Raw genomic sequence first — 138,402 nt, 5'->3', positions numbered from 1 at the left:
ACAAGGCTGCAAATTAAGGTGTTGGCCAGGCTGGGTTCTCATGGAGACTAGCTAGACTGGGGAAGAATCCCCATCTAAGCTCACTCAGGTTGTTGGCAGCATTCACTGTTTTACGATCGTAGGGCTTAGGGCCCTGGCTTTTTGGGAGCTGTTGGCTAGAGACTGCCCTCGGCTTCTAGAAGGCACCCCTCAACCTCTTGCACATGGGCCTCTTAACATGGCCGGTTTTATTAGTAGCATAGAGTTTATCATTAATTCTCTCAATTTTTAAATTTCTGTATTCATTCCAATTTTGCCTTCTCTCTTATCTTCTCTTTTGATAAGTCTTTTTAGAGGTATGCTTGTTGTATTAGTCTTTTCATGAAAGCCACTTTTGGCTTTTCCTTCTCCATTGCATTATTTTCATTTCATTGGTTTATTGTTTATTTGCCTTTTTTTGTTTAATATTTTTTTTAACGTTTATTTATTTTTGAGACAGAGAGAGACAAAGCATGAACGGGGGAGGGGCAGAGAGAGAGGGAGACACAGAATCCGAAGCAGGCTCCAGGCTCTGAGCCATCAGCCCAGAGCCCGACGCGGGGCTCGAACCCACGGACCGCGAGATCGTGACCTGAGCTGAAGTTGGACGCTTAACCGACTGAGCCACCCAGGCGCCCCTGTTTATTTGCCTTTTTAAAAAAGAAATTCTCTTTGGGTTTCTCTGTTCTTTTTCTAATTTAAGTTGGATAGTTAGCTTCTTAATTTCCAGCTTTTTTCTTTTTCTAAAACAAACACTTAAAGGCTATAAAATTTTCCTGAAAATTCCACCTTAACCCCACTGTATAATTTTTTGTATGTAGCATTCTATTATTGTTCAAGTCCAAATATCATCATATTATGATTTAGCAACATTTACATTTCCTATTTAGAATATTTTTTTAACTTAAAATTAAAAAAAAATTTTTAACATTTTAAATTTATTTTTGCGAGACAGAGAGACAGGGCGTGAGCAGGGGAGGGGCAGAGAGAGAGGGAGACACAGAATCCAAAGGAGGCTCCAGGCTCTGAGCGGTCAGCACAGAGCCAGAGGCGGGGCTCAAACCCACAGACCACGAAATCATGACCTGAGCCGAAGTCAGACACTTAATCGGCTGAGCCACCCAGGTGCCCCAAGAATATTTTTTTTAATGTTTATTGATTTTGAGAGTGAGAGAGAGCATGGGGAAGGGGCAGAGAGAGGGGGAAAGAGGGGAGAATTGCAAGCAGGCTTCACGCTGTCAGCACAGAGCACGACCCGGTGCTCGAACTCAAGAACGGTGAGATCGTGACCTGAGCTGAGATCAAGAGTAGGATGCTTCACCGACTGAGCCACCCAGGCGCCCCTAGAATATTTTTTATTATCTTTATGTTATTGGTTTCTAACCGGATTGTACTGAGGTCAGAGAATATGGTCTGTGCAATATAGATTCACTGGAATGTGTTCAGACTTACTTTCTGACTAGTCTTTACTCTGTACATCTTCTATCTATACCTGAGAAAAGTGCATAGTCTCCGTTTATTAATTGCCGAGCCTTACATATATTTATTAGGCTGGGCTTGTTGGGTTGTTCAGATCTTCCCTTTTTTTTGCCTGCCTGATCTATCAGTTATAGGAAACAGAGTGGTAAAATACCGCGTGATGATTGTAGACTTGTCTGTTTCTCCTTGCAATTCTGTAATTTTTGCTGTCCTGGTTAGTTCTGGTCCTTGACTTCTCCGAGTGACTAAGACGGTGATGATGCAGATGATAGTGTTCCCATTACTACCACTTACTGGCCACTTGCCCATATTCCAGGAACTCTACCGAGCATTAAGTGTACCTAAACTCATTCGGTTCCCCCACAATTCTTTGTGACAGAGATGACAATTTCTAGTTCATATGTAACAAAATTGAGTCCCGGAGAATCACTTGCCTAAGCTCTCGCCACTAGTAAGAGAGGTGCTTGGGTTCCAGCATAGGCTGCTTGAACTTAAATTAAACTGTGCTCTCACAACAAAAAATGTGCCTTTCTTTCTTTCTCTCTTTTTCTTTCTCTCTCCTTCCTTCCTCCCTTCCTTCCTTCCTTCCTCCCATTTTTCTTCCTTCCTCTCTTCCTCTCTCCCTCCCTCCCTTCCTCCCTTCATCCCCTCCTGCCTCCCTTCCTCCCTCCCTCCCTTCCTCCCTCCCTTCCTCCCTCCCTTCCTCCCTCCCTTCCTTCTTTATTGACCTACTTACTTAGTTACCTTTTTTTTTTTCCAGTCAACGTGACTCTGGATCCAGACACAGCCCATCATGAGCTAATTCTGTCTGAAGATCGGAGACAAGTGACTCGTGGATGCTTCCAGGAGAATCTAGGCAATTCCTCTAGGAGATTCACCGTCTTACCCAGTATCCTGGGCTGTGAAGGCTTCACCTCAGGAAGACAGTACTTTGAAGTAGATGTAGGAGAAGGAACTGGCTGGGATTTAGGAGTTTGTTTGGAAAATGTGCATAGGGACATTGGCGTGATACAGTGCCCTCAGTCTGGATTCTGGGCCATCAGACTATGTGTAAAGAAAGGCTACGTAGCGCTCACCTCTCCCCTAACCTCCCTTTATCTGAGGGAGCAGCCCCTGGTTGTGGGGGTTTTTCTGGACTGCGATGTCGGGGTTGTATCCTTTTACAACATGACCACTGGCTCCCACATCTTTACCTTCCCGAGGGCCTCCTTCTCTGATACTCTCCGGCCCTACTTCCGGGTTTATCAACATTCTCCTTTGTTCCTGCCTCCCCCAGACAAGTAAGGAAAGTAGCAAAACCTTCTGGTTTAGCTAACGTAGAAAATATCATGGAAATCCCTTGAGGGCAGAAATTTGGTCTGTTCTTTCCGCTGCTGTTGCACTTAGAACTCTGCCGCACTTGTGGCTACTTAATAAACCTGCTTTGAATGAATGGATGGAAACTGCAGAAATCCACAGATGGTCAGCCTGAGCTCGAGGAAAGCAAGAGAATAGCAATGAGCATGCATCGTCTTCTGCAGCCCCTCCGTGGGTTCAGAGCCTGGATTTACAGGAGTCTCTGGGTGACCCACAGGGAGACCCAGGGCTCAGGGGGTCTGCGTTCTCCCGGTTTGTCGGATGCCGTACGAACTCATGGGTGGGGAGTGAGGGAAAGCTGCAGTTGTGTCTGCCAGCTGCAGGGAAGAGCAGGAAAATCAAAATAGCAGTGCCGCTTCTAACCGCTGACCTGGGATTAATCATCTGAGCCCTAGGCCCGGATGATGGGGCGAGTGCGGATGCCCACCGGGCCTAGCGAGCTCTGTCTGGGCAACAACAAGTGAAGTGTGAAAAGAAGAATGAAACGTGGTCTACGACGAGATGTTCCGAATGGAAAGGAGAGAAAGAATGAAAACGAATTTTCTTGGGGGACTCAGTGCACCACCTAGAAAGCCGTCTTCCTTCGTCTTATCCCTTCTCTAAAAGTCAGTGGTTCCTTTGTTAAGATGCTGTAAGCCCCAGTGCCAGTCACACCTTTGAGTTCTCCGTCTCCGAGTGCTCCCATGTGTCTAGGGAGAACTCCATTTCTCCTCTACCCTCTCACCCCCACCTACTCTGGCTGGATAGTTCACTTCTCACGACAGGTGCAATGTCCTACTGTTCATTTCAATTCTGACAAGTAACTAAAGTTCAAGCAGACCCCATCGGTTGAGGGCTCAGTCCCGCAAGACTGTCCCCAGCCTCGGAGCCTGCTTGGGGTTTTCTCTCTCCCTCTCTCTCTCTGCCCTCCCCCGCTCACACTGTCTCTGTCTCTCTCAAAATAAATAAATAAACTTAAAAAAAAAAAAAAAAGATACATAGGATGAGGTCCAAAAACGTTCCTAGTACAGGAGCTTCTGTCCTTAATGGAGTTGGGGGTATGTCACCCAGCACGTGGTCATGTTCATAACCCAGAAGCTCTCCAAACCCTGTACCTTTGGGATTTTTATGGAGGTTCCATCACAAAGGCACGATCAGCTGTTACCCCATTACCAGTCCCTCCTCCCTTCCTTTCCAGAGGGTGGGGTGGAGGGGGGGGTAGGTGGGATGACTCTGGAAGTTCTAAACCATGGCTTGGTCTTTCTGGTGACCTGCCCCCGTCCTGGAGCTATCCAGCAGCCACCCAAAGCTGCTTCGTTAGAACAAGAGACGCTCCTATCACTCAGCAAGTTCCAAAGGATTTAGGAGCCCTGTGCCAGGAACTGGGGGCAGTGACCAATACATATATTTTCTATGATCTCACGACACGTTAATAACTTCTCTTTGTGTCCTATTTGCCTTTTCTTAGTCTAATTTACGGGACCCTAGTTGGAGAACGTAAGATAGGAAGAGGAAAGTGATCCCCCTCCCCCCAAGGAACCCCAGTCGTATGCGTTCTCTGGCCCCATCCTCTGAGTGCACGGACCTACTTCTGGAGCCTCAGACCCACGGGATATTTGAGAGACCACACCTTTGTGCAGGATAAGTCACTAAGTCGTCTCTACCTCTAGGTGTCCTGCCGTCCCATCTTATCCATAAGTGTAGTCTTTCCCAGTGGAACTCTGCTCAGAGAAGTCTATACCGTGAAACAGCCTGCTGAATAGGAAAGAACGATGATAAACATTCAGCTAAGACCTTTTTTTTAATTAACAAAACAAACCTTTGGAAGCCATAAGGGTAATAGAGATAAAATGAGAAACTGATTCAGGTGCAGGCAAGTTCCAGAAAGAAAACGAAGTTCTGCTCGTCCTTAAGGGGAAAAATGCTACCATACTGGATAAATCCTTGACTATTCAAATGCAGTTTTAAAAAAGAAAACAGGAAGTAAAATGGAATCAAGAGAGCATATGCAGGAAATCCTAGCTTTGAGAGTAATTTGAAGAATTGCGTGCAAATAAATTTGAAAATTTTGAGAAATTACTTTTTAAAAGAAATCGAATGACCTAATTGATTCAAGAAGGGGAATGAAAATCGAAACAGACTAATACATGCAAATGGCATTCAGGAAGTAACAGAATCCCAATACACGGAAACAAAACAGATAAAGAGCAGATGATTTTATGGCTACTTTTTCCCCCCCAAAGGACTAGCAACGCATTGCTATTGGGAGATTAGATTGAGTTCTGTTGACTAGACAACCCAAAATGATAGTGGCTGAAAGAGGTTCATGTCTCTCCCATACAAAAACAGTCCAGATGTAGAAGTCCAGGAAATCCAGAAAGTCCGGGGCCGGTCTGGAAACTCCACAGATTTGCCAGGTTCCTGTTCGCAGCCCTTCCCCCACAGCTGGGATCTAAGCCGGCTAGAGCTCCTGCCATCTCCCCTGCATTCCAAGCTGCAGGACAGAGAAGGGAACATGGAAGTAAAGGGCATGCATGCGACAGCTATTTTTGACGTAGCTTCCTAAAACCTACCGTACAACTTTCTGCTTGCGTTGTCTCAGCCAGAACTTAGTCTAAGACCTCCCCTAGGGAACTGAGAAATAGCCTCGTTCTTCAAGGCGGCCGGCTAACATTCCGAGATTCTCACGTCAAGGAAGTAAGGGAGATTAGACATTGAGGTAGATGACAACGGTCACCACATGCAGATATTATTTAAACTGTTCTAGTTAGTGGATTAAAAAAAAAAAAAAAGAAAGCTACAAACTCATTGACATAAAAACTTGACAAAGATACCCCCACAGCCACCAAGGAAATGAAATCTGATAACTGTCTCAGACAGCTATAACAAAATACCACAGGCTGGGTGACTTAAACGGAAAACATTTATTTTTCACACTTCTGGAGGCTGAGAAATCCAAGATCAAGAAGCTGGGCTGATTGGGTTCCAGGTGAGAACCCTCTTCCTTGTTTGCACTGCACAAACCAGACTCACGCTGCGCTTTTGTACCTGGAAAGAGATGACACGAAGGACCCGTGGGCTGTCATGGCTGTAAAAGACTAAGTCAAGGCCATTCACTGAATGCGTGTCAATTTCTGCCTCCAGCCACCCCCAGATTTGGTTGCTTAAAACTGCTACCAACGATTACACTTACAATACACTTAACCTCCACGGGCTGGAGGTTCTTGTAGCCAGGGCTGCAGGTGGCTGAACCCGGTCCTGCCTTCTCCTGTCTCTTTAACACCTGGAGAGTCAGCGGGCCCTGCCTGGTCCGGGATGGGCTCACCCATGAGTCCGGAGGTTGGCAGGCTATTGCCTGGAGTCCCTCCTCCTCTTGGCAGATAAGCTCAGCCTCTTTCACGTGGTTGCTCAGGTTATGAGAGAACCAAGAGGGGACCAGGTTGCAATGCACCTGGCTCTTTTCAAGCATCTGCTTCGGTGACATTTGTGAAATCACTTGGCCAAGCCCAGATCCAAGGGAGAGACAAATACATTCCACTTCTTGACGGGAGAAGCTTCAACGTTATGAATGCAAAAGCAGACAAACACGTGGGATGAGATACATTTGGGGCAAATTTTGCAATCTATCATAAGAAACTTGTGGCTTAAAGTCTCAGCAACTAGGGGCGCCTGGGTGGCTCCATCGGCTAAGCGTCCGACTTCAGCTCAGGTCATGATCTCAGGGTTCCTGGGTTCGAGCCCCGTGTCAAGCTCTCTGCTGACAGCTCAGAGCCTGGAACCTGCTACAGATTCTGTGTCTCCCTCTTTCTCTGCCTCTCCCCCACTCACACTCTGTCTCTCTCTCAACAACAACAAAAAAGTGTCAACATTGAAACTAAGCGAGGGAGGGAGGGAGATTCAGACACCCTGAGTCCTTGGCGTGTGGCAGATTCAGGCCTAGCTTCTCCCTGGAGACCAGGTCTATTAGAACTCTCCACATCAGTAATTGCACTCTCTCTGCCCACAGACAGCCTCGGGCCCTGGGCCTCTGTGTCACCTGATCCTCACCCCCCACCTCTCTTAGCCCCGCACCTCATGCCCACCTGTATGGCCAGCCTGCTTCTCCCGACTCCCAGGGAAGGAAAGACTCATCAGGCAGCTGGACGTAGACAAGCGGGAAACTCCAAAGACCTTTCATCCCAATTCCCTTCTTCCTGGGAGTAAGGGAGACAAGAAAGTGTTGTTTAGGAAGGTGTTTGATGAGCCTGTTAACGAGCATGCGGTCAAGAGAATCAGGCTGCTTGAATTTACCCTGAGCGTCTCTGGACAAGTGAAAAGGGTCCCTCGCGTGCTAATCTAGGAGTCAGGCGTCTCTTCACTGCAGTGCACAGGCAGGGCTCTCAGCCCTCAGAACTCATTCCGGCATGTCTGGAGGCGGGGGTTCCGGAGACAATGGCCAAGAAAGAATTCTTGAGACGTTTTTGGTGCAAAAAGATTATTTTATTATAGCACAGGGACAGGACCTGGGGACAGAAAAGAGCTGCCCTAGGATTGTGAGGAGTGACTGATTACCTAAGATTTTCTTTCCCATGGAGGTGGGGGTCCCAGGGAAGTGAGTCTACAGGTTTCTGGGGATGGCGTTTTTCTTGTAAATTACTAAGACAGTTGCAAACTGATGAAGAGTCATGTCCCGTGTCCCGCGTGACTGTGAGCTCTAGCAGTTAACCATTTGTTTTTCCCTTCCCTTTGTTTTTGGGCATCCGGGGCGCCTGAGGAATGTCACACAGACCCCACTCCAGAGGAGGCGGTGTAGGGCGTTAGCTTGTGCTCTGCCTTCGTTTCCCTTTTGCCCCCTCATCAGCTCTCCTTCCCACCTGCCTTGCGTCTCAGCCTGTGTCTCTTTTCTCCAATCTGAGGACGGGACTGATTTTTCTTTGACATCTTGGTGCCAATCCTAAATGCCTGCTGTAGTTTACTGGACACCCGGGGTCCATAAAATATATCAAGTGAAGTTTAAAAATAGAAAATTCCACCCTCTATGGGACAGATCTATGTCTGGTTTTATTTACAAGAGGATACGTGAGGCCACCTTTCTGGGTCTCCCTTTCCTGGAGAGTAATACGGGGCCATAATCCCAGGCTGTTGTGAGAAGTGCTCAGGTACAGAACACCAGCTATGTAACACAACAGATTGGGTTTTTCTGTTAATTTAACAATTGCAAAGCACTTTCCTATTGACCTGCTAAAGATGAATTCTTGGACCGCCATCATGTAATCTTTGCGGGACCCTGGGTAATTCAACCCCTTCTCTGGGCCTCCATCACTCCAGAAAAAGTCCTAATTCAGTTGTAGAGACGACAAAGAAAAACATTCACTACTGTGGGGGACTCGGCCCAGATCGGTGGTTCTCAACGCCTGCAGCCCACGGTGTGATCTGGAGAGCTTTTTCCCGACACACCTAAGCCGGCCTGCCCCGGGCAAATCACAAAGGGATGTGAGCCCGGGGAGCCCAGGCCCAGGGTTGACATCTTGAGCTCCTATAGAGACACTGAAGGGGCCTCTCCCCCGGAGGGATCATTTCTTTGGTCTTACCCAGGTCCCCCCACCCCAGGAGCCACAGGGATGGTGGAGCACCCCCTTCTCTCCTGAGGCCTGTTCTGGGGAGTTCAAGGTCCCACCCGCCATCACCCCTTCCCCTCGAGCCTGTCGTGTACGCCACCCGCGGGGCGGGCAGGCGCCCGAGCGCGGCCCGCAGGACCGGCCCCTCCACGCCGGCGCTCCTCGGCCCAGACTCCACCGCTGTCCGGAGCGGGGGAGACCTCGCGAGACCGGATTCCGAGTCCGCGGCCGCGGCGCAGCGTCCGCCCCTCCGAGCCCTGCCCCGCCTCCGGCCGCCGGAGCCCCGCCCATCACGCCGGCCCCGCCCCCTTCTGCTGCCCCGCGGCGCCCTGGGAATCTCCCGGCCGCTCCCGGTTTTCCTTGTTTCCTTCAGTGGGCGAGCGCTCCCGCAAAGGAGCTGATCCTGGGGAGTCTTCAGGGGATGCAGATGGAGACCCCGGGTCTGAGGCGGGCAGAGCGGAAAGAAGTGAGGCGAGTAAAGAGACCCCTGCAGGGTGGGGTGGGCCGGGAACCACCGACCCCTCCTAGCCTTGTCCTGGGGGGGCTGCAGCCGCCGGGCTTTCCGGAGAAAGCCTGCCAACGGAACAGTACAAAACTACCTGCGCACCCAACCCCCAGATCTTTAAAAGTTAACATCCGACTGTGTTTGCTTCGGATTGTGTTTAGGGAAATAACAGGTGACAGGCTTTTATTAAAAATATGAAAAGGGACTTTACGAAATATTAGATGCAGCGTGACATGATTTAAATGAAGTTTTAAGGACAGGCAAAACCGCATTAAATGCTGTCTTGCTGCGCCCACCGCGTGCATCTAACCTTCTGTCACTCGCTCTTTCCCCCGCGGGGTATTGATTCTGTTTATCTATGTAGATACAAGCAGTTGAGTCCATTGTATTGAAAGAATAAATCGTATGTATTCCTGTGTTCTCTGTAGCTGAACGTTTAGGCTGTTTATTTGCCCAGTGGGGATATTGGTGGAGAGCGGGCAGGCTCTGACGCTGGCATCTCCTGGTGTTTCTAAGATGTTTTTAAGACGCTTCCGTGCTGCTGCGTCTAACCTACCTAAATCCTGACACTGTAGAGTACTTCTCCGCAGTGTGCATAGTTCTTCACCCTCCCAGTGACAGACTCTCAAATTCCAAGTTCTTAAGTGCTGCCAGATACTCTTCCTGGTGGCTTCAGCATCTAGAGTCCTGCACCAGCGGGAGAGTTCTTACGTCCCCTGAAGCCATCAGCGCTTGCTTCTATCTAGCTTTATAATTTGTGCCAAATAGGGAGTAAAATGACACCTCATTGTGTTACCTGTCCATTTTGAGGAGTTGTAAATCTCTAAATGATTGTTAGCATTTCCGTTTTTTCATCTGTATTCTACCAGATGATACCGTTTGTCGATTTCTCTGTTGAGTCAGTTACATGTTTTTGTTGATTTCTCAGATGTTGATATAGTTTAGCTGTTAACTCTTTTCTTGTGTTTTGATATTTCAAGTATCTTCTCACAAACACGGTAACTTTGTCATAGATTCTTAATTGAACTGGAAGCCTGAAGTTTAACGTAATCAAAAGTATTAATTTAATTCTGATCAATGCCAGTGGAATTTCCTTCAAGTATTCATGTGTTTGTTTGTTTACTGTTTATTTCAAACCTCAGAGTTTACCCTACACTCTTCGGCATTTAATTTAATTCAACTGGATCCCACCTTTGTAGGCGATGGAGGGTTGGGATCCAGTTTATTTTTGTCATTCAGTGAGTTTTCCCAGCACCACCTACAGACTATCTGTTCTTTCCCCATTGACATGCTTTGCCTCCTTTTCATATGTTCAGCCCCTGTAGCCACCCACGTCTCTCTCCAAGGTCTTATCTTCCAGTGTCTTATATTTCTTCGTCTTTTGCAAACGGGGCCACAGCTTACATTCTAGTACACATCTCTGTGCATATGTACAAGAATTTTTCCAGGGCGTATACCAAGAAGGAAAATTGTTGGGTGTTAGGGGATGCACACTTTCAACTGGACTCCGGACTGCCAAGTTGCCATGCCTTTTTTCCCCACATTCCTGCCTTTGAGGGTGTGAAATGATATCTCACTGTTGTTTTAATTTGCATTTACTTGCTTTTTGCAAATTACCTGTCATTTTGTAGTTTCCTCTTCTGCCAGTTGTCTGTTGGTATATCTTTGTCCAGTATTCTTTTGGGTTGTTTTTCTTACCTGGCTAATTTTTAAGAGGTTTTTATGAATTTTGGGTTCTAATTCTTAGTGAGGTAACAAATAGTTTCTATGAGTATATTGTTTGTCCCTTAATTGTGATTAGAATGGATCTTGTCCTATAGAAAATGTTAATTTTGGATTGTTCAAATTGAATACCATATCCCTTAATCATTTTTTGGTTTTGTGTCTGATTTAAGAAACTCTGCCCTTCCCCTGCGGTCATAAGTATTCTTATTTTCTACTAAAAATTTCAAAGATTTTCTTTTCTAATCTGTATCTTTATTGGATCTGGAACTTTTTGTGAGGAGTAGAACTGTAATTCTCTTTTGGTTCTATATGAAAGGCAATTACTCAGCCTGAGTTCTCAGTCTCTCTCCACCAACTTTTAGTATTACTTCTACTGTGTGCTGTGCGTGGCACCGTTTCTGGGCTTTTCTTTTATTGTACTGATTTCCTTGTGTATTTCTGAATCAGAGCTCTCTCCTCCGTTGGGGAAAGTAAATAGTCCTGCCAACAAAAGACACCTCCTCCCCCTCCCCGAAGGTCGGGGCCTCATAAACACACCATCAGCAGGGAAGGCTGATGTGGCATGGTTAGAGATTGGACTTCTCACTGTGACCTCACCCAGGATTCAGCTAGTGTAATCCTTCCACCCCAGTTGTTCAGCGACTTAGCAGGAGCCTTAATCTGTATAAAAGCCCCGTACGTGTGTGCTTGGTGGGGAGAGTGAGGGAGTGAATCGGGGACAATCCTGTTCTCCGGATCTTCACATCCACGTGGTCTCGGAGGTGGAATCTCATCATGAAGGGTTGCCGTTTTTAGTTTTATTTGTTTAAACGTTAAGTATCTTCTTTAGAAATTAAAGCGTCACTAAAGCTTAACATATAATATGTTTACACCCCCATATGAGTGAGTTTATCTGATCGCTTTTAGGTGATAGATAAACCAGGCCCTTTTGAAAAAAACCAGAATGATGAAATATGGAAGGACTGAGCGGCCTCTGTCAGGAAGGGCAACTTTAAAACTATAGGCTAAAATAAAAGTTAGAGGTTTTTTTTTTATTTTAATTCATCGTGCCATTATTTCTCCTCTTTAATCTCCATGTATATGTATTTATGAGTTGATTATAGTATTTTCAGTGTTTCCTGTGCTTAATTATCCTGGTAATTGTCACCCACCCCATTCCAGCCAAGAATCTACTTAATAAAAAATCAACTTTATTGAGGAATCATTGATACACAACAAAATGCACCTGTATTAATTATATGATATACTAAAATTTATACACCCGTGTAGTTACCGTCATAATCAAGATACAGAATATTTCCATCAACCAGACAGTTTCCATGTGCCCCTTTGTACACAGTCCCCCGTCCCCCAGCCAACCACTGATCTGCTTTCTGTTAATAGCTTGGTTTTTCCATTCCGAAGATTTCATATGAATGGAATTTACATCGTGTATTCTTGTATCTGCCTTATTTTTCTCCATCTGTTTTTGAGATTCATCCATGTCATTGCACACGTCCCGGCTTGTCCCCTTTTATTACCGTGTGTCCTTATATGGATACATGACATTAATTTATCTAGTCACCTGTTGATGGGCGTTTGGGTTGTTTGTAATCTATGAAATTGTGAAAAAAAACGAGATGTTTGTCTACAAGTCATGGTGTGGACATGTTTTCATTTCTCTTGGATGGAATCGCTGGGCTGTAGAAGGTGTTTAACTGTATAAGAACAGCCATACTGTCTTTCCAGAGCGGCCGTGCCATCGTCCCCTTTGTTCCACAATGTGTGGGGGTACTGGTTCCTGCATACCCTTGCTCACACCAGATCAGCGTTTTTAAAAAAATTTTTTTTCAACATTTATTTATTTTTGGGACAGAGAGAGACAGAGCATGAACGGGGGAGGGGCAGAGAGAGAGGGAGACACAGAATCGGAAACAGGCTCCAGGCTCTGAGCCATCAGCCCAGAGCCCGACGCGGGGCTCGAACTCACGGACCGCGAGATCGTGACCTGGCTGAAGTCGGACGCTTAACGCTTAACCGACTGCGCCACCCAGGCGCCCCAGATCAGCGTTTTTAATTTGGGGCATTCTGTCAGGTGTCAAGTGGTGTCTCATTGTGATTTTGACCTTGTATTTCTGTAATAACTAATAATGTTTAGAATCTTTTCATGCACTATGAAAAGTACTATGTGCTACATCTCTTGAAAACTTACTTTGCTTTTTCTTTTTCTTTTCTTTTTTCTTTTCTTTTTTTTTTTTTTTTTTTTTTTTTTTTTTGCATTTTGTCTTCCTGAATGGTAAGTTTCTTTCTATTTTCTGGGTACAAGTCCTCTGCCAGACAGATGTATTATAAATATTTTCTTTCAGTCTGTGGTCTCTCTTTTCATTGTCTTAACTGTTTTTTGAAGGGCAGAGATTTTTACTTTTAATGAGGTAAAGTCATTTTATCATTAATGGTTCACGGGGTTTTTGTACTTTTTAAGTTTATTTATTTTATTTTGGTGGGTGGTGGGGCAGAGAGAGAGAGGGAGAGAGAGAATTTTAAGCAGGCTCTGCACTGTCACCCTGGAGCCCGACGCGAGCTCACAAACCATGAGATCGTGAGTGACCTGAGCCAAAATCAGGAGTTGGACACTTAACCGACTGAGCTCCCCAGGCGCCCTGTTTTTGTTTTTTTTTTTGTTTTTCTTTTGTATTTTTAAGAAATCTTTGCCTATCCTGAAGTATTGAAGATTTTCTTCTATGTTTTCTTTTAGAAGTTATGTAATTTTTATTTTTACATTAAGTCTGTGATCCATTTGAAGTGTAAGAGTTAAGAGTTTTTCTCCCCTTCAGGGATATCTAGTGGTTTGAGAACCATTTGTTGAAAAGATTGTTCTTCCGCTATTGACTAGCCTTGGCCCTTTGTCAAAATCAGTTGACTGTAGATGTTTGGAACTATTTGCCGGTACTCTGTTCCGTTCCATTGGTCTTTCTGTCTATCCTTCTACAAGGACATATTGACATACTGTCTTGACTACTACAGCTTTTTAATGAAATCTTAAAATTAGAGAGTAGTAAGTCCTTAGACTTTTCTTCTTCTTTTTTTTTTAAAGATCGATTTGGCTGTCCCTGGCCCTTGGCATTTCCGTGTGAATTTAGAATCAGATTGCCAGTTTCTCCCCACCCCCCCAAAAGCGCCAGCTGTATTTTTTATTGGGATTGTATTAAAGCTATTATATCAGTTTGGAGAGAATTGAAGTTTCTCCCATTTATTTAGGTCTTACTGAATTGATGTCAGAGGAGCATAAGGGAACTTTCTGGAGTGACAGAAATATTCTGTATCTTGGTTAGGGAAACAAGGGAACATACATTTGCCAAAACTCATCAAGCTGAACATTTAAATTCTGTGTACTGTATGCAAGGGACTGCAATGAAGTTGATCTAAAAAGTAGTAACAAAAATGACCTCCGTTATTCCACTTTTCTTTCATTCACGTGATTCATAATCATCAGAATCATTTGACTGACCCAGTTCTTTGCTGAAGGTTCTGCGTTGGTTCATTACTGTCTCACTTACCCAACACCTCCCCCATCCAGGGGTAAATGCTGGCCTCGGTGACATGGCAGGACGGGGAGATGGGTGTACAGAGTGACAGCAGAGCATCTGAGTCCGAGACCATTGCATGTTTCCTGCAATCTCTTTCCTCTTTTTAAAAAAATGTTTTTTAATGTGTATTTATTTTTGAGAGAGAGAGAGAGACAGAGCACCAGCAGGGGAGGGGAGGGGCAGAGAGAGAGGGAGACACAGAATCCGAAGCAGGCTCCAGGCTCTGAGCTGTCAGCACAGAGCCCCACGAGGGGCTCCAACTCACAGACCGCAAGGTCATGACCTGAGCCGAAGTCGGACGCTTCACCGACCGAGCCACCCAGACGCCCCAGTCTCTTTCCTCTTTTACCTGGACCAGACAGTCGGCTAACGCTTTGCATCCTTACCTTGCTCCTTTCTGGTCACCGTCCATAATGTCACCTTCTGACAGTCCTCCCCATAGTCTGCCTGGTGCCTCCTCCCCTGAGGCCCCGGGTGCTGAAGATCACCCCCTTTACCATGCACACGCCCAAGGCGCCTGTTGGGGGGCCGGGGTGCGGGAAGGAAACGCCCTCTTGCCTGGCCGTGGCCCAGCCTTGACCCACTTGGAACTCTCTGGCAGTGTTGCGTCTTGAGGAGGTCTCTCCTGGGATTGTGGCTGGGTTCGTAGTTGGCACCAACCCCGTCGCCGTCACACACTCCTCCGCTCCTGTTTGCCACTGATCAGGCGCTAGTCTACCCCAGGACCTTGGCCCTATTTGTGGAGAAGACAGAGCCATCCGTAGGAACTGCACCAGCATGGAATCCGATTGATTTACCGTTCTATCCTGCCGAAATGCGGGAGACAAGCTGGTGAGAGTTTTGTCTTCACCAGTGGGAGGGTTTTGTTTGTTTTAGGAGCTGGAAGACAGAAACCTAAACTGAGCTCAGCTGATAATGTGTGAGCTGTCGGACTAGCTGTCGCCTGTGTGAATTCTGTAATAATCCAAACTATCTCACAAACCTCCAACTCAGTCGAAACCATATTTGAAAACATGAGCGAAAATTACATTTATAACATAGGAGGCCCTTATGTTTTCTTCGGATAACAGAAAAGTATGAGAGAAAAATGCATTTGCTTGGGAACTTTTAATATTTAGCCTAGCAAATCTGGCCAACACAGAAATCTGCTGATTAAATTTTACTAGTAAAGTAAAAACATGCATTTTGGTAAAAAAAAAAAGGGGGCTTCTCTGCTATTTTGTTTTTTATACTCATATAATACATAAGAAATTAAAAAAGCTTGAGGAGAACATTTTATTTCTACTAATAACCATTTTAAAGTTATATGCTAATCTAAGTCATATGTAGCTAATGGCTTCATAAATAAGAAATTCTGATAGAATCATACAGTAATACAATGAAAGCTTTATAAATGTCCATAAACCATACATATTTTAAGAAACCAATTCTAAGAGCCATTATCAGGAATATGCTAATTGTAAAATCACATTTGTTTACATACATAAAACACATACATGTTTTAGGGCAGCCAAAATATTCAGTATTTCCTTCTTATAAAGCAGGTGAGTGACTCCATAAGTTTAATCAGACCAGCAGCTTTGAGGAATTGCGCAGAAGAATCAGTGGTTGTTATAAAACAGACCGTAATCTAATAAAAATGTTTGGGGTGCCTGGGTGGCTCAGTCCAAGAGCGTCTAACTCCTGATTTTGGCCCAGGTCACGATCCTGGGGTCATGGGACTGAGCCCCACATCGAGCTCCTCGCTGAGCCTAGAGTTGGTTTGAGATTCTCTCTCTCTCTCTCTCTCTCTCTCTCTCTCTCTCTCTCTCCCTCTGCCCCTACCCTGCTCACTCTCTAATAAAAAATGTTTGAGACAAGCAAGAAACAAATCTGAGTATGTCCTGTGACAAATGATGGAAAATATACTCACAGATTTAGTTAACAAAATTTAAAAGTTGGGATTTAATGCAGAAAAGTAAATACAGGTCTTCATTTTGTAAGCGGGCCTCCCTGGGCACTTGGGAAGAAACACAGGGTCCCGAGGGCCCGCCCCATCTGGTCGGCTCCGTGGGCGGCCCTCCGGCAGCCCGCGGCCGCCCTCTGGTGGACGACGCTGGGAACACACAGAAAACCCCCGTTCCAGCCTCCCTCCCCTCCTTGTGCCAGGGAGTAGGATGCCCGCGCTTGGCGGTCTTGAAGCCCTGCCCCTTGACGTCCTCGTGTCACACCCGTTTCGCTTGCGGTCTCGAAGAATCGGCTTACTGTCTCTCGGAGGCTCCCTTTGGCTGCAGACCTCATTCTGAGTTTTACCTTTTGAAAAGGCGCCCCGTGTGCGTCCCGGAGCAGGGTTTTGGCCATGCTGGGTGCGGTGGGGAAGGCCTCTGATACATCGGTGGAGATGTGGGGTGGCCGACGAAGGTGGGCTGGAGAGGGGGGTGCCGACGTGGAGGGAAACTTCTGGAAGCTCAGAGGACGGCGATGGAGCAGCATGTACTGAATATATGCGAACGAACGGGTTTTATTGTGCCCCGTGCCGCGGACAGAGGAGCTCCGCGAACTGGGGGGGGGGGGGGGGGGGGGCTCTTTCCCTCGGGCAGGCCCCCTCTACTCGCATTACGAGTCCACCGTCAGTCCTAAAGGCAACACCAAGCCCCCCGCCTGGAGGCAGGGCCACCCGGCTCCGCCACGGCTCCGTGGCGTGGACCACGTGGACCACCAGGCAAGCCCATCGACAGGTTTGATTACTGATAAGCAATACTTTTGAAACGCGGTGAACATTCCAGGATGGCTCCCTTTTGAGGAATATATTGGCCAGCTTCCCTGCCTCTTGGACTGTCAGGCGGGGCGGAAGGAGCCCTGAGACCCCAGGGAGACCAACACCCCTCCCTGGGAGCGGTCTCTCTAATGAGGCAGTGGGGTCTCCAGCTGCGGGACTGTTGTCCCCTCGATTTCTTCCTTGGACTTAAAAATTCAAGACAGTTCTATTTTATGATGATACCAAGGCCCGGATTGGAATCATCCGCGAGGACACTGGCAGTTCATGGACAACATTTTGTGGATAGTTGAAAAGTGAGTTGTGATTTAGTTGGACTACCTACCTCCCGTGCTTTTGTCTCAAGCTCTTAACCCTCTAGGTGGTGGATATTTCCTTTTCCCAGGGGGCTTTGGGGCTCCCTCAGGTTCCTGTGTAAATCGGCCCTATTATCTTCCAGAACTGCAACTTGTACTCACATTTCCAGGCGTGTGGGGACGAGAGGGCACTGATGTTTCTGTACCCTCCCCTTCCCCCAACCCCCTGCCCACCTGTTTTTTGAACCTTTGCTCATAGGATCCCAGCCCCCCCCCCCCCACCTTTGTAGAAGCTGGTGAATGACAACATCAAAGCCACTATGGATCTGAAGTTAGGTAGACTAACCAAGTGACAAACCTTATCAAACTACAAATCACAATAAACGATAAAAGAAATTTTCTTATGAATCAAACGGAAGCCCCGCGATGTTTCAGTGACAGTTGTCCTCATTAGGGAGTCCCACTCTGGGAGTCTGTTGCCACACTGTTTTGACCCAGGGAAGTTCAGTGTGGAGGTCTGAACACGGAGGGAATGACCGAACCCACGCGCCTGCCCGGAGCCTTTCTGCCCCGACCTGAGCGAGAGGAAGCCCGGAAGGAGGGGTTTATGGAGACCTTCCTGTGAAAGTAAAGGCATGTGGATAAATGTTTAATAGCTCTCAGGAAACAATAAGAACACACACTCAAAAACAAAATCGTCCCTTCCATTTGTAGTGCTTGCCCACTTCTGTGGTCAAACGACCCCCACTGTGGTTGATTTCAGACTGCGTGGTGCCCAAGTGTGGAGTTGGGAGGGGGTGTGTCGCAGCACAACGTGTGTTACCACCACACCGACGCGGGACAGGTGAGCAACCCCGGGGGGGGGGGGGGGCGTAAGTAGAAGAGTCATCGGGAGACATGAGGGCAGAGAGAGAGGGAGACAGAATCCGAAGCAGGCTCAGAGCTGTCAGCACAGAGCCTGACGCAGGGCTCGAACCCACGAACGGCAAGATCATGACCTGAGTCGAAGTCGGATGCTTAACCGACTGAGCCACCTAGGGGCTCCTAGAATTTAATTTTTAATAATCAATGCATTCCAACAGCCAGCTCACAAAAGGCCCGCAAGCTTGGCCACAGGCTCTGGTGAGCTGGTCCCCGCCCACCGTCCGTAAGTACCTCTCTGCCCAGAGCCGTCTTCCCACTCCGTGTGAACGGCCTACTCCTGGGACGTGGGGACGCTCTTGACTCCCAGGTTGTGGCCAAGAAACCCAAACCTCTGGGACCTTAAGCAGATTGTCAACGACCGATGATGGCCAGGAAGCGCTGGAACAGGTGTCAGAACCCCCACCTCCCGGAAGCTCGCTCCCTGCCTGCGCCGGTTCTGTCCCTCCCCCCCCCCCCCCATCCTGGTACCCAGAGGGCAGGTTCTCCTTCGGGGCATCCGATTCCCGACGCAGCCGCCCTCTGGCGGCTCGGCCTTCGCACTGCAGCTCTTTCCTGGAGGAGGACCCGGAGGAGGACCCCAGGCCAGCCAAGGGGACCTGCAGTGTGAATCCAGCTCTCCTCCCGGGCCCATGCTGGAGGCGGTTTTCAGGTCACATGGGTTCTGGGGAGAAGGAAGCCTTTGTCCCCCTGGTGGATCCCGAGGGAGCCGGCCAGTGATGCAGGAGGTGGAGGGAGCTGAGGACCAAACCTGAGTTTAGCGGGAGCGGCAGTGACAGCAGGGGCCCAGTGGGACCCCGAACTCCAGCTGACCCTTCCTGGGTCCTGCCTGCCATGGCCGAGGCTTCCGCACGCGTCCCCGTCCCTGGGCCCCTCTGGGATGTCTACTGAAGAACCTACCTGCAGGTGTGGAAAGAGCAGTATATGACTGCAGAAGTATGGGTTGATTGCCTCAGGACCCAGTATTTCCCCCTTTATACTCTCCTCTACCTCAATCATCCCCTTGGTGACCTCACCCAGGTTCATGGCTTTAAAGGCCATCCATATACCAGTAATGCCCCGATTTAGAGTTCCACCTTAACTCGACTCCGTCCTGCCCCAAACCACTCTCCTCAGAGCCACCAGCCCTCTCCATGGTACTTGCCAAGGGGCTCAGAACTCAGGCCTCCGCCCAGTCCATCACTTGGGCAGCGGCATTTGAACGTCGCTTGTTAAGTAATCTCATGGACTCAGAATTTCTGACTAAACTCACAACTAAGAGCTGGTTCTTCGAAATAATTCATAAAATGGATAACCCCCAGTGAGATTTATCAAAAAGAAAAGAGAAAGGGACCCAAATAAAACCACAAAGGAAAGGGGAGAGATCACAACCAACACCTGAGAAATACAAACAATTATAAGAGAATATTATGAAAAATTATATGCCAACAAACTGGGCCATGGAAGAAATGAACAAATTCCTAGAAACTCACAAACTACTAAAAGTGAAACAGGAAGAAATAGAAAATTTGAACAGACCCATAACCAGGAAAGAAATTGAACCAGTAATCAAAAATCTCCCAACAAATGAGAATCCTGGGCCAGATGGCTTCCCAGGGGATTTGTATCAGACATTTAAAGAAGAGTTAATACCTCTTCTCAAATTGTTCCAAAAAATAGAAATGGAAGGAAAAGTTCCAAACTCATTTTACGAAGCCAGCATTACCTTGATTCCCAAATCAGACAAAAACCCTGCTACAGATTACAGGCCAATATCATGGATGCAAAAATTCTCACCAAGATACGAGCAAATTGAATCCAACAGTACATTGAAAGAATTATTCATCATGATCAACTGGGATTTATTCCGGGGCTTACCAGGCTGCTTCAATATTTGCTAATCAATCAACGTGATACACCAAATTAACAAAAGAAAGGATAAGAACCATAAGGTCTTGTTAATAGATGCATTGAAAGCATTTGACAAAATACAGCATCCATTCTTAATAAAAACCCTCAACAAAGCAGGGACAGAGAGAACATTCCTCAACATCATCGAAAGCCATATAGGAAAGACCCACAGATGATATCATCCTCAGTGGGGAAAAACTAAGAGTCTTTACCCTACAATTAGGAACAAGACAAGGATGTCCACTCTCACCATTACTATTTAACATTGTACTGGAAGTCTTAGCCTCAGAAACTGGACAAGAAGAAATAAAACACATCCAAATCAGCGAGGAAGAAGTCAAACCTTCACAATTTGCAGATGACGTGGTATTCTATGTAGAACACCTGAAAGACTCTACCCCAAAATTGCTAGAACTAATACATGAATTCAGCAAAGTTGCAGGATATAAAATCAACATACAGAAATCGGTTGCATTTCTATACACCAATAACACAGCAGCAGAAAAAGAAATCAAGAAGTTGATCTCATTTGCAATTGCCCCCAACACAACCAGATACCTAAGAATAAACCTAACCAAAGGGGTAAAAGATCTGTACTCTGAAAACTATAGAACATTTATGAAAGAAACTGAAGACACAAAGAAATGGAAAAACATTCCACGCTCATGGATTGGAACAACAAATACTGTTAAAATAGCTATACTACCCAAAGCAATCTACACATGTAATGCAATCCCCATCAAAATACCACCAGCATTTTTCACAGACAGAGCTATAACAAATAATCCTAAAATTTGTATGGAATCCCAAAAGATCTCAAATAGCCAAAGCAATCCTGAAAAAAAAAAAAAATTGGAGGCATCAGGATTCCGGATTTCAAGCTCGATTATAAAGCTACAGTCATCCAGACAGTATGGTGCTGGCACAGAAACAGACACATGGATCAATGGAACAGAATACGAAGCCCAGAAACGGACCCACAACGATATGGCCAAGTCCCCTTCGCCAAAGCAGGAAAGAAGATCCATCAGAAAAAAAGTCTCTTCAACAAATGGTAGTGGGAAAACTGAACAGCAAAACATGCAGAAGACTGAAACTAGACCACTTTCTTACACCACACACAAAATATATTCAAAAGATCTAAATGTAAGACAGGAAGCCATCAAACTCCTCGAGGAGAATAAGGCAGCAACCTCTTTGACCTTGGCTGGAGGGATTGTACACATCGCCAGAGGCAAGGGCAACATCAAGTTAAAAAAGCTTCCAGGGGCGCCTGGGTGGCCCAAGTTGGTTAGGCATCCGCTCTGGATTTCGGCTCAGGTCATGATCTCACAGTTCGTGGGTTTGAACCCTGCGTCGGGCTCTCTGCTGACCGTGTGGAACCAGCTTGGGATTCTCTCTCTCCCTGTCTCTCTCTGCGCTTGCCCCACTTGTGCTTGTGCTTGCTCTCAAATAAACTTAAAAAAAAAAAAAAAAAAAGATAAAAAGCTTCTGCACAGCAAAGGAAACAATCAACAAAACTAAAAGGCAGCCTACAGAATGGGACAAAGATATTTACAGATGACATATCTGATAAAGGGTTAGTATCCAAAATCTATAAAGGACGTAGCAGACTCAGCACCCAAAAAACAAATAATCCAGTGAAGAAATGGGCAGAAGACACAGATACTTTTCCAAAGAAGACATCCAGATGGCCAACAGACACATGAAAAGATGCTCAACATCACTCATCATCAGGGAAATACAAAGCAAAACCACACTGAGATACCACCTCACACCAGTCAGAGTGGCTAAAATTAAGAACTCGGGAAACAACAGATGTTAGCAAGGATGTAGAGAAAGGGGAACACTTTTGTACTGGTGGTGGGAATGCAAACTGGTGCAGCTGCTCTGGAGAACAGTATGGAGGTTCTTCAACAAGTTCAAAATAGAACTACCCTACAATCCAGCAATTGCCTTACTAGGTATTTATCCAAAGGATACAAAAATACAGATTGGGAGGGGTACCTGCACCCTGGTGTTTACAGCAGCATTATCAACAATAGCCAAACTATGGAGAGAGCCCAAATGCCCACTGACTGACGGATAAAGAAGATGTGGCATATAAATACAAAGGAATATTGCTTAGCCATCAGAAAGAAGTCTTGCCTTTTGCAACAAGCTAGAGTGGATTAGCTAACCGAAATAAGTCAGGGAGAGACAAATACCATATGATTTCTCATATATGTGGAATTTTAAAAACAAAACAGATGAACATATCAGAGGGAGAAACAAACTATAAGAGACTCAAAGATAGAAAACAAACAGGTTAATGGAAGGAGGAGGGTGGGGGCTGGGCTAGATGGGTGATGGGTACTAAGGAGGGAACCTGTTGGAATGAGCACTGGGTGTTGTATGGAAGCAATGAATCAATGAATTCTACTCCTGAAAACTATATTGCAATGTACGTTAAGTAGAATTTCAATAAAAATTTGAAAAGAGAAAATATATATTTATACTTATATACATTTCTATATATTAAAATCTGAAAGCTATCGAAAAATTTTCTTAAAAAAGTAGAAGAGTTGAAGGTATCATTTAAATATAATGGAGATACCCAAAATTAACGAATATTATCTGAAAGGACAGACAACAGCTTAATTAAAACCAAGAATTAAAAAGTGATTTCTGCTACATTATTTAACTTTACTTTGGAAATTCTCAGCAAATGCAGTACAAAAAAGGAAATACAATGCTTGGTATTGACATTGAGGAAAAAAAAAAAAAACCAACGGTAAGATTATTTTGCAGAGGACTAGGAAAAACTCAAGGAGCCCTAATTTAAAGAGTAAAGAGAAATAGAATTATAGAAATTGGTAAATTCATTGGCCACAACATATCAAAACATTTCTTCCTTCCTAGCAGTAAGACCGAAAAAGCCGTCCATTCGCAACAGAAACAAGCATACAAATCGGGAATAAAGGTACAGGACTTATATGGAGATCAATAAAAAGTTAGAAGACATAAATAGATCCCATTATTTAATACTTTAATAACAAGGACATATTTCAGTTTTGTGGTAGAAATGGACGGATTATTTAATAAATGGTGTTAGGACAACTGGTCATTATCTGGAAGAATGTAAACTCAATTCTATCTTGAACAACATAAAATTCTAGATGGATCAGAGACGAAATATTTTTTAAGAAAGAAAAATTCTTTGAAGAAAACCTAGGCTGCTGAATGAATAATGGTGGGGTAGGGTTCAGTCTCTTAACCAAAATGGAAATCTAGAAGCTACAAAAGAAAAAGATACGCTTCTAACTAAAACATTTAATATTCCAGATTCTATAAAATCTATAAAATTCTATGAAAGATCTCCTTTTATAGAATACATATAAATGGAAAACACATCATAAACAAAATATGGGAAACAATGCCAGAATTAGAAAACTATCTGCAACACAGGTGATAAGAAGTTTCCTGTCTCTCCTATATAAAAAAACAGAATGGGGCAAGAGACACAAACTGCCCGATGAAAAAAAGTGAGCAAAGGAACAAGTAGACATTCTCTGAAAAGCGTATTCAAATGACTAATAAACCTAAAGGAAGGATGCACTAGTGACTATAATAATGCAAATCAAAAGGACAATGTGAAATAATTTTATACCCGTTAGACTGGCAGAAATTGTGACCACACCTTGACAGCTGGAATGGATGAGGGGAGCTATTTTCAGGATAGGTCAGCACCAACCCAGACATCAAATACACTCTAGCAATTTCAGTGTTGGAACTCTTGCACCAGGGTCAGTAGTGGTAAATGGAAACCGTGTCAAAGCTTACCAATAGGAAACAGGTGAATAGTTTATGTTACGTGAAGGACCTTTAAAAAAAAGGTTTGACTAAAGGGGATTTTTGAGAAGTTTTGGTAAAAAAAGTTGCAACGTATATAATAACACCGTTTTGTAAATAACCCTGGCCGAAGACCAAAATGAACAGTCATGCCTGTGGAGGACGGGTGCTTGTAAAAGAGTTCAAAGAAAGCACAAACCAATTTGAGGGAGGAGCGCAAATGTGGAGCGCCTGTTTGGCCGACTACGGGATAGTGGGCGCCCAGCAAGCCAGTGCAAAAAGGAAAAAGATCATCTGAAAAACAGAAGAATTCGTATGGGCACGCGTAAAAAGAAGTCTTTACGGAGCTGTGCTAAGTAGTAACCCTGGCTCATACTGTTTTCTCCTCGGATGTGAAAGGCGGGATTAACATCTGAATCCCAGAATTAACTCAGAAAAACCTTTACAAAGGGGCAATTCTGCGAGAAAGTGGTCACTACTTACTATGGTATATAGCACCGCCAGAATGGGCAACCCTGCGCGCAGGAAAACACCGTGTAGTTAGGCTAGAGTGGCTTTTCCAAAATCCAGCCAGGGCAGCTTCGTTTCCTAAATACAGACAAGCCCGATGAGGGCTTTTGGGCTTATGGCTCTCAAATTCCATTGCAGCCAAGCCCCTTGGTCGTGACCTCGGCCAGAAACTCGCCCGCAGCTCGCCCCACGCTCAAGCGCCCGCAAGAACGACCTGCGCTTCCAGAGCTCGGGCGTCTCGGCGCCGCGGGAGGCGTGCAAGGCCTACCTGGCGGGGTTCCTAGGGCTCCTCGAGGACACCGGCCTGCGCGCCATCCACGCCAGGGCGTCTCCGTCCTGCCCCGTCCTGCCGGAGGACGTCCAGCTGGCGTGCCGCGGGTGCGGAGGGCGTGGCCAAGCCCTAGGTTGCACCGATTGCCCGGAAAGGCCTTCTCCAGGGAACCAATTTTGGAAAAGGCCGCTTTCGCACTATTGTCCACACCACGTCCCTGCTTTGAACTCAACCAGGAAAACCGAGTAGTCGTGGCACACGCTTCCAACCCGGACCACGGCGGGGCTGTCACGCCCCAAATAGTTCACGTGGATGACGGACTAGCTTGGGGGTGTGGAACTTGGTGGCAGGGACGCCAAGTTCCCCCATGTACTTCTGGTACTGCGCGGGAACCTCGGGTAAAATGAAGTACTAGGGAAGGGGCTCTCAAACCGCCCCACTTGAAGCCCCTTCAAGCCCCAGAACCCTAGTCTCAAGTACTAGGGCCTAGCTCCCCGTAGCGACAACTCCACTGTAAGGGACTGAGCACGGGGCAGAAGTTGGTGGGGACCCTGGCAAGAAGGCAGAAATTCCGCGAAGCCCAAGGGCACACGTACTAAAGCTCTTTCCCCGGAGTAGGTTGGTGGCTCTTAAAAGAGCCGTTGGGTTATTGGAAGAAGCTTCCAACTGGAACCTTTACTTCTTCTTGGGCGCTGCTTTTTTGGGCTTGGCAGCGGTCTTTGGCTTGGTCACCTTCGCCTTGGCCGCTTTGGGCTTCACAGCCTTGGCTTTGGCAGGGCTCTTGGCTACTTTCTTAGGCTTCACGACCTTGGGCTTCTTGGGACTCTTGGAGGGCTTCTTGGTTACAGCAGGCTTCTTGGCCTTTTTCGGGGTCTTGACGGCTTTTTTAACAGCCGCCGTGACCTTTTTGGGCTTCTTAGAGGCGCCCGTCACCTTGGCTTTCGCCACCTTTGTGGGGTTGGCCTTGGCCTCCCCAGGGGAGGCCTTCTTGTTGAGCTTGAACGAGCCCGAGGCGCCGGTGCCCTTGGTCTGCACCAGGGTGCCCTTGCTCACCAGGCTCTTGAGGCCCAGCTTGATGCGGCTGTTGTTCTTCTCCACGTCGTAGCCGGCGGCCGCCAGCGCCTTCTTGAGCGCGGCCAGGGACACGCCGCTGCGCTCCTTGGAGGAGGACACGGCTTGCACGATCAGCTCGGACACAGAAGGGCCCGCGGGCTTCTTCTTGGCGGCGGCGGCTTTCGCGGGTCGCTTGGCCTTCTTGCCCGGCGCGGGCTTCTCGGGGGGAGTGGAGGCGGCCGGCGCGGGCGGCGCGGTCTCGGACATGCTGCGAGGGAGGCGGGCAGAGCCAACTGCAGGGACCTGACGGGACAGGAAGACGCCGGGGACGGCGGCGCCGCGTATTTATAGGGCGGGGCCGCGCTGTGATTGGTGCTCGCTCCGCTCGCCTCTCGCCTCGGAGCGCCGCCTCTCCGCCGGGTCCCTCTAGCCAGCCGCGCGCGCGGGCGCGCGCGGGCCCCGGGCTGCCACCCCGGCCGCTTCGGGCACGGAAACTCGGGGCGGGGAGGGGCCGGGCTCTGCGGCCCCCGGACCTCAGCGCGGACCGCAAAACCGGCCTCATCTCGGGGGGCGGAGGGAGAGCTGTTTGTAAACGGGGCCCTCAAACAGGAATCCAAGGAGCTTCAGCTGGGTGTTGTCAGGGGCGCCTGTTTCTAATTAGTAAACGTGAAAGGTGGCGTCTTGAGTGGCGGGAGGGAGAGAGGAAAGCGGGGTGTGCTTGGGTTGGGGGTGTGTGTGTGGATGGGTGGAGGCCTCGTCTTGCAGGTTCGGGACCAGCTCTCATCAGTGCCGTGGCCTTGCCGGCAACGCCGAAGACTGATACGCCTGCACCGGGCCTTTTGTGAATTTTGGTCAGAGGAGTGTCGTGGGAAACACCAGAACTCACGCGGCAGTTAACACGCAAGCTGCACGTGCAGAAAACAATATACAAGTGTGATTGCAACTTATTTTTACAATCCAATGCGTTGCACGAATTCCCGATGCCTTTTCATCCTTCCCACGTAACCCCAACCAGCGGCTGTTCCCCTTTACCTATCACCTTTTCCCTGTCAGTATGTCGCATTCACCAAAGACTTCTGAAGCTCAAAACCAGACAAGGGAGGGGCATCAAATAAGCGCCGGGAGGACTGTGGGGGCTTAGGTTTCCTTGTGTGAAAGCGAGAGGACACAACTGGTTAGAGCGATCTTCCTTTCGCTTCCTTGTGGCTGTAAGGAGCATTGAAAAGTATCAACACCGCTAAAGCGATTTCACATCGTGCAGAAACATGAAAGAACAAAATGCCTCTCACGAGAGGCTCTGGGCAGTCGCCTGGCGGCCGGGAGAAGACAGCGGCGTCTCATTCCCGCGCTGCGCGGCAGAGGTTCTCAAACAAGTCCGCGCGGGCCTGGGTAACCCGAGCCTCCCTGCTTCCCGCCAACCACAGAGGGGCTGGTTGCCAGCTTACCGCCAATAATGTGATGTTCCCACGTCCATCTTCCCTACCGTTCTCAACCGTTTCCCATTTTCCAGGGTCCAGGTTTTCAAAACGCAACACGTAATTTCTAACAATCTGGAAGGGAACGATCTGAAGCTAATCCTTTGAAGGATAGTCGATGACACTAACAGGTACACAACCTTTCTCCAAGAACGGAAGGTTTCGTAAGTGAAACAGTTTTTGAAAATCAAGCTTTTCTTAGTATAATAAGTGAGGAATCTAATTAAACGCAGGTGTTTAAAAGAAAATGCTGGATTCAGGAATTTAAGCAAAGGTTCCCGACTCCTGTGTAGCCATTGGATTCAAATAAACTAGCGAATTTTCCACCCAAATGAGATGCTAGATTTCTTTTCTTAATGGCCGGTCAGTATAAAAGACTCAACCAATCAAACGGTAGAATCTGGTATGCCTACTCTAAGTACAAATCTGTCACATTTGATGCTTTTAAGCTTGGAAGAATTTTAAAAACTGTAAGGTTAGGCCTTGGCAGTGGTAAATTTGTCCTTGTGGCTCTGATTTCCACTTGATCGGAACGAGGACACGCCTCCTCCTCAAGGCTCAGAGGTCGGTACTGGGGAGTTTAGTCACTGCTATTTTACACCTGGCAAAATGCACTCTAGACTTTAGAAGATATAAGGTATACGAGACACGTAAGAATGCTCCACGTTTAGAAGTCAGCTTTAACATTTAACAAATAGATTCCTGATTAAAGGAAAATTTCTGTAAACGCTAGCGTAATTTGATTATGGTTGAAATTGTCTTGTCGGATTCAAAGGAGTTCCTCAACTTAAGCATTACAAAAGAATCACATTTTTGAAAAAGATTTCAGAAATTTATAACCTGATATCGGGTTATTGAGCAGGGACTCTGAAGAGTACGTTATTGCGGACATTATTTCTCAATTTTTCCTCCCGAAGAACTAAAGAAATACAGAGCTTTGGAGCAATACCAATGAAGTCCATGTCTAGTTTTTTGAAAGGTAAGGTTCAAAGCATTGCATTCAGACTGAAAGTCGGAAGTGGAAGAAATAAAACCTTGGAAAGAGCTGAGGATAACGTGATAGCCAATGAAACTGTGCAGTTGTTGGAAAATTCAGAGATAGACCAATCAGAGCCTGTAGCCTTGTAGTTAAGCATTTCTCTCATCCAATCACTACACCCTACGTACTATAAATACCGGCAAGTCTGCCCTACATGTTTGTGCGGGCGTGGTATGTCTTTCTAGATCGCTTTTGCTATGGCTCGTACCAAGCAGACAGCGCGCAAATCGACGGGCGGCAAGGCCCCGCGCAAGCAGCTGGCCACCAAGGCGGCCCGCAAGAGCGCGCCGGCCACCGGCGGCGTCAAGAAGCCGCACCGCTACCGGCCCGGCACGGTGGCCCTGCGCGAGATCCGCCGCTACCAGAAGTCCACCGAGCTGCTGATCCGCAAGCTGCCGTTCCAGCGGCTGGTGCGCGAGATCGCGCAGGACTTCAAGACCGACCTGCGCTTCCAGAGCTCGGCCGTGATGGCGCTGCAGGAGGCGTGCGAGGCCTACCTGGTGGGGCTCTTCGAGGACACCAACCTGTGCGCCATCCACGCCAAGCGCGTCACCATCATGCCCAAGGACATCCAGCTGGCGCGCCGCATCCGCGGCGAGAGAGCTTAACGCTGCCGGTTCTTTATTTTGAAGCTCAAACCAAAGGCTCTTTTCAGAGCCACCCACGTTTTCAAGTAAAGTAGCTGTACAAATCTAGCACCACATTTAATAGAACCAGCCCTGCACTTAGAATTGAAAAGCTAGGTATCGACGATAATTTGACGGGTTACAGGTAAATTTTGTCTAGATATTTACTGTATTTGCGAACAAAGCTGGCCCTTTAAGAGGTTAGGTCCTAAGCCGGTTGGCGTTTTAAGAGGAACCCTAAAGGATTGGTCTTTGGAGAGGATTAAATATGGTTTATCGTGCATCATTTGTGGAACTGGAACAGTATAGTTTTACCAACTATAACCTGTAAAATAATTTTAAAAGCCTGGTTTTGTCATTGGCCAAACTACCCAATTTACATTTCTTTGATCTTGGTATTTTTGCCATTACTGAAATTTACTGTGAAAGACTACCTTCTTTATTCTCTGCCAGATTATTTTTGGAATCAACATGAATTTACTATAAACGCAGTTCTTTAAAACAATGTCGCCCAGTTAACACTGGTCAAACTGGGTTCTGACCCACCCCCCTCCCGCCTCTAGTCCTGGGGCTTGGAGGAGGGGTTAAGGGAGGGGACTGTTGCGTCACATTTCCCGCCTGCGCGCTTTCCATTCTCTGTATCTGCAAGGGGGCGGGGGACGTAGTTATATAAGGATCGGCTCTCCGCTTCTTTGTCACTTACTCTTGGTTTGCTTTCCTGAAAGCCATGTCTGGCCGAGGCAAAGGTGGGAAGGGCCTAGGCAAAGGGGGCGCCAAGCGCCACCGTAAGGTGCTGCGCGACAACATCCAGGGCATCACCAAGCCCGCCATCCGGCGGCTGGCCCGGCGCGGCGGCGTCAAGCGCATCTCCGGCCTCATCTACGAGGAGACCCGCGGGGTGCTCAAGGTGTTCCTGGAGAACGTGATCCGGGACGCCGTCACCTACACGGAGCACGCCAAGCGCAAGACGGTCACGGCCATGGACGTGGTGTACGCGCTCAAGCGCCAGGGCCGCACCCTCTACGGCTTCGGGGGCTAACTTGCCGGGTTTCGCCACCAGAACGTTTCATTTCTCAACCAAAGGCCCTTTTCAGGGCCACCCAACTGTTCAAAAAAAGGGCTGTCCCAAACGAATAGGGCACTTGAGCCTACCAGCTCCGTACTCTACTTAGAATCCACAATATTGAGACCGAAACCCAGAAGGTTGTGGGGTTTTGAAAGGAAAACTTCAGTTCGATAGTTGTATGTGCCAAGGTAACTCCCTTAGCTCAATGGTTTATTTTACCCCCTCCTCTGTTCCCACTCACCGCATACGAGCAGGGGAGTAGTGATATTCCAACTCAAAAGTGAGGGGTAACCAAAGCAGAGTAAGGAACTTGACAAGGGATTCCAGGAACAAAGAGGGACATTATCCAATCAGCAAGTCCCATCCATGGTTGTCAACCAATCAGAACTGATGATCTCATGTGCTTCCCCCCCAGAGGCGAGCCGGATTGGGGGATGGGAAGGCTGACCAGAGAGGCCAAAGCCCCGATTTAGGAATTTAAAAAATGTCTTTTTGCGGATTATGAGATAGACCCTGTCTATCAGGCCCTCTATCAGGTCCCAAGAAGAGTACTGAAGTTGTTAGCGCTAATAGAGCGATTTGTCTAAAATACATACATACATACATACATACATAACATACATACATACAAGAAAAACCTGGAAATGGTGGGCAAGGGAGGAAACCAGATTCAGACTGCCAGAAAACCCAGAGAGCACTGGATTCAGGGGAAAGTAAAATCTGGCTAATGGGGGAAAGTGCCTCATTCACTGTCAGCACAGCCCTCGCAGTTAGCCATGCTTTTTTTTTTTTTTTTTTCCTTCCTTCCCAGAGAAATGGAAATTAGGGTGATGGAAATGTACATTAGATAGTGGGGATGGATGTACAATTAAGTAGATATACTAAAATAAATTGGATTGTACACTTCAAAGTGTGTGTCGGGGGGGGCGGAATATGGTATATACACTATATTTCAAAATCTAGACAGCAGGAGTGAGACCGTGTGCTGACTGCAGCCACCGTGTGTTAGCTTCAGCCAATGTCTCTCCTGGCTTTTTAGGTCTCCTTTTCCACCTAGTAATTGTCCTCCAAGATTTCTCCGGGAATGATAAAAGTACCTAGCCTGGCTTAATTTAAATTGACAATGGGGAGGATTCAGAGCTGCTTCCTGGACCGTCAGAGGACCAAAATGGGCATGGTTGGGAGAGTGGTCACTTTATTTCCTTAGCTGGCGTTCCTTCAAGAGATATTTGTTGACCTCATGTGACGTGCCTGATACTGCTGTAGGCAGTGGGCAAATCAGACAGAATTCTCTGTCCTGGATCCGGAGTATATTAGAGAGGTGTGTGGATGCAGAGTTTTCCATACGGGAGGGGAGGTGCGGTGGCTGTAACAACAGACACGCCTGGCTTCTGTTACGGTTGGCCTAGCTTATTCACAGCCTTACAGACAGCACCATGCCCATTTGTCGCACTCACTGGCCTGGGTGAAAGCCTCTGAGCCTTCCTCCGTCCTAACACTCGTGAAGGCCTTGTTCAGAACAAAGATACTGCTGCTGCCCGATTTCCCACTCTGCACCATTCCTCAGATCTAGGTAAGTCAAGGAAGAGTAGAAGGAGAATCTGTCGTGGCGGCACTCTGGTGAGCCTAGGGTCTTGTGTAGAAAATTCACGCATGCATTCGTTCAACTGATGGGGTACAGGGCATGCTATTCCCTGATACGCCACCTTGGCATATTAAATATGTTCAACTCAACGAACTTGAGCGGCAGAAGCAGGAATATCACCCCGACACCTCCTCACCGCTTGTAACCCCCACTTCTCTCTTTTTCCCTGAAAGCAGAAGATAAATCTCTTCTATGAAAAGTACCCTCCTATACCAGGAGGAAGAGAAACATCCTTATCACTGGAGATGTGGAATTCAGAGTCGAGAAGTCTGTATGAACAAACCTTGTTACTTCTTTACTCCTAGCCCAAAAGCACTTTCTCTGTTCTTTAGAAACGTATTGTCTAGAAAGATACAAAAGCTTCCGGCTCTGATCACTTCCTTGAATCTCAGATCTTTGTGGGGGCTCCTGTACATCTGTATATAACTAAATTTGTTTTTCTCCTGTTAATATGTCTTTTTTGTTGCAGGGAGGTCCCAGTCAAGAATTTAGAAGAGCAGAAGGAAAAATGTTTTTCCTCTCCCTCCACAACAAACCTGCATACCTGTTAGCTCTCAGCCCTGTTCTAGGAGCTAGGGAACATCTCAGGGACAAAACAAAGCCCCCGCTGTCACAGGATTATATTCTAGTTGAGGAAGACAGGACCACAAACAAAATAAATATATAGCGATACGGGTGGGGATACATATGCTATTTTAAAGAATGAGCAGAGGGGGTATTCGTTCACATAGGGTGGTCAGGAAAGTTCTCTTTTCATAAGAGGGCATTTGAGCAGAGGCCTGAATGAAGTCTGCAGCCATGCAGCATGTCACTCTATGTCCAGTGACAGCAGAACATGCCACACAAACTATGTGCCTGACATCAAGATTAAAGGCACCGGGAAAACAAACAGGTGCGAGAAAAGCACTCTGACCTCTCCTTTCTCTTCCTGAAAACAGGAGAGAAAACCCCATATGGAAGAGGTCACCCCTCTACCAGGAGGAAAGTCATATCTTTGCCACGTTGGATCATCAAAGCTGGGAGAACTCTGTACAAACCTTGTAAACTAACGCTTATCTTCCTACTTACTTTCCCACAATTAACTGCCCGGCCCCCAGCCCCCTTGCCTTGTTCTGTTTTCACAGTTTACTCTTCTTTGTCCAGCTCGGTACATAAGTGTTCAAGTCCAATTGCTTCTTTGGGTGTTCATTTCCTTAGGAGGGCACCTTTGTCCCGGAAAACCCATTGGTGTACCTCAATGACTATAGATAAAAATATATATGTATTCATGTAAATATAAATGAATTGTATGCTCTTTTCCCATGAACCTGTTTTATGTCAATTTAATTCTTAGGCCTGCTAAAACCCCTAAGAAAGCAGAGGTAAAATTTTATCTCTCCTACACCAGAAGATACTTCTAGGAAGAAAGAAAAATCAGGACAAAGGCTCGGAGCCCGGAACATGCTTGCTCCACTCCACAAGCAGCAAAAAGGTCAGTGAGGACAAAGAAATGGGAGAGTGAGTGAGGTGAGAGGATGGCCGAGGGCCAGATCACGTAAAGCCATCTTAGGTAGCGTGACAAACTCATCCTGTTTGCTTGGGACTTTCCCCAAGGTTGAGCGCTGAAAGCTCCATATCTCAGAAACCCCTCCAACTCAGCCAAGCTGGACGTATTGGCTATTGTGCTTGTAGGCTGTGACAAAGACACTGGCTTTTGTTATGAAGAAGGAACACCGCTGGAATGTTCTGGGCAGATGGCGGACACGACATCTTTTGAAAGGATCGCTCCTTCTGTGGGGCTGAGAAAAAAACTAGCCATCAGAAGTGGAAACAGAAAGACTAGTTAGGACTCATTATGGTCATCTGGAAAAAAGGTGATTGTGGCTTGTCCAGGAGTAGAAGCAGAGGATGTCGGGAAAGGTGCTCTGATTTGGAAGATAGAGCTGACTGGGTTGGATGAAAGTTATGAGAAAGAGCTCAGACAGGACCGCATGTTTTCTGGGCTGAGCCCCCGGAAGAATGGAGTTCCATCTATTGAGGTGGGGAATACTGAAGGAGGAACAGATTTGGGGTTTATGCGTTAAGATACCTAATGTGGACAAGTTTTAGATGTCCATTAGATATTCAAGTAGATATATCAGATATACAGGTGGATATGCGACAAGCTTCATTATGAAGCTCGAAGTGGGTGGAAGGAAACTGATAAAATTTTAGAGGTGATTAAGGCCACCCTGCTAAAAACCAGTAGGATTGAGAGAGAAGATGACACTCTCACAGCCTTTAAGTGTCACTACAAGCTGGCGGGACACTCAGAGCTAGGCCATGGAGTTCTGTTGAGCAGCAACTATTTCACAGAACACAGAGCAAATCAATAGTGAGACAAAGAACAGAGAAGGGGCCAAGAAATGAGCCAAAATGCACTCCAGGTTGCTTTATCCTTTAGTAGGTCTCCATAGCAGCCCATTTATGACGGACTGTGTGTATCCCCTGCAAATTCGTATGTTGAAATGTTAACCCCCAATATGATGGTATTAAGAGATCGGGCACTTGGGTAGTGATCAGGCCATGATGGTGGAGCACTCATGAATGGAATTAGTGCCTTTTATATAATAAGAGATCCCAGAAAGCTCTCTGGTCCTTCTGTCTGCCATCTGCAGACACAGTAAGATAGGTCTATGAACCAGGAAATGGGTTCTCACCAGGCACCAAATCTTATCTGAATCTTCCAGGACCTTGATCTTGAACTCCCAGCCTCCAGAACTGTGAGAAATCAATATTCGTTGTTAGCCACAGAGTCTATGGTATTTGTGTTATAGCAGCCTGCACTCAGACCACCACTTCAAGGATATCCAATCCCTTCTTTTTAATTTTTAATGTTTTTTTTTTTTTTTTTTTTTTTTTTTTTTTTAGACAGAGAGAGACAGAGCATGAACGGGGTAGGGTCAGAGAGAGAGGGAGAAGTATCCAAAGCAGGCTCCAGGCTCTGAGCTGTCAGAACCGAGCCGGACGCGGGGCTCCAACTCACACACCGGAAGATCATGACCTGAGCCAAAGTTGGACGCTCAACTAACTGAGCCACCCAGGCGCCCCAATCCCTTCTGATGACAATTTATATTTCTATTCATTTACCACTACAACGTACAGTAATAAATGGTGTTGAAAGTCTTGATCTCATTGTCTTACCATTGACAGGCGGGAGTGTCCCAAATTTTTCTCTAAACCAGACCTCTCACTTGGAACTCAAGAATCTTCCAATTGCCTATTCAAGTATCTTCTTGTGTCAGAGAGACATGTTAGCAGAGTAACCAGCCAGCAGAGTTTTAAGCAAATGTCAATATATTTCTTAAGCATTAAATCAATGCTGACTATTCCGTTGTGATTTACCAATTGGAGGACATAACTTCAAAACTTTTTATAACCATGTTTGAAACGTTCATTAAAATAAAACCTTACATTTTTAAAAATATTTACTCATTTTTGAGAGACAGAGACAGAGCGCAAGCAGGGGTGGGGCAGAGAGAGGGAGACAGAACCCAAAGCAGGCTCCAGGCTCTGAGCTGTCAGCACAGAGCCCGACGCGGGGCTCGAACTGAAATCATGACCTGAGCAGAAGTCAGATGCGTTTAACTGAGCCACCCAGGTGCCCCAACAACCTTAGAATTTATACAGGAGGCAGGAGGGAAATGAACCGGACAAAGGGAAGAAGGGGGAAGGTCCAAGACAGTCACCAGAGCCAGTGACCTGAGGAGGGGGCTTTCTCCCTCAGCCCCTCGAATTTGCGCCCTGGAGACCTCAAGGCTCCCAGTAGCCAGAGACCTGAATAAGAACAGACTCCCTTTAATCTAGTAAATGGCAATTTCCCCAAGCCAAAGGCTTAGCGAAGGCGCGCGGCCTGCGGACGCAAACCTGCAATGCCAAGGCATCTTAAGCTCAAAGACACCGTCTGCGCAAGGCTGTGGGCCGACCTCACCCTCACCGGCTCCAACCCCGGAGATAGAAGTGGCGGATGCCAGCGCGGGCGGGGAAAGCCTGTGTCGTCCTCTGTCCGGGCATCGCTGGGGGCAATCACACGACAACGAAGAGCCTTCTCGGGCCATCCCTGGCTTCCAGAGGCGGGAGCACGCTCTGGGAATTAGTACGGATATTCACCGGAGCCTCCCCGGACCAACGCGTTCGACAGCGACTGAAGCACGGCCGCCGGCCAGGATGGCCTCTTGGGGGAAAGGGACGAGGGGGAGGCCAACTCCTTCCCCAGAAAGCCGTGGGCCGGGGACTTCAGACGCCTCCCCATTGGCTTTCCTCGGCCAGCCCCTGCTCCGGATTGGCCCGCGGCCTGCGCCCCGCACTGTGCTGCGAGCTGATTGGTGGAGAGGTAGCAGGGAGAATGGAGCGTTGCTCAGTTTATGCGTGAGACGAAAGCCGAAGCCTTAGCAGGTAGGCCGAATGAGCCTTCCCAACAGGAGAACTAGAGAGTGGAAGAGGGAGACGCGAACAACTCTTTTTGAGACTAAGTGGGCGGCCCTGAAAAGGACCTTTATGGAGAAAAAATGGCGACGAAGGCTTAACCCCCGAAGCCGTAGAGGGTGCGGCCCTGGCGCTTGAGCGCGTACACCACGTCCATGGCCGTGACCGTCTTGCGCTTGGCGTGCTCCGTGTAGGTGACGGCGTCCCGGATCACGTTCTCCAGGAACACCTTGAGCACCCCGCGGGTCTCCTCGTAGATGAGGCCGGAGATGCGCTTGACGCCGCCGCGCCGGGCCAGCCGCCGGATGGCGGGCTTGGTGATGCCCTGGATGTTGTCGCGCAGCACCTTGCGGTGGCGCTTGGCGCCCCCTTTGCCCAGACCCTTCCCGCCTTTGCCCCGGCCTGACATTGCTGCCTAAACACGTTCTGTGAGTAAGTCACAGCGATGGCCCCACTCCCGACCGGCGTTATTATAAGCAGTCGTCGGACCTGATTGAGAACTGAACGCGCGGGCGGGAACCGAGGCGCCGCGACTGCAAGCCGGGCTCCGCCCCTCTCTGGGCTTACAGCCAATGGCGGTGTGGGGGAGGGAACGGAGTGAGGAGTTTCAGTTTTAAGCTCTAGATTTTTCTGAAACCGTTGATATTTGTATCTGAAATTATATCTTCCCGTGAGAATGTTCACAGGGGCTCATTTTTTTTTTATACGCAAGTGCTGTCCTTTCTCCTTCAGAAGGGGATGATTGGGAAGGGTACCCTAGGACGCCACCCCAAAATAGGAGTGGGGAGCTCAGACACACCTTGGCCAAACATGCCCCGTGCGTGTGAACGGTACGGTATACGCCGCCCGCACATAGGCCTGTCTGACATAAGGGCTATTTCTGAGCAGTTTAGAGAAATACCAGACGCAGGAGAATCTCTAAAACCAGAGGAGAACTCACACTTTCTTAAGGGGAGTTTCACATTTGTGAAGGAGATCTCAATCGGTGTCTCCCTCTCTGTGCCAGAAAGAAGGACGACTAGATCAGCACAGAATCTTGTCCATGGAGAAAGCCCGGCCTTGATTCTGCAGAACAACCTTGTGTTGCTTGCCATCCTTTCCCTGGGAGCCCATAACCGGCGCCCTGTGCACGCCCCTCCCGCATGACATCTTTTGTCTTTAGTGGAAGAGAGTATGTAAAGGGGGTGGCTTGGGCCTTTTCAGGTGTTCTCAGTTTTTCAGAGTCTCTCTTTCCCATGTATACCTGAGGTATATATATCATTAAACCTCTGTTTTTCTGTCCTTAATCTGCCTTTTACGGCAGGGTCTAGGCCAGAAACTCAAAAGGGCAGGGGAAGTCATTTTTCCTCTATTACAGCGGCGTGACCTTGCAAAGTTGCCCTTCATTTTCTTTATCTGTTAAGGTGGAGCGCTGATGGTACTCAGGGAACTTTTGTACAGATTGAAATTACCTAACGTAAACAGAAGGCTAGACCAGAGATTGGCGCAGAGACATAAATATGGCTGGTTTTTTGTTGGTATTGTTGCTTAAAGAGCCTGTCTGGAGTTAGGATGTTGCCCTGAGCCTTCACTTTCAGGCTTTTACTCGTGACACAATATAGGCAACACAGATACGTATATAATAGCGAAGGTTTTTTTTTTTTTTTTTTTTAATCACAACATTTAATAAAGTACAAGACATTGATGGGTTCTGGGTTTTTGGTTTTGTTTTCTTTTCAATTGAAGTATAGTGACTTACAATAGTATACTAGTGTATAACGTAGTGAATTGGCAATTATATACATTATGAAATGCTCATCACAAGTGTCGCTACCATACAAAGTTGTTACAATATGATCATATTCCCTATGCTGTGCTTTTCGTCCTTGTGACTTATTTATTGTATAACTGGATGTTTTTCCTTCTTAATCACCTTTACCTTCTTTGCCTCTTACCCCTCGCCCCTAAACTACCGATTTGTTCTCTGTATTTATCTGTTTGCTGTTGTCATCGATGCTGTTTTATAGACTCCACATGTAAGTGAAGTCATATGGTATTTGTCTTTCTCTGCCTGACTTATTTCATTTAGCCTAATACCCTCTAAGTCCATCCATGTTGTGAATACCAAGATTTCATTCTTTGTATGACTAATGTCCCATTTTATTTACAAATGACCTCTGAACAATGCAGGGCTTGGGGGGCTGATTCTTGCACAGTTGAAAAATCCAGATATATCTTGTGACCACTCCCTGCCCAAACTACCAATACCATACTGTTGATTAGAAGCCTTACTGATGACATAAAGTCTATTAATATGTATTTGGTATATGTATTATATATTGTATTCTTATTATAAAGTAAACCAGAGAAAAGAAAATGTTATTAAGAAAACATAAGGAAGAGAAAAACCTTTACAGTGTGTTGTATTTGTTATAAAACTCTGCAAATAAGTGGACACATGCATTTTGAATCCGTATTGTCAGCTCTATGTAAGACGCCATCTTTATTCATTCACCTAGTGACTGACAGGCTGTTTTTCTGTTCATACATGACATGTTAAATATGGTTGCCTGAGAATATCCCTAGGTGCCCTTTCCAAAGGGGCATTGGCAAGTAATGTTCCTTCCTGGCTCTCCGGCAGCCGAATCTGGAGTACAATTCACATTTCTACACTGACTTCCCACTGTGGTGTTAAACCTCAGACACTCATGGATTAGTAAGTCACTTCTACTGGGATGACTGGAAGGGCTACTACTAAATCTTTAACTCTGAAAAATACACCCTGACCTTGGCCTCCTCCTCTCTTCTGAAAGTCTGTATAAACCCAAAGTTCGAGAGCCAGCAGTAGTAGCGGTGAATTTCAGCATGTGGTGTCGTATCACCATGGTGTCTGGGAAAGAAACACCGTGTTTCATGAAGGACCTTCCAACAGCCATTTAAAAAATACAATCTGTATGTTAAACGCCTTTTTTTCCCTCCAGCATGACCATAGTCACTCCGCTAATAGAAAGTAATAAATGCTTCATGCAGTGATATTAAAATGTGGGCACAGCTCCCCTTCCAATATATTCAGTAAATTTCTTTCCCCCCACCCCCCCCACACACCTTAGCTCTTACTCCTAACATTTGTGGCCTACATCTGAGATGGGAGTTCATGCACCGACCTAAATCAGGTGGACAACCATCAACAAAACACAAGATTCACCTTGAATTGTGTGGTTTGCTTGGATCGCTTTACATTCCTGGATTTTGATAAAACAACTTTGACTTTACAAAATATTTGCAATATTTATGACTGAATTTCCTCCATTCTTTGATTTTAGAATACCCGCTGAAGTTTCATTTCCAAACTGGGCCGAGTCTATTCAATAAAGTCATGCCCAATGAAAAGGACATTTAGAGGGGAAAGTTTGAGTTTTTATTTCAATTTTCAAAGAAATGTTAGAGTGTAAGGGAGAATCACACAGAGCTCAGGAAAATTCATAGCATTTCTCCAATGCCACGTGTCCAAAAATCAACTTCTATGATCCCAGTAACTATGATACCCGCTAAGGTGGGTAGTGTTATTCCCTATTTTTCTGATGATGGAGAAATCAATTTGTGTCAGACGATACGGTAAGTGGTAACACTGGGATTTGAATGTGGGCAATCTGATGTCTAAATACTGCCCTGTGCTTCCAGTTTCCAGAATACTCCTGCAGAAAAATTAACAACGTTATGGATTCTAAGATAGTGCTATCCTTATTCACCACACTGGGCAGTTTTTCTGTTGAGGGGCTCAAGTAAATGAAGACTTAGAACCAAATCCACATTCCTTGACTGGGAAGGGGATGGGGGAGGGCAGGGGCAGCCAATCTGAGCCACTGTCCCCTGGCCATCCCACCCTCAGACAGCAATGGGCACTTGTACCTTTTTAAAGCTATCCTTTCAGGCCCTGTGCCTTAAACACCCTTTTTCTAACAGATACATAACATATCGAGGAAAAAGCCAAACAATGTACATAAAAGCCAGCACAGCAATAAGAAAAACCAAGATATTTCGACTTCAGCTGGGGCCCAGATGTGGGCTGGGGCAGGGGACAGACCCTGGCTCAAGCCAAGGGCATCATTGAGACCTTTTACATAGATAACAAAGGTCTGTGCCAGACAATTACATGTAGGAGAGCCTGGAAATTTAAATAAAAATACAACGCAATGACACACGCAAGTACACACACACACACAAGCACACACACACACACACACACACACACACACACATAGAAACATCCAACCTTATTACTTAGAAAAATGCAAATATTTTGTAAAGTCAAAGTTGTTTTATCAAAATCCAGGAATGTAAAGCAATCCAAGCAAACCACACAATTCAAGGTGAATCTTGTGTTTTGTTGATGGTTGTCCACCTGATTTAGGTCGATGCATCTACTCCCATCTCAGATGCAGCCCAGAAGTATTAGGGGTAAGAGCAAAGGTGTGGGGAAAACTGAAGCGAAGCCTTTGGAATTTGGAGCTGTCATTATTCAGTATTCTGTATTGCTCTGAAGTTTGTTATGTATAGTGTAAACGCTATGATCTTCGAAGTGTTTGATAGTTGGGGATGTAACCTAAAGCTCAAACTTCTTAGAGGCAAAATTAGGCACTTTCAAAGTGGGCAGTTCATGTACGCGGCTACCGGTTCAAGGTCGTCCCCTTTTCAGTAAAGGCACACGATATAGTCTAGGAAAGTGGGTTGACAGGGTCATATGCAGTTTGTCACATGGTTTTCAAAAACGGACCCTTTTGCCGGGTAGAAGTCCCATTAGAACAACTAGATTTCAAGTAATGCTTAGTATGGCCATGCTCACCTAAACACCATCTAAAGGTTCACAGCCACTTTTGTTGAGCTAATTGGGTGGCTCTGAAAAGAGCCTTTGGGTTTAAGGTCGGCGATCCTTCGTTAAGAACTTACGCCCTCTCGCCGCGGATGCGGCGCGCCAGCTGGATGTCTTTGGGCATGATGGTGACGCGCTTGGCGTGGATGGCGCACAGGTTGGTGTCCTCGAAGAGCCCCACCAGGTAGGCCTCGCACGCCTCCTGCAGCGCCATCACGGCCGAGCTCTGGAAGCGCAGGTCGGTCTTGAAGTCCTGCGCGATCTCGCGCACCAGCCGCTGGAACGGCAGCTTGCGGATCAGCAGCTCGGTGGACTTCTGGTAGCGGCGGATCTCGCGCAGGGCCACCGTGCCGGGCCGGTAGCGGTGCGGCTTCTTGACGCCGCCGGTGGCCGGCGCGCTCTTGCGGGCCGCCTTGGTGGCCAGCTGCTTGCGCGGGGCCTTGCCGCCCGTCGACTTCCGCGCTGTCTGCTTCGTGCGAGCCATCCCCCAAGCAGGCCGAGAGCGTCTTCTCCGAAAGCGGTGAGAGGCACACAGCCCTCCTTCTTTTATACAGCCGGACCGCCAACCATTGGACCCAAGAGCATTCAAAAGTTCCCGCGCCCTCCTCGGATTGGTCCAGCTCCGTGCGGGGAGCCCGGATTAAGAGTTGCTTTCAGGTTGGTGAGTGAATCTTAAGCCCCGCCCTTAAATGTGGTTACTCTGACGTCATTTATTTACCCTTTCGTTCCTATATCCACTGTGAACAAAAATCTTGCACAGAAAGCTGCAGATATTTTAAAGTGTAAAGTAAGGTAATCATGCAAAGCCACATAGGGACTTCCAATGGATGTTTTGTTGTTTTTAGAGAGAAACCATCAAGATATTCTGCAGGTGTTTAGGTAAATACATGGGCTGCCTCTAAAATGACATTCAGAATTTTCTTGGGCGTGGCACAAATATTGTGGAGAGTTAGTAAAATGCTCCTTGTTTGCAAGCATGAATTATCAAGGAACTAGGACTTAGCCTCACTGCTTCAGCAAACATGCCTTCACAAACTGGGATTTTAATGGATGTGTTCCATAAAATGAAGAATCTTAATCTAGGGACTTTCACTATTACTTCCTTCTCCAAGCTACTGTCGTTGCGAAAAACTTTCAAACTTCATCTGTGGAACATAGCAATGCCCTTTTCTGGACTAAAAATGCGCCCTACACGGTTAAACACGGTCAATGGGGTTAGCAACGTTTACACTAATTTCCCGTGTTGTTTTAGCCTCAAAACTGTGAAAGCATTTCTGTGGGGGCAAAGCCTTCCAGGTGTAATTATGACATTTCACCTCCCATGTTTTTAAACGCTAATAGTTCAAAGCACAGCTCTTTCAAAAGAAACTGTGGGTGGCTCTTAAAAGAGCCTTTTTAAGTAGCTAAGCGGACTTTATCTTGATCAGGAAAAAAGCCTGTGTAAAAAAAAGTCATCAGCTTATTTGCCCTTGGCCTTGTGGTGGCTCTCGGTCTTCTTGGGCAGCAGCACGGCCTGGATGTTGGGCAGGACGCCGCCCTGCGCGATGGTGACGCGGCCCAGCAGCTTGTTGAGCTCCTCGTCGTTGCGGATGGCCAGCTGCAGGTGGCGCGGGATAATGCGCGTCTTCTTGTTGTCGCGGGCCGCGTTGCCCGCCAGCTCCAGGATCTCGGCCGTCAGGTACTCCAGCACGGCCGCTAGGTACACCGGCGCGCCGGCCCCGACCCTTTCGGAATAGTTGCCCTTGCGGAGCAGGCGGTGGACGCGGCCCACCGGGAACTGCAGCCCGGCCCGCGACGAACGGGTCTTGGCCTTGGCGCGAGCCTTGCCACCCTGTTTTCCACGTCCAGACATCACCAGCAGAAAAGGAAGCAAACGTCTTCAAAAGAAAACGCGAGCAGTATAGAGCTAAACTGAGAGCAAGAGAAGTATTTATACTAACGGCAGGTATGCTGAATACAAGTCTCCCATTGGCTCTTTTCAAGTAACCAATGAAAAAGCATAATCAGCATCCCTCATTTGCATAAAAGCCCTCCACCTAGCGGGAGGTTTTTGAATACTCCACTGTAATCTGGCGTGGAGAGCTTTTACGTTAGCACTAATAATTGAAACCATTTGATTTTCTGAACAATACGAATTCAAAATCCAATCCGAAGCAGAAATGATTGTCCTCATTGCTCTGTCTTTTGGCTGTTTTTTCCTTTTCCAGGATTGTGACTGTTTCTGGAAAGGAATAAACAGAACAATTTCTAAAATAGTTTACATTTAAAAAGTACATCTATTCCAGCAGTTGCTTTAAGTCTTTGGACCTCACAAAGTAACAGAAAGAAAGGAAACAAACAATTCTTTGTCAGAGCCCAAGCCTTAACAATGTCTGAACAATGAAAAGTGTCTGAACAATGAAAACTAAAGGCAAGAACTGGCCCATCCTCTCCCTGACTCAAGACAGTAGGTCTTTTGTTTAAATCATTATCTTACACATGAGGTCTTATGGGATCACCTTGAAGGTAGGTAGAGTACTGTTTTCATTTTAGAGATTGCAAAACATAGAGACCCCGATTGTGAGTTTTTTGTGTCTTGGTCTTTACCGGCTCACACTGAGTTAATGAGACGGATGTGGGAACCAGAGGCAAATGAAAAACTAACTTTCCTTTCTGCCTACAGCCTTTGCCATAGGCAGGGCGACATTCCTCTAGGAGCTCAGCTGCCTGGATGATGACACTTTGCTGCTAAGAGCAAAAGGTAATCTTATCTTAACATTCACCCTACCCCCCAGGATCCTGTAAGTCTACTTTAACATATAAGAATTCCTTTGAAAACTTCCTTTATTTCTACCATCACAAGATACATGTTGGCACTCATACTCCAAGCTTATGGCCCACTGATAAACATCTGAAGGGTCTCATGACTGAGGTTTTACTAAACAGTAATAAATGACCTTTTGCTAACAGCAGTTAGGCTCTCGAGGTCCTGGAAACCCTGCTTCCAAAACTCCTTAGAGACTTATGCTATCCCTAACGCCCTCCCAACCTGAAGGTATATGATCAGTCACCCATCACAACCCCAGTGTAACTCTTTCTGCCCCCGGGTCCTGTCCCCGTGCTTTAATACTATCACCTTTTTACACCAAAGGCGACTCAAGAATTCTTTTTTGGCCATCAGCTCTGGACCCCCCCACCACTCCAAAACTGCGTCAGGACCAAGGACTCCAAACTCCTGGTTGGGAAACCCATTGCCCCCGTTGCCATTCCCAACTCCTACCTTCTCCATTTTTTCACTTGGCTACAACACTTGGTTGGTTCAGAAAATTCTTCTGTCATCCTCCATATCCATAGCGTACTGCACCCCTCGTGGTTAGAGGGCCGAAACATTGAAACGCAAACACAAGAAGTCTTGGGACTTTTAGGAAATGAGGGAACAAATGCCCCACAACACTGAAATACACAAAAAAGATGATGTATTATAAATGCGGTGTTTATATGACTGCAGTCTTTGCCTGGTCTTAGCGCTCATGTCAAGGAATACAGTAACATCGAGAGACATTGCCGGGAGGAATCTTGGTGTTTTTCCTCTTATGGTCCAGAAGATAGACCTTGATGGGGCCCAGAGGAAGGTGAACAGGTCTATCTTCTGGACCATAAGAGGAAAAACACCAAGATTTTTGCAGACTCAAGCCTAAAGGTCTTCTGAGTCCCAAATAGGATGGTAAAAGGAACACGAACCTATGTGTAAGAAAAATCTACTCATAAGCCAACGGTCAGAGAAGCATCCTTTGATCCAGTGAACCAGGCAGGAGAGTCAAGATGTGCATCTTCCATTTCTTTTTTGCCTTCTCTTAAGTCTTCAGACACTTAGGACTCTTTCTCTTGACAATATTCACTCTCCTTTTAATTTTTCATCATTATCTTCAGTGTCAATGACAGCAGTAAACAACAACCACTGGCTCAATGTCTTTGCAAGATGAAGATATAGAAGGTCTCAAATCCTGCCTCAAAGACTTGACACTTTTTGAAAAGAGAAGGACTGTATGTCTGAAGATTAAATAGTACAGGATATTCTGCCTCCAAAAATGAAGGTGTAAGCAATCAGGAATATGAGAATGGGTGGCAGAGAGGGGTAATCACTGCGAATCAGAAGGGTCAAGAGAGTTCATGAGGGAGGTGAGTATTCAGCATTCAGTCCACACATACTCATTGAATACCGACTAAATGCCAGAGAGTTCCAGGTCCACGGAACATGGCAGTGTCCATGGCAGATGGAAAACTGTACCCTTGTGGTGACGCCCTCCTAGCGTGGCGAGGTGCACAATGGGCTAAATGCACAGAAGAGGACAGTGCGGTTTTTGGTGACGAGCGGCATGGAGACAAAGTAGGAAAAGGGCATATCTGAGACACACGGGGACGGTCAGGGAGAGCCGCACCAGGAGGGTATGAGTTCGGGTATGAGTTTCAGGTTTGAGTTCAAACCTGAAAGCGGTGAAGAAGCTAGCCAAGCAGGAAGAGTGAATGCTCCCATGAAAGCCCACGCTCATCCAAAGCCAAGGGAATGTCAGGAGCCGAGGGCCAGAGGTAGGACTGTTCTAATTTCCTGAATAAAGTAGGTCACTTTGGATGGAGGAAGGGGTATGTAGAGTGCTGGGTAAAATAGGAGGCAAGATTAAGGCCTGTTTCAAAACCGCAGAATAGAAGCTGGAGTGCAGACATTCGCAGCATCGGGAATCCATACTCCATCAGATCGGGGATGAGAAGAAGGCTTCCGGTCATCAATATATAGAGAGGAAATATTTCAGATAATTATATTATAAACAGGGTAAATGATTTAAAAGGAGAGAAGCTTGGTACAGTTGACCTGGTAACATGTAGATACCAGTGGACTGTGATGTTATGTGTATGCGATACCTAGAGCAACCACTAAAAAACTATCCAAAGACAATAAATGAATCAGAATCAAATTGTCTAAAGAAAATACTCAAGTAGCCCACAGGAAAGCCAGACCTAGAAAACAAAAAGTGGGTAACAGTGAGGGGGAAAACAAACAAACAAACAAACAGACAAAAAAAACACCAGAAAACAAAAACTAAAATGGCAAACTTAAGGCCTAACATGTATGGGAGAAAAATTTTTCCTCAACCCTTTTAGGGCTCCTCGCTAGGTCTGATAATGAAATTGCCAAAGATAAATTAGCAGGAGAAAAGCATACACATTTTATTAGAACTTTTACACGTACTTGGGAGCCTTCCTAAAAAAAATGAAAACCTAAAGTGACCAGAGTAGGAAGCTCTTACAATGAAACATCTTTGTAAAGGACTGAAAAGACAAAGGGGTTTGGGCAATGGGTAGTAAATGGTGAAGAAGTAACAAGGTTTGTTCATACAGCTTTCTTGGCCCTAAATTCCCTGTTTCTGGTAATAAGCATGTTTCCCTAATCCTGTCTTTAGGGAAGAGGAGGTCAAAGTGAACTTCTTGCTTTTGCTGTTTTCCCAAACTCCTTTGACTTAAGATATTCAGTATGTCAAGGTGCCATCTTTTGGGGTAGTAGGTCTTGAGCCCCATCAATGTCAATAATAGCACTAAATATATATGATCTAAATGCATCCATTAAAAAACAGAGATTGGCTGAGTGGATAAAAATGTGCTACAAATGTACGCTGTTATAGGGGAGGAAAAATAATTTTCCCTCTACCCTTCTAGGTTGTTGGCTGAGACCCCCTCTTATTGTTGGAATAAAAGATTACCAGGAGAAAAACAAACTGAGGTTTAATAACATGTGTACCTCCTGTACACAAGGGAGAGATCCAGGAAGTATTGAGTAATGCCCCAAATGGCCCAAGCCACCGCCTTAAATACGATCTCCAGCTAAACACAAAAGATGTTGGGGGTGGGGGTGGGGGGGCCAGTTCTGGGAAGTTACCAGGCAAAGCACATTTAACCGGGTATGGTTAAATCTTTGACCAGATTTAAATCTTTAGGCAGATTTAAATCTTTGCCTTGTCCAATGGATCCCCCTAGTTTTAGTCATCCTTTTCCCAGTACAGAGAGGGAAACACTCTGACAAATGCAGATCTCCCTGGTAAATGTAAACTTCTCTCACAAATGACTAACTTCTACTGGGGTTTCAAAGCTTTTTAAATGTCTGCTATTTAAAGAAATAAAGAATCCACTCAAGGTAATCCTTACACCAAAGAGGTATATTTTAGGGTGGCAAATAATGTCCCCCTTCACTGTCTACAAGGAACTCACTTGAAACAGAACCACACACGCAGGTTGAAATTAAAGGGTAGGAGAAGTGAAACCGTACAAATATCAACGAAAGGAATCAGGATTGCCTCTCCTAATCAGATAAGTAAACCAGAGCAAAGAAAGTTACCAGAGATAGAAAGGGACATTACAGACCGATAAAAGGGTCAAACTACTAAGAAAGCCATACAATTCTAAATGTATAAGCACCAAATAACAGCCTCGCAAAATACATGAGGCAAAAAATGGTTGAGCCGAGTGGAATAATAGGCAAATCCACAGTTAGAGGTAAACAGGTCAACACCCCTATCAACAACTGATAGAGCGACCAGACAAAAAGTTAGCAAACACATAGACCCCAACAAATGGCACAGCCACTCATTTTCATCTGTAAACCAGCAATGAAAATGCAGAGGTGGACAAACGTTCCCTTCTTCCTTTCTAGGCCCTTTGGCTGGTTTAATAATTATACCGACACCGGGCAGATTAACAGGAGAAAAACAAAAGTAATTTCTTATGTATGAGAGCCCCACAAAGACAGGAGACTCAAATGATGAGGGGGTGTGGGGCAAGCTGAGGGCAAAGTACAGGCTAACAGCACCCCTCTGCCCCCACACCCCCCACCCCAGGTGGGATGTGTGTGATATTCCTCGGACACTCCTGGCCACCCAAGAACAGGGGAAAGGAAAGAAAGCAGATGGTTGACTCGTGGAGATCACAGTCCTGCAGGACAGGAATCTCCTTCAGTTTATGGAGAGCTCTCTTAGTAAATGGCAAGAAAAAGGCAATCTTATCCACAGCCTAATTCCCAGACACCTATAGGCTCCATTTCCTGGAGCCCTAATATCACCCTCATCAAGATGGAAGGGGGTTTAAGTGCTTGCCATGGTGATGGGGGAAACTAAGGCAAATGAAAAATTATATTTCCTTACTGTCTACACCCCATTGACAAGCCCTTGAAACCGGCAGAGTGACCTCCCTCTGGGAGCTCAGCTGCCTCAATGGTCACACTTTGCTGGGGGCAAAAGAGAGCCTTAGCTTAACATTACCCCGACCCCCCAAGATCCTATAAGTCTCCTGAAACACATAAAAATTCCTTTGCAAACCTCCTTTATCTTTAATCCCCAAGTATATGTTGGCAATTATATTCTCAGCTTATGGGCCCTGATATACATCTGAAGGTCTCATGACTGAGGTTTCACTAAACGGTAATAAATGACATTTTTCTAACAACAGCTACTCCCTCAAGGTCCTAGAAACGTTGCTTCCACAATTCCTTAGAGATACACTCTACCCCTAACCCCACCCCGCCCCAGCCTGAGGGTATATAATCAGTCACTCTTCACAGCCCCAGGGCAGCTCTTTCTGCCTACCCGTCCTGTCCCCCTGCTTTAATAAAATCACCTACAGGGCGCCTGGGTGGCGCAGTCGGTTAAGCGTCCGACTTCAGCCAGGTCACGATCTCGCGGTCTGTGAGTTCGAGCCCTGCGTTGGGCTCTGGGCTGATGGCTCAGAGCCTGGAGCCTGTTTCTGATTCTGCGTCTCCCTCTCTCTTTGCCCTTCCCCCATTCATGCTCTGTCTCTCTCTGTCCCAAAAATAAATAAACGTTGAAAAAAAAATTAAAAAAAAAAAAATCACCTTTTTGCACCAAAGAGGTCTTCAAGAATTCTTGCTTGGCCATTGGCTCCGAACCCCCCTTCCCCCTTCACTCCAAAACGTCCTCACAAAGGCCGTCAGGCAATTGAGGCCTGTAGGCTATCCTGAGCTAAGAAATGGGATAGGGGCCTGGGGCTTCAAAGGGGAGGGGGCAATTCACAGAAAGGTAAGCGTAGATGTTTGGTCAATCAGATGTTTGCTCTGCCTGGCAGAAAAACCTTTCAGATTAAAAAAAAAAAAAAAAACAAAACAGGTATGCCTGACAATAGCTCTCCTTCTGGTACTGTTAGAGTAGGCAGTTAGTTACATTGCAACAGGATGCCTGGAGGTCAGCAACGAGGAAGTGGTGGCCAGCTATCTGGAAAGTGAGAGGCCCGTCACACCAGACAGGCCCAAAATGGCGGCGCTGTGACAGAAAGCCCCTGAGCAAATTAGGAAAAAAAGGCCTGAAACCCCGCTTTTCGTCCCTAGTGAACATCCTAGTTAACACCTAGGATAAAAGAAAGAAACCCGAACCCCAGGGAGGCAGCTGGCTGTCTCTCTGGAGCTTTCTCCTTCTCCTATCTCAAGAGTGTACTTTTCACGTCAACAGACTCTCCCACTTGTGTCCCTCGTCCGCTGTGTTCTGTCTGTCTTTGGATTCTTTCTCCTGACAAGACCAATAACCTTTGGCGACTCCTTTGGGACCGGCTCAGTCGAGGCCTCAGGGCGAGTTTTCCCAGTTTACCCGGCAACAAGATCTCTATTAATTGAAAAGGATAACAGAAGGTATGCTCTCACTTGTATTACATTTATACACCTGTCCATATAGACTTGCACAAAGTAAAACTTCCGGAAGGTTGAGGGCAAAAATGTCCCGGATAATGGAATTACAGTAGATTATTATTTGTCTATTTGAAATTATTTTGAATGGTTGATGGGCAGACAGAGGGGGTTGGGAGACCTTTCATTTGGAGGGAGGCTGAGATTTTGGAAAAGAGAAGAAAGGTCCACAAACAGATAACAGGGGGTCCAGAAAGTGTTTCTCCCCTACAAATTCAGCTCTTCCTGTCTCCAGGTCACCTTTGTTGGACCGGAAGGTAGGAAGAACTTTCCATGACTGAAAGGAGAATCAGGAAGGTAAGACAGGTTATTTTTTGCTCGTTTGCTTCGTTACTCAGAGACTGCCTCTCTGAAGAAAATGTGGGTGTTTTGTTAAGCAAGGGGGTGTATAAACCCTTCTAGAATTTAACTTTGATGGCTTGACTGCTGGCCTTGCTGTGTCCAAAGTTGGTGCTTTATCGGATACAACTGAGGAGATTTTATAAAAAAAATTTTCTGGTTTCTCCGCACTCCCACTATAGATCTGGGGTCCTACCACAGGGTCCGGACATCGATTTTTTAAAAAATTCTCGTTCACTTGTTACAGATCAGCCAGGTATCCAGGAGAGATGGCAAAAAGGCCTAGGTCTGAGTCTAGGAGGCTTGGGGTTTAGTTTGAACTCGTCAATTAAGGGTAAAGTTTTAGGTAAAGCATCAAATATCAGGAAGGAAGGGAAGCAGGAGGGAGAGGAGGAGAGAGAGAAGAAAGGGACCGAAGCAAGCAGGCGGGCAAAAGTTTTGAAGGACAAGATGGGGAGAAAATAATCTGATCATTTTGAAAAGATCATTTTGAAAAGGATAGGAAATAATATTACCATCCAGATCTCACCTCTCCAGGGGAAGAACATAAGTGTCAGTGATTCTTAAACTGTAGCCGGAGTTTGATAATTAGAAAAAGAAAAAAAAAAAAAAAGGAAAGAAAAAGGAAAGGAAAGGAAGAGAAAAGAGAAGAAAAGAAAAGAGAAGAAACACAAAGAAACAAAACAAAAAGAAGAGAAAAGAAAAGAGAAGAGAAAAGAAAAAGGGCCTGGGAGGGGTGAGGGGAGATGTCTTTTTATAAGAATTAATTTTAAAGACAGGGGTCTCTTTCACAGCTATATGTTGCCTCTGCTGAGAGTAAATACACAGCAGTCTACTGACGTGGTATCTGGGAAAAGAGAATTTAAATTTAACTTTTCATTTTAAAGGGGTCCTTAAAAAAAAAAATTAAAGAAATCCTACTTCAAATTTGACTTCTTCATCCAAAGGACACTGTTGTAGATCGCCCTTACGTAAGGTGTTCGTAAACCGATGAAAAATATTCTTTCCCTCCCCTTTTCACAGGCAGTCAACAGCTCAGTCCTGCCCAATCTGACACCGCCCCCCTCAAACCGGGACCCAGACCTGCCCAAATATCTCCTTTTCCTCCACCAAGATCATTACTGTCTTTTGAGCATCATTTTTGGAGTCCCAGTTTTTTGAAAAAGGTTTACTAAGAACAACCCGCATACCAGCCTCTGCGGGGCCCTCCCGGCCAGCCAACGAGGTGCCGCGAAGGGGAAGCGCGGGAAATTCAAACTCTTTGTCCTTCCTAGAGCTGCAGGGCCGTGCTTCCCGCCCTTCTGGTGGCATTCCAGAGAAACCAGTGACACAGGAAATAGGAGCCCGGGTTGCCCACCTGCAAGAAAAACTGAAACGGCTTTAGATCAGCTGTTGCCATCGGTAAACAATTCTAATGCGAAACTAGAGTAATTTCATTTAATGTGTGCGCAGAGAGCTTGAGGTATACCCCATAGATACCCACGGGAACCACGGGTGGCTCCGCTGTTTACCTAATGCTTTAGGTCCTGGGGAGTTGAGGCTCCGGGAATACGTGCCCCTACCGGCTTTCTAGTACCTGGACCTCTCCTCCTCCCAATAGGGCAGCATGGAATAGTAATCCGCGGAGGGTCCCTATTTTGAAATGCTGTAGTCACTGCTTTACCTAGCAGGGAAACTCCCGTCTCCTTTAGAAACGTGCAGACACAGGGAAAGGAGTGAGCGCTTCCAAGTATTCCGAGTTTGGGGGAAAACGAAACGTGAGCTGAAAAAAACCTTACAGGTGAAGTGGCGCTTTGCAGCACAGCCATTGCGCCACAGTAGTTTATTTCGCTGAGAGCCTAGTTAGTGACCATCCAAACGCATGCTTGGCTCTAAAAATGCCCCCACGGATCACCATTTCAGTGGATTCCTTAAGACTGTAGCCCAAGCTTGCAATTGCTCAGCCGAGGAATGGAAGTTATAGCTCTCCTTTGATAAAGTGGGTGGCTCTGAAAAGAGCCTTTGGGTTGGATTGTGCCTCCAAACACACTCACTTAGAGCTGGTGTACTTGGTGACGGCCTTGGTGCCCTCGGACACGGCGTGCTTGGCCAGCTCCCCGGGCAGCAGCAGGCGCACGGCCGTCTGGATCTCCCGGGACGTGATGGTCGAGCGCTTGTTGTAATGCGCCAGGCGCGACGCCTCGCCCGCGATGCGCTCGAAGATGTCGTTGACGAACGAGTTCATGATGCCCATGGCCTTGGACGAGATGCCGGTGTCCGGGTGCACCTGCTTCAGCACCTTGTACACGTAGATGGAATAGCTCTCCTTGCGGCTGCGCTTGCGCTTCTTGCCATCCTTCTTCTGCGCCTTAGTGATGGCTTTCTTGGAGCCCTTCTTCGGGGCAGGAGCAGATTTGGAGGGCTCAGGCATGTTTTTTTCCTAAGAGCTGTAGAAATGCTAATCGCACTCACCACAACAAAGGTTAGTGTTGTGAGGGGTCCAGAGCCCATTCTTTTATACTTCTTCAATGCAAATGAAGGTTCAAGAATTATCACTTCTGATTGGATAAAAGCAGAACACTTTCATCAAGGGGAGGGGTTTATGCAAATGAGGGATGCACAGTTTCTCTTCCTATTGGATACACAGGCAAACATACTTTGACCAATGGGAAGGCGTATTGGCTCATCCCCTCTCTGCCTATAAAAGAACTTTTTTTTTTTTTTTTTTTAATTTCCCTGAGCTGCCAAGTTCGTCTCTTTGTATTTCGCGGAGCTTTAGCTGGTGAATTAGTCTCCCTTGATATGTCTGGACGCGGTAAACAGGGCGGCAAGGCTCGCGCCAAGGCCAAGACGCGCTCGTCGCGGGCCGGGCTGCAGTTCCCGGTGGGCCGCGTGCACCGCCTCCTCCGCAAGGGCAACTACCCCGAGCGGGTGGGGGCCGGCGCGCCGGTGTACCTGGCGGCCGTGCTGGAGTACCTGACGGCCGAGATCCTGGAGCTGGCGGGCAACGCGGCCCGCGACAACAAGAAGACGCGCATCATCCCGCGCCACCTGCAGCTGGCCATCCGCAACGACGAGGAGCTCAACAAGCTGCTGGGCCGCGTGACCATCGCGCAGGGCGGCGTCCTGCCCAACATCCAGGCCGTGCTGCTGCCCAAGAAGACCGAGAGCCACCACAAGGCTAAGAGCAAGTAAAGTCTAGCCCAGAACACCACGGATCTTCCGCTTTTCTACAGCTAATCAAAGGCTCTTTTCAGAGCCATCCACATTTTCACATGAAAAGCTAGTAACCAGCCTGTTACGTTGGTAGAATCAGTCCTGAATCTGTAAAAGACAAGGTAACATCAAAACCTTGTTCAAGAAAAACAAAAAACCCCCACTGAACTTTATGTCAGATGGAACTGACCTACAAAAAGTAAAGGGCCTCAAATGTAAGCATAACAAGCAGAATGGAAATTTGCGTTTGGCCAATAAGAAAGCCGCGCGGGATTTTCAAATTCTCAATTTAAGGAAAACCCATCGTATCAAACTAAGTCCGAGATCATTTGTTGCTGTCCAGTGTAGTGTGAATCTAGCATTACCAGACCAAGTGCTTTACATGCTATCTTCCAGGTCCATTCAGGGACCCTGCCATGTAGTTTCACACAGGAAACTGTATTAAGGGAGGTATAACGACCAAAGACCTAGGAAGTGGCAGTCCAAGAGACCCGAGGTTTACTTAAAAATAACTACTCCAGCCGTCTAGGGGAGAAGGAGACAAGACAATCGCACTCAGAGAAGTGTGCAGCCCAGCAGGTTGGTGACATTCGAGCCTGTCAGGAATTGAGAATCTCAGGTCCCACTTAGGTTTACTGAACCAAAAGTTACGTTTCGCATGGTGAAATCCTCGCTTTTCACGCTGTACTCAGTGAAAGGATAAAACAGAACCTGGACGCTGAAAAGAGGGATGAGGTGGAGTGATTCATCCAATCAGGCTCTCCAGTAACTAATGTACCCTTCGACCAATGGTTTTATCGCGCGGTTCTTTTGAAAAATGACAAGACCAATCAGAATGCTTCTTACTGTATATAAGGGGAACTTCGCCCTTGCTCATCAGGTTCTGTGTGTTCTTGGTTGTTTCAGATGGCTCGCACGAAGCAGACGGCGCGCAAGTCGACGGGCGGCAAGGCCCCGCGCAAGCAGCTGGCCACCAAGGCGGCCCGCAAGAGCGCGCCGGCCACCGGCGGCGTCAAGAAGCCGCACCGCTACCGGCCCGGCACGGTGGCCCTGCGCGAGATCCGCCGCTACCAGAAGTCCACCGAGCTGCTGATCCGCAAGCTGCCGTTCCAGCGGCTGGTGCGCGAGATCGCGCAGGACTTCAAGACCGACCTGCGCTTCCAGAGCTCGGCCGTGATGGCGCTGCAGGAGGCGTGCGAGGCCTACCTGGTGGGGCTCTTCGAGGACACCAACCTGTGCGCCATCCACGCCAAGCGCGTCACCATCATGCCCAAGGACATCCAGCTGGCGCGCCGCATCCGCGGGGAGCGTGCGTAATGCCGGCTTCTGGTTGAAAAAGGCTCTTTTCAGAGCCACCCACACTTTCTCTTAAAAGTACCTGTAACTTTTAATTGCTTGGCGTAATTGAGCCGCTATGGAAATAGTCCTTTACGGATATCTTTCATGTTCGGTATCTGAGCGTTTCATATCCCTTTCTCCCAGTCCGTTCTAGTAAGTGATTTGTCATTGGAGTGGCGGCTTGTTGAATGTAGATCTAGTTATTCACACTTTAGACCAGTTTGACGTGCATACAAGAAATTGAGGACAAAGTAAGCTTTAAATTGGCTTTGAGTTCTCCAGGGAGTTGTTTAATGTTTATTTTTGAGAGACCGGGCGAGTAGTGGGGAGGCAGAGGGACACCCCAGAATGAAACCGGCTCCTCCTGGCTCTGAGCTGTCAGCACAGGGCCTGCCGGGGCCCGAACTCGAGAACCCGGAGATCCCGACCTGGGCGGAAGTCGGAGCTTAACCGAGAGAACCACCCAGGCGCCCCCTCCAGGGCGTCTCGTTGGTAGTGCAATTCTCTGAAGAGCTTCCACGGATTGTTACCTGGTTGGGCTTTAATAAAAGAGAACATTTAGTTATGTGAGTTTGTAGGAGCTCCTGACCATCTCCTGTAATTCCTGCCCTGGTCCACTTGGCATAATAGAAGTTAACCTAATAGCATGATCAGTATCCATCCACTTAAGTGTTAATTTCCTTGTTAATTTCCTAAGTTTAAAAGTATAATGAACTGATGCTAGTTAAGCTTTTTCTGAGGCCTAAAATTGACACAACTTGGCAACTCTTAATTACAATTCAAAATTTCAAATACAAAACTAGACGGTGAATATTAATTTATAATGGAAAGCTGAGCCAAATTCCAATTTTGCAAAAATAAAACCATAGCCATCACAAAGTTCAGAAGAATAGCACATTTTATTAACTCTCGAATACAACCTTATCATGCTTATTTTCCTGTTTTTTGACCGCATACTCCGACTTCATCTTCACTCGAAAGTTATTTTGTACTATTTTCTATATAGACAATAGGAAGGAAGAGAATTCAGTATTTCCTCCAGCACGATTGATCACAAACTGTTTTGTTCTCCTGATCGCTTAGTACTTTCAGCTTCAAAGCACATTATTGGTAATGTCATGTGTAAGACTGTTTTCAAATTTAGAAAATCCTGTCAAGCTTCTTGCATACGTGAGTTGTAAAATTTAGAGGATTTCTTCATGGACTAGCTTCCCGTTCTGTACATTTCAAATCTTGACTCGTCTGTACTATACGTTCACTGCCAGCGCGGTTGCTACAAAAATGTAGATGTCATATAATGACAGGAGTCCGACATCTTCTTGTCTGTAATCCAGCTGAGTTTGTCCATGAACAGGAGAAAACTCCTTGACACCATTCTTACTTCAGATTGGCTAGAACTGAACTATATATGAGCACATCTGCAAATCGCACTTCTCATGTCATTAACCCTTACCCAAATACATTCAACTCCATTTTCTCTTACCCAAATCCAGATATGTTCTTCAGTATCTCACCATAATCAGACAAAAGGTGAACTGTAATGAAAGGGAAGATTAACTTCCAATAGACAACAAGTCTAACCGGCTGTGAAGAAAATATTTTAACATTGAAATTTTGCAAAAAAAATGAGACCCAGTGAACACAGTCCCAAGAGCCCCTCTCAGGCCTTTGCGCCTGATATTTGAGTTTCATTAGCTTCTGGGTAAACCTGCTTCTGATCACTGGCTACGTTTTTCTAACTTATATACGGCTTTCCCATGCTCTCCTACCACTCTGTTCTAACATCTCAGCCTAGCACCCTAGGAGTTGAGAATCACTGGTTTGGGATGACTCTAGGTCTCTGGGAAAGAGCTTTGCTTTGCATGATGCTTTGAACTGTGGTACCATTCTCAGAGTTACCAGAAGAACAAAAGTTAGTGGGGAGGAGATAAAGTCAACTCTGAGCAGTGTGAACATTTTCAGTATCGCGGTGAGTTCCCTGGGACAATATTGCAGGACGGTATTGATCTAGCCTGGGCTGAATATCATCTTCCTTTAGAGAAGGTTCCATGGAAGAGGTCCCCACATTTTGGGTCAAGTAGCACATGAACCGATTGGCCTGCATTATTATAGAACATTCTTAATACAACCCTGAAAATCAGGTTCTCTGTCTCCATTTTATAGAGGAAGAACGTTAGCCCAAGAGAGTTTACTTTAATTGGCCAGATTCATAATAGATATCACTGACAAGCAACCTCACACCAAACCCACACACTAAATATCTTCGGACCAATAAGACTTCCTGGAAATGGATTGTTAGACCCAGTTCCTCCTCAAGGCTCACTCGGACTCACAGATTAGTGGATGGGTGGGAAATGCAGTGGCCTGGCCTGGGCTATGTTCTGTTATCAGAGTCCTCTGGTCAGTGGCCTAGTACAAGGGGAAATGCATACGATGCATAGAAGAAACATCACCTTTCAGGGATGCTCTCTGGGCTTCAGGACCAGCTCAGAATAATCATTTCCTTGGAAACATCTGGATTCTACTACAGAGCAGGTATTTGCTTGTGTTTTCATCACAGTATTTAGTTACTGTGGAACTATATCATCCAAGATAGTAGCCACTAGCCATATATGGCTATGAAGCACTTGAAATGTGGCTGGTCCAAACCAAGATGAGCTTTACGTGTAAAATACGTACCAGGTTTCAAAGAGTTGTCTGAAAAATAGAATTAAAAAAAAATCTCAGTATTTTTTATATTAGATAACTTGTTGAAATAATATTTCTATAATAATGAGTTAAAGTACCATCAAAATAGATTTTTCTTGTTCCTTTTCGCTTTTTGAAATGTGGCTACTAAAAATTTTCAAATAACCTATGTGACTCCTATTGTATTTCTGAGGAAAAGCACTACTCTGCAAAGGGTGAAGACACCGGCTCACTGAGCAGAAACTAACTAGCTATGTTCTTAATACCACCAGTCCTCAGTAATCATGACACCTCCCTCAGAGTGCTGTGATAAGAAGGTGTTTGAAAAGAAATGGAGGGGCGCCTGGGTGGCTCAGTCGGTTAAACGTCTGACTTCGGCTCAGGTCACGATCTCAAGGTTGGTGGGTTTGAGCCCCGCATCGGGCTCTTGTGCTGACAGCTCGGAGTCTGGAGCCTGCTTCGGATTCTGTGTCTCCCTCTCTCTCTGCCCCTCCCCCGCTTGCACTCTGTTTCTCTCTGTCTCAAAAATACTAAGAAAACATTACAAAAAGAAAAGCAATGGAGACTTCTCCCCGACAATGCTTGGCACGTTGTAAATTAGAACTCAGGAATTGCTAGCTCCTAACAGCAGTGTTGTTCCCACTGTACCCTAAATCCCAGCTCTACTCTGAAACCCTCTAATGATGTCACCTTGCCTTTTACTGGACCAACTGTTCATCTCTGGCCTGGATTTCAACCCAGAGTTACTGTCTACATTTCCCTTAGCGTAGAATCACCTAGAAATTTGCCTACGAGAAGTACTAGGATATTTAATTTTTCAGCCACGAGACCACTTGTGTATGCGCAGAAAAATTTTAAAAGGTGGGTATAATGCATTAAAATAACCTGTAATTTCTTTTTTTCCTTTTCTTTTCTTCTTTTTTTTTTTTAACGTTTATTTATTTTTGAGACAGAGAGAGAAAGAGCATGAACAGGGGAGGGGCAGAGAGAGAGGGAGACACAGAATCTGAAACAGGCTTCAGGCTCTGAGCTGTCAGCACAGAGCCCGACGCGGGGCTCGAACTCACGGACCGTGAGATCATGACCTGAGCTGAAGTCAGACGCTTAACCGACCAAGCCACCCAGGCGCCCCTAACCTGTAATTTCTGAGTTACACTTTTATCGTACGTGGACATGAATCATGAATTTTCATGTTGAATTGTCAATCAGCAGTTTAGTTGATGCGGTAATCATTGCCAAGTTTAGGTAGTCAGCCATGTTTGGGCAATTATTTGAATATATTATTGCCGTTATCAATATTATTTTATAATAATAAGTAGATTATTGAAAACGATAACATTAATAATGTCAAAATAAAATATAGACTTCATAAACTAAAAATCAAGACAAGGACCTTTTTCTTAAAGCAGCCAATGTAGAGTCTAATGAATGGCTTACAATATTAGACCTAAGCCAGTCAACTTTGTGGACACCCGTGAGGGAATGGGCCAAAATCAAGGAAACATATTGTTGAAGGTCTTATCGAAAGTCTAGGCAAAATGAGAGGTTTTATGATAACTTTTAGCTCTCTGTGAGTGAACTCTCCCCTCACCCTTACTAGAGAAGGGCAAATATTTGTTTTTGAGGAATACATTTCATTTGAATAGTAAAAGGGTGCCCTTTACCTATGCAAATATGTTTGCAGGAGACATTCAATGTTAGGATCCATTGTAAGTATATGAACCTAAAAAGTGTGTGGACTTGAAAGCATGAGTACTTAGCACAAGTACTTATGGTACTTTAGCACAAGTACTGTGATTAAATTTAAGTGTCTTAATTGGGTCTCCTGGTTGCTGCAACTTGACCCAACCTGAGCCAAGGGAGGCTCCTGCCCCAGTGACAGGAGTACAGATGGCTCAGAGGACCCAGAATCCCCACGTTAGGAACCCAGAGAACGAAGCTCTATGCATCTCTCCTCCGTGCTCTGCCCTTGGCTCCATTCGGCATTTTTGATTCATCAGACCTTCCGGTGTCTCCTACAGATGACACCTCCCAGCCCCTGACATCAGGTCACCTCAATTTCTGCAACTCAATTCCAGTTTTTGAACAGAGAATTTTTGATTGGTTCATATTGGCCCAATGACTTTTGGACCGGTCAACCCCCCTTTAAGGTCAAAAGTTTAGGTCCACGGAGGACAGCGTATATGAAGACCCACTGATATGAAAGCTTTAAACCAAGGATGAGGCTAGAGAAGAGCAGGATATTTGGGACCAGAGGGCATTCTAGAGTTTATTGTCCATAAGGCTGCCATGAGCCACGGACAGTTGAGTGAGTTCTTGAAATAGCCACGTAGGAACTGAGATATGCTGTTTGTGTAAAATACATGGAGATTCCAAAGACATAATACGAGGAACAAAAAAGAATGTAAAATCTCTCATAAATATTTTTACATTGATTTTGTGCTGAGCAAGAATATTTTGGACATGTTAGGTTAAATAAATTATGTGGTTTTTTTTTAATCTTTCTTTTTGAGTGTGTGTGTGAGAGAGAGAAAGAGAGAGTGGGGGGGCAGCAGAGAGAGAGGGAGACAGGATCTGAAGAGCCTGATGTGGGGCTCAAACTCACATACCATGAGATGATGACCCCAGCGGAAGTCAGATGGTTAACGGACTGAGCCATTCAGGTGCCCCTAAATTATGTTATTAAAACTGATTCACCTGTTTCTTTCTTCCTTACTTAATTTGGCTACAGACAGGACTGTTCTAGAGGTTGTTCATTCACTAGGCATAGATCCCTTCCATTACTGGATATCTTCAGTGTGCCAGGCCCCAAAGGAATCAAAAATCTCATAGGTTGTCATTTTCAACAGCAACAAAGATGACAACATATCTGGGAATAAAGGGTAATATATAATATGAAGATCTGTCTGCAGAAAATTTGAAACATTCTCCACAGGTACAAAATATTGGGGGGGGGGATGTGAAAACAAAATGTTCTTGAACAGGAAAACTCATCCTCTCCCCAAATTAATTTGTAAATTTAACACCATCCCAATAAAACTACGAGGATATTGAGGTTGTGTGTGTGTGTGTGTGTGTGTGTGTGTGTGTGTGTGTGTGTTTATGTGTAATGGAAGCGTGAAGAGGTGAGGTGGGAGGGAGGAAGCATCTTAAAGTGCATTTCGAAAAACAAAATAAAAACTAGAATAACCAGGAAATTCTGGGGAAAAAAAAAAGAGCAACGACAGGGAATGAGCTCTATCTTCCCTCGGTCATGTTATAACATCTCAGTTTCTCAAACATTCATGTTATAACATCTCAGTTTCTCAAACATTCCATTTTTATTTCAGTACCTACCATGGGTTATGTATTCTCAGCATTGAAGACAGTGCTGTGAACAATACTTAACAGTATGATCTCACTGGAGAAATGGCCAGAAAGATCAAAGGGACAAAGTAGAAAACCTGGGATTACTCCACATATCCATGGAATTTAGCCTATGATAACGGTTGGCATCTCCAACGGGAGTGAGGTGGGGAGGGGAAAGGAAGCAGAAATGGAAGAGTAGTACGCATTTATTAAACCTTGTAACAAAATACAGGGGTTTCAATTGCTTCTAAAGTGAAATTGACAACACAAAAATTATTGAAACAAACCTTGGAAAACTTTCTTGGCGTGCATGCGCGCGCGCGGGTGCGCTGTGCTCTCAAAGAAGGGAGGTCTTTCTACACATGAAAACGAACATTAATTATAGTATCCCATTCCGTTGGGAGGGACGGTGCGGGCAGGAATGAACTCCGTGGTCACTACCGGTAATGGGGGGAAATTAATCTAAGTTACTTAACGACTACATCAGTCGCTGTGGCAATGGGCGGAGAACTGAGCTTCGGGTCTCCAGAAGCCCCGGTTCCTGGAACCAACGGTGTTGACCAGAATATAAAACACGACGCTGGACTTTCCTCTGCCCAGAAGAAACGCCATCAGTATGAAAGAAGCCGCAGATACCGCCGTGAAGATAAACTAAAGGCCTTCGTTAGAGACATCACTTCACCCCCACACATGCATATACGTTCCCAGGTTTACCCGTACGTTACTCGCGTAGAAACCGTTGGGCCTTCGGCCGCGCAAAAATGCGTTGAAAGCATCTCCGGCGTTTAGATGTTGACGTCTACCTAAAACGACGCTCGGTGACCCGCTGCCGGGACAAGATGGCCGACGAAGGGTTGTTGTGATGCACTCCAATCCCATCACACTTTTGTTCAAAGTTACATGACGCGAGGGACAGAAGGGCGCCGGTCCAGCGGCGCCCGGTGGCAGGGTGGCCGCCGCCGCCGCCGCGCGGTGGTCCAGACGCGGTCCTCAGCGGCCGCAGCGCGCGGGCTGGCCCACGGGAGCGCGCGGCACGGACGCCCGCACCGTCTCCTCCCCGGCGGGGTGCTGCGGCCGTCCCCGGACACGAGCTGGACTTTCCAAACCATGGGAAGTGTCCGAGGTATCAGGGACACACTTACCGGGCGAAAAAGGCACAATCAATCCACTGGAAACGAAACGTACACAGAATACACAAGAGGCCGGCCTCCACCCAATAAAACACGCGATGAAAAGCGTGGGCCGGAGGAGTGGGCCAACCCGCGAGCAGGGCGGGACTTTTGAACGGCTTTCCAACCCAATCGGGGGATTCCTGGAGACCGAGGAACTGGCTGACTTGATTTGTGGTTGTTTTCGATGGCCTGGCGCGGGGCGGGGCTGGCGCGCGAGTGCGCGCCTCCGGGGCAGCGCTTCCGCAAAGTAGCGGGGGAGGCCACCCGGGATACCGCTGGGCAGGGGACGCGCCCCAGGGCTGCGCAGAGACCCCCGCCGCCTCTTTCCGGCTGGCGTCAACTGCAGCTGCCAACCACACCTAGAGCCAAAGGTTAAAGGGAGAAAGGGACAGGGTTAGAAGGTTCAGCTCTTTCTTTGAGGTCAGTGGTGGCTCTGAAAAGAGCCTTTTTGGGTTTCAGAAGCAGACGTTCTTCAACAGCCTACTTCTTTTTGGGTGCAGCCTTCTTGGGCTTGGCAACCTTGGGTTTGGCGGTCTTGGGCTTCACGGCCTTAGCTGCGCTCTTGGCGGCCTTCTTCGGCTTGGCAGCCTTCGCTTTCTTCGGACTCTTGGCCACTTTCTTGGCGACAGCAGCCCCCGCCGGCTTCTTCACCTTCTTCGGGGTCTTCTTGGCGCTCTTCTTGGGAGTGCCGGCGCCGGTGGCCTTCTTGGCTTTCTTGGCCGCCCCGGCAGCCTTCTTGGGCTTGGCCGCGCCCGCCTTCTTGGCTTTGGGCTTGGCCTCCCCGGACGCTGCCTTCTTGTTGAGCTTGAAGGAGCCCGAGGCGCCGGTGCCCTTGGTCTGCACCAGGGTGCCCTTGCTCACCAGGCTCTTGAGGCCCAGCTTGATGCGGCTGTTGTTCTTCTCCACGTCGTAGCCGGCGGCCGCCAGCGCCTTCTTGAGCGCGGCCAGGGACACGCCGCTGCGCTCCTTGGAGGCGGCCACGGCCTTGGTGATGAGCTCGGACACCGGCGGCCCAGAAGCCTTGCGGCGCACCCCTGCGGGTTTCTTGGCCGCCTTCTTCTTCACGGGGGCCTTCTCCGCGGGGGGCGCGGCGGCAGGAGCGGCGGGAGCGGTCTCCGACATGCTGAGGCTGTAGGACCGGGGACAAGTGGCAGAGCGCCGTGGGTGCGCCGGGGCCGGGCCGCCGTATATATAGAGCGCAGGCGCGCGCTGATTGGTGCTCCGCTCGCCCGCCTGGCTGGCAGGCTCCGAGCCGCCGCCGTGCGCCCAAGTTGTGTTTGTTCCACTTCACAAAAGGGGGAAAATGTTAAAATACCCCGCACCAAATCTCCCGGCTTTGGTCGGAAAAGGATCCGAGAAGCCTCAGGCTCCGGGCTCTCCATTTATTTTTTCCGCAACCCCAAAGGCGACGCGTCCAGGAGCCCCCAACTCCCCCAACTCCGAGGGAAGTCCAGGACGGTGGGAGACCACTTTCTGTTTTTCTCTTAAATTACCTGTTCGCTCCTTTGCCCCTGAAAGTTCTTTTTCTCAGGGGTGGTTGGGCACATGGTTGCCTTCTTTGGGAGACAAAAACGAAATGGTTTCCACCTAAATTTTCACGATAATTCTCTTTCTTCGCGAGGGAAGTAACACAGGTCCTCTGTGAATTCTGCGCACAGACCCACAGGAACCGTGGACTGGGACAAGGATTCCCGGGCCAGTCCAAAGCAGTTAGGGTTGGATGAAAGGGGGTCCAAAGGCCTTGGGGGGTGTCCTGGACCGTGGGGGGTTAGAGACTTAAATCTTAGATTTGAAGACACTGAAATTCTTTATCAACTCCGTCTTTTCGTAGATGGGGGCGGGGCACTCTTCACTTCTCCAAAGGCGAGAAATTGGGCAGTTTTTAAAAAAGATCTCAGGTTCCCCTCTGGGTTGTGCAAGGCAGGGGGTCTGACCCTCAAGAATAGAGATTATAAGGGAAGAAGGGAGACCCCCTAAGCCTGCAAAGAATCCTCAATAGACTTGGTAGCTATAGACATTGAGATGATCTCTCTCCAAAGAAAACAAGCATTTATTTATTTATTTTTATATGTTCCAATAAAGACATGAACTTCAGCACGTGAAAATTCTAGATTACTTCCAGTAACAACATCTAACTCATGTTATGGTACAGAAGGAAACTCTCTACCTGGGAATTCGACGGTCTCGATGGAAGGAAAGCAGCTAACATTAATGTGATACACTTTTATAAGATGAACTGGAGATTCGAAGTAGAACAAAGTGGATGGCAAATTTTTAAATAGAAGTAGAGGAAAATTCCTAGAACATGTAAGTTTTTATACCATTTTTCTGTTGTTGGTAAGATTACCCCTTCTCATGCCCTTTGGTGCTGGTCATTCGGATTCTATTCTAAAGTTTGCTTTGTCTTTTAGGGACCAAGGAAGTATTACAACTTACCCGAAATTCCCATTCAAATATACAGCCACATGAAAATATGTGTTAAAGATGCCAGCCTTGGACCGGGGTCAAAAAAGGTTATACAACTTAAGTTCAGTGATGAAAAAAAAAAAAATGAGGCATTTTTAGACTAAGGGTAACTCCATTGTAAGTTTCACTGAACAACATTTGTTCAACATTCGGAAATCGTGTCTACTACTGATCATGTCCTCTGAGAATTAACAGCCTAATGAGATTAGTGATGGATGAATTAGCAGCCATAGAAAACCACTCTAGACCTTCCATCCCTCGCCGTGATTTTGGATATAGGAATCGTAAGAAATTATCGAAAGTGTCTGAACAACTAAAGCACTTTTATCACACTAATGTATCTTGGCATCAAAATAACGAAATCAAATAAGAACATGCACTTTGCTCTGAGTCTATGTACAAGGAGTACCCCCCCCCCCCACACACACACACATAAACAGCCATTTGAAATTCAGTGAAATGTCCTGTACCCACCAGGAAAATAGCAATGTAGAATCTTGATTGCCAGGTCACTGGACCTCCCCTCACCATCAGTTGGTGTCCTGATTTATACATCAACAGCACATAAGTTTGATTCCTGTGATTCAATTCTCTAATATGATCACTCAGGTTGAATCAATCAAAACACATCTCCCTACAGGCAAGTCTGACGTCCAGATCTCAGGTCATTCGGACACCAGCCACTCAGTCTTGCTCCCAACCTCCTGGCCACAGGGTAGAGACCAGAAGGCAGAGAAACAAGATTCTTGATCTTCTCCAGATTCTTGTAATGCATGTTGAGAAAAGCTATCCAAAAATGAAAAATAAGGCAAAACTGTTTCTTTGTGTCTTTCCAAGCTGTATTAGAAAATTGTCTAAGTTCATTTGCAGGTCATTTGATGCTCTAAGGCAATACTACACGAATAGAATGTGGGTCACATACTTAATTTTATGTTTTCTAGTAGTCACATGACACAAATAAAAAGAAACATGAGTTTAATTTTAATAATATATTCTGCTTCACTCAATATATCCAAACTATCGCCATTTCAACATGTAATCAGTATTTTTAAAAATACGATGGTTTATATTCCCTTTTTTTCACATCGTGAGGCTTCCAAATTTAGTATATTTTACATTCGTAGAATATTCCATTTCAGGCTAGCCACCTTACAGGTGCTCCCTGGCCACATAAGACCAACAGCTACCATTCTGGACAGCACGGCTTTGGCAAAGGTAACTTTGACTTCATAATCACTCTTTGATTACACCCAAAGTATGTAAAATTAGACAGTGACATATAGAGGGTTGATACATTACTAAGTGTTTTGTCCAGTAGAGAGGCACATGAACTCTTTTCAGTAGAAAAGCCAACCCTAAAAGTGATGATTGTATTGCTTAATAGAACATTAACCAGTTTTGTATTTTTCCGCCTTCCTGCCTTTTACCTTCTCCTGCCTAAATGCGTATTTCATTCTCCTGTGTCCTGCTTTGACCCAACTTTGCCATCCTGCTTGCCCCCTTGTCAATGACATAACATTCTTTGACCCAGGCATGAGCTCATTCTAAACAGTACTTGTATGAGACTTGTGTTTTTAACCTCTTGAAAAGCATACTTTGACGCTCGGTTCATCGGTTTGTTCCAAGCGCTCTAAAACAGAACCTTTAGAAACCATTCTAAAACTCGGGAGATACAAAACTTTTTGACTGTCAACCTTACAGTGACCTTAGATCTGGCAGGTGGGTCACAGAGTCTCAGGCTTTGAAACAAGATGGGACAAGCCCGTGAGCCACCAAAAGCCTATTAAAATGACCTCCAGGGGAAAATTCAGGTGAAGGGTGTGGTCTTCCCCCTCAAAATTGATGGCCTTAAGGGGGCCAACAATAAACTGAGGACAGAAATACTGCAATGAGGTCAATTGTGTGTTCTTGTATCTACACACATTCTGGATATTACAGGTTGGCTGCTTTCGTTTCATGGGCTTCAGGTCTGGAAAGCTGGTGAGCAGAGCTAATTACGCAGAGCCGAGTGTCCAGTCCAAAAGACTGCCATGGGAGCTGGACAGAGGGTGTGGGGGAGAGACGTGAACAGCGAGAAATACATAAGGACAGTGAGGGGGGTTGCTGGAGCAGGTGCATGGACCCTCCCTTTACCAGGCCAGAATAGGGTTCTGTCTGCTTTTGAAGGTAGCTAACCTGATATTAATAAACCTTGTTACAGGCCCCAACTGGGAGCGATTAAAACCTGCTCTTTCCTGACTCACGAGGGATGGGGCTCTAATAATACCAGCCGCTCTCCTGGCCTGCCTGCCCAAGGGCGTAAAGTGTTCGTGCTTGGGTCCACCTTGAGGTTGATAATAGAGGGCAGCCTGAGAAAAAATATGCAGGAAAGAGATTCAGGAGAGTGGCCTAAAGAAGACTGTAGGCCCTCCAGTCTGTTTGCTTGCTTTTTAGCCCCACAAACAAATAACCCAGTCTCTGCCGGCAAATGGCCAATGATTAGGGGATCAGACCTGAGCCAAAATGTTTACCCCACCAGCCCATGGGGCACTTTAAGGGCTGAGACCACGGTTTCTGTATGTTTATTCCCGGACACATCCTTAAAAGACATTGGTGCTTAATAAATGCATCGGGAGTATCACCAATGGAACGACACATTCCAGAAAATATTCACCTGACATTTTGGAATTGCTCTTAGGACCACATAAGTGACGCAGGAAACTAGCTCATTCATTGCCACCTCACTCTTTAAGCGTGTTTTCAAATGACTGTAAGCTGTTTCAGAAGTCAAACCTACCCTCAAGAGGATTTCTCAACAGTGAGATTATATACATTTTTACAGCCTCCTAGTCTAGGTCTCTAATAAAGGCAGTGATAATGCACGAGATGCAGACATATTTTAGGCAATAGCCTTAATCGGAAGGAGGGTATAGCCTCACTCAGTGACTGTTTTGGAGGAAACACGGACATACAAGTTTTGATAGATTTGTTAGGATGTGTTCTTGCCATCACGATGCCATGCATGAGCTTCCCACACACAGGGCACTTGTTAAGCAAAAGACACTGAAAGAGATAATAAAAGCAAAGATCAGCCCAGCAAAGTGTCTCCTCTCAAAGAGCTGTAACTGGTGGGACAGTCAGAGACAAGCATAAATATCATGCTGTGTGATGAATCTGGTGGGAAAGACCAAAACCACTGAGAAACCGGAAGAATAAAAAAATTAAAATGTTACTGTGCTGGTTACACCTTCGCCTTCAAATCCTTACCAAACCCACTGGGAAAATAAGACATTCGATTTCAGCCTAGAGCAGTGGTTCTCAAACTTTAGATTCCAGGACTCCTTTACACTCTTAAAAATTAGTAGGGCACCCCCCAAATCTCATTAGTGAAGGTCACGAATATAGACATATGAACCACTTTAGAAATTAAAACTGAGGATTAAACTAATAATGTATATCTAAATGCACTTGGTAGTATCCATTAAATAAAAAATTAATTTTATTTATTTAGAATTATACATAATTAACAGATGGCATATGTTGTATATTCATCTATATTATATACTATAGGCTTGTATATATAATGTACAGTATAGGGTACCACCTGCTACGTTCTCGGGCTTTCCCAACTTTCATTTCCTCCTCTGTAGCATGGAGTAGCACCTCCCCCAAGGAATATAGTGAGAATTAAATGAGGTAACATGCGTATAGTTCCTGAGACGGCGCTGAACACACAGTTGCCTCTTACCTGAAGTTTATTTCCATTAGATCTGCCCACCATGGGATTCTGCTGTTTTGGGGGTGACTCTGAGAAAGCTGGTACTCTCCTTAATTTGAGAATAGACCATCCATCAGGCTTGTTCACTCTTTCCAATTATGTGTGCTTCCCCTGGAAGCCTCTGAAAGGTCACACGACCCGGGTACTACCCCAAGGGAGACTTTAAGAAGAGGTTCTAACAAGACGAGATGAAGTTGGGGCATCGGAGAAAGGAGATGTGTGTGTGTGTGTGTGTGCGTGTGTGTACACGCATGCAGTTGTGAGTGTGTGTGTTGGGGAGTGGTAGGTGAGCATAACCCAGGACCATCACTGTCACTCAGAATCTACCCCCACACTACTGTTCTTGGAGCTCACTCCTTGCCCGAAACTCCATGGGAAACGGTTATGAGGACACTCACGGTCACCCAGTCCCTGCCTTCTGTATGTCAGGTGCACGCACACTTTCAGTGGCAGGCAGGTCTGGCTGTCAGGGAGGACTGTGTTGCCAGTACATGAGAGGGACCAAGGTACTCCGTCACCCTGAATTTGTTACTACCAAACTCACCTAAGCTAGCTTAAGTTAAACAGAAATCCTCGTTGGGACCAAATTCTTGTTGGTCCTAGCTCCGGAGGTTGGTCCTAGCTCTTGTTGTTACCTCCGGATTTGTAGCTATGCTTCACTTAAAACATAGATTTCGTATTCTTTTCATGGTTAATGGGAGTGGCACTTATATTTCCTCTTAACTTTATCAAATACTCCAAGAAAGATACAGAGGTGGCACAGTACATTTCTCAAAATGACTGTCCCAGAAGCTGGAATGCCTGGGTTCAAGTTCAACTTTGCCACAGGACGAGTTAATTCCTTTCTCTATGTTGCAGTTTTCTCATCTGTAAACGTCGATAATAGTACCTGATTCATAGGATTACGAGAATTAATGAGTTAATATTTATGTAGTTCTTAGAATAAATAGTGCCTACCATATAAGTACAAAATTTTACATATATATGTTCAGTAAAATTAGTTGTAGAAGCATATATGTATTGTTATAGCCACAATATGGCACCGTGCTGCAACTTTGGTTTTAAGAGTGTCAACAATACTAATAAACAGTTAACCGAACACTTTCTACGGACCAGGCATTGTATGCACTACTCTCGTTCCGTCTTCACCACCGACCTACACACCCTTTACAATCATTATCATTTCATCGATAAGAAGGATGGAAATTGAGAGTTCAGATTTCTCCTGGGCCAGCCCTTGAAGGCTGATTACCATCCATAGCCCTAAACACACACACACAGCTACCAATCGAACTACAGTTGAAGGCAAGGCTTACTTTTAATCTATGAAGTGCATACAAGTAAAATACACCCCAGCTATTAAATACTTACTAATCTGTTCGGTGAGTTTTAGGTAGGAAGCGTTTTCACACGTGTGAATACTTCCTGTTTGGACCTCACACCTTCCCAGCGGAATCCAGTACAATCCATCGTGCTGTTTGTTTTGATTGACACTAGGTGGCGCTCGTAACCAACCAACGCTTATTTTAGAGGCTGGTATGTTCCAATTCGTCCAGGCCTTTATGTAAGTATTAACGTCTAATCATACACTTAACAGTTCCCTGTCTCTTTTGGTGAACAGAAATTGCTATCCCCGCTTGACAGATGGCGATCCGGGGGCCTTGGGAAGCCTTAACACTGCAGGAGGTCCACAGGCAGAAAGAACATGAGAGGAACAAATTGAGTGACTTGGGCTCTTGTTTAAATGGTGTAAGAAAATCATGCTGGATAATTCATTCATTGCGCAAAGAATTCGTCAGCACCTTCGATAAGGCCAGCACCGTGCTGGGCTCGGAGAATAAGAAAGTAAGTAAGACAGGCTCTCCCTTTATGGTGGGGTTGGGAGGAGGGGAAACCAGGAAATAGTGGATCACCGTACTTGTGAAAAAGGGGTCAGAGAGGGCCTGAAAAGGGGAACAGTTGATTTTACCTGGGAGAGGAGGCCAGACATCGAATCTCACAAGCGCAACTTTTAAAGTACTCAGTTACTTCTTTTCATTTGCCAAGTGCAATGATCGCAGAGAGGAGAAAGGCGAACGAACACAGCATTGTGCAAAGACGGGGACACGGAAATTGCCTCTTCTCCTGCTTAGTCGGGAACAAAATTATGAGATTTCTGGTTAGGTGTATCAGTTATGGCCACGGGGGTAGTCATAAGAAGAATAATAACAGATGTATTCAACAGTATGTGGTGTAGGGGGTTGTGACCTCGCAATGTGCCTAAGATCAGTCCGGCACCTTGGCTGAAACGCACACACCTCAAACAGAGCCCCCAAGAGTGTCCTGCACTGAAGGGTAGGTTTATGAAGGTCCAAAGGAAGAGCCTCCTGCCACCTAGTTTGCTCGTCTGTGAAATGCAAAACATTAAGTAATTGTAAAACACCCAATTGCTGACCAGTAATTAGAAAGAGTTGTCGATAAAGAACTGAATAGAAAGGTTATGTGTTTAACCTTTGAAGTTTCCAGGGCTAGCTGAATTGTCCAAGGACAACAGTACAATACCTAGGTTTGCTTTGGCCTCGACCCTTTCCTGCCCGAAGGCATTTCCGAGGCAGGATGCTGTTTGCGCCACTAGGCACGAGATGGCGCTCCAGATCCAAACGGCCCCCGGCGGGCGGGCTTGACTCCCGGGTTGCCTGCTGGCGAAGTCATCATTTATTCACCTCGGGTTGACGTTGTAATACCCAGAGGGTTTTAAACCTCATCCCTGTACTGTCTTCGGCCGGACAGAAGTGATTATTACTCACGTGTGACGATGACAGTACTGAGAAGCAGCGAGACTGGAGTAGGGCCCAGAGCAGTCAAGTCGAGGGGCTGGCGGCCGGGACCTCTCTGGTCACCACTCTTCCTACAGAGAAATACATTGTCCTGGACAAGAAACCCACGTGGCTTGATTCACTCACTCGTCCAATAATTACTAAGCAGGAGAAATCCGGACGGACAACTACTGTCGCGGTGCCTCTGGTTAGAATTAAGAAGACGCGTGGGAAGGGAAGGGGCGGGGAGGGGGGGGGGGCGTGGGGGTTAGGGCTCTCCGCCCAGCACTGAGCACAGGCCCCAAGAGGAACTGAGCCCAGCTTCCCGAACGATGGGGTGAAAACAGGCTGACAGAAGCCACGTCAGCTGTGTCTCAAATGTGAGTAGCATGTTAAGCAGAAGAACCCCAGAGACCTGGGGAGACTGCACATGCTTTATCTTTTAAAAATGATTATTACTGGGGCGCCTGGGTGGCTCAGTCGGTTAAGCGGCCGACTTCAGCTCAGGTCACGATCTTGCGGACAGTGAGTTCGAGCCCCGCGTCAGGCTCTGGGCTGATGGTTCAGAGCCTGGAGCCTGTTTCCGATTCTGTGCCTCCCTCTCTCTCTGCCCCTCCCCCGTTCATGCTTTGTCTCTCTCTGTCCCAAAAATAAATAAACGTTGAAAAAAAAATTTTTTTAAATGATTATTATTGGGGTGCCTGGGTGGCTCAGTCAGTTAAGCAGCCGACTTCGGCTCAGGTCATGATCTCGCGGTCCGTGAGTTCGAACCCCGCAGCGGGCTCTGTGCTGACCGCTCAGAGCCTGGAGCCTGTTTCGGATTCTGTGTCGCCCTCTCTCTGACCCTCCCCTGTTCATGCTCTGTCTCTCCCTGTCTCAAAAATAAATAAAACATTAAAAAATTTTTAAAAATGATTATTATTTTAAGAGTGAGATAACCACAATATAGACCATCTGTGAGAGGATACTGACCTGTTACCTGGTAGGAAGTGACATCCTCAGAGAAGCAATGTCATTAACCAATAGAGAAGTTTACAAAAACTCAGGTGGTACCAAAGTGAACAAGCGTAGGCTCTATCGCTTTTCTCATCCATAATGAAAACTAATATATGGACCGTTTCCATTGGGAGATATTAAATATCGGGGACATTTCTTCCCTCGAAGTTTCTCGGGCTGCCAAAGGGGCTGAAGGATCACAAGGAACAGAAGTAGTCACCACGTGGACCTCAAACTCTTCCCAGCTGCACTAGACCCCTTTCCACTGTGCTATGTCATCAGTTCTCGCGACACTCGCCACCAAAATGTACCGCATACAGTCCATTCCTAATCTGCGGGGTAATTGTTACCTTCTACTGGTGTCTATATCTGTTCACAGTGGGAAGAGAGCATTCACATCAAGAATGGTTTGACGAGCACACATCATCACCCCCATTTAACAGATGAGCAGATCGAGGTTCATAGAGGCTGCGGTAAGGCGGTTCCGTAGCAGAGTAAAAGTAACCAGTAAACAGAGTAAAAGGCCAGGATTAAGCAGCCAGGTCTTTGGACTCGTGGTTAGATGAGGTTTGCGCGAAGAAACGGAATTGTCACTCCAGTTGTGGAATGGACCTTCACCTCTTTCTCCTGCTGGTTGCAGATACAGCAGAATTCCAGGGTGCTGCTATTTGCTTAGTTAGTGTATCAGGGCATATCTCTTCAACCTGACCATAAACTTCTCGATAGATAGCAAGATGGTTTTGAGAATGAAGTGAGATCGTGTCTAAAGAAGGTTCGTACGTGGTTCCTAGCGAATAGGGTTCTCTCCCGTCACTAGTACATTGCATTTTTTTTTTTTTTTATAGGAACCAACTTGCAGTTAGCTGTGCTGACTGGGCATGTCAGTTTCTGCTTCTTCCCCAAACCCCCCCCCCCTTTTCCGGTAAAGGATTTTACAAAGCCCTCAAAGATGAAGAGAATGGGAGATGAAATAATCCGTGAAAGCTGTAAATGGAATTTGGAAATCTGGAGAGCAGGCGGACAAATGCCTTGTTGGACCAGAGAAAGCTGTGTACAGTGCCGGGGGGGGGGGGGGACAATAAGAAACAAATACATTTCCTCACATGGTGCCCTAGAAAGATCTAAGTCTTTGGCACGCCAGGTGCCTTTGAGGTCAGGGTTGCAAGCAAGACTGGAAACAGACTTGCTAGAACCCTGTGGAAAAGGCATTTTGATGCCCGGATTACCTCCCCATGTTAATAGCCAGGCAACCACTGGCTCAACAGGAGACTGAGGGTTTTCCTTAGGTGGCACGGAATCAGAACGACTCTGGACGCGGAGGCCTCGGGCATAGCTGACAAGAGGGCGCGTGGCCGAGGCACAAAACTGAAAATAAGGCTTTGAGAGAGAATCTGAATACCCCAAGTTCAATTCTCCCAGCTCCTTCCCCTTTGTCTCCTGGAACACTCCTACCCAGGCTTGTATCTCCTATCGTTTCTCGTTTCAACCAATTTCCTCTTGAGCATCTACTCTGGGTAAAGCCCTGAGCCAGGTAGGATAAATGTGTTGGCTTGTATTAGTTTGCTGCTGGACAGAGTACCACACGCTGCCTGGCTTACCCAGCAGAAGTGTACTTCCTGTCACACGTTCTGGAGGCTAGAAGTCTAGACCCAAGGTGATGAGAGGGTTGGTTCTTTCTGAGGGCTGAGAATGAGAATCTACCCTGGGTCTCTCTTTTGGCAGCCTCAGGCATTCCGTGACTCGTAGAGGACCGTCTTCTTCCCTCTATGCACGGATGTCTCTGTCCAAATTCCCCGTTTTTTTTTTTAATGTTTGTTTATTTATTTATTTATTTAGAGACAGAGAGAATCCTTAGCAGGCTCTCAGCCTGACACAAGGCTCGAACTGATGAAGAGACCCTGACCTGAGTGGAAATCAAGAGTTAGAGGCTTAACCCACCGAACCACCCAGGCTCCTCTCCCCTGCTTTATAAGGACACTGTATTTCATTTTCCTTTTCTCTCCTTGGGTAACAAGCAGGACTTGGACAGTCTGAAATCGCTGTTCTGGGGTTTGGTTCTGAAATGAAAGGGTCGGTGGGGTTGATTCCTTCTGAGCAACGCGAGAGAAAGTCTGGTCCAGGCCCCGCCAGCTGCCCTCGGAGATTCACACTCTCCCTCTGTGAGCTTCTCTGGGGCAGAATCTGTCCTATTGGATTAGGCCCCGTCCTAATGGCCTCATCTTAGCTGGATCATTTGCAAAAAACAAAAGTCTGTTTTCAAATAAGGTCACATGCACGGGTACGGGGGGCGGGGGGTGGGGGGCGGACTTGAACAATTTTAGTGGGGGACACATTTCAACCCATAACACCGGGCATCCACAAGGGTTTCCAGAGACGTGAAGGACGGGGGCTGAAGCACTAGCCAAGCGGGGAGGCCAGCCTGGAAGTGGTGGCCTGGGTCTTGTGGAGTAAGCCAATATCTCGGTAAAGAGTGCGAGGGCCCATTCTTCATCCCACCCCTGCTCCTCAGAACCCCCTTCAGTATATGTAACCAGCCATGGGACCTCTGGGCAGGAAACAGCGTCACGGCGCCCAGCCCTGTGTTCTTTCCTCTTGATTCTATACTGAGCTTGCTCAGGCATCAGGAAGGCCTGCACTCAGACCACAGAGGGTCCCTGCCCAGCACGAATGGAACCTGTCAGTGCTAGATGAAGGTGCCTGTCCCCTGGGGAGAAGAAGCCACATACCCCCGCCACACTGAACACGGAGGCCGGAATGGGGCCACCATTAGCACGTGGAGTAAAGATCTAGGATGTCCCGGCTTGTAGCCTTGGGGGGGCGGGGGGGGGGGTGGCATATTCACCTGAGCAGACAGCTGGGACAAAGGACCCGGAATCTCGCACCCTGGTGAGGTGGGAAAAGAAGTCACAAGTTCAGGCCCATTGAACCTCAAACGTTGCGTCTCACTTCAGAGCCGTCATCAGACTCTGCCACACCACTGCTCAGACGCCATTTGGGCCATGGCTGGAATAGGAGTTCTTTGGAAAAAGCTCTTCTGATCAGGTAGGAAAGGTAAGAAGATGCATGGTGGGGTTCGCTATCAATCTCTCCTGCGTGGCCAGCCCCTGGAGCCCCAGACCAGACAGCATTTATTGTCTCCGATGTCCCTTCATGGAGTGAGAGCTCATCCCTGGCCCTTTGCTATCCAGCAGGTGGGGTGAGAAGGCCTTTACTCCACCAGGACCCCCTATATCTGCCAGAGAAAACTACACGGAGGAGTGTGGGGGGGGGTTTGATCTATTTACGTATTCCTTTCTGCCCCCATATCCCACTCCTATTCCACCTTTGCAGACTGTCTTTCTAATGAGTTCAATGGGCATGTTGAGTTGCAAATGTCCCTCAGGGGGAGAATGTCCTTGTGTTGCACTGCATGTATTTTTTTAAACATTTATTTTTGAGAAAGAGAGAGACAGAATATGAGCGGGGGAGGGGGAGAGAGGGAGACACAGAATCCGAAGCAGGCTCCAGGCTCTGAGCTGTCAGCACAGAGCGCGATGTGGGGCTCAAACCCATGAACCACGAGATCATGACCTGAGCCGAAGTTGGACGCTTAACCGACTGAGCCACCCAGGTGCCCCAACACTGCATGTATTTTTAATTTACTAATGTCCTTGATTTCCTCCAATACCATGTGGAAGTTGCCCATTTTTACTCTCTCAGTGAAGGGTCCCCTGTCTGCCTGCACCTCCTGGTCACCCACAGACATGTCCCTTTATGGAATACATTTGAGAAATTCTTTAGGAAACGTGCCCCGGAAGGGAGTTGAAGCCCCGTTGTGCACTCGCATATCCACGCAGACACTGGGCAGTATTCAACTTGCTAACATATTAATGCTCTAAGAGGCACAAAATGATACACCCCTTTTCCTTACCCGTTCTTCCAAGTGCTTTGGATTTTCTATATATAAGTTTCCTGTTCCCTTTTTTCACTCATTTCTGATTTGGGGTTTCTGTCTCGGTCTTCTTGACTTCGAGGCGTTCTTTATCTATTATAAGTACTAATCCTTTGGTCCGTTTCCAACATCATATATAATTTTCTGCCATTCTGTCAGCTCTTTATTAACTTTATACGTGGTGTCCTTCACTGACCAAAAATCCTTAATTTCGATAGAAGCACTTTCCAGAATACGGATCAGTGGGATAGAGCTGAGAGTCTAAAAATAAGTCCTCACATCTCTAGGCAGTTGATGTTTGACAAGGGGTGCCAAAGCAAATCAGTGAAGAAAGAACAGTCTTTTCAACAAGTGGTGCTGAGACCATTGAAGATCCACAGTAGGAGATAACGCAAAATGTATATTGGCCTCCCCTGTAATTCCTGACACAGGGCTCCTGAAGGGCCTGTAATTTCCTGGGTGATAGGAGCATCTTTTGTTCTGATGAGGCAACTCTGGGTGGGCTCCTGGTGGCTCTTGGATGAGGGTCACCGGAAAGACCAAGCCGTGAATAGCAGCTTGGAATGTTCAACCTTGCCCTCCCTCCCTCCACCCTGCTCGCCATGCTCCAGAGAGGGAAGGAAGGCTGGAAATGGAGTTGATAATTGAAGCCCCCATAAAAATAGGAGCCTCCATACAACCCCAATGGAATGGGTTTGAGGGAGCCTCCAGGCTGGTGGGCACATCCACACCAGGAGGGTGACACAGCCCAGCGCCACGGGGACAGAAGCTCCGATACTCAGGACCTTCCCAGAGCTCACCTTATGCATTGCTTCACCTGGCTGTTCATCTGTGCCCTTTATCACATCCTTTAATAAACACCTAAGTGTTTCCCTGAATTCCGTGAGCCACTCTAGCCCATTAACTGAACCTGACAAAGGGGTCACTGGAACTTTACAGCCCGTTGGACAGAAGCACAGGTGATAACTTGGGCTTGAGACTGGCATCTGAATGGGAGACAGTTTTGTGGGGCAGGGCCCCTTTTCTGTGGGATCTGACACTATCTCTAGGTAGATGTGTCCGAACTGAGTTTAATTGTAAGAGACCCAGCAGGTGTTACAGAGAGTTGCTTATTGTTTGGGGGCAAAACTACCTATTCGGTGAGGAGAAGGGTCAGAAGTGCTTTGTGTGAGTAGCACAGGAGACACAGCTGCATATGAAGGAAAAGCTCAGATTTTTACCTTTACACACATGAAAAAGAATGAAGTTGGACCTCTACCTCATACCATATCCAAAAATTAACTCAAAATGGATCAAAGACAAGAACGTAAGAACTAAGACTACAAACACTCAGAAGAAAACATAGGTGTACATCTTTGGGACCTTGGATTTGGCAGCGGTGTCTCAGATAGGACACGAAAAGCACAAGTCACGAAAGGAAAAATAGATAAATTGCACTTTCTCAACCTGAGTAGTGTCTGTGCTTCAAGGCACACCAGCAAGAAAAGTAAAAAGACAACACACTGAATTGGAAAGGATGTCTCCAAATCATATGTCTGCTATAGAACTTATAGCTGGAATGTGTGAAGGACGTTGGCAATCCAATAATAAAAAGCAGATTTTAAATTTTAAAAAGCAAATTTTGAAATGGCAAAGGATAGATAGAGGCACCTGGGCGGCTCAGTCAGTTGAGCATCCACCTCTTGGTTTCATCTCAGGTCGTGATCTCACGGGTTTGTGGGTTCGAGCCCCAGACGGGGCTCCCATGCTTGCGGAGCCTGCTTGGGATTCCCCTCTTTCTCTCTTTTTGCCCCTCTCCCCTGTTTGTGTGCTCGCTCGCTCTCAAAATAACTAAATAAACTTAAAAAATAAAATAAACTAAAATGGCAAAGGATCCAAATTGACATTTTTCCAAAGGTTTGCAGATGGCTGATAAGCAGGTGAAAAGAGACGTTCGCTGTCACTAGCCATCAGGGAGAGGCAAATCTGGAGCGCTATGGGGCACCCCTTCTCACGGACCGGGACAGCCAGAATTAGAAAGATGAACGAGAAGCCGTGCTGGAGAAGATGTGCTCAAATCAGACTCTCGTTCCCTGCAGATGGGGGGGTGGGGGGGTGGGGGTGAAGTCTCGTAGCCGCTTTGCAAAACAGTCTGGAAGTTCCCCCAAAAGGTTAACTAAACACAGAGTCACCGTATAACCCAGTAATTCCACTCCTAGGTGTCTGCCCGAAAGAAACGAAAACAGAAGTCCGCACAAACACTGGTACACGAATGTTCAGAGCAGCATTATTCCTCACAGACAGAAAGCTAAAATAATTCAGGTTTCCATCAACCAACGAATGGATAAATAAAATGTGGTGTAATGGAATATTATTCCCCCATGAAAAAGGTGCACGAAAACATTATGTTAAATAAGAGAAGCCAGGGGCGCCTGGGTGGCTCAGTCAGTGAAGCGTCGGTCTCTTGGTTTTGGCTTAGGTCACGAGCTCAGTTTCATGAGTTCGAGCCCCGCGTGGGACTCCACGTTGCCAAGGCAGAGCCTGCTTGGGATTCTCTCTCTCCCCCTCTCTCTGGGCCCTTCCCCCACTCATGCTGTCTCTGTCTCCCTCAAAATAAATAAACTTTTAAAAAATAATAAATAAATACACAAATACATACACGAATACATAAATAAATACATAAAAGAAGCCAGTCGTGAAGAACCACATATTGTATGCTTCCATGTGTACGAAATGTTCAGAACAGGTAAATCTATTGGAAGCAGAGGGTAGATCAGTGATTGCCTGGGGTGGCGTGGGGGAGGGGGGATGGAGGGATTTGGGGGTGATGTCTAAAAGGCACAAGGTATCTTTGCAGAGAGGATGAAAATATGTTCTAAACCTGGGGTAATGGTTACATGGCTTTGTGAAAATACAAAAACCCACTGAATTTTACACCTTAAGTGGATGAATCGTATAGGATGTGAATTAAATCTTGACAATAAAGCTGTTGCCAAAAAAAAAAAAAAAAAAAAAAAGATCACCATCACCCCCCAATGTACTCGTCACCAGAATCCAACATTTTCCCAGTTGCATTTCCTATCCCCCTACAGTCAGGCCCTAACTTCCAAGTTTGATTTTTTTTTTTTTCTTAGATGGTCAAAGTTTGCATCCATGCTTAAAAAAGCATTGCTTCTTGGATTTATTAGGTATATAAAGGCTTTAGGAAAATCGGATGTATTAATAAGTGTGTTAGTGTGTTTTGAAATATCTAAAGCAGTAGTTCCCAAACTTTGGGGGGGGTTGGGTGTTGGGGGGTGGCCGCTTTTAAAATCCTGACGCCCAGGAACCACCGCACACCAATTAAATCGGTTCCTGAGGGTAAAAACGGCATCCATAGTTTTAATGATTTTCCAGGTGATTCCAACGTGCCACCAAGTTTGTGAAATTTAGCTTAACTATGGAAATTGTGAAAGACGTTTCAGTGGAGTCTCTCATCTACTAACCTCATGAGGTCATTAATTCTAATGTAGGAACGAAATGAAAGGTTTACACGACAGTCGTTTTGCTAAGTGGAATAACGGGATGCGCCCAAGTTGAGCTGACGATAAAAGTTTTGAAAATGTATCACCGAATTCTTAAATCACTGGCTATTTAAATACTGCAGATGAGAAATGGAACTACTTAGACCCGAAACTTGTCGAAGTTTCCAGCATCTGCAACATCCCCAGAGGACGGAAAACCGGAGGGACAGCGGGGTCACCGAGACCTTCACGTGGTCCGGGCCGCAAGGGAGTTCAAGTGCCAGAGGCCCGGAAAAGGATCGCGCTGGCCAGGAAGTTTTGCCCGGTGTCCCCGCAGCCTCGGCAGCGGCCCCACGGGGACTCGCCGCCCATGGCCGCGTGGCCGCCGCACGGAGGCGGGTGAGGCGCGGGGACGCGCGCTCCGAGCCCGGGGGACGCGCGGGCGCGGCGCGGAGATGGGCCCGCGAGCGCGGCGCGCGCTGCTCCTGCTGTTCCTGCCGTTCCTGCTGTTCCTGCTGCGGACCGGGGCTGCGCACCCGCGGCCGCCGCGTGAGTCCGGGCGGCGGGGGCGCCAGATCCAAACCCGCTTTGCAGCGCCGCCGGGGTCGCTAAGTGCGGAGGGACGGCTGGGCCGCGAGCGCCGCCTCTCCCGGGAGGGGGCGCCGCCGCCGGGCGCGGGCGGGGTGGTGAGACCCCCCTCGTCGGGGACCTGTGACCCCCCCTCCCCCGTCCCAGCTCCCCAGGGTGGCGCCCGGAGCCACCCGCTCCCCCCCGCCGACCGTGAAGACAAATCTGTGCGTTTCTCACTGAGGCCGAGCTAGGATCCTGGGACTCGGGTCTGGGTGCTCCTGCTCCGCTTTTGGCCGTGTCTCGTCCCCCGGCCGTCCCCAAACAGGAAGTCCTTCTCCCGAGAGACGCCCAGGACCGGGCCGCTGTTTCCGCGCGGGGCTCCGCGGAGGGCTGGAGGCCGCGGCCCGGCGGGGTCCCCACCGCACCCCACCTGGCGAGCCGGGGGCTGGGCTGGCCGCGCCCCCCACCCGCACCCCCCTGCGGCCTCGGGTGGGGGGAGGCCCCGAGCCAGATCCGCCCGGGCCTTAGTGACTCTGGGCGCTTGTGCTTTTCCCTGGAAGAAGAGCCTATCTGTGATTTCCGGGCTTTTGGACTGAGCGGCACGGTTCTCATTTCCAGCCGCTGGAGGTTGGTGATCTGCGGTGTTAACCGTACGGTGTAATTAACTGGCCTTTACTAAAGGACGCCAGCGTGATGTCCCCTAACGTTTAAGTAATGAACTCGCTGTCCTGTGGTCTAGGTTGGACTCTACGGTGCATTGGGGAGGTCGGAGCTATTCTTAGGGTGACTTTAGGGGCGGTTAAACCGGCCCTGGGGTTAAATACGCACCCACCCCCCCTCCAGGTTACAAAGAATTGAGGCAGCCCCTCTCTGGTGGGAAAAGAAGTACCAGCACGGTTTCTAATCTCAGTCGACCGCGACGCTTTATATGCCTTTGCACAAAAGCCTGGGAACAACACGGACGGTTCCTCGTCCGTGTATCCACGGTTTATCCATGAGGAGGATGAGGCAGGACCCGCTCCTGGGTGATTTTGTTCCATGTTACCCTGGGCTTTTGAGGCAGAACCCGGGTCTCTGTGGCTGACTGTTCAAGGTCACGCCCCATCAGAGGCTGAATCATGAATTGGATGTCGAACAGAAATATTCATCGCTCACAAGTCTAAAGAGGGTACCAAGCGAGTGTTGCCCTGTTCTAGGCCCGCGGGGAGGTGGGAGCCATCCTTGCCCTCCCCCCCCCCCCCGGATATTTTGCATTCTAGTGGGAGGATGGTCATGAACAAAACGACACAGAGCACCAGGGAGTGCTAGGAGCTGTGAAGACACCCAGGGCAGGCCCTCTGGGGCCAGGGGACAGCGGGGACCCGAAGGAAACGAAGGTCATGGCCACTCGGAGCTCTGAGTGGGCCCTGAAAGTTGAATTGGAGCAGGCGTTGGGGCCCCGGTGCTACTGACACTTTTCTGTCATGGGGACCCTTGCGGGCTTTGTGGGAGGGCTTACAGCATGCCTATCCTTAACCCACTGGATGTCAGTGGCACTCCTCCCAGTGACGGAGGCCAAACACATCTCCAGACACTGCAACCTGTCTGCTGAGAGACCATTCCCAGTCTGGGAACCCCTGGGCTGCAGGAGGGGCAGGGACATCGGTGTAGCGGGCACGCAGGGGCCACAGGCCACATGTAGTCTGGAGGCAGGTGCTGAGGGAGGTCTGGGTGTTGGGTGAGAGAAAGAGAACCGTCAACGGCGACTCTGTTATGCAATTATTTTAAAATGTTTATGGGCTCGAGGAGTAAGGCGACAGGTGATGCCGTGGCCGCGACGGTGAAGGCAGAAGAAATCCGGAGCCTGGTTTTGGACTTGAGATTCCAGTTGGTCATCCCCGCGGGTGGTGTCCTGTGGGCAGCTGGGCGTAAGAATAAAAATAGGGCACATCTCACCCATTCATCCAGCAAGTCTGTGCTGAGCACCTCTCATGCTGGGCAGGCAGGGGCCCCCAGCGCCGAACCCCCCGTTCCAGGACTGAGGAAGCTGTCGGGGAAACTCACCTGCTGGATACAGGGCTTGGGCTTACTGGGGCTTCTTCCCTATTTGCTTTGCAAGTGTCTTAGTGCTGAAAAGGTGCCCTGGGTGGTTCAGCAGCAGACCTCCCAGCATCTGGTAGCAAACATTTGCTGGTTTCAGTAACAGGGAAGGGTTTCGAGCTGGGAGTAGTGTGGAAAAAACCCACCAGCAAAGTCCTCTGGACTTGGGTCTGATTCAGTCTGAGCATCAACTCCTGGGCTCAGCTGCCCCGGCTAGAGACACGTCGGGATCTTATGGAGCCTGTGGGCTGCAGGGGCGATTGCCTGAATTGTGAGAAGAGGGGCAGAGGCCGGGGGCCGGAAGGAGTGGCAGTCTGCCGGGGAGGGGGGGCGGGGGGCGGGACAGGGAGAGCAGACAGGCCTGTTGCGGAGGGAGGAGAGGCATCACACTCCACATCTCATGGGGTGGGCCGTGACACAGCAGGGGCTGGGCGTTGATTCAGAGGGGCTACGGCACCTCCCAGTCCCCCTGGGGGCCCACGGGGCTGTCCTGTCACCTTTTCTCCAGGGTCCCACTCCCTGAGCTACCTCTTCATGGGCGCCTCAGTGCCAGACCTTGGGCTGCCCCTGTTCGAGGCCTTGGGCTACGTGGACGACCAGCTGTTCGTGTCCTACAATCACGAGAGTCGCAGGGCGGAGCCCCGCGCCCAGTGGCTCGAGGATGGGGCCCCCAGCCAGCTGTGGCTACAGCTGAGTCAGAGCCTGAAAGGGTGGGATCACATGTTCATCGTGGACTTCTGGACCATCATGGACAACCACAACCACAGCAAGGGTACGCGGACGGGGCCCTCACTTTCCGGGGGTGGGCGGAGCGTTTCTCTCCCTCAGAGAGGCATCTGGGGGCCAGAGCAGGGAGTGTGGGGTCCCGGGGGGAGGAGGGGGCGTGTGTGAGGTCGTTCGGTCCCTGGGGACGGTGAGAGAGGGACTTACTCCTGTGGTTTCAGTAACAAAGCTCGGGGTGTCGTCAGAGTCCCACACGCTGCAAGTGATCCTGGGCTGTGAGGTGCGAGAGGACAACAGCACCAGGGGCTTCTGGAACTACGGCTACGACGGGCAGAACTACCTTGAATTCCGCCCTGAAACGCTGGACTGGAGGGCTGCAGAGCCCAGGGCCTGGGCCACGAAGCTGGAGTGGGAAGTGAACGCGATTCGGGCCAAACAGAACAGGGCCTACCTGGAGAGGGACTGTCCTGTGCAGCTGCAGAGTTTGCTGGCGCTGGGGACAGGGGTTCTGGACCGGCAAGGTATGGTGGGAGCACCCCCCCCCCACTCATGCCCGAGGGGAACGCGGGGCGAGGTCCGGGGCTCAGGCCTCAGAGGTAGCCAGGGTCCTGTGACTCTCCGGGAAGGACCCGAGGTCCGAGGTCTCCACCTTAGAACCAAGGTGTCTGACGGCCAAGGGTCACGGCTTGCGTTTTTCCCTCCGTGCCCGCGGCCGGAGAAGCAGTATCTGTGACCTTGTGATGTAACCAAGAGCCCTGTGTATATTTACACCTTTTAGGAACTCAGCAATGTCAATTGTCACATGAATGCCAGGTCACGAGAGTACCCACCGGCGGTGGGGGGCACCAATCAGAGTAACAGGATCCTTGGGAGGTTAAAGGTTACCGTCACAGATCTGGTCACAGAGCCCCAGAACCCAGAGATAGTCCCTGAAGCCTGGCTATCTTCCAGGCCCTTCTTACAAGATTTCTTGTTGGGTTGGGCGAGGTGAATTGCCAGGAGTGGTTGTTCAACCCCCTCTGAGCCACATCCAGGGTAATTTTACCTGGTTCCGTGTAACACGCAGAAGATCCGAGCTGCCCGCGTGCACGCTCGTGTGCGGGCCAGGCGGACAGACTCGGCTGCCGTCCCCGTAGCGCCACGTCAGGGCCAAGCCCCGCAGCGAGCTCTAGGACACAGAATGGCGTCTCTCCGGCAGCCCGCCCCGTCTGAAGAGGGCGTCTTGTCCCTCTAACCCGTAGAGGAGGGAAGTGAAAGCTCCAGTCTTCCTGGCAAGGGTGGAAAGATCCCCTCTCCAGATCCTTCCTCCTTCCTGTCCAGTGCCTCCCTTGCTGAAGATGACTCATCATGTGGCCTCTGCAGTGACCACTCTACGGTGTCAGGCTCTGAACTTCTACCCCCAGAACATCACCATGAGGTGGCTGAAGGACAGGAGGCCACTGGAGGCCAAGGACGTTGAGCCTCAGGACGTGCTGCCCAACGGGGACGGGACCTACCAGGGCTGGTTGGCCGTGGCCGTGCCTCCCGGGGAAGAGCACAGATACACCTGCCTGGTGGAGCACCCGGGGCTAAACCAGCCCCTCGCTGCCACGTGGGGTACGGACGAGAGGGGCGGGCCGAGGGGCTCTGTCGTGGGTGGAACCCGAGCGCTAGCCCGCGGGGAGGGGGGTCTGCGGCGACCCTCACAGCTCCCTCTCGCCTTTGCTCTTTCAGAGCCGTCGGTGCCCAGCACCCTGGTCATTGGAGCCATCAGTGGGATCGCTGTTTGTGTCATCCTCTTTGTTATTGGAGTTCTGTTCCGAATCTTCAGGAAAAGGCAGGCTTCGAGTGAGTAGGAAGAAGGAGGACGTCTCTTAGCACCTCGGACCCCAGGACACGCGAATTCTGCAGGAAGCGGGGCTTTGGGAGGGCAAAGCGGACCTGGCACCCACGAGAAGCCTGTTCCTTTTTTCCTTTGGGAGCACTGGTGCCTCCTTGGGAGCCGGAATGCGTGCTTTTCCTCAGAGTGGAAGGTGCAAATTCCACAAACTTCTTTTGAGCACCGGCTGTTTTGCGAGGTGCTGTTTAAGGTAGTGCAGGGGCTCTGGAGCTGAGGTCGTCACCGTGGTCATTCGGAGAACGAGGAAGGTGGGGGGGGGTTCTGCACAGGTGGAACAGCCACGCAGCCCCCCGAGCAGGAGGCCTCGTGGGAGGTGAGGAATCATCGCCTCATCCCGGCCATCACCACATGTGCCTTCCTAGCTCCTGAGGGAGCATCTGCGGCGTGGGGCGGGGGGGAAGAGGGGCAGACAGAAGGCAGCCGCAGAGCCCTGGGGGCCTTGAGAATGTTCTACAAGGAGACCCCGGGGAAGTCAGTGCAGGGACAGTAGGGGGTCTGCGATCTCACAGTTGGAGGAGTCAGGAGGTGAGAGGGAAGGCAAAGGAAGACGCGGGCTAGAAAGCTGGTAAGCAACTCCCGGTGAGAGCTGATGGTGTGTGAACCCCCGGGGGGCTCTTCCAGCAGGGAGTGGTCCCCGTTGAGGTGACTGGATGAGGGAGGTGAGGGCCAGGGAGGTGACAGCACGCCCCTGTCCTGTCTCTCCTCTCTACAGGAGGAGCCATGGGGGACTACGTGTTGGCCGAATGTGAGTGACAGGCAGCCTGGGACCTCTCGTGGGAGGAGACGTGGAGACTGAAAGAGAGGGCGCCCTGGGGCCTTCTTTGCTTCCAGGACTGAGTCGGACCTAACAAGTAGGAAGCCACCGAGGAACTCTCTGCTTGCGGCCTTCCCCGTTCATTCTCGAAAAGTTTCTCTCATTTAGGTTTTTGAGTTCCTGCGCCTCTCTGGAACCGGCTCTCCGGAATCTCCAGCCGCCTCTAGGGTCTGCCTTATTTTCTGCACCATTTCGGACTCCGTATACCTATGGCCTCTCCTCTCCCACCTCTGGAATAGGGCTCCTAAAATTTTGGGGGGCTCACAGTTCCTTTCAACATCTGAGAAAAACCGTGAACTTTCCCCTTGGGACATGGGAGTCTCAGACCCTTACCAGAATTTTGCGCACACATCCCGGCATTTTCTAGACCCATCCAAGTTTCCTTTTGACCCCCTGCCCTCTCTGTTATCCAGCAATTCACCTGCCACCAAGCCCTGTGGTCTTTTCCACCAGAGGTTGAAGTGGGTCACTGTACAGCCGTGAAGGCCGTGCACTGCACAACCCAAGGAGGCCCATTTCCCAGAAGGGCTCTCAGGCCTGGATGTTTGTGTCCTGTGATAGTTTTCCAGAAAGTGGGTGGGAAGTGTCTTGACGAGGGGCATCTTTTTTCTAATTGGCAAAAAAGTGTCATATAGGTTTCTGTATAGGAATGATTTACGTGAAGGCGTCTACGATGCCTCTGGGATATGCCAGAGTTGGAGGAACACGGTAATTTCCCACTTGGTCTCAGATGCTGTGAAGTGATAATGAAAATGAAAATGAGGAGGAGGAGGAGGAGGAAGAGGAGGAAGAGGATAAGGGGGGGGGGATTTACTTGCTGCCAGACTGAGTTCTGAGACCTACTGACACGCGTTATCTCATACAATTCTTACAATAATTGTTTCATGTTAGCACTATTATCCTCATATTTTTTTAGATGAAGTAAATGTATCCCCGGGCTGCCAGGGAGAGAGGCAGGTTTCAGCCTCTGTCGGATTCTGATCCCTGTCCCGCACCAGTGCATTCAGGCGGTTTAGACGTCGCCCAGGAAATGGAGAAGGGGGGGGGGGGACGGCTCTTCCTGTCTGTCTCGGTGTCTTTACTCTCAGTGAGCTGGATGGAAATGAAGGGGAAACAGCAGAAAATCATCTCAACCACGTTTCCTTTCAAAGTCTCTGGGGAAAGCACTCCACCCCCCATCTGCTCTGTCTGGCATCGCTCCCGGGCCCCCAGGTCAGGGCTGTCATTGCTGGTGTCAGCCTGTCGCCGTGTTGGACCTCACGGTGTTTGGCCTCTGCCGGGGCCACCAGAGTCACAACGCCGGTGGCATTTCCCCCCCAAGAACCGGAGCAACCCTTGTCATATGAAGGATGGCAAAAACGGGGGCCCGGGGGGTTAAGCGTCTGACTCTTGGTTTCGGCTCAGGTCATGATCTCGTGGTTCGGGAGTTCAAGCCCCACGTCGGACCCGGGGCTGACAGCGCGGAGCCTGCTTGCGATTCTCTCTCTTCCCCTCTCCCTGCCCCCCACCCTTGCGCTCTGTCTTTCTCAAAATACATAAACATTAAAAAAAAAATTGTTTTGAAGATGTTAAAACGGAAACCACCAAGCAACCTGGAGGTACCCTGGCATCTTCCTCCTCCCCAACTGTGCAGTTAAAAAAGAAACTGACCTGGGGCGCCCGGGGGTCTCAGTCGGTTAAGCGGCTGACTTGGGCTCAGGTCACGATCTCCCGGTACGTGAGTTTGAGCCCCGCAGCAGGCTCTGTGCTGACAGCTCAGAGCCTGGAGCCTGTTTCAGATTGTGTCTCCCTCTCTCCCTGCCGCTCCCCCACTCGTGCTCTGTCTCTCTCTGTCTCAAAAATAAATAAACGTCAAAAAAAAAAAAAAATTAAAGACCAAATAAAGCTCGACAGTTTGTTTGGTAGGTATTGAATTTGGGCAAAGAGATCTCGATTTTTTTTTTAACTTTTCTTTTTTTCTGGTTACGAAAATTAAGTAGATAAAAAGCACGCATAATTTGTGCTCACTGTAGAAAAGGTGACACTGTCATTCCATTGGCGAGTGGTAAACCCAATTAACGACCTGTGTACTTCCTCTCAGTGTTGCTATATTAAAACATATAAAAGTAACAAATGCATTTTAATAAACATACGTGAATTGCATGGTGTGCTGCCTGATTTTTCTGACGTGCTTATCCATCTTATGGATTCATCAACTTAATAACATTTGTGGGACACTGATGCTGCTTTCAATGTTCTTGCATTTTTTAATGCAAAATTCTCTCTCTGACAAATTCTTTCTCTGTGGATATCCTTCTGTACTCAGAACAGACCGCCCAGAAGCTTCCCGTGCTTTTCTAGCCCATGAAGGATATGTTACAATTAATGAGGCAATGGCTTGTTTTATACTGGTTTTATTTCACACAGGCTGGGATTACAAGGAACACCCTAGCCTTCATTCACAGTGGCCCGTGTTGCGGACCATTGGCGACTGGTCTGTTACTTTTCTTGTTATAATGGAAGTTATAAACCTCCGATTCCTCTCCGTGTGTCTTAGCTTAATTTTTCTGCCCTTGTTCATCAAGTCTTAAGGTCGACTACATTTGAAAAATCAGGATTAACATTTTACATTCTGAATCTTGTATCACCTCTGGCAAAACCGCCTCCAAAGCGCCGTAGTGTGGAGAAGGGTGCCACCTGGTGGCTGTGATCAAAAGTGTCACGGTGGTCATGTGACCGTTGAGAGCTGGGGCCGGGATTTGGGCGCCGGGCCCAGGATCCATGGAGAAGAGGTGGGCGCTTGACCCCGTTTGTGGAGAAGAGCCCCTGAAAGTTTGAGGAAATAAACTAGTCACCAGGTGTTTGCCCACAGGGCACCGTTGAGCTACCTGAACTGGGAACAGAACAGAAAAGGATCTTTGGTAATCTCTCAAGGCAACCTGCCGCAGCTGGTTAAGACCTGCTGGGAGGTCAAGGGCAAAAACTCTCGCTGTGTTTTAATAACATAGTCTTAGGGTGCTGGGAATACTTGATGCACTACAGAGCATTCTTCATGCACACACGGATACACGTTTAAAAACATAACAGCTCTAAAATGCTGGAAAATTCTCACAAGTTAACATTTTAAAGCTATATATTTTTTCTAACCACCCTCTAGTAAGGACTAGAACCCAAGAATGCATGACTTTAAACATTTAAGATTTTCACATGTATGGACAGATATTTCGAGGTTTTGATTTCCCTCTGTAGACGTTGGGTCATCATTGTTTTCATTTGTCTTTTGGAACCAGTGTTAACAGGCAGAATGTCAATTCAATATTAATTTTGGGAGGTGACAATTTCGTTGCAAAGCCTCCTTGGCTTGACATCCTGTAGGTGTATATTGCTTGGCTTGGGTGCATCCTGGTATTTCTTGCATTCTCTTCCTGCGTGATTCTTTCCGGTGTTCACTTGTGCGTGATAGACACGTACGGTGTCTTTTAAGCAGAACTTTTTTTTCTCTCAGCTAATAATTATTACACACTAACCAGACGTCACGTCTTGTTCTGCATACTAATGTTTCTGAAGAAGCCGGTGAGGTAGGAATGACTATTTCATTACCCTTATTTTGCTGTATGGAAACCAAGGCACAGAGAGGTTAAATAACTTGCTAAAGGTTACACAGCTAGAAAATTATTGGGCTGGATTTTTACCGTAGCTAGTCTGGCTCAGGGTCAAGTTCATAACCTCTACACAGTACCTGTTTGTGAGTCAAGAGAACAGGTGGTGGGGCATCGTTCCCAACTTTGTGAGGTGCTCCTGATGGCAACAACCTCTGATGTTTCCTGCAGTGAGGACGGAATCTGTTTTAATATTTCAGATTTTGCCATATCCCTGTAATTGTTTCATAAATATTTGGACGTATTTTCTTGGGGTGTATTTTTTAACTTAAGGACTTTTTTTCTGTCAATAAACAAATTTCTAACTAATGAATTCACGTTTCTGTTTATTCTCTATCATTAAGGGAGAAATTTGGGGATGAGTAGCCTTAAAACACCTATGAACCATTTTTTTCACCAGATTTGGGTAGAAAGTATTGTTAGTGGGGTTTTTTTGCTTGTTTTATTTTTTGAAAGTATGGCTATTTTTTAAACATGAAAGTCTAGCTTTTGATCCAAAGATTCTACAAAAGAATTTTGGAGCCTTCTGTGTACTCCTGGTGGGGCAAGGTGGGGTGAGGTGGGGGTGGGTTGGGTAAGTACCAATATTTGTATAAACCCCAGTCTCATCAGTTAACCTTACTCCATGGGGTTGATTAAATGTCCTGAATTTACAATGTCATTTTCATAAAACAGTCAATAACCAACCAACTTTGATATTGCCAAAGGAGCTTGACAATGTGTGCAGGAGAAAGCATCTGTTTTTTTTTTTTTTAATGTTTATTTATTTTTGAGACAGAGAGAGAGCATGAACGGGGGAGGGGCAGAGAGAGAGGGAGACACAGAATCCGAAGCAGGCTCCAGGCTCCTAGCTGCCGGCACAGGGCCTGACACGGGGCTTGAACTCACGGACCGTGAGATCAGGACCTGAGAAGTCAGAAGCTTAACCGACTGAGCCCCCCAGGCGCCCCTAAAATGTCTGTTTTAAATACGAATGTAACAGCTAATGGTCTTTCCTTTGTGGATGTTTGGAATCGCAGTTTCACCATTAAAACAAATGCAAAATACTTTCTTGGTGCTTTGTGTGTGTGTGTGTGTGTGTGTGTGTGTGTGTGTGTGTGTGATTAAGAGAGTATTCAAGGGAATTTGGAAAATCAAATTCAATTATAGACATTTATAAAAACTTCGAAACAAATAAATGTATCGGAAAGGATAATGTTAGAAATTCTCTGTCCAAAGCACTTTTTTTCTTAGTTGGTCAAAATAAATTAAGAACGTTTATAGGAGCAAGCCCACCCAAGGACAGCAGGCCAAGGAAGTGCAAGGGACAAAAACCCTCAGTAAAATGTTTGGACTGAAAGGAGAAAGAAAGAACACTTTTCTAGAAGAGGAAGGAGAGAGATACAGTGTAAGTTACGGGCCACAGGTAAGCCAGTGGGAGAGACATTTAGAGGAAGTGAATAAGACAGTGGATATTCATACCAGAGAAAAGGTTAGGTGGCTAGGAAGGAGAAATTCATTGACGCTTTAGAATGCAGTGAGATCCCTCAGCCAGTGGCGAGAACAGCTCTCTGCTCCAGACCAGGAGCGATGTCCCCAAATGCCTGGAGACAGCGAATGTTAGAAAGCCCGGGCAAACTAGGTTGGGCGGGGCTGCACTCACACATTTCCTCAACTGTAATATGGTGAAAAGTATTCCTATCCTAGGATTTCTTCTCCCTGAAGTACAACCATACAAAGTGACGGTGGTTCTGGTATTCTCAACCTTGGGCAAGTATCAGAATTGTTTGTTGACTGTAAAATATATCTTAATATATAATATATATTATTACACCATTTCTCAACTCTGATACTCTGAGTCTGCTGCAGAGAGTGGTTGTGGGCATTTCATATTTTCTATAAGACCTTTGATGAACCTCATAGTTTTATTTGTTCAAATGTGTGATGAGACCTATTAGCCACAACTCGTTTGCAGGGTTTTTTACCTGAAGGGCTTAGCTCCCATGTTGAAGGAATGGGGTTCCATGAAATCAGGTTCTCTCTGAGGATGAGCGGGAGGTGAAAAGAAAGCCAGCCACACAGGTTCCAGAGCGAGCCACTCCCTCCCAGGCCACACGACCAAGACCTGTACTCTTCTGAGAGTGGAAGGATCCATGTTTAATATATATCTTTATGTGCATGTTTTAAATTTTTTCTGTCCTAACATTCATGACTTCTGAGTCAGTGTCAGTGAGAAAAATTTATAAATGAAGAAATTAGGAGAAGGGAATAGAAAACAGGAAGAAGATGTCAAAATAAAAGTGACGTTTTATTAATGACAGGGTGGGCAAAATAAAATTGGGAGAAAGCTGACCTAGACTTCTGGTTTAAATCTGGGCCCTGAGGTGCCTGGGTGGCTCAATCAGTTGAGCAGCGCCTTGGCGATCTCAACTCAGGTCAAGCTCTCAAGGTTGTGAGTTCAAGCCCTGCCTTGGGCTCCATGCTGGGTTTGTAGCCTACTTAAAACAAACAAACAAACAAACAAAAATATATAAATGCAGATGGAACCCGCTGGGTTGTGTAGCAAGGGTGGCTCACACCATGTATTTTTTTCCATGAAATTACCACATTATACACACTATTTTTATTTATTTCCATGAATTAAAGAGCATATTGAGATTTCAGTTTTACTTATAATCTCAAACCTTGCACTTTTTCTCTATAGTGTTTGACATTCCTTCCTAGCTAAGTGACCCCATATTAAGTATGTGTTCGAGGTGGGGAGGGTTTAGTAAAAGTCAGGAACCTCAAAACGCTCAATATGGGGGCAGAAGAATGTAATTACTTAATTATTTCGCAAGTGTTACAAATCATATGCCATTCAGAGCTTTCCTACCCTCTGCTGGGTCTCTTTTCTTTGCTAAAACAAGTATGAGGTTCTAACAGGTGGTCTCTCTCAGGCCAGAGTCTCATTTTAAGTATCTGCAATAGGCACCTTTTTGTTAACCAGGATGGAGAGAGGGTGTGCCCTCCCCACCTTTTAACTGGAATAACTGATCTTGGACATTTTCAAAAGCGGCAGCAGGAGGCTAAGGGAAATTTTTGATTTGAAAGGCTCTCTCTTCCAACCACATTCAGATCCAATTCTGCTTTTTTTTTTTTTTCTTAATGGGATTAGCCTTGTTTAAAACACCAATAATCTCATCAAAGGCCCTCCAGGGGAGGGCCTTGTAGGCTTTGTAATGACCTTAATCGAGTATTAGCCCTGCCCTGCGATTAACCCCCAGCTACACCAAATGTTTGTTCTTGTCTCTAAACCTGGAAAAGGTTGAAAAGGGATCAGCTGAGGAGGAAAGCGGAGCTTGTCAGGAATTACAGGCAGAACCGAGAGGCCCAGCAGGGCCAGGAAGAAGGTCCAAGGGCAACGCGTTTTCCAAGCCTAGTTGTACATTCCCTGTCACAGACTTTTGTCGAAACAAGAGTCCCCCAATAAATGTTTGAAAGAAAACAAGAAGTTTTAATTTGCAAATTTTTTTTTGTTTGTTTCCATAGGTCCAGGGCTTACACTGTCCAGCACAAAGAAGGTCATCTAAATACGTCAGTTTAATAGGAATATTAAAAGGGATGGAAGGGAAAGTCCTTTGACCTATAAACGCACCGTCCTTCACATACCACCTCTACATTCCCCCCAAAAAATCGTTCCATAATTTATTAGTTATTAAGTGAAAATACAGACAAACGTGGAGGGGGCGGTCCCTCTAGTCAGCGGCTTTGACATAACACATTCCACTGGCAAACGCGCGCGGAAGAAACGCAGAACAAAAGAGAAACGGGAGCTTTTTGGCGGAAGGAGAGCTGACCCTCCCCCCCGGGCCGCCCTACTGCAGACGAAGGCGAGATTCACTAGCCAATCACAACGTTGGAATGTTAATAAGCTCTCTTTGCCCCACCCCCTGCTGACCTCATGGGGGGGGACCTCGTCAGTGCCTCTTGTTCTCAATCAGGTCCGCAGAAATGCTATTTAAGGAACTGCGTGAGGGCGCAACGCTCACTTCGGTTGCAGCCATGTCTGGTCGCGGCAAGGGCGGGAAGGGCCTGGGCAAGGGGGGCGCCAAGCGCCACCGCAAGGTGCTGCGCGACAACATCCAGGGCATCACCAAGCCCGCCATCCGGCGGCTGGCCCGGCGCGGCGGCGTCAAGCGCATCTCCGGCCTCATCTACGAGGAGACCCGCGGGGTGCTCAAGGTGTTCCTGGAGAACGTGATCCGGGACGCCGTCACCTACACGGAGCACGCCAAGCGCAAGACGGTCACGGCCATGGACGTGGTGTACGCGCTCAAGCGCCAGGGCCGCACCCTCTACGGCTTTGGGGGCTGAGCGCCCGGGACCCGCCATATTTCCAAACACAAAGGCCCTTTTCAGGGCCGCCCACAAAGTCACTTAAAGGGCTGTCGTGCTTGCGGAAATGGGATCGGGGGCATGTAAGACTTCCGCAGGCGCAAAACTGGTGAGCAGTAGGATATTTTTGTGTGGTACTGTAGCAAGTCTTGTGGCGCTTGGGTACACTTTAAGATTTTCAAAGAAATACACACTGGAGTAAATAGGCCAGTAAATGCTGCCAATGAGAGGGTTCCAGAAGGGAAATGCGTTCTGTTCTACACAAACGGAAACAAAAGATCTTCGCCAACGTCCTTCGGATTCATCCGCATGACCGGAAGCGTCCTGGGCATAAAGCTCCGGTGACCGCAGCCGCGGCTATGTAAATGCAGGTCCTCTGAGGACAAGCTCTGATTGGGTGACATTCGGTGTGGCAGAAGCTGCGGAGGGTGAGATTCCGGGGCTATTTTCCTATTGGCCACAAAGGGCTTCATAGCTGTCCCCGGAGCCGGAGGAAAAACCTCGGTTGGTTAACTTTGCGTTTAATCCAGGCGCTACACCAGTACTAGGAGCAAAAAGCACAGAGGCTCCCGGGACCAGTTCTAGACGGATTCGCGCGGTGCCGGGGGCCTGCTGGCTGCCAGGCGCAGGCCGGGGGTCAGTCCACTGCGGGGCACGGCAGTCACACAAGGGACTCACGGCCTTGCCGGTCAAGTGAAGCGTATTTTGGCGCTGCAGCTCCGACCTGGAAGGGAATCGCCGCCGTGTGCAAGCAAGACATGGGCTGTGCATGATTCTGTTCGACTTCAAACCACTGTTTATTCGTTCTGACAAAATTGTCAGAGGCCCTGTTATAGAAATGAATTTAGAAAGGCCAGGCTCTAGTGTTCTCTTCAATACATGGTTATATGCAAAAGAATGCGTTACGTAATTCTGCATTGGGCTTTGTGGGGTTGCCCCCAATACTACCAAGGTCCCAAAGAAATCAGCAGTATGAATTTCGTACTTAAAACCATCTTTAAATAAGAATGCCAGTTCCTAAATTGAGAGCTGGAATAAACGAACTTTTCTTAAAACGAAAAAAGATGCTTTGACTCAGACCCTGAGAATTTCCTAAGAACAGTTTTTGTTAGGTCAGTTCGGACCCTAACAACTCTGTAACCCCACCATTTCCATACAGGTTTTAGAGTTAATATTCTTCAGCCTGTGGAACACAATCTGGACAAGCCTGTACACTCTCTTTGTAAATAAAATACATAGACTTATAATTAGACTAATCCTAAAATGAAGCCATTTCTTAATGTGGCAACATAGTATTTGGAAATATTGAGGATAAGCGCTATTGCAATAGTCTCACAACTGTAAACTGAAAATACTTATTTCTGCTAATCAAGTGAAAAATCGCCCAGATTTAAAAACTTCCCCCTCATCCGGTTTGTTATAAATTTTTTTTTTTTAATGTTATGTTTATTGTACAAAGAGAGAGACAGACGTAAGAGAGGGGCAGAGAGAGGGAGACAGGATCCAAAGCAGACCCCAGGCTCTGGGCTGTCAGCACAGAGCCCCATGGGGGGGCTGGAACCCACAAACCGGGAGATCATGGCCTGTGCCAAAGACGCTTAACCAACTGAGCCACCCAGGCGCCCCAGAAGTTTGTTACAATTTGATTCCTGTATACATTGACACACACCCCCCCAAAGTTGTGAGCAGTGAGTTATGAAACCCTGGTTACAATGTCCCCGTGTACAAGTGTGAACTGTACCGTGGCGCTTGGAAAGAAGTCACCTATGTGTGTGCACGGAGCTGATCTCCACTCCTTCCTCCACATAAACGCAGGTATTCCCAGCTAAGGATGGGGAAGTACAAGGCCGTGTACCCATTTATTTTTATTGATCCTGGGAGTGCAAGCAGGGGGAGGGACAGAGAGAGGGAGAGAATTCCAAGCATGCTCCACACTGACCGTGCAGAGCCTGATGTGGGGCTCGAACTCAGGAACCTGTGATATCATGACCTGAGCCCAGGATCAAGAGTCGGACACAAACGACTGCGCCCCCCCCAGCCCCCTCCCCCATATGCCGTGTTGTAACTAGAAACATTTAAGCTCTTTGGGACCAGGCAACGCAGGAAAAAATTTCAAATACTGGAATCCCTATTGGGCGACACCACATCTGACGAAACTTTCCACATCTTACAATGAAACTTGCTTAGTAGACCGTGCGGTGACCTATTTACGAACTTCTAAGCTTCCAGTGCGGGGCCCTTTTTAAAGTATTTGGGGTGGCTCTTAAAAGAGCCTTTGGGTTCTTTGAGAATCAGCCTTCGGTTTACTTCTTGGATGCCACCTTCCTGGTGCTGGTTTTCTGCTGGGTGACCTTGGCCTTCCCAGCCTTGGGCTCCCCTGCTCGGGCCTTTCCTGGGCTTTGCGCCGGCCGCCTGCCCCGGCCTCCCTTAGCCTTCCTGCTGCCTCGGAGTGCTTTCGGGGCTGTTGCTGCCCGAGGCTTCTTGGCCTTCTGGGTGGTCTTGGCACTCTTCGGGGACTTTGAATCCTTGGAGATCAGCTTCTTCGCCTTGGCAGAAGTGGGCCTTTTGACCTTGCTCTTGCGGGGTTCAGGAATGGTCTTCTTGTTGAGCTTGAAGGAGCCCGAGGCGCCGGTGCCCTTGATCTGCACCAGGGTGCCCTTGCTCACCAGGCTCTTGAGGCCCAGCTTGATGCGGTTGTTGTTCTTCCCCACATCGTAGCCGGCGGCCGCCAGCGCCTTCTTGAGCGCGGCCAGAGACATGCCAGCTCGCTCCTGGGACACCGCGAAAGCCTCCGTGATCAGCTTGGACACAGAAAGGCTCGGGGTCTTGCGACTTGAGCCTGACATGCCCACCGGCTTTCTCCCCCTCCGCTTAGCTAGAGGAGTCTCCACGGGAGCGGGGGCCGTGTCAGCTGTGGCCACAGGAACCTTCTCCGACATATCACGGAGAAATAAACAGAAGTGACGTACCAGGCAAAGCGTACTGTGCAGTGGGATAGGGGTGGAGGGGGAGCCTCAAGGCCTTATATAGAGCACGGCGCGCTGTGATTGGTGCATCGTCAGGCACCGCACCGCCCCTCGGGGGAGGAGCCTTTGTGTTTCTTTTACCCCCAAAAGTTGGATCCCACACAAATCCTCTGAGCAGCATCGCCCAGGGTTTACTGCTGAGTGATCCGTGGAGATCCGGATTTCATGTGCCTTTTCACCTTTTCATGAGAAATGACCTTGCATGCCCGAAGTATCAGATAAAGCCCTTGATTTTCGGCGAAATTCAAGGAGAAGAAGAAAACTTGCTCTTTTCCTTGTAATGTAAAAGTAAGTTTTGGCGCAAAACTTACCTCATCTCTTCTGAGTAGTTTTCCAAACGGGGGGCTTCCAATCGGTGGAGAAAATAAGTTATTCACGCACTGGTTTTTATGGGAAATTCTCTATGTATGTGAAGGAAATAACACAGGTCGCTTAAATGGCTCCCTGTGTAGTTAGACGATGCTTATAGGTATGTGGGTGGCACGTGACCCAAACCAGTCCTCCGTCCATGCAGTTTGATAGAAGACCCTTAAGACTCTAACACGTGATATCTGCTTAGTCCAAATCAGGTCTGTCACCTCCGTGGCTGACGTCCTCAACTGAATTTTGCTTCTGTTTTCAGTCATCCAAACCCCACTCCACCCCACCCCCACTGCCTGATGCCAAGCACACACACGGAAAAAGAGACCGTCCTTATTCTCAATCGCCTATAAAACGGGAGGCAGGAACGGTGGCTGAGCTCAGTGGGAACCACAGGTCCAGATCTCTAACAGAACTGAGTTGGCAGATGTGCCTGTAAAGCTGGAAGAGAGTTCTCGCAACAAGGTTCAGGAGGCTTCTTTGGGCTTGTCCTAGGACTTGCCTCTGTAAGACGTCCAGATGGGGGGGGTTGTTCTTCAAGGCCAGACCTTCCAGGAGGAGAGCAACGCGGTGCGGCCAAAGCTCCCCGGGGTTCTGGAGCCTGCTTCGGATTCTGTGTCTCCCTCTCTCTGACCCTCCCCCGTTCATGCTCTCTCTCTGTCTCAAAAATAAATAAACATTAAAAAAAAATTTTTTTTTAAATGGCCCAATGTCAGAGGTGGGTAGTGTGTTTCTGTAGCCTAAGAAAGACAAGGGCTTCGGCTTTGTGGGAAAGGAGAGAGTCTACGTGTGAAATATTTCTGAAGTGAAAATCAAAACATGAGACTTTCCAACTTCCGGGTGCAAAGTGAGATAGCAAAGTCTCCGCCTCTCTCTGGCTCATGGGCACGTGCTCACACACACACACCTGGGAACACAAATTCAGGAAACGGGGTGTCTGGGCGGGCCTGTCGGTTAAGTGTCCGACTTAGCTCAGGTCATGATCTTGCAGTTCATGAGTTCAAGCCCCGCGTCGGGCTCCCTTCTGTCAGCACGGATCTCACTTTGGACCCTCAGTTTCCCCCTCTCTCTCTGCCCCTCCCCCGATTGGCCTCTCTCTCTCTCTCTCTCTTTCTCTCTCTCAATCTCAAAAAGTAAATACACCTTAAAAAACATTGAGAAAACAATAACCACCTGAAGTGTCTGCATTCTGATACTTCCTAATCTATTTCATTTTAAAAAATGCTGGTTGCAAACTATGGGATTGATTTCACAACCCACTAATGCGCTGTGACCCTCTGTTTGAAAAATCTTTTTTCAGGTTACAAGGTTACAAGAGGTTACAAGAACATCTTACTGAGGACCTATTTCAGGGTTTCTTTACAATGTTTATTTACTTGTGAGAGAGAGAGAGACAGAGACACAGTGCGAGTGGGGGAGGAGCAGACAGAGAGGGAGACGCAGAATCTGAAGCAGGCTGCAGGCTCCAGGCTCAGAGCTGTCAGCACAGAGCCCGACACGGGCCTGGAACCCATGAACCTGAGCCCAAGTCTGTCGCTAAACAGACGGAGCCACCCAGGCGGCCCAAGGACTCTAAGTTTTAACACGTGTTTGGTTTCCCGGACCCTCGGTGTGACCTCTGAGTACTTGTGCTTGGAGGTCAGGTTGTGAAGTGGATTGATCCTTGTAATTAATTACACGTTGACAGAAGATATCATTCCATTGCTTTACAAGTAACAAAGAATTGGGAGCACCTGGGTGGCTCAGTCCATCGAGCGCCCGACTGCGGCCCAGGTCATGATCTCCCCATTTGTGGGTTCGAGCCCCGCGTCGGGCTCTGTGCTGACAGCTCAGAGCCTGGAGCCTGCTTCCCATTCGGTCTCTCTCTCTCTCTCTCTCTCTCTCTCTCTCTCCCCCTCCCCCACTTATGCACGTGCTCTCTCGTGCTCTCTGTCTCTCAAAAATAAATAATTAAAAGTAACAAAGAATTGGAGAATTTTAAAAATTCTTAAACTCTGCAACTTGAAACCTAGAGAGAGGACCATGATTCATATCTTGCACTGGAAATCTAAACGCTACCATGAACACCCACACGCACAGCGCTTACGCTGTGTCGTCATCATCCCAATTATTTCCCCTTCAAAAAAGGAAAAACTGTAGAAGCTAAGTTTATAGTTAAGAAACTGAGTCACAGAAAAGTCATGAAACTCACCCAAGATCTTAGAGCTAGGAAGCAGGAGGCTGGCTTCAGAAGGCTCTGGCTAGTTATGCACATCAGCTGTGTTGGAGCATTTATTTTTTTTTTTTTCCTCTTAATATGTCAGGACTGTTCGTGAATTCCATTTTTAGAGCTTGTATTTTTTTATTAAAAATTTTTTTAATGTTTATTTATTTTTGAGAGAAAGAGAAACAGTGTGAGCACGGAAGGGACAGAAAGAGAGGGAGACACAGGATCCAAAGCAGGCCCCAGGCTCTGAGCTGTCAGCACAGAGCCCAACGAGGGGCTTGAACTCGTGAACCATGAGATCATGACCTGAGCCAGAGTTGGACGCTTAACTGAGCCACCCAGGCACCCTTAGAGCACTTGTGCTTTGTGGACCAATAATATAATTTTATCTTGAAAAACTTTCTATTGTGGGAAAGTCACCCTTCCAAACTCTCATTATTGAAACAATACTCCTGCTGTAAACATTTCCTTAGATCAACTTCTGATGGCAGTTCTTCTGAAGTCAAACAATGGAAGCGATCACAAAGAAAATAAGAGAACTGTTTTCTTTTAAAAATATAATAAAATAGGGGCGCCTGGGTGGCGCAGTCGGTTAAGCGTCCGACTTCAGCCAGGTCACAATCTCGCGGTCCGTGAGTTCGAGCCCCGCGTCGGGCTCTGGGCTGATGGCTCAGAGCCTGGAGCCTGTTTCCGATTCTGTGTCTCCCTGTCTCTCTGCCCCTCGCCCGTTCATGCTCTGTCTCTCTCTGTCCCAAAAATAAATAAATAAAACGTTGAAAAAAAAATTAAAAAAAATATATAATAAAATTCTTCTCTCATGATATGGGAACTATACAGCCCATTCTTTTTTTTTCTTTTTTTTACATGTATTTATTTTTGAGAGAGAGCACAAGTGGGGGAAGGAGCAGGGAGAGAGGGAGACGCAGAATCTGAAGCAGGCTCCAGACTCCAAGCTGTCAGCACAGAGCCTGATGTGGGGCTCGAACTCACAAACCGTAAGATCATGACCTGACCCAAAGTCGGACGCTTAACTGACTGAGCCACCCAGGTGCCCCAGCAGCCCATTCTTAATATTAACATTCTAGTCTGTTATTTAAAAACAATGTTTACCCTATATTTCTGTGTGTGTGTGTGTGTGTGTGTGTGTGAATAAAATAAAGGCTTCTCTAGATTTTCACTGTGTTCAGTGAGATTCACGGGGCTTCACTTACTAACGTGTCCACCCTATATACTTCTTGGATTTTCCTGGTATCTAAGTTTTAGAACTACCTTGTAAAACTGTTATCCCTTTGTCATATGTTTCTTCTTTTTTCAGTAGCTATTTTTGAACTTCATATTTGGCTTTCCACTATCTTTAACAAACACTATTTCACAATTAATCTTAACTCTTCTTCAACTGACTTCTTCCGTTTTGAATTATTCTATTTCGATTGACTGCTTGTTCAGCTATTGAGTAACTATTTTGTTTGTTTTGTAGGAAGGGCATGTGTATAATTTCATGCTTTGTGAAGGTTGTCTCTAAAAGTCGTCAAGTGTTCGGGGTACCTGGGTGGCTCAGTCGATCAGGCATCCGACTTCAGCTCCGGTCGTGATCTCCCAGTTCGTGGGGCAAGCCTCGCATGGCATCGGGCCCTGTGCTGACAGCTCAGAGCCTGGAGCCTGCTTCAGATTCTGTGTCTCCCTCCCTCTCTGCCCTTCCCTGACTTGTGCTCTGTCTCTGTCTCTCAAAAATGAATAAACATTTACAAATTTTTTTAAAATAAATAAAAGTCATCAAGTATTGAATATCAAATGTAGGTACTATGCTGTTCCAGGGCTGAGGGACAGAAAAACAACATTTTTTTTTTTAAATTAAGAAAGAAGTATTACTTGGTCTTTAAGCTAAAGAAGTTACCATTTTCTTTATTTGGGAGATAAGATTTAAACATAGGCACTGACAGAGGCCTGGGTGGCTGAGCCACCCAGTCGGTTAAGCGTCCGACTTTGGCTCAGGTCATGATGTCACAGTTCGTGGGTTCAAGCCCTGAGTCAGGCTCTGTGCTGACAGCTTGGAGCCTGGAGCCTGCTTCAGATTCTGTGTCTCCCTCCCTCTCTGCCCCTTCCCTGCTTGTGCTCTCTCTCTCTCTCTCTCAAAAATAAATAACCATTGAAAAATTTTTAGTATATGCACTGACAATTCTTGGGTGCGGAGATCAACGTCGAAACCAATAACCTGCCCAGGTGGTTCACAATGGAGGACCTTGAGAGGGTGGCGGGAAAGTCTTCCTCTGTTGAGTCAGATGGACCTGAATCACTTGTTCAGCCTGTTTCTGCTGCTCCTTACGAAACTGAACATCTTCAGAAGGAGTTCTAGAAACTTCTCAGAGGACAGAGGAGCTAAACCTGCCACCATCCAATTAGGAAGCACTAGAAATGCCTGACCAAGAAGAAAAGCTATTTGCATAACTGGGACCTCCCCCGCCCCCCCATTCAGGTGACCTTATTTCTGTTCTTCCAGACGTTCCGACCTCTCTTATTAGCTATTTATATGTAAGCAAAGACAGGTGCTCATATCGTGCTGTTTCATTTGTGAATAACACATATATAGACTTCCGTCCAAAACCTTTGTGCTAACGTGACCGAAACAATCCTCCTAAGCCACACAGATGCCAATGAGCCAGTCTTTGAAAGTCCGGAGACACAGCATTGGAACTTGTGAATTTTCTGTTGCACTTTAATACAGAATACAGAAGCATCAGACAAAAAAGCAGGAAGCCTTTTCTTTTAACTTCCCGATAGTAATCCAGTAGACCTCAGATGGCCCTTGCCTAGTTCCCCTTGATCTCACCCCTTCTTCCAGGCTGGCGCATAGATTCGCCCTCCAGAGGCGCTAAAGATGGCCGTGAGGTTGAAAACTACAAGGGGGTGGAAACTGAACAGCTGACAGCACAGGGTGCTAGAGAAGCCTGTGTACCTGGGCTTATTTATTAAGCAAAATAATAATAAACATTTTACACTAGATGTCTTTCCACTTTATTTACCTGTCTGAGGCACTACTCTAGGACCCCTGCGAAAGCCTGCCTTGCCGCACATATAAACCCCAATGCTGCAAGGATAGCGTTAGGCTTTATATCTCTCTCCACCGCAGAGGTGAAAGTGGTTTTGCACACAGTTTGCACTGTAGTTTTGCATGAAGTGCGATGTTTTTCCTAAGCGAGTGGTCAGAGCATGTTTATTCGAGCTGAAGCATTCCTCTTCCGGTGACAAGTCTTAGTCTAGTGCTGGCTCTGGGGACACGTGACTCTGGACCCTCTGAGGCTACTGTCTGCCTGTGGCACGGGGGAGCCCTGGCCTTGGAATGAGGACAAGTGGGTTCTCCCACCTTGCCTCTTTCTGATTCTTAATGATCTTGGCCAAATATAACTGTATTTCTCCTGGGCTTACTCACTTTCCTGGTCTGTGTGTCACAGCAATGACACCGTCTTAGTCTGCTCGGGCTACCAGAACAAAATGCCGTAGATTGGGAAGTTTCAACAATAGAAATTTATTTCCTCATGGCTCTGGAGACTAGGAATCTGAGATCAGACTGTCAGCGTGGCCGAATTCTGGTGACAGCTCTTTCCCAGCCTGTCGTTGGCTGTCTTCTTGCTCTGTCCTCAAACGGCCTTTCTGTGGCGCATGCACGCTGGGAGAGCTAGCTTTTCCTCCTCCTGCTCGGATAAGGTCACCAATCTTTTTGGACTAGGACCTCATTTTACAACTTCTTTCACCTTAAATACTTGCTGAAGCCCCGCCTCCAGATACAGTCACACTGGGAGGTAGGGCTTCGACATATGAATTCTGGGGGGACATAATTCAATCCACAGTACACGCTTTTCTCATGGAGCAGTTAGAGGCTTTCAAGAGACAATGTAGGCAAAAGTAATTTCAGCTACACACAGCCAAATGCAGTTCATTATTCCAGCACAGTCCTGGGCAGAGGAGGCACCTGACTGACAAATACTAGTTTTTGGTCTTAACCAAACAGCCTGCTTATTCTCCATATGGTGGCCCCCCGGGGGACAATCATGGTCACGGGCATCATTAGGCCACCCTTCGTTTCTTACAGGATCACAACTAATGAAAATGTGGGGGGAAAGTACACTCGCTAATAATGAAGGAGCTGGCATTTCTATTATTATTATTATTATTATTATTGGCCTGTCAGGTTAATAATGCTTTAAAAAAATTCTCAGTGTAAACAGTATGTTGGGATTATAAATTGGCATGGTCCTTCTAGATGGCACTTTGGCAATGTTTTGTATTAAGAGCCTTAAAAAATGCTGTGACCTGGTGATTTAGTATTTCTAGTTCTGGAAGTCTATCCTAAGGAGATGATCACATATTTAAACAAAGATGTGTGTGTGATCTGTATGATCTATAATGCATAAAAATAGAACTCAATCTAGGTAGCCAATAACAGAGGACTAATTACCCAAGTAACGATACATTCATAAAAAATTGTGTTTCTAGGGCTGCCTGGGTGGCTCAGTCGGTTAAGCATCTGACTTTAGCTCAGGTAACAGTTCATAATTTTTTTTTAATGTTTTTTTATTTATTCTTGAGAGAGACAGAACATGAATGAGGGAGGGGCAGAGTGAGAGAGGGACACAGAATCCGAAGCAGGCTCCAGGCTCTGAGCTGTCAGCACAGAGCCTCACATGGGGCTGGACCTCACAAGACGTGAGATCATGACCTGAGCCAAAGTTGGACACTCAACCAACTGAGCCACCCAGGCGCCCCAACAGTTCGTAAATTTGAGCCCCACACCAGGTTCTCCGCTGTCAGCATAGAGCCTGCTTTGGATCCTGTGTCTCCTTCTCTCTCTGTCCCTCCATTGGATCCTCCCTCTCCCTCTCTCAAAAGTAGACAAACATTTTTAAAAACTGTGCTTCTAAGCATATTACCTAGAAAATTATATATGTGTATCTATGGCATGGTACCTAAGTTTGCTTTATATATGATATATGTTATGGGTGTACCTTATGTATTCATATTCATCTATACATATTTGTCACATACATATTAAAAGGAAGTACCAGGGCACCTGGGTGGCTCAGTCGGTTAAGTGTCTGACTTCGGCTCAGGTCATGATCTCGCGGTTCATGAGTTCGAGCCCCACATCAGGCTCTGTGCTGACAGCTCAGAGCCTGGAACCTGCTTCAGATTCTGGGTCTCCCTCTCTCTCTGCCCCTCCTCCGTTCATGCTCTCTCTCTCTCTCTCAAAAATAAACATTAAACAAATTAAAAAAAAAAAGAGATACCAGGAGTATTTTAATTTCTTCTTTATATATTTTTCTTTTTACACATTTCTACAATAAACATTTAATATTTTTAGACTCAGAAAAAAAAATATTTTAGCCAGGTTCTTACTGAGCCTTCCATGATCATTAAAAATATTTCCATTTATCTTCTCGTAACGTCGCTTGTTGTTTTATGCGAGAGATGCCGCGGTGGATAGCAGTGAGCAGTGGTGGGAAAAGATGTCTAAAACCCGTCGGCTCCTATGAAAAGAGAGAGATTGACTGATCAATTCATTTCTATAATTCATCAGATACCTGACACTGTACTTGACTCTGAGACAGCAGCGGTAATGGCAATGGCTAAATTCACTGGGAGCTCGTTCTGTGCCAGGCAGTGTGTGCTCTAAGCACTTTATTGATGCCAATGCATTTCATCTTGGAGCAACCTTATGAGGCACCTGCAATCGTTCTGTTCGCTGGATAGATGAGAAGGCGAAGGTTGAGCTTCCCAGGTGACACGGCTGTTGGGTGGCGATTCACACCCTCTGGAGTCTCTGTAGACTCTTAAATAAAGGATGAATATGGTCTAGTCAGTGTCTCCTAAGTTACATTTGAGCTAAGTCGTGAAGGACGAGTAAGAATTTGTCGTGTCAGGGTTTTTCACAAAGGTACCACAGTGACAAAGGCCAGGTGGTGGGGGTAGTCTAAGGTGGGGTGTTTGGGGGTGAGTTGGACTGCCCGTGAGGGATGAGGAAGGCCCATGGCACGGCCACGGGTTGGAGTTCCAGCTCGGTATTCCCACAGGGAGCAGTTGAAACCATCCCGGAAGCCACCCTTCTCTCGGGTGTTCATCGCGCTGCTAACAGATGAAGTCACCCCCACCGCCTTTGAAATAAGTCAAATGAAACATATCTAATGGAAATGCACCCAAATAAATGCCTAGTCTGTTTCTTGAGATGTTACAAAATGCATTTTTCCCCCTCGTCTTGACAAACAAGCAGAGGCAAACCTGATTTTACCCCCGGAGGCGATGGAACCCCATGCAGGAAGACATTGGCAGGGTTTCCTTGTTAGGGAAACTCCCCCCCACCCCACCCCACCCCCGCCTTTCAATGCATGCGGACTGACACGACCCTTTGGCGGGGACATCCGGGTTCCGTGACAAGTGTTCGCACACCTGGCGGGTCTGAGGACTCATAACTATAACCCGTGCTGGACACGTCTAACGCCCAGGCGATCATTTCACTTTACAGACACAGAGACTTTGCCGCACGTTTTGGATGGACTTACAAAAGGGCCATCACGGTCACATTCAGGTAAGTTTTAGGAGAGATTGGCCTGAAGCAGAGCCTGGTGGTCTGCGGGGCGGGTGACAGAAGGCAGTTGTCTCTAGCTGGTGAGGGACAGTCTGCCCCTCACACCACCGCCCACCTCTGCTGACTCAAGATGTGACCTCTGATATTCCGAGAGTGCATTTCACGGACTCACTGCCCCTTCAAATGTCATGGTCTGAACAATGACAAGGGCCACGTGTGGCTTTAAACCCCTTGAAGAGGCCCCAAATTTAAGGCCCGCGCTGGAGGCATCCCCCGGCTCTCCCTCTGTGAGCTCACACATAATCTCGCCCGCTCACACCCGAACGAACACACGGACTGCGGAACCAGAGAAGGAGGGACAGGTCCTCGAAACACGCCAGAGGGACAATGGTGGACTTTGATTTCTCTTCTTTTCTTCATCACTGGTTCTTCTTCCCCGTGTGCTTTCCAGTGACCGTTTTATTGTTTGGGAATTAACTGGGTCAATAGAGCAAACCTTCAGAACGGTGCTTGGCTAAGTGCGACCCCAGTGTTAGCAGCTATGGTTACGTGAAGCATTTTCATTAGTGAACATATTAAAATGACAGGCACTGCCACATGTGACCCACCTTTCCTTTCTCACATTCTGTATAATTGTGTATAATAACTACTGTTTATTGTCTGTCTTCTCCAGCCACGATGTGAGCCCCGGGACGGCAGTGACTTTGTCCCCTTCCAAGGAGACGGTCACTGATGGTGAGAGGGTGGTCCTTCAGGGCTGGGGGAGAAAAGAAAGAACTCAGTCACCCCACGGCTCCCTCCTCATTCTTTCTGCGCTGGATGTTGTCACTGCCTGACGAAAAACCATTTTGACCTTTAAGAGGGCCGGAAGGTGAGGGGGAGACGGATTGGGAAGAAAGCTGGACCTCGTGACTCCCAAGCACTTGCTTGCTCCGAATCCATCGGCTTTTTTTTGCGCCGACCCACGCAGCCGGTCCGCATCTTCCTGCTTCCCTGGCAGGTTAGGGGTGCTGGGACTGAGTTCCGATCAAAATCATGTGGACGGAATAACGTGTGCCGCTTTGGTGCCTGGCCCGTGAAAGCCTCCTTCTGTCTGCAGGCCGGATGTCCGGGCTCCAGCAGAGATCTCTAAGACCCGGGGACATCTGAGGCACCAGGAGGAAGGAAACTGTCCCTGAAGGACCATGGAGTCGAGCCCCATCCCCCCATTGTGACGGGACACTATACAACATTGTGTAACAGAGTGACATATCTATTGTGGTTAGCCCCTAGGTTTGGGAGATCTGTTTCATAGAACAGTGTCACCCACCTTATTTTGACCTGAGGCTTGTCTACTGAAGCGGACTCAACATTGTTATTCGTAGTAGCACCTTGATCCTGGATCTGGTCTCCTAGTCAAGCCCCGAGCACCCTGGGGCCCCCTGCTCAGAACTTCATTCCTCGTTCATCACGGCAGCCCCCACCTCATCGTCCTCATGCCTTAAGCCTGCCTTTGTTGTTTTGTTTTGGTTTGGCTTTTGGTTTTTTGGATGACACTTGCCTAGCTATTTATTCTGTTTTTCAATCTTACCTTCCTAGGGTCCTAGCTCTTCGAGGGAAGGGATTTTGTGATTCTGTTCACTGCTATATGCACACGGGACCTTGGGACACAGGAGGCATTCCACAAAAATTAGTGAATGAACTGATTCATTCCGTCATTTATGTGTGTGGCTGCGCACCAGGCCCGGCAACAGCCCCTAGGGATACCGTGGTGACCAAATCAGAGCCCAGAGCCTGTTGGACAAGACCAGTAGACAAGGGGTCACAACTAAGTACAAACTGTGCAATGCTCACACCGGACAACTGGGAAGCGATGGGCCGGAAAATGCCTGTGGGATGGTGATGAGTAGGGGTTTCTAGGCAAGAAGGAAGGAAAAAAAATTTTTTTAAAAATGGAGGTCCAGTGTATGTGGGTGGCAGAGAGCCAGGAAAGCAGGGTGTTGGAAGACAAAAGAGAGGGGAGAAGGAGGGCCCAGGCACAGGGGGGAGGGGAAGGGCGTGTCAAAGTGCGCTGGAGAATCCTAAAGGCAAGGTAAGTATCCCCTTCAGGCACACGGGGACCACCCACGATGCCCCAGTTCACACGCCCCACCAGACAGAGGTCCCGCCGCCCTTCCCCCCAGTTCCTGCTGATTAAAATCTCTGGTCATTTTAGGGCAGTGAAAAGCCTCTGTGTGATATTATAATGATGGGTGGATGTCATGACACATTTGTCCGAACGCACAGAATGTACACGACGAAGAGGGAACCGCAATGGCCAACTATGGTCCCCGCGCGATTGTGATATGCCGGTGTAGGGTCATCCAAAAGAGTGCCATTTTGGTGAATGATGTTGCTAAGGTGGGAGGCTACGCACGTGTGGGGACTCGGGGTATATGGAAATCTGTACCCCCCTCTCAATTTTGTTGTACACCTAAACATGTTTGAAACATATGTATGTGTCTGTGTGTGTGTGTGTGTGTGTATGCATATATAAGCTCTAAATATATATAAATATAAAAGCGTATGTATGCCCTAAATACACACACACACACATATATAAAAGAATATAGGAAAAATCCATTCAGTCTTATTTATGTTTAGAACTGACTGGGCCAAGTTCCAGCTCTAACCCTGACAATCAAGACCCCTGAGCACTCTCCCAGACCTTCCCCAAAGCCCTCACCCTGACGCCCGCCAGGTATCACTGACCCACCCTCCCGCCTAGCAGCTTCCCTTCCCTTCGCGGTCTGAGAAGCTGCACCATCTCGGTACGATTCTTAAATACACGATTTCATTGACTTTTCTCAGCCGTAAAAACTATATTTATTTCAGTGCCCTAAAGCCCAAATGTGTGTGTGTTTTCAAACCTAGCACCCACTATCTCTCGCCACAGCTATTTAAGCAAGTCCGGCAGTAAAAGGGGCACATTTCCATCTTCAGTATTTTTGTGTTTTTGTATGCTGTCCCACAGCGGAGTTTGGGCCAATAAGAAATAACCGAGGAGAAAAGGGAAAAGAAAAATAAAGGAAAAGAAAATAAAGGAGAAAGTGAAGAGGAGGGAGAAAAGAATGAGAACAAAGGTTTATCCTTGTGGCTTTTGAAGGCAAGTCTTTTACTTGGAGCACTTGAGAGGGTCAGAAGACAAGTTTAGTCTAAGGGATGAGGTCAAGGTTTCACGCCAGTATTGCCTCCTCTAGGTACGTCTGTCTGCTCCTCGATGAGACCAGCCCCGCCACTGCTGTTCCTTTGTCCTGTCAGAGCCAACAGCTGGGACATCTAACACCACGAAAAACCATAGCAGAAAGAAACAGGCCTTTCTATCAACTACAATGCAAATTGCTTACCGGATGATAAAGCTACCTAAGTCTTCAACTGAGCCAACCAAAGCCTTCCTCTTCCTCACTCAAAAAGTAGCTCATTTTCCAGATTTACTCTCTTCTCCTTAAATTATAATGAACCCACAGTGCTTGAAGATGTCAAGCTGATTGGCAGAGTCTAGACATTTTCATCCGAGCCTAGAATATCTTGCAGGAAAGGTCACCGGCAGATGTATATTCGGCCCCCTTTCTTTTTCCGCTTGGTCATCCAGGATGGCCCAGGGTGAAAGTTTGGAAAAACTAACGTTTAATGCCTTTTAATTTAGGACATCTGGGACTACTTAGCAAAGTGCTGAATCTACACACCTTTCCAAATCTGGAAGACTCCAGAGAAATGCGGGGATCATTCTTTATGCCCTTAGGAAGAGGCCTAGAGAGGTCATTAAATATGGGGTGTGGTGGGGGACTGCATTTGCTTTCAACCTATTGGACCAGGGTAAAACATGGTGAAATCGGTTGGCATTCTTTTTATATCAGATCACTTGTGAAATTCCCGATTTATGAAAAACCGGCTTTTACCAAGATCATCATAATCTGCCTTAGGTCCCTTTAGGGGTATAAAAAAAGCTATACATGAAATTTGTCAAATATCAGCAGACACTGAGCACCTACCATGTGCCGGGCACTCTTCAAAAGTGCTTTCTGTGCATTAAAGATCTTTAATCTCCACAAACATCTAGAAGGTAGACGCTATTACCATCATCCTCAAGACACCAGCGAGGCCAGGGGTGCCTGGCTGGCTCAGTTAGTAGAGCATGTGACTCTTGATCTCGGGGTCATGAGTTCAAGCCCCGTGTTGGGCATGGAGCATACTTAAAATTAAAAAAAATAATAATTAACAAAAAAGACACAAATGAGGACACTGAGGCACACAGATGAGATGAGGATTTGCCTCAGTCTCACAGTTAATAAGTAGGGAGTTGGGGGGGTCAAACCTGGAGGTTCTGTCTCCAGACGCTATGCTTTTTTCACCATGGAGCTATTTTACTGCCATGATACCGTCCCTGGGACGAGTGCTTTATATTTCCTGTTTCATTTAATCCTCACCCCAGCTTCATGAGTAAGCAATTATTACCACCCAGAGGCTCAGAGTGGTAGGTTTGTCAAACAGAAACTCAAAGACATTTGGGTAATTACTAGCCGGCTGTTTTCCTGCGTACAAAGCAATACATTGATTTCATCCAACAAAGTCAAAAAAGATGATTCTATAACAGAGACGGGGGGAGAAAAAGCCTGCAGAGTAAGAACAGGATGTTACGTTTGTGCATTATTTTTAGTCTGGACAATCTGTTCTTACACAGACCAAGGAGGACTTTCAAAGAAAATAATTAGCGATTCTTCAGAAACTCTCAAGATTGTCTGTGGAGCACAGGACAGGCTGTCTCTGCATAGAATATTCCTCCAACCCTCAGTCAGCACCTCCGTCTTGGGTAGGCCATGTCTCCACCATTTCTGGCACAGGAATTTCTCAACTCCCCCACTTTTGACTTTGGTCAAAAAAGGTATGAGAGCAATCACACACGTATAAGTATTTGAAGTCAAGGTAGTCTCCAAGTGTTTAACTGGCTTGTCTTAGAATAGTTCTCAAAGATCATTCTGATATATTTTAGTTAAACATGTATCATTTTTCTTGATTATTTCAATTGTAATTTGAGCCACAGTCAGAAGTACTCATTCTCGTTTAGGAAATTTTAGCCAAGGTATGGAGGTCTAGGCTCTGAGGAATCCTATTCTATTCTATTCTATTCTATACTGAGGAAGACCAAATCCAAAGTCGAATTGTTGGAAAGACGGATACTGGAGGAAAAGGCAAAACAAAGAGGAGGAAAAAGGAAGAAACGGTCGACTCTAGATCTCATCTTGACCTGTAGAATCATAAGAGCAAGCTTCCTATTTCCAGAATTCTGGAGAGTTTTTAATGAGTCTCGGATTGTGTTTCCAATAGGAATTTATACCAAAGTGGTGAGATTCTACATATGTCTGCACTGAGAATCAAATATCCTTCTGTCCTGGAGCGTAAAAACAATGTTTTTAGTTAGAAGTCCTGCAGATGGCCTTTTCTACCATTGCTATAAAGCTGACATTTCTATTTGATTTTATTTTACATTACTATTTTATTTTATTTTGTTTTATTTTATTTTTTAGAAAGGCAGACTGCCACATGCAGAGCCTCATATGGACGTAACTGGAATCTTGGAAGCTTGAGTCCCCTACTTCCTCTTACACATGGACCTTGAGAGCATGTTGGGAGATTCTGGTGGGAGAGCACAGCTACTCCTGTACCTTTGACCACAGAATGGCCCTCCTGTATCGGGGAAAGTCATCCTCTCCGACCTAGCACAGCCCCGGAAGGGACTCACATGGAGTGGTGAGGGAGGAAGGGGGATGCCAGCCTAGCCAGCCAGACCAGCCAAATCAACCCTGGCCAGCAGTGGGGTGACAGATGTCACAGCGAGACACTTCTTGAAGTCTCTTTGAATATAGTCTGTAACTGTATATTTTGTAGAAGTGTGTGTGGTGACATCTTTTCAAAGGTAACTTCCATTTGCTCAATTATGATAGTGTATGAATAGCAATTAGTTATTCATAATATACAACAACATCAGAACACCCCAAAGCAAAACATGTCAAAAGAGAAGAGAAACCAAGCCACACGGATCTTTTGGTACAATCTCAAATGATAAGAATTTATGAGAATCTTCAGGGGTGGACACGTTATCATTATTATTAGGGGAAAGAGTAAAATTTTGGCACCATAAGTTTAAGTTGTTTGGGGCAAATTTTACTTTAAATTCTCTCGTATTATCTTCTCAGTAGATGGGGGATGATATGGACAGATGTCCAATATGAATAGTTTTATACAGATTTTTGAAGGTATTTTACCTATGATCTTTTTATCATTCACAAATAGTAAAGGCATTACCATGTGGGGAAAAATCCACAAATTTTAACAATAACATGAAATTGATTCGTTAATGTGGTTCTTAAGGTGGCTGTTGCAGCCTTGCCCCACCTTTATAGTTTTGCAATTTATATTAATTATAAATAAGGTGAGATTCAATCACTTGTCACGTCTTTGGCCTAATCAACATATTTGTAAAATTTGAACTGGTTTGTGCTTGTCATGGGAGTTATTTTTTTGTTACATGACTGTAAAGTCTGGAGATGGTGGGGCTATACAAGAGTGTGAGAGATTTGTGATAGTCAATTTTCAATATTTTTTTAGTGTTAATTTATTCTAGAGAGACACAGAGACAGAGTGCAAGCAGGGGAGGGCAGAGAGAGAGGGAGACACAGAATCCGAAGCAGGCTCCAGGCTCCGAGCTGTCAGCACAGAGTCCGATGCGGGGCTCGAACCCATGAACCGTGAGATCATGACCTGAGCCAAAGTCGGACACTTAACTGGCTGAGCCACCCAAGCGCCCCTGTGATAGTCAATTTTTATTGAGGGGCCGGTTATATTTGATTTTATTTTCAGAAATCAAACTAGAAAATTGTTGTTATAGTATTGATGGTGATGAAAACGTTAAGGGCTGTTTTTCACACTGCAGTTGGGGTATTTTCTTTAGCATTACCTTTAATTGTAACTACTCAGACTTTCTTTAGTTCTTCCTTTTCCTCTCATGAGTAATTATCCTCCCCCCACTGAATTATTGATGATAGGGAACAGTTAAATTAAAACATAACATGATGGGGGGTGGGAGGGAGGAGAGGGTGGGTGATGGGTATTGAGGAGGGCACCTTTTGGGATGAGCACTGGGTATTGTATGGAAACCAATTTGTCAATACATTTCATATAAAAAAAAATTAAAACATAACAGTAAAAATCTACCCGGATTACTCTTCAGAAACAATTAACTACCAAATAATGTGTCAAAATTGTAATCAGGGTGGGACATCAGACAAACCGGCACAAAACGAGCTTAGTGTGAGAACAGTTGTTACAAAGTTATATGATTTACCCTCATCAAGAGGTTGGGAAGCTGGGTTTAGACTGGAAAATTTAGGAATTCAAGGTTCCTAGGTGGCTCAGTTGGTTAAGCGCCTGACCTCAGCTTGAGTCATGATCTCATGGCTGTGAGTTCAAGCCCTACATCACCATCTGTGCTGACAGCTCAGAGCCTGGAGCTTGCTTTGGACTCTGTCTCCCTCTCTCTCTGCCCCTCCCCCACCTGTTCTCTCTCTCTCTCTCTCTCTCTCTCTCTCTCTCTCTCTTTCTCCCTCTTTCTCAAAAATAAATAAACATTCAAAAAAAATGTGAAGACAAGAAAATTTAAGAATTATATAAAAAGCAGACCAAGCAGTGATTTGGCAGTCAATATTTGAAAAATACCAAACACACCTAATTATTTTATCGTCCCTCCTCTCATTAAGTGGAGGGAATAAATCGTTGGTTACCCAATGGCTGTCAAACAAGGCCCAGTGTAAAAGAAATCTTTTTGGTGTTTTGATCTGTAGTCAGAGCTTGAATCTGGGACGGTGAAAAATAAACTTGTCAGAGCAAACTGGTTATTACATTAAGACGTAACCATAAATCATAGGTATATAAAAATGGGGAAATGGTTGCAGTCATATTTTAGAGTGCCCTGTAAAACACAGCATAAAGTGATGGGAGCAGGTTCTTTGATACGAAGCACTTTTGTTGAAAATTATCTCACACTTGGCAGAGAGACAATATATTGAAAGTTCCATTTGAATCCTGAATTTTTCTCTTTCTTGTAGTGTTTTTTGCTTATGTTTTTAATGAATCCTCATAAACCTTCCTGTGCATGTGTTTTTAGATATACCCATACCATAGATAAATATAATGATAAAGTCTATAATGATCAATTCAAAGCCTTTAACTTCACTTCTGAAGTATATTTAAATAATCAGCACGCATAAAACACATATTAAGCTGAATTTACTACGTTAACAAACGGTACCAACTTCCATTTGTTACCGTAATAAATACAGCCATGATCTTGTGTGCATATTTGTGTCTTTCTACAGCTGTAATACTTAATAGGATCAGAACTCTGTGTGTTAATAACAGCCCTTAAAAGAAGCAGGTGTGGCTCAGTTAAGCATCTGACTTCAGCTCTGGTCACGATCTTAGGGTTCGTGGATTCAAGGCCCACATCAAGCTCTGTGCTGACAGCTCAGAGCCAGGAGCCTGCTTTGGATTCTGCGCCTCCCTCTCTCTCTCTGCCCCTCCCCTGATTGCTTTCTCTCTCTCTCAAAAATAAATAAACCTTAAAAAAAAAAAAAAAGAACCAGGTGATTGTGTTCTCTCCTGGCAAAAATAAGCGAATATATCTACTCCCATTCTCCTAAGGTATCTCCGCATTCTCTAACTTGTAAATCTAGGGTCATTCTCAACTGTGTAAAAATAAGAGCCTTGCATAGACCAAATTGTTTTTAGGGATGCATATTTTGTACCCTCTAATTCAGAAATTGTCCAGGTATCCAAAGATTAGGCATTTAAATACTCAATTTAATATGCCTTAAAATTCTTACAGTTATGTATAGGTTGTGAATTCAGCATTTAAGCTGACACGCTGAGCTTTTGTGATTTGTATGCAACATTATGAACATTAACTGTTTTAAAAATATTATCGATTATGATTTAATTTAGTTCAGTGTGTAATTTACAGATGTGTAATTTTAAATAAAGTGATCTTAACTCTTCTAACCAGTAAACCTACTGGAAGAAATTTAATAAGTTCAAATTAATTAGGGTTTCTTTCTTTCTTTCTTTCTTTCTTTCTTTCTTTCTTTCTTTCTTTCTTTCTTTCTTTCTTTTTTTTTAGAAAATAAACCCTACCTATGACCCAGCAACAGCCCTGCTAGGAATTTACCCAAGGGATACAGGAGTAGTGCTGATGCACAGGAGCACTTGTATCCCAATGTTTATAGCAGCACTTTCAACAATAGCCAAATTAGGGAAAGAGCCTAAATGTCCATCAACTGATGAATGGATAAAGAAGTTGTGGTTTATATACAGAATGGAATACTACGTGGCAATGAGAAAGAATGAAATATGGCCTTTTGTAGCAACGTGGATGGAACTGGAGAGTGATATGCTAAGTGAAATAAGTCATACAGAGAAAATATCATATGTTTTCACTCTTATGTGGATCCTGAGAAACTTAACAGAAGACCATGGGGGAGCGGAAGGGAAAAAAAAAAGAGAGGGAGGGAGGGAAACCATAAGAGACTCTTAAAAACTGAGAACAAACTGAGGGTTGGTGGGGGGTGGGAGGGAGGGGAGGGTGGGTGATGGGCATTGAGGAGGGCACCTGTTGGGATGAGCACTGGGTGTTGTATGGAAACCAATTTGACAATAAATCTCCTATTAAAAAAAATAAATAAAATGAAAAAAAAAGAAAATAAACCCTAGACTTGTGTGAACTAGAATATCATACTAATGTTATTTTTACATCATGACAATAACAAAGAAAAAGACAAAGAGCCATTTCTAAAGCAAAAGTGTGAAGCCAATGAATGTATCCAAAAAGTTACTTCATTAAAAATATGTGCTATTTTCCTATACAATTACATATCATGAACTAAAAATGTTAAGTTGTTCAAAAATGATAGAGTTCTGTTTTGTTTCTTATCCTATAACCTCTTAACTAAAACCACTAACTTGGGGCACCTGGCTGGCTCAGTGGGTTAAGCATCCAACTTTGGCTCAGGTCACAATCCCCCAGTTCGTGAGTTCAAGCCCCGGGTTGGGCTCTGTGCTGCCAGCTCAGAGCCTGGAGCCTGCTTTGGATTCTGTGCCTCCCTCTCTCTCTGCCCCAACCCACTTGCATTCTGTCTCTGTCTCTCTCAAAAATAAATAAACATTAAAATAAATTTTTTTAATAAATAAATAAATAAATGAAACCACTAAATTCACAGTTAAACTTTTCTGTTTTCTCTGAATTATAGTTTAAAGGGGCAGCACACTTAAAACATTGGGAGAACGTTTATTTTGATTTGAGTTTCTCTTTTTTAAGTTTTTATTTAAGTCGCAGTTAGTTAACATACAGCGTAATATTAGTTTCAGGAGCACGACAGGGATTCAACATTTTCATGCATCACCAGGGGCTGTTCACAAGTGCCCTCCTTAACCCCCACCATCCATTTAGCACACACACCCCCACCCCCCAACCTCCCCTCTGACAGTCCTCAGTATGCTCTCTATAGTTAAGAATCCATTTCTTGGCTTGCCCCTCTCTCTCTTTTTTCCCTTTGCTCCTTTTGTTTCTCAAATTCCATATACGTGTGAAATCATAGGGCATTTGTCTTTCTCTGACTTATTTCCTCTAGCGTTATACTGTCTAGCTCCTAGTTTCTCTTGCGTTCAATTGTGTCTTTCATTCTTTATATAAGCCCTTGAAAATGTAAATAAGTTTCCACTGTAATTTACTGATCCCCTGCTGAGGTAGAGTAGACAACTTGCTCGAAATCATTTGTATTCACAAAACAGAAAATATTCTCAAAAAAAGGTATCGGAACCCTTCACTTTTGGTCCGACTCAGTAGTGTGATTTATGATACCATGTTTCTTCTCTCTTCTCTCTAACCTTGAAAAGCCCGAAGGGACAATAATTTTGTGTTGCTGAATCATAAACTTCAGAGGCTTCTGCCTCGCAAGAGACAGGCCTTTGCACGCTGGAGATTTGGTTAACTTGTTTTCTTTCTTGTCATTAGTCTCCTGTAAGGCCTAACCGCTTTCTTAAAGTCAAAAGTTAACTACGGATTGCCAGTGTGTGTTTGCATTATCTTGGAAGCAGGAATGCTGTTTTTGCAGATACTGACAACTATTTGGATATGTAAGGAGAAAACACAAGAAAAGAACGTTTGGAAAGGAGGAAAGAGACTCTTATCTTTAGTTTCAGGAATCCACAGCATACAAACATAAAACACCAAACCCAGGGAATCACATTAAAGGCCAGAAAGAAAAGACCAACTTCCTGTTGGTGTGTTCTCAAATGCCAGAGAATTATAAGAACAAATAGTACATAAACACAATCAACCCCAGAAAAATTAACAAATGATCTAGACTTCAGATTCCCTGTCCTTTGCCACCAACTAATCTCTTCACGATCTGACATAAAGCCAGCAGGGTGTACCCGATCTGCAAAGGGCAATCAGGAAAAGCCAAAATAAGAAACAACTTTGGGCAAGAATACGTTGCAGCCTGCAAGCACCAAAGGAAGGTAAGCATAAAACTCCCAACAGCCCAGGGCTGGACAAGGTTCCTTTCCAGGTCACACATTTCTATTGATTCCTATGGTAGGACTTAGGTAAACAACATCTTAGTGGAACCTTCAGAAATAAATGGTCAGGTAGTTTATGAGTAGCCTGCCCTTCACTTGTATAGAAGGGAGAACAAACTATAGAATTATTTCATCCAACAAAGGCAGACCAGAATTTATATAAGAGAAAAAGGGGAGAAGCGACGGAGAAAAACAAGAACGCAAACAAACAACAAACAACCCCTTGTAGTCAACCTGGTAATAGTGAACTTGCACGTTTTGGGGGTAACCTGATTCGTTGACAGGTGGTCAGTCTGGACTGGACCATCAGTCCTTAAGCAGGCTCAATAGGCACATAGGAGAATTAAAAAAATCCAATTTCAGTTGCTGAAGGACTCAGGAAACCTTCGCGTTTGGCTGAGGAGCTAGTGTGACCAGCGTCTGCCACTGTCCTGCGTTTTATCCGAAATTGTACAGGTCTTTGTGTCCTTTGTAACAAAGTTTATTCCCTGTACCCTCCCATGTTTTTAATGGAAAAAGCAAACTTGGCCACTCGGTACTGAAACGTGTGACTTGAGTAAAACAAACGTAGAAAGCGCTTTTTACACCTTAAAACTTTTGCCTGGAGCAAAGTCCAGGAGTGAAGTGCTTTAAGTGGAATTTCCCCACAGACTGCCTGCGGTATCTGGTACCGGAAGGTTCCCTATTGGGAGACCGAGTATGCCAAGTTCAATGGCGTCCTTCCCGTCGACCCACCTTCCTTTCTCCGCCCCTAGTACTTGCTTGCCTTCAGTTCACTCCTTGGAGTCAAGTTACCCAGCAGTTTTGACCAGGCGTCTTCTACAGCAGTATGCGGATCCTAACTACAAGCTACCAGCCACCTATTAAGGTTGGGAGTCGCCTAAGGCAGACAGCACGGACCTGAGACAGCATGCGTTTTCATTGAAAACTCCCCGGAGCAGAGTAATGGAATATAACATTTGGCACATAAAATTCGGCAGTGCGTAGTATCACCTTCATTTCCGTCTCTTAGTACCGTTAAGGAGAAAACAAAAAACCTATTTACTCCTACATGTGCAATGGCTTTTCCTAACGTATAATACCATAAGGTAAACATCTTGCTAGCTTAGCTCCCCCCATGCAAACTCAAGTGTTTGATTACAGCTCTCTTAGTGGACATGTGGGTGGCCCTGAAAAGAGCCTTTGGGGTTGGGTAAGAGGGCGCTTACTTGGCGAGTCTACTTGGAGCTGGTGTACTTGGTGACGGCCTTGGTGCCCTCGGACACGGCGTGCTTGGCCAGCTCCCCGGGCAGCAGCAGGCGCACGGCCGTCTGGATCTCCCGGGACGTGATGGTCGAGCGCTTGTTGTAATGCGCCAGGCGCGACGCCTCGCCCGCGATGCGCTCGAAGATGTCGTTGACGAACGAGTTCATGATGCCCATGGCCTTGGACGAGATGCCGGTGTCGGGGTGCACCTGCTTCAGCACCTTGTACACGTACACCGAGTAGCTCTCCTTGCGGCTGCGCTTGCGCTTCTTGCCGTCCTTCTTCTGCGCCTTGGTCACCGCCTTCTTCGAGCCCTTCTTCGGGGCGGGAGCGGACTTCGCTGGCTCAGGCATCTTAAAACCTCAGAACGCCAGAAGTGGAGTGAAAGCAGGAAGCGAATGTCTGCTACTTATAGGGCTTTTATGCTAATGAAGGATGCAGACCGCGTCTTAGTTCATTGGAAGACCAGCCGTGAGGCTGTCATCCATGGGCAGAACTATGCAAATGAGGTATGGAAATAAAGCTTTTCTATTGGCTACTTGACTGAGACTCGTTACTAGCCAATCAGGCAACCGGGTTTGCTCCCCAGGAAATGGCTATAAAAGCAGCGATGTTTTACCTACTTCCCGGCTTGCTCTCTTTTGGCAAGTGATTAGTTCTCTTGTTTCGGGATTTCTTTTCGTTGCTTACGATGTCTGGACGTGGCAAGCAGGGAGGTAAGGCTCGCGCCAAGGCGAAGTCTCGCTCTTCTCGCGCCGGGCTGCAGTTCCCGGTGGGCCGCGTGCACCGCCTCCTCCGCAAGGGCAACTACGCCGAGCGGGTCGGGGCCGGCGCGCCGGTGTACCTGGCGGCCGTGCTGGAGTACCTGACGGCCGAGATCCTGGAGCTGGCGGGCAACGCGGCCCGCGACAACAAGAAGACGCGCATCATCCCGCGCCACCTGCAGCTGGCCATCCGCAACGACGAGGAGCTCAACAAGCTGCTGGGCCGCGTCACCATCGCGCAGGGCGGCGTCCTGCCCAACATCCAGGCCGTGTTGCTGCCCAAGAAGACCGAGAGCCACCACAAGGCCAAGGGCAAGTGATCTGGCAGTCCTCTGAGTTCCCGGAAGCGCTCTCATACCCAAAGGCTCTTTTCAGAGCCCCCCACCACTTCAAAGGAAGAGCTAATACCACTCTTTAGGTTAAGGCGGGGAAGTCGATAAAGGTAAGTTGATTTTAGCCCAAGCCAGGATAGTGCGGTTCCTCGGCTTTTGAAAAAAAGTGTCCGGGTGTTAAAATGGCCCGGTCTTTCTAGGTAACGGCAAATCGAGTGTCCGACAACTGCTTGTACTTCCTGACTTCACGAATCTAGGCACCTCGGATAGTAATGCCTAACTTAAAACTCGGCTAACCGCGCAGCTCCGCATTTATTTCTTAAGCTGTCTTGCGAAGTTGCTCGGATGTCCTTGAAGGTAAACTTAACGGAGTAACACGGTAACTCCCTTGCCAGTCTCGTAGGTGCCTCGTCTTGGGCTGCGAGCAACCCGTCTTAACTAATCTATAAAGGAGTTAGCCTCTGCTCCTGTAAATTTTCAAAGTATTATCTGAAACTTCAAGTATGGGAAAGGGTCTCTGAAAAGTGGCTTTCCCCGAACAGGATAGTTCACAATACTGACTGAATCCACATTCGAATTGAGGCTTCTCCTGTTTACAAGTCAATTGGCTTTGGAACCAGTTTCTAACTCCTGGTACTCGGTCTTGTCATCCATAAACTGGTGGAAAATTGGTGTTTTCATTAGACCTTTCTGCCAATCAATGCATTTAGAGCCCCTAACCTAGAGCAGTGCTGGACTTTCAACCAACTGCAATTAACACTTTATTTCAAGAGGCTCAAATGCCTAGATTCCTAAGGCAGCCTGAAAAAAAGGTAGAATCGGGCCACAGGCCTCTCCAAAGCAGTTGCTACTAAGGATCTAGTCATTTAGCTGCTCCCAACACCAAAAGCTGCAATCTGGGACCGTGCAAAACTTCCTGCAATCTTATTTTCTAGGATTGAGTCTCCAACTGATTCTTTGGGGTGACTGGGTTAGTGCTCTGGAAAGTTCTTAGGCAGGAAGGGTGAGTGGGCCACGGGTTGCCCACGCCCCTACACTCGGAGACTCTGGCGGCCCAAGGAGAAAGCCTCTTGCACACGCTATTGGAGCTCCCACTGAAGCATTTCAGGTGGCAGTGTTGGGAGCATTCATATCGGAATATGCACGGGGAGGGGAGGGGAGATCGTCTAAACAGAAGCTGGTTCCCCGTGGACATGCCTCCCACTTTCTAAATGGTGATGCTTCTGGAATGGTCTGGAAGCAGCCTCCACCCTCTCAGCCTTCCTCCTCCTCCACTCCCACCCACCTCCCTCCTTCCCCGAGTCCCGCCTCCCGCTCCCCCAGGCTGATACTCACCCTGGAAAAAAGGGGCTAGGGTGTCTGGGAGTTTGGTGAAGACAAAGCGGCAGAACAAGTGAGCGCCTTGATTCTAACACGTTAGAGTTTTCTGAGTTTGTAAGGATTCTAAGGGGTAGGCGGGCTGAGACTGCACACGGGGAGGTTCCAGCCTGGCAGCGGTCCAGACTGGGGTCTGCCCAGAGGACCAGGTTCTTTGCACCCAGAATTTCTTGTATGCTGGAGAACTTGGATCCTTAGGTCCGAATTGCTTTATATGAGCCTAGCAATGCTCTTCATGAACTTTCCAGGTTGGTTTTGAGCCCAGCTCCAGCACTGACCAGGTGGGTGACCTTGGGCTTCGTGGTCAATTCCCCCCTGCCTCCATTTCTTCCTGTTCACCTTCGCTCACCTAGTGGTGAAACAAGTAGGCTCAGCAGTGTGGGTTCTGAAACTAGAACACAGGCACTCAAGGGCAACAGCTGACACTAAGCACTTTACTGTGTCAGGCGTAGTCCTACCTGCTTCCAGAAAATTCATTTAAGCCAACAATCTACAGGTAAGTGCTATCGCTCTCCAGACTTGAAAGCCTAGGTAACAGGAACAGAACATAGACTTAGACCTTGTCTAAGTCCCAAGGTCAGGAAGCCAATACTTTAACTGCTGGCTGTTCTGCTGTAAGCACAGCTCCCTTAATAGGTGATTGTCGGAATAATGAAACCGGTAAAAACTCAATACATAATGGCTTAACTTTGTCCATGTACCCGACTGTCACCAGTTGTATCCTCAGCTGTGAAGAATTTAAGGGAAAGAGGAGAGGTGTTCTCCCTGGAATCTACACAAACGGAGGAAGGTCACCCATGGTATTAGCACTGCAAACCCAGAGGAAAAGCCCCTAGACTTGAAACAAGGGGAACAATCAGGAGGTGGTTCGGTAAAGAGTTACAGGACTTGATACACTAATTTCTTGTGAATGAAGAAGGAGTTAGTGAAGATATGATTTTGAATTCTCCCCTCTGGGCTTCAGTAACAAAACTCTGTATTGTTTGGTTAAGGATACATTGTGTTAATTTTATTTGTTTCCTCTTCAGCAAGACCTCCTTAAAGTCAAAGACCCCATCTTGTTAAATTAACAGTCAGCATAGACCCTTGCATAAGATAAACACTTGAAAATTGGGCAGTGTGTAAATGTTGAGCTGAGTCAGTGGCTGGGCCATCAGGAAGCACTTTGTTCTAGAGGGTCTGCTTATCACCAGAGGAGACTAACAGGTTGCTAATAACATCTTCTCTTTGCAGTAGAAAATCCCTTCTGAAAAACTAGTTTGCATTGGCATCTTATTTGGGGAGCTTCAGAGAAGCATAGAAGGTGCCAACTGACCAGCTCTTACCTAAGAGGACAGCCAAGAGGCCGTTCCCCAAGCAGCGGACACTGCTTAGAGATGTGTCCTAGCTCCCCCTCTTCAGCATACTTCTTTTCCTTCCTCTTTGAAACGTCGCTGTTTATATCCAAAAGCCCTAGCTACTCCTTTGGAAAATTCTCCAGTGAGCAATAAATTCTCAGTAGCTTCAGTTGGTTTCCAGCCATCGAGCAGGTCTCCATCCACCGTGCCTCAAGGGTCCTGGGGAGGACCATTTCAGTTGGGGCAAGTTGATGAGAATGATAAACCCAGGCCTTCCAATTACTGGAGGCACCTGGACACCAGGGACAAAAAGTTGATCTCAGGGATTTACTGAGATGTGAGGCTAAGCTGAATCATTATTTGGTTATTTAGGGCATCCCCAACAATGCAGACCAGGATGATGCAGCATCACCAACTAGAAAACCCCTTTTGACATTTTGAAACCACCTATGCAGCTTTCCTTTATTCCGTCCATTATACAGTCACTTACTAGTTTTTTTTTTTTACAAGCACGATACATTTTATAATTATGAAAAGATCGTATATTAAGGTCAATTACATTACCACCTACGGGTTTGTCATCTGTCGATCCTAAGTTATAATTACCAATGTAACTATTCCTGTTAAATATGCGTGTATATTATTAGAAGACGCTAGGAATTTAACTGAGGACTCCCCCATGCATACTGAAATCGAGACTAAGAAGTGCGGACTGGAAAATAAAGTGAAGTCACAGGCATGGAGTGAGGGTGGGCATCTTAAAAAATATCCGAACTTCATGGGACTTGATTACACTGCAGTAGTTTCCCTGTGTGGCAGCCGGGGCAAGGGGATGGAACCGTCTCCGGGCTTAGGACTAACGCGCGTCATTACAGTTGAGGCTGTTTCCCAAAGAAGTGAGTGTGCTAAGCCTCAGACTCTTTGTCACATGTGGTTTGTCTGCCAGGTGGAGCTTAACCCTTTCCCACTTTCCTCACTCTCGGGGACACCAGGCGGTGTGATACCCAGAACCGAAAGTACAGGACTTGACTTTGCACTACAACAAATTGTCTTTGCGTTAAAGATGGATCCCAACACGGTCAGACTATACCACGTGCTCTAAAGTTCAGAACCTTGACGCTTGGTACTTGTTCCCGGTCTTTCCCCGATGTCCCTGATGTTCCATCACTTCTGCAGTTTCCGAGGCTGTCTTATGCGCGATAAACTTCCAATTTTACGTCTCCAGCCCTGACCTCCGCTGTGAAGTGCAAATGCGTGTATGCACGTTTCTCCCCAACTCCTTCACGTGCAACTCTCTTTTCAGCCCGAATCCACCTAAGACACAGGAGTTGACGTTGTAAGCCTGTTACTCCCTCTATTCCTTCCCACTCAGGAAGTGACACTACCCTAAATTCATTGGCTCAAGCCAAAACTTTAGGGGGTGAGCCTTCCTCGCTTCCCTTCCTTTCCACAAATCCAAACTATCCATAAGTCATGTCACCTATACCCCCAACACGTGTCTTCCTGTATTCTCTACGCTCCTTGCCATGACCTGAGGGGCCATCCATGACCACCTCAGGCCTCTGGCCTCTGGCCTTCTCTCGGACTTATCTCCACCTTTCTGTTCCAGCCGCACTGGTCTCTTTCCACCTGCCAAGCTCTTTCCTGCTTCAAGACATTTTCACTGTTGCTCTTTTTCTCCGAAATACCTGTTCCCTGACTTGTCTTCTGGAAAGCTCTCTCTCACCCTTCAGGACTCTGCTTTCCTTCAGACAGTCCTGTTCTGACAGACCTACCCAGACAGATCAAAGATCTGGATACAAAATACAAATACTGGATGACATTTTAGGAAACATCTTAACCTCAGGGGTGTGTGTGCGTGGGAGTGTGCGTGCGTGTGCGTGTGCGTGTGCGCGCGAACACTGAGGGTCAGGTGTTATTGTTAAGCAAGGCAGGAAACAAAGCCGTAGAAGACAGGACATAAACTACATAGGCCAGAAGGAGATTTAAGACAATATAATAGAAGAAAATGACTAACCAGGATATTTTGTATCTTTTATTAAATTCAAGTGGCCAGGGGCGCCTGGGTGGCTTAGTCGGTTAAGCGTCCAACGGCGGCTCAGGTCACCATCTCACGGTTCTTGAGTTCGAGCCCCGCGTCGGGCTCTGTGCTGACAGCTCGGAGCCTGGAGCCTGCTTCGGATTCTGTGTCTCCCTCTCTCTCTGCCCCTCCCCCGCTCGGTCTGTCTCTTTTTCTCTCTCTCAAAAACAAAATAAATAGACATAAAAAAAAATTTTTTTAATAAATTCAAGTGGCCAATGCATATCAGGGGTAAAAAAGTTAACCTTTCTAGTAGTTAAGCTTTGTATATACCAGTAATAACGGGATGCCTTTTCCTATCCATGGAGAGACACCCACAGAAACTAATAGTACACAGGACTACTGAGGGTGGGGAAGGATTGCCACGGCCTATACTCTTTTGAAAAATTCTCCTGGAAATATCTATTTAAATGTAGTATTAGACCCTTGGCCTTGTGTACAACAAATCAGTTCTAGATAAATAAAGACGGAAACCAAACAGGAAAAAAAAAAAATAAGTTGGCCCTTGAAAAAAGAGGACATCTACCTTCTAGAAACAAGCCCCCATGATATAAGGTTATAGGAAGAGAGGTTTTTCACCTTTACAAGTATCTGAGTGTAAAGTATTAAAATGGGCATGTATTAAGATGGTAACTTCAAATATCAAGAGTAAAGTTAAAAAGGAGCCCCCTCTGCTCACTGCTCCGGCAGGTCACTCTCTGTCCGTGACCCTGTGTAGATTCTTTGAACTACAGTCCCAGATTTTACCTATTGGGTCTCACAGCTCTGGCGTCTCCCCATTCCAGCCTCCACTCCATGAAATCGGGACCTCTCTGCGTTCTCACTGTGCCTTCCCTGCATCCAGCAGAGTGTCTGGGAAGTGGCGGCCACTCAACTCCGCCGAACGCGCAGGGAGGGGATGGCGTAGCCCAGAAAGCCCTCTCTGAGCCCCGCACGTGGTTGTCTGCACGTCTGCGGAGAGGGGTCTGTCCAGTAACCGTCACCCACAGCTCGCCCCGTTAGCAGGTGTGCAGCGAGATCGGGAAGCGAGCCCCGCTTGCCTGCCACGCTCCCCCTTTTCGGCTTTGTGCACTAACCTCCCCAGACTTAATGTCTTCATGATAACCCTCAGGAAGCCCTTCATTGTTTTAAGGGCCTCTTCTCTGCCGGCTGATACCCCCGCATAAAAGAATCCTCTTTAATGTGCTACTGGGTCTGTGGTTACTAAGGGTTCGCTTGGAATCCTGGAAAGAAAAGAGTCACGCAGCTGGTGCGTGTGACAAAGTCAATGCTTTTTCATCCACTCACAGTGTCTGCTCTGCACAGAAGGGCAGCTCCTGGCTCCTACATTCCAACGCGCGGATTATCCAGTTAACACGCTCCTCTCCAGGCTGTTTGTGGAAGATTCTATCCCCCCCGTGTCTATACCCTGGCACTTTACATTCTCCCCACATGGTGGAGTTTCAGTAAATACTCCGAATGAACGTGCTGACCACAAACCTTAGATGTGCCCAGAAATGGAATAGTCACCAAGCCGCAGGGCCTTGAGGGTTTATCCCTGGGGTATGTACCGTTTTAGCCTCCACCCAGGCTTAAATCCCAGTTACTCACTTTGGAGGGAGATCCATGACGGTTCTACAGCTGCTGTGTCCCCAACACAGTAGCCACTGGCCACATGTGACGTTTTCAGCTTAAATATAACATAATTAAATTAAAGAATTAAGTGAAACTAAATTGAAAACTCAGGCTTCAGTTGCACTAGCTACATTTCAAGTTGCTGGTGGCTACGGTCTTGGATAGAAAGATACAGAGCACCTCGGTCATCCCAGGAAGTTCTATTGGTAGGCACTCCTTGTCCTTCTAATTGTTCACGGGCACTTACTCGATGCCCTCCAGGTGGCATCTGAGTATGTAACGTATGGTCACCAGACCAAATACAGGATGCTCAGTTACATGTGAATGTCAGCTAAGCAACAAATAGTTGTTGAAGACTCAATATGCTTTAAACTATTGCACAAAATGTACGACGCTAAGATAAAATTGTTATTTATCTGAAATTCAGATTTCACCGGGCATCTTGCATTCCTATGCGCCAAATCTGGCAACGCTGCCCGAAGAACAAAATGAGAGCATCTTCCAGGGTACCTGCGTGGCTCAGTGGGTTGAGCGTCCGACTTCGGCTCAGGTCACGGTCTCACGGTTTGAGGGTTCGAGCCACGCGTCGGGCTCTGGGCTGACGGCTCAGAGCCTGGAGCCTGCTTTGGATTCCGTGTATCCCTCTCTCTCTGCCCTTCCCCTGTTCTCTCTCTCTCTCTCTTTCTCTCTCTCTCAAAATAAATAAACATTAAAAAACAAATGAGAGCATCTTCCCTGGGAGCCTGGGTCCTCTTGACCGTGGGGAGTTTCTATACGAGCAACTGAGAAGGTCTGACACCAGAGATGAGCCTGTGGGTCTTTCTGCCTGTGTTGAGAAAGGCCGAGGAAGAAGTTCCTAACGGCCTTTACTTCGGTATCAGATCTTTCCTTCGGTTTCCAAAGCTTCTCACTACAGAGATGTCTGGGTCCAGAAAGTGTCTGTGAAAGTCATCGGTTCTCAGAAATAAATGGATAGATGGGGGGCCATGGTCAGTCATGACTGATTGATTCTGCACCTGCCATTTTTTTCCTCCTGAAAACTTATTCCGGGTTTACTTCTTTGTGTGTACACGTACAGCTTGGGGAGGAGAGCAAAGGCGGGAAAATATTATCGAAGAGAAGCTCTCTCTCGTAGGAAATATGTCTAATGGTTTGAATTAGTCATAGATTCAGAGGGTTCAAACAAATCAAACTAGCAAGGTATGTGTTGAGAATCCACCCCTCCACTGGATTACTCTACGAGGTAACCATTAATTCCCTTGTATACCTACGCACTGTTAACTCACGCAGATGTGAGTCAAGCCACCCCCTCCCGCCTTCACTGATGAAAGACAGCCAACTGTATACACTGTTCTGCCCTTACTCTTTTACTACAACAGTGTATTTCGGAGAACTTTCCAGATGTGACAACAGGGAGCTTTCTGTACACCATCCTGTGGGATTGCACTGTGTCCCTACATCTTAGTGCACGGAACCCGTCCGCTATCGGGGGGCATATAAAACGAGATGATAAACCCGGATTCACAGCACGTCCGATTGACAGTCCTCCCGTTCTGCTGGGGTTGTGGAAAGTGAACAGCAACGCGTCACTCTTGGGTGAGAGACTCAAGGTTCTTTGCCTTAGAAACGCTATGGCCCTAGCCGAGGTAGCAATTTGGAACCTCACTTTCTTCATCTGTACAATGGAGGTAATGCCTCCCTTACGTGACTGTAAGAATGAAAGAGGACCGTGTGAATTGTTTGAAGCTCAAAAGAACAACACGGATAAGATCGTGTAACTTTCAACACCATTTCGCTTGCGAGAGTTAGAGACGATACGTTGTAATAGGAACAGTCTCCAAAGTCCAGCCTGCTGCGGGGGCATGAGGTGGTGCAGGGAGGCAGGAAGGCCGGCTCTCAATTACCTGCTTGAGACATCTCCCGGGTGACATGGCCCTGTCCTGCCCACCGGAGTCAGAAAATACCCTCTCCCAATTTCCCCCGGCCCTTCTCCCTATTGCTTTTTTTCCTTCAACCAAGGTCAGCTTTTGTCTATCTGTTTGGGGTTTTTTGTTTGTTTTTAAGGTCACGTTTTAAGAATGTCTCCGCTAAGCTGTAAAGTCTGTGTGTGTCGGGGGCTGGGGGACCCTCTGGGCCATTGTTGCACTGCCCGCTGTGAGCCTGGGGACTGACGTTGCCTGGCATACACTGGTCAGTCCAGAAACAGCTGGCGAATCCATCAGGCAGGCAGGTGTGGGAAGGGGGCATCGATGTACCCAGTCTATACAAAGTGGCTTGTGCACGGGCACACACACACAAATACATGTAGTTGCACAGCAGACACGCAGTGAGACCTTCCGGGAAGGCATGGGAACCTGGAGTTAACTGCTGGGGTTTGTGTCCTAGCTCTGCTCCGCCCCTTACCACGTGTCTGAGTGGGGGTAAGTCACCTGCCATCCCTGAAGATCAGACTTGCCATCTGTAAAATGGGACAGCGCCTCCCAGAGTTTTGAGAACCAATCCAATGGGATGGTACCTGAGGAAGCACAGTGTTGCTCGTGAAGCTTAATATAAACATGCGCGAAACGATGCGGACAGAGATCCATCCCAGTCTATCTATCTATCGTCTATCGATTCATCTGTCTGTTTCCAAATATGGAAAAGCAAAAGCAGGAGAGGGTATTGGGATCCCCCTCGGGGATCTGCTGGCTTCGCCTGTAGAGACAGAAGTAGCCGGGCTTATGCTAAGCTGGAATACTACCTGCTGCTGGTGGCAACTAGGCCCATGGCAGGAGGAAGCTTCTAGAAGAGAGGGCCCAGCAGACATTCGCCGCTGAAATGGCAGCGAATGCCGCCACTCACCTCCCCCCAAGTCTCTTCCAGGTACGGGAGCAGCAGCCCCAGTGGAACGGGTGGGCCTTTCGAACACAGCTGAGCTGTCTTTCCAAGAGCAGAGGATGTCAAGGCACGGATGCCCCATACGCTGCCCCCTCCACTTTGGGCTCGGTTCGCTCCCTGGACGTGGAGAATTCACCCCGACCGGGGATCTGAGCAGCCTTGACACAAGAAAGAAAAATGCAGACGGCTATTAAAAAGAAGGGTCCTGGGTAGATGGGCCCTGGGGGAGGACAGAATAAGTGAGCGTAGAGCACAGAAGGAAGCTTCTGTTTCCTTTGGCTCAGTCCCTGCAGGTGGTGAGTGAAGAGACCAGGGCCCTGAATCAGTTGGCCTTGTGCACGGTTGCCAAAGAGATCAGTGGTTTGTACACGTCCACACCCTGAGGTATATTTCTGCCCTTGACGTCTTGACTGTCTCACGCCTCCAGTGGACAATTTACGTGCCATTTTGGATCTTTCCTTCCTCTCTTGCTACTCTGTGTTCAGTGGAGGGCTGGTAGCCTTAAAACCGTTGCTGCTTACGGTACCAGTAGTTACTAATGGGGATTAGTAAATGCTACACATCAGGGTGTTTGGTTCTCTCCTGGAGAGCCAGTTGTTAAACAGTGAGCAGCACACCGCCGCCTTGAACAACCGTCGCTCCTCCCTGGTGAGGACACACACGTTTGCTCACACTATTTTCCTACCCGGAAAGATCCCGTCTCACTTCCCATGCTTCTGGGCTAATTTAAATCCCACACTCCTGCCCCCCCCCCCCCCCCCGAGTGGTTCAGTTGGCTAAGCGTCTGACGTAGGCTCAGCTCATGATCTCGCGGTTCAGGAGTTTGAGCTCCCTGTTGGGCTCTGTGATGGCAGCTCGGAGCCTGCTTCGGCTTCTGTCTCGCTCCCTCTCTCTGCCCCTCCCCTGCTCACACTCTCTCTTTCTCTCTCAAAAATAAACATTAAAAAATTGGTTTTCAATGATAAATAAATCCCTATAATCTGTACCTCCCATGTATATTTTCGTATTGTTTCCCATCTGTACCTCCCATGTATATTTCGTATTGTTTTCATGCCTACTTTCCAGATTGTAGGAGGACACCTAGCACACTCTTCAGCCAGACAGATACTCACCTGCCCCAACCCTAACTTCCTTCATGGCTTTTGCTCCCTGATCATTCTCCTAATTCCAGAGGGGGAGAGTGGCCATGGCCTGGCAGGTGGTGATGCTGGGAGTGAGGGCTGTGAGCACAGCGGGCTCCGAATGCCCCGAGCAAGGCACCACTAGGGCACAGCAGGGCTGTTTAAGCAGTGACCCCAGGGACTTCCTCGGGGTTGCCTGGTGATAAACTGAGAACAATGGCTGCTTCTTTCCCCGTGGGAAGATCAGCCAATGTTCCCAAGTGCTGGGAGGCTGGCGTTTGCAGCTGACGCCCACACAGAAAATGTTTCTTTTCCCTATTCAAGTCTGCTTTCGTGTTTTTTCTACTGAGGGAACAGCACAGGCAGTGGGTGCCCTTGGGGAGCACTGCCCCTGTGGGCACCAGGATGTGCCCCTCCTTCCTCAGAGATGAGCCCTGAGCGTGGCATGAGAACAGCCAGTGCCCTGGCAGACTTCTGCCCCCCCACCTAGTTCCAGGGGCCACAGCCAAGACCACCGGAGGCCCCAAATAGGAAGGCCTGGTCCGAGTCGCATGACCTCCAGAGGTTGAAGTCAGTGGAAAGGAGTGGAAAGGAGCTTCCACTAAGGACCTAGATCTAACTTTTTGATCATGATGGAAATCTCCTTGTGTCTGTCTTCTCCCATGTCCTTCGTGAAAGCTAGAAACCAATTGCTGTTTCTATAATTTCCCATTTATCTCCTGTAGGTCCCCTTTCTACCGTCCCTCCTCTGCCCACAATCTCTTTCCTCTCCACGTACCAACTATCTTTCAAGGAACACTTTTTGAAAGCATCCTTGTGGGGGGAGCTGGATGGCTCAGTCAGTTAAGCGTCTGACTCTCGGTTTCGGCTCAGGTCATGATCTCACGGTTTTGCGAGTTCAAGCCCCATGTCGGGCTCTGAGCCTGCCTGGGACTTCTTTCTCTCTCTCTCTCTCTCCCCTTCCCCTGCTCACACAGCTCTGTCTCTCTCAAAATAAGTAAATACACTTAAAAGATTTTTTAATGAAACTAAAAAAATTTACAAAAACCCATGAAATTAACTTCTTGTTTTCACACTAGGTGGTCGGTGTTGAAATACGTGCAGACCCGCCACCACCGCGCTCCATGGATGCTCCAGGGGGACCCAGGCTCAGCTCGGCTTCGGGCGCCCGCGTCCCTGTGGCGGAACAGCAGGTGCACAGCGGTACTCTGGCTCCATCATCAGGAACCTCGCTGCCGGGATCTCACCTGTAGCTCAGAAGCTGGGCCTCAGTCGGACAAATTGCCCTTCTACCCAAATTCACCGCTCTCCAAATTAGCGTTAGATTGTGACGGATGTAGCTCCTGCCTCATTGCAGGAAGTAGATTATAATATTCACTGCGTGCCGAGCGCTACCTTCTTTTATCTTCATAAGGAGTTTATGAGGTAGGTGCTCTTATGATCCCAGAGTCCTAGGGACACAGAGGCATAGGGAACTTGCCCGTGTCATCATTTTTCGTTACGCGCTGACACCCGGGGTCTACTGGCCCAAGGAACTGCCTGTCGCTTTGGAGGTTCGTTTGAGTTGACTTGGTCGCCACTCCCATCTTGTAATGTCCTCTTGTAGCTTAGTCTTTAAGCAAGGAACACCAGAAATGAGGCCCTACTCATTTGTTACTTTTTGGTGATTTTTGTCATTCTGAGAGAGAGAACTTCTGAGAGAGACGTTCAACTTTAAGGAAGCAAGAAGATACCTGATATTGAACAATTTGTTCTTTTTCTTTGTGCCCAACCCAAAGGAGACGGACAGCAGCCGTGAAGGCTGGACACTGTGATTTCTGGGACCCTGTGGGATAATGGAAGTAAAAACACAGGTTTGGCCATACGTCAGCCCCTCCTTTGCAACACTATGTGACCGAGAGCAAACCATTTCCCCTTTTTATCCTCAGTTTTTCTTTGTCTGGAAAATGGAACCAGTCCTATCACCTGCCTCGGGGGATGAATGTCAAGGTTAAGTGGGGATAATGTACTGGGCACATAGTAGACACTGAAAACAATGCCCCCTCCTCCTTTCTTTTCCCCTTATCTATGAGCTTGGCTCATCTCTAGGTGTATCCATTCTCTATCACCACGTCACCAACTATCCCCAAACTTGGCCACTTCAGGACCGGAACTTGGCCGTGCCGGGCCCTCTGGCTGTCTCGCAGGCTGCTTTGAAGATGTGGTGGGTCTACAGCGATGGCTGTAGTGGGGCCCAGTGTGTAGCGAAGGCCCAGTGTGGGATCAATCCACTCACAAACCCGTGTACATGGCTGTTGGCAGGATTCAGACCCTCGAGGACTGTTAGACTCAGGGACTCAAGTCCTCGTTGGTTGTTTCTTGTCTTGTGGGCCTTCTAACTAGACAGCTTACAGCTTGACTTTCTTCCGAGGGAGTGAGCATGAGAGAGGGTGCAAGTGAGGGCCCCAGACAGGGGCCACAACCTTTGGGAACCTAATGTGAAAAGGGACCCGCCATCGCTTCTGATGCATTCTACTTGTTCCTAGCAAGTCCCCAAGCGCAGCGCACAGTCACAGAAAACGGATATCCCGAAAGTGTGAACCCTCAGAGGCACAGGGTCACCTTAGAGGATGCCCACCACACGGAATATATCACGACCCGTTTAAAACAAGGTGAAACTGTCTTCTTGATCCAGTATCTTTAGAAATGGAAGAGTATCTCTGAGTTCTCACACACACAGGCCTGGTTGGGTGCAGGTTGGGTCATGTGCTCAGGCATCAAAAATTGCCCAAGTATTTACATTTCTGAATGTCCCTGGAAACTACATTTCCCAGGCTCCCTTGCTCTCTGGTTTCCAGGAGTTTTGACCAATGGAGACGCTGGTAGGCCATGTTGGTGAGACTGGGCACTTCTCCCTTCCCTCTTCACTTCCTAGGGTCTCCCCAGTTGGTACTCTATGGCTCTGTCTCATCAGAGGGCCTTCACTTGGTGGTCTGAGCTCCTGCCTTACCAGCCTGTGCTGTTCCAGCTACACTGGGGGGTTCCAGCACCAGCTCCTAGTTAATAGGAGTTAACACCTCTTCCTCCCTTTGTCCCAGTAGCCCTGGGAGACACACAACTTCCTGCTGCCGCGTATCTTTTGGTTACTCCCCACCCCTCTTTTGGTTTCTCAACTCTTTCATCACCCATTTATATAATTATCTCAATTAAATTCCATCTGTATGAAATCCTTAGAGTGCTTTCTCTTTCTTAACCGGACTGTACTCATCCACTGGGAAACAGTGGGACCAAACACAGCTGACGAACACTGATCTTCCTTGAACAACTAACGTGCAGACCAGTGTTTACAGCGTTTTCTAGTCCTAAATATCTGCCCGGGTCCTCATGCTGCTGGAAGTCCAGCTCAAAATATATCCTCTAATTTGTACCTTGATCTCCTGACCAGAAATTAAGCACACATCTGATACTTTATTTAATATCAAGTGTATCTCATTATACATTAATTAACGGTATGGCTTATAAACTCAGTTCATGTGAATTTAGGATTAAAAAGTAACATATATCAGGGCGACTGGGTGGCTCAGTCGGTTGAGCTCAGTCGGCTCAGGTCACAATCTCACCGTTCATGAGTTCGAACCCCACGTCAGGCTCTGTGCTGACAGCTCGGAGCCTGAAGCCGGCTTCAGATTCTGTGCCTCCCTCTCTCTCTGCCCCTCCCCCGATCACACTGTCCCTCTTTCTCTCTCAAAAATAAAAAATAAAACATAAAAGAATTTTTTAAAAAGTAACATATATGGTCACTTACTATGTGTCAAGCACTGTGACATCACTTCAGATGAGATCAGGTGCATTCAGGGTGCATATGGCCTTAGACCGTTAAATCGCTTCAAAAAAATGACCTCATCTGATCTTAGCAACTCTCCTACAAAGTAGATAATAGTTGTATCTATGAGATTTTTGCCAGATTCTACAACAAACAACCCCCAAATCTTAGTTCGTAGCAATAGCAAAGGTTATTTCCGACTCACACTGTATTTCTTAGTGGATCTGCCATGGCTCTGTTCCATGTTTTCTTCATGGAGGGACCCAGGCTGAATGCGACATAAAGGGATCTTATTGCTGTTAATGATTTTTCTGGGAAGTGGGCACACATCACTTCTAATATTTTACCAACCAAAGCCACTCCTGTGGCAATGACTTACGTTGATGTGGAGGAGAAATGTACTCTTCATATGGGGAGGCATATTGTAAATCCATATTGATGGGCAGGGATGTGTAATCCTCCCAAATATGCAGCAAAAATTTGGGAGTAGTAATACCATCTACCATACCATTGTCATCCAAATTTTGAACATGAGACAACTGAGAAATAGAGGTTAGTAAATTGCTTAAACTCATAAATCTAGTAAGTGACAGGATTTGAATTTGAAATGGAGGCCTCTGCCTTCAGAACTGTGACAGCCAGATTCCAAGATGGCCCTGGTAATCTCACCTTCCAGTATGCACACACACACTTGGATCATTCCCTCCCCAAACTGGATACACTGACCTATGTAAGTAATATAATACTGTGGCTTCTGGAATTAAGTCATAAAAGATACTGTGACTTCAGTTTTGCTCTCTTGGATCACTCACTTTTGAGGAAGTTAGGTGCCACGTAGGGAGTCCTGGAGCAGACCTACGGAGAGGCCAAAGAACTGAGGCCTTCTGCCCAATAGCCAACACTGACTTGGCATCTGGGGAGAGCCACTGAGAGCCATTTGGGGGAATTGGGTCTTCCAGCCCCAGTCAAGTCTTCAGATGACTCCACTTCCAGCTAATATGTTGACTCCAGTCTCATCAGATATCTCAAGTCAAAACTACCCAGTTAAGCGGTGCCTGGGTGGCTCAGTCAGTTGAGCGTCCAACTCTCAACTTCGGCTCAGGTCATCATGTCACGGTTCGTGAATTCAAACCTTGAGTTGGGCTCTGCCCTGACAGTACGGAGCATTCTTGGGATTCTCTCTCTTCCCCCCTCTCTCTGCTGCTCCCCTGCTCTCTCTCTGTCACAATAAATAAACTTAAAAAAAACTACCCAGTAAAGTCATCCCCAAATTTCTGACCCATGGAAACTGTGTGAGATAGTAAATCCTTTTTATTATTTTAAGCCATTAAAGGTTGGGAAAATTTGTTATGCAGCAGTAGATAACTATAAAAGAGTCTGCCATTATGCCAAACTGCCACCATGTATGAATGAACAATCTGTGTAAATATATAGATCTTACATTTACAAACCAGCAAATGCGTATAATGCAGGGGGAGTGAAGGAGGAAAAGTAAAGGGATCCTGAGGAAATAATAATCGGAATTATGATGGATAAAGAGGGAAAGTGAAGAACAGAGTAGAGATGTGCAAGAAGGCCAGATGCAACCTGTTCTTATTCATTGAACCATCTCTTCTAAAGACACCGGCGACATCTTTGAAGAAATGGATGCCGAAGATACTGAGTTAGACAATGATTATGAGTTCAATGTTAAGGTTAACGAAGAGGTAGTTAATATCTCTGAAGTCATTGTTTCTCTAGGCACTCTCTTTCCAGACAGAAGACGGTATTTATTGGGATTTTTGCCAGGATTAAGGGATCTGTGTTTTGACTCTTAAGAGTATATGGGGCGCCTGGGTGGCACAGTCGGTTAAGCGTCCAACTTCAGCCAGGTCACGATCTCGCAGTCCGGGAGTTCGAGCCCCGCGTCAGGCTCTGGGCTGATGGCTCAGAGCCTGGAGCCTGTTTCCGATTCTGTGTCTCCCTCTCTCTCTGCCCCTCCCTCATTCATGCTCTGTCTCTCTCTGTCCCAAAAATAAATAAAAACGTTGAAAAAAAAATTTAAAAAAAAGAGTATATATGTAGACACTTATGCTTTATACTTTTATGCACTTCCAGTCCAAGAAAAGACACCCCAATCCTTCACCTCATCCCCAGATCCGAAATGCTCTCCACCTCCACCTTTTTCAAGGATCCTTCCTGCATCCAGATTCCATAGGATCTCCTTGCTGGTAACCCAGAGGACAAGTCCCTGACCTCTCTCAGGCTTTCATCTTGAAACAAGATGGATTCGTGGAGACTCAATGTGCTTCAACATCCAAATTAAGTTTAGATTTCTTAGATTTTCTCTTGCCATATTTTTTATCTTTATTTCACTGATTTATTTAGCCTCGGGCCAACATAGAACAACTTGACTGAGTTCAGAACTTAAAATACATGTAGGTACATATATATATATATATCGATGTAAATATGGAAGATAGATATAGAAATACACGCACACTCTATAAGGTATAAAAATGAGTTTGAGATCACCTCTTAAACTGCAGCCTCTAGCACAGATTTCCTTCAGTCTGCTGATTGAGAGCTATTATTTATAAAAGCAGTTTAGTTGCCAGTAGTCAACTTCGTTGAAATTAAATAGAGGAGAGAGGAGAAAGAGGGAAGGGACTGAAAGGGAAGGGAGGGGAGGGAGGGGAAGGGAGTGAAGAAGAGAAAGTAGCAGAGCAAATTGCACAGAAAAAAACATACTTATTACTTTTGTTTTGTCTTCAGTTAGGACACGCAGGACGAGGGGTAGGCCAGGGTGAATATAATGTTGTAAGACGTGTTTCTTTTTTTTTTTTAATTTTTTTTAATGTTTATTTATTTTTGAGAGATAGAGAGAGACAGCATGAGCGGGGGAGGGGCAGAGAGAGAGAGAGAGGGAGACCCAGAATCTGAAGCAGGCTCCAGGCTCCGAGCTGTCAGCACAGAGCCCAACGCGGGGCTCGAACTCACAAACCGTGGGATCATGACCTGAGCCGAAGTCGGTCTCTCAACCGACTGAGCCACCCAGGCGCCCCAAGACGTGTTTCTTGATGCAGGCTATGACCAAAATGTTTTTAAAGCCACTGATCAGCTAATAACATACATGAAAATAAACTGAAATCATTACTGTTCAAGTTACAAAATATCTCAAAACTTAATTGCTAAAAACAACCGCCATTTTGTTATGCCCACAGACTTTGGACCAGGAATTTAGATAGAGCAGAACGGAGCTGGCTTGGATCTCTGCCATTATGTTTGGGACTTCAGATGAAAAGACTTTACCACTGTCAGTTGGAATAACCTGGAGCCTCGTCTCATATTTCTGGTCCTAGAAGTAAGATGGTTCAAATATTAAGACAGCCAACCAGAGTGCCCAAACATGGTCTCCAACAGAGGTTGGTTTCCTCACAGCCTGGTGGCCTCAGAATCACCAAAATTCTTCTGAGAGAGATAGCTCAGAGAGCAAGCCTGAGGGCTCCAGCAAATAAGGCAAAAGCTGGTTGCTCCGTAGGACCTGGGCTCGGAAGTCACACAGCTTCAATCCCCCCACCCTCTTGGTGTGAGCTGTCACAAGTCCACTCAGCCTCGAGGGGACAGGAATTAGATTTGATGAGGGCGCAAGAGTCAAGACACAGTGGAGAAAGGAGTGTGGGTCAGGAAAAATTGCGGCAAACATTTTTGGAAAATTAAAGTTGCTTAATCATCTAACCAGGAGGATGTCCAGGCACAAGAAGCTAGATAGTAAATACATTGGGCCACGTTTATAAATGAAATATAACACAGTGCAACTCGACAACTAGAGCTCTCTCTTACCAATAATACAGAAGGGTGGTTCTTATTGAGGGAATAATCAAGACAGAGGGGTGAGTACACTATGGTTTGGCACATATACATTTCAAAATCAGGACAAACTAAACCAGAACGTTCATGGATGTATATAATAAATCTTAGATAAAAACCAGAGAAATAATTTCAGTGAAAGCCCAGAGAAAGAGCCGAATGATGTCTCAGCCTGTACTACCTGGTGTCTGAGAAACTTAGCATACAAAAAAACACAACAAAAGAAAAAAAATCTTTATCATATTTTTAAGGGAAGCATGTTGTTTGCTAATAATAAAGTAATTCATGGATCCATGGCTGTGGTGAAAACTTGGAAAAAACATAAAAGCTTGGACACAAGAATAAAAGTCATCTACATTTCCACCACTATGGAGAATCTATGTCACATGGATGTTTTCCCTTTCTATGAAAAGTGTTACAACATGGTGAGATGTGAAGAGAAACTTTTTTTAGAAAACTTTATTTTGAACTAATTTTAGATTATACAGAAGTTACAAAACTGGTACAAAAATTCCCTTGTAGCCCTCAACTGGCTTCCCCTAATGTTCATGTCTTACATAACCGTTGTACAACGACAATACAGGAACAACGACAATACAGGAAATGCGACAAAACAAAACAAACAAGCAAACAAAAGAACAGGAAATGGACATTGGCACAATGTTATTTACCAAACTTAGACTTTTTTCCAAATTTGACAAACCTTTCCACCAGTATCCTTTTTCTTTTCCAAGGTCTTATTCAGGATCCCACGTTAAGTTTACTTTTTGTTTTTCCTCGGGATTTTCAGGTCTATAATAGTTCCTTAGTCTGTCCTCATCTCTCCTGACCTTCACACTTTTGAGGACTACTGATGAGTCATTTTAAAGAATGGCACTCGATTTGAATTTGTGTGATGTTTCCTTTTCATTGGAGTGAGCTTATGCATTTCTGCCAGGAAATATCCCCCAAACAGGTGTTTTCTTACTGCAAGGAGTTCGTGATGTCCATATGTCCTATTACTTGTCACATT

At 47.0% G+C, this 138,402-nt stretch overlaps 16 protein-coding genes and 3 long non-coding RNA genes across 46 annotated transcripts in view; 9 read left to right on the top strand and 10 right to left on the bottom strand.

Moving 5' to 3' along the window:
* TRIM38 (tripartite motif containing 38) overlaps positions 1 to 2,929 on the top strand; it is a 12,885-nt gene extending 9,956 nt beyond the window's left edge. For 4 of the 5 annotated variants that reach the window (XM_045056984.1, XM_045056983.1, XM_023253539.2 and 1 more), the window contains 1 exon segment: positions 2,258 to 2,929. In XM_045056984.1, coding sequence (XP_044912919.1) covers positions 2,258 to 2,781 — 524 coding nt within the window. In that variant the 3' untranslated portion in view covers positions 2,782 to 2,929. 5 annotated transcript variants of the gene reach the window in all.
* Positions 2,930 to 5,737: 2,808 nt separating this feature from the next.
* On the bottom strand, positions 5,738 to 8,655 carry LOC102899672. Of its 2 annotated transcripts, XR_006597475.1 has the most exons (4): positions 8,530 to 8,655; positions 7,123 to 8,147; positions 6,915 to 7,025; positions 5,738 to 5,880 (listed from the first exon to the last, which is right to left on the bottom strand). It is a non-coding gene; the product is annotated as an uncharacterized LOC102899672 (long non-coding RNA). The 2 variants fall into 2 exon arrangements; XR_440238.4 differs by lacking the exon at positions 8,530 to 8,655 and having other exon boundaries at positions 7,123 to 8,396.
* Positions 8,656 to 23,098: 14,443 nt separating this feature from the next.
* On the bottom strand, positions 23,099 to 26,082 carry H1-1 (H1.1 linker histone, cluster member). Its single transcript, XM_023253584.2, has one exon. The coding sequence runs from the start codon at positions 26,017 to 26,019 to the stop codon at positions 25,375 to 25,377; it is 645 nt and encodes a 214-aa protein (XP_023109352.1). The 5' UTR covers positions 26,020 to 26,082; the 3' UTR covers positions 23,099 to 25,374.
* A 2,361-nt stretch (positions 26,083 to 28,443) lies between these two features.
* On the top strand, positions 28,444 to 28,880 carry LOC101094758 (histone H3.1). Its single transcript, NM_001374576.1, is given in 1 exon segment — positions 28,444 to 28,880. A coding segment is annotated over 1 exon segment (411 nt). The 5' UTR covers positions 28,444 to 28,463; the 3' UTR covers positions 28,875 to 28,880.
* A 721-nt stretch (positions 28,881 to 29,601) lies between these two features.
* LOC115945195 (histone H4) lies at positions 29,602 to 30,021 on the top strand. Its single transcript, NM_001374578.1, has one exon. It carries the CDS (start codon positions 29,620 to 29,622, stop codon positions 29,929 to 29,931), a length of 312 nt encoding a protein of 103 aa, NP_001361507.1. The 5' UTR covers positions 29,602 to 29,619; the 3' UTR covers positions 29,932 to 30,021.
* Positions 30,022 to 36,093: 6,072 nt separating this feature from the next.
* LOC115945194 (histone H4) lies at positions 36,094 to 36,461 on the bottom strand. The gene has a single exon (NM_001374574.1). The coding sequence runs from the start codon at positions 36,453 to 36,455 to the stop codon at positions 36,144 to 36,146; it is 312 nt and encodes a 103-aa protein (NP_001361503.1). The 5' UTR covers positions 36,456 to 36,461; the 3' UTR covers positions 36,094 to 36,143.
* Positions 36,462 to 40,961: 4,500 nt separating this feature from the next.
* LOC101094506 (histone H3.1) lies at positions 40,962 to 41,404 on the bottom strand. Its single transcript, NM_001374573.1, has one exon. It carries the CDS (start codon positions 41,377 to 41,379, stop codon positions 40,969 to 40,971), a length of 411 nt encoding a protein of 136 aa, NP_001361502.1. The 5' UTR covers positions 41,380 to 41,404; the 3' UTR covers positions 40,962 to 40,968.
* Positions 41,405 to 42,266: 862 nt separating this feature from the next.
* LOC101094019 (histone H2A type 1-B) lies at positions 42,267 to 42,809 on the bottom strand. The gene has a single exon (XM_045058513.1). The coding sequence runs from the start codon at positions 42,745 to 42,747 to the stop codon at positions 42,355 to 42,357; it is 393 nt and encodes a 130-aa protein (XP_044914448.1). The 5' UTR covers positions 42,748 to 42,809; the 3' UTR covers positions 42,267 to 42,354.
* Positions 42,810 to 51,751: 8,942 nt separating this feature from the next.
* Positions 51,752 to 52,426, bottom strand: LOC101093772 (histone H2B type 1-B). Its single transcript, XM_003985725.6, has one exon. The coding sequence runs from the start codon at positions 52,355 to 52,357 to the stop codon at positions 51,977 to 51,979; it is 381 nt and encodes a 126-aa protein (XP_003985774.1). The 5' UTR covers positions 52,358 to 52,426; the 3' UTR covers positions 51,752 to 51,976.
* Positions 52,427 to 52,674: 248 nt separating this feature from the next.
* LOC101093519 (histone H2A type 1-H-like) lies at positions 52,675 to 53,182 on the top strand. Its single transcript, XM_011282084.4, has one exon. It carries the CDS (start codon positions 52,729 to 52,731, stop codon positions 53,119 to 53,121), a length of 393 nt encoding a protein of 130 aa, XP_011280386.2. The 5' UTR covers positions 52,675 to 52,728; the 3' UTR covers positions 53,122 to 53,182.
* An 841-nt stretch (positions 53,183 to 54,023) lies between these two features.
* Positions 54,024 to 54,503, top strand: LOC101093269 (histone H3.1). The gene has a single exon (XM_003985724.4). The coding sequence runs from the start codon at positions 54,049 to 54,051 to the stop codon at positions 54,457 to 54,459; it is 411 nt and encodes a 136-aa protein (XP_003985773.1). The 5' UTR covers positions 54,024 to 54,048; the 3' UTR covers positions 54,460 to 54,503.
* An 857-nt stretch (positions 54,504 to 55,360) lies between these two features.
* Positions 55,361 to 62,863, bottom strand: LOC101093016 (histone H1.2). 20 transcript variants are annotated; one of them, XM_045058501.1, is made up of 5 exons: positions 60,804 to 62,863; positions 59,866 to 60,037; positions 57,160 to 57,177; positions 55,964 to 56,015; positions 55,361 to 55,882 (listed from the first exon to the last, which is right to left on the bottom strand). In XM_045058501.1, exon 1 carries the CDS (start codon positions 62,808 to 62,810, stop codon positions 62,169 to 62,171), a length of 642 nt encoding a protein of 213 aa, XP_044914436.1. In that variant the 5' UTR covers positions 62,811 to 62,863; the 3' UTR covers positions 55,361 to 55,882; positions 55,964 to 56,015; positions 57,160 to 57,177; positions 59,866 to 60,037; positions 60,804 to 62,168. The 20 variants fall into 20 exon arrangements, with proteins under 20 accessions (XP_044914436.1, XP_044914434.1, XP_044914439.1 ...); XM_045058499.1 differs by having other exon boundaries at positions 55,361 to 55,877; XM_045058504.1 differs by having other exon boundaries at positions 55,361 to 56,015; positions 56,934 to 57,177; positions 60,804 to 60,872; positions 61,231 to 62,863.
* Positions 62,864 to 62,956: 93 nt separating this feature from the next.
* On the top strand, positions 62,957 to 64,973 carry LOC109500261. Its single transcript, XR_002157937.3, has 2 exons — positions 62,957 to 63,995; positions 64,100 to 64,973. It is a non-coding gene; the product is annotated as an uncharacterized LOC109500261 (long non-coding RNA).
* A 14,415-nt stretch (positions 64,974 to 79,388) lies between these two features.
* HFE (homeostatic iron regulator) lies at positions 79,389 to 85,268 on the top strand. 3 transcript variants are annotated; one of them, XM_023253576.2, is made up of 6 exons: positions 79,389 to 79,664; positions 82,273 to 82,536; positions 82,709 to 83,008; positions 83,850 to 84,083; positions 84,201 to 84,314; positions 85,079 to 85,268. In XM_023253576.2, the coding sequence occupies exons 1-6, from the start codon at positions 79,571 to 79,573 to the stop codon at positions 85,117 to 85,119; spliced, it is 1,047 nt and encodes a 348-aa protein (XP_023109344.2). In that variant the 5' UTR covers positions 79,389 to 79,570; the 3' UTR covers positions 85,120 to 85,268. The 3 variants fall into 3 exon arrangements, with proteins under 3 accessions (XP_023109344.2, XP_023109345.2, XP_011280385.2); XM_023253577.2 differs by having other exon boundaries at positions 79,392 to 79,664; positions 83,808 to 84,083; XM_011282083.4 differs by lacking the exon at positions 79,389 to 79,664 and adding an exon at positions 79,815 to 80,312 and having other exon boundaries at positions 83,808 to 84,083.
* LOC109500254 lies at positions 81,439 to 82,273 on the bottom strand. The gene is made up of 2 exons (XR_006598604.1): positions 81,729 to 82,273; positions 81,439 to 81,586 (listed from the first exon to the last, which is right to left on the bottom strand). It is a non-coding gene; the product is annotated as an uncharacterized LOC109500254 (long non-coding RNA).
* Positions 85,269 to 92,813: 7,545 nt separating the features above from the next.
* On the top strand, positions 92,814 to 94,426 carry LOC101092762 (histone H4). The gene has a single exon (XM_006931394.5). It carries the CDS (start codon positions 92,842 to 92,844, stop codon positions 93,151 to 93,153), a length of 312 nt encoding a protein of 103 aa, XP_006931456.1. The 5' UTR covers positions 92,814 to 92,841; the 3' UTR covers positions 93,154 to 94,426.
* A 799-nt stretch (positions 94,427 to 95,225) lies between these two features.
* On the bottom strand, positions 95,226 to 97,102 carry H1-6 (H1.6 linker histone, cluster member). Its single transcript, XM_003985721.3, has one exon. The coding sequence runs from the start codon at positions 96,111 to 96,113 to the stop codon at positions 95,478 to 95,480; it is 636 nt and encodes a 211-aa protein (XP_003985770.2). The 5' UTR covers positions 96,114 to 97,102; the 3' UTR covers positions 95,226 to 95,477.
* Positions 97,103 to 104,053: 6,951 nt separating this feature from the next.
* LOC101092267 (histone H2B type 1-C/E/F/G/I) lies at positions 104,054 to 118,628 on the bottom strand. 2 transcript variants are annotated; one of them, XR_440237.4, is made up of 3 exons: positions 118,201 to 118,628; positions 105,952 to 106,100; positions 104,054 to 104,288 (listed from the first exon to the last, which is right to left on the bottom strand). XR_440237.4 is itself a non-coding variant. In XM_003985720.5 (2 exons), exon 1 carries the CDS (start codon positions 118,588 to 118,590, stop codon positions 118,210 to 118,212), a length of 381 nt encoding a protein of 126 aa, XP_003985769.1. In that variant the 5' UTR covers positions 118,591 to 118,628; the 3' UTR covers positions 104,054 to 104,288; positions 118,201 to 118,209. The 2 variants fall into 2 exon arrangements, 1 of the variants encoding a protein (XP_003985769.1); XM_003985720.5 differs by lacking the exon at positions 105,952 to 106,100.
* Positions 118,629 to 118,860: 232 nt separating this feature from the next.
* On the top strand, positions 118,861 to 132,945 carry LOC101092025 (histone H2A type 1-C). Its single transcript, XM_003985719.5, has 2 exons — positions 118,861 to 119,443; positions 130,819 to 132,945. Exon 1 carries the CDS (start codon positions 118,929 to 118,931, stop codon positions 119,319 to 119,321), a length of 393 nt encoding a protein of 130 aa, XP_003985768.1. The 5' UTR covers positions 118,861 to 118,928; the 3' UTR covers positions 119,322 to 119,443; positions 130,819 to 132,945.
* Positions 132,946 to 138,402: the final 5,457 nt, after the last annotated feature.

The sequence above is a fragment of the Felis catus genome, chromosome B2 (assembly GCF_018350175.1).
Source record: "Felis catus isolate Fca126 chromosome B2, F.catus_Fca126_mat1.0, whole genome shotgun sequence".
NCBI classification, from domain to species: Eukaryota; Metazoa; Chordata; class Mammalia; order Carnivora; family Felidae; genus Felis; species Felis catus.
The sequence above is the reverse complement of the archived record's forward strand: the minus strand, read 5'-3'. Positions and strand labels throughout refer to the sequence as shown.

Coding starts and splice junctions, on each gene's coding strand:
- H1-1 (XM_023253584.2), bottom strand. CDS start 26,019: ATGTCCGAGACCGCGCCGCCCGCGCCGGCCGCCTCCACTCCCCCCGAG.
- LOC115945195 (NM_001374578.1), top strand. CDS start 29,620: ATGTCTGGCCGAGGCAAAGGTGGGAAGGGCCTAGGCAAAGGGGGCGCC.
- LOC115945194 (NM_001374574.1), bottom strand. CDS start 36,455: ATGTCAGGCCGGGGCAAAGGCGGGAAGGGTCTGGGCAAAGGGGGCGCC.
- LOC101094506 (NM_001374573.1), bottom strand. CDS start 41,379: ATGGCTCGCACGAAGCAGACAGCGCGGAAGTCGACGGGCGGCAAGGCC.
- LOC101094019 (XM_045058513.1), bottom strand. CDS start 42,747: ATGTCTGGACGTGGAAAACAGGGTGGCAAGGCTCGCGCCAAGGCCAAG.
- LOC101093772 (XM_003985725.6), bottom strand. CDS start 52,357: ATGCCTGAGCCCTCCAAATCTGCTCCTGCCCCGAAGAAGGGCTCCAAG.
- LOC101093519 (XM_011282084.4), top strand. CDS start 52,729: ATGTCTGGACGCGGTAAACAGGGCGGCAAGGCTCGCGCCAAGGCCAAG.
- LOC101093269 (XM_003985724.4), top strand. CDS start 54,049: ATGGCTCGCACGAAGCAGACGGCGCGCAAGTCGACGGGCGGCAAGGCC.
- LOC101093016 (XM_045058493.1), bottom strand. CDS start 62,810: ATGTCGGAGACCGCTCCCGCCGCTCCTGCCGCCGCGCCCCCCGCGGAG.
- HFE (XM_023253577.2), top strand. CDS start 79,571: ATGGGCCCGCGAGCGCGGCGCGCGCTGCTCCTGCTGTTCCTGCCGTTC. Junction 79,665..82,272: donor TGCGCACCCGCGGCCGCCGC/GTGAGTCCGGGC, acceptor CCTTTTCTCCAG/GGTCCCACTCCCTGAGCTAC. Junction 84,084..84,200: donor GCCCCTCGCTGCCACGTGGG/GTACGGACGAGA, acceptor TTGCTCTTTCAG/AGCCGTCGGTGCCCAGCACC.
- LOC101092762 (XM_006931394.5), top strand. CDS start 92,842: ATGTCTGGTCGCGGCAAGGGCGGGAAGGGCCTGGGCAAGGGGGGCGCC.
- H1-6 (XM_003985721.3), bottom strand. CDS start 96,113: ATGTCGGAGAAGGTTCCTGTGGCCACAGCTGACACGGCCCCCGCTCCC.
- LOC101092267 (XM_003985720.5), bottom strand. CDS start 118,590: ATGCCTGAGCCAGCGAAGTCCGCTCCCGCCCCGAAGAAGGGCTCGAAG.
- LOC101092025 (XM_003985719.5), top strand. CDS start 118,929: ATGTCTGGACGTGGCAAGCAGGGAGGTAAGGCTCGCGCCAAGGCGAAG.